The 137,821-nt window shown below is 52.3% G+C and overlaps 8 protein-coding genes and 1 long non-coding RNA gene across 10 annotated transcripts in view; 3 read left to right on the top strand and 6 right to left on the bottom strand.

Moving 5' to 3' along the window:
* Positions 1 to 1,418, bottom strand: part of LOC149995186 (sialic acid-binding Ig-like lectin 5) — a 3,409-nt gene extending 1,991 nt beyond the window's left edge. The window contains exons 1-4 of the mRNA XM_090259141.1: positions 1,385 to 1,418; positions 934 to 1,317; positions 450 to 725; positions 189 to 233 (exon numbers count right to left, since the gene is read on the bottom strand). Coding sequence (XP_090115267.1) covers positions 189 to 233; positions 450 to 725; positions 934 to 1,317; positions 1,385 to 1,418 — 739 coding nt within the window. The remainder of the gene's footprint in view (positions 1 to 188; positions 234 to 449; positions 726 to 933; positions 1,318 to 1,384) is intronic.
* A 7,715-nt stretch (positions 1,419 to 9,133) lies between these two features.
* LOC149995185 (sialic acid-binding Ig-like lectin 5) lies at positions 9,134 to 14,214 on the bottom strand. Its single transcript, XM_090260596.1, has 9 exons — positions 14,166 to 14,214; positions 13,715 to 14,098; positions 13,232 to 13,507; positions 12,971 to 13,015; positions 11,551 to 11,802; positions 11,174 to 11,464; positions 10,782 to 10,872; positions 10,382 to 10,442; positions 9,134 to 9,337 (listed from the first exon to the last, which is right to left on the bottom strand). The coding sequence occupies exons 1-9, from the start codon at positions 14,197 to 14,199 to the stop codon at positions 9,173 to 9,175; spliced, it is 1,599 nt and encodes a 532-aa protein (XP_090116722.1). The 5' UTR covers positions 14,200 to 14,214; the 3' UTR covers positions 9,134 to 9,172.
* Positions 14,215 to 22,699: 8,485 nt separating this feature from the next.
* Positions 22,700 to 40,924, bottom strand: LOC149995183 (myeloid cell surface antigen CD33-like). The gene is made up of 6 exons (XM_090260597.1): positions 40,842 to 40,924; positions 40,393 to 40,776; positions 29,191 to 29,472; positions 27,587 to 27,683; positions 27,228 to 27,312; positions 22,700 to 23,155 (listed from the first exon to the last, which is right to left on the bottom strand). The coding sequence occupies exons 1-6, from the start codon at positions 40,885 to 40,887 to the stop codon at positions 22,982 to 22,984; spliced, it is 1,068 nt and encodes a 355-aa protein (XP_090116723.1). The 5' UTR covers positions 40,888 to 40,924; the 3' UTR covers positions 22,700 to 22,981.
* On the top strand, positions 30,409 to 32,446 carry LOC149995184 (uncharacterized). Its single transcript, XR_016507760.1, has 3 exons — positions 30,409 to 30,483; positions 31,641 to 31,841; positions 32,115 to 32,446. It is a non-coding gene; the product is annotated as an uncharacterized LOC149995184 (long non-coding RNA).
* Positions 40,925 to 51,886: 10,962 nt separating the features above from the next.
* CEACAM18 (CEA cell adhesion molecule 18) lies at positions 51,887 to 57,782 on the top strand. The gene is made up of 5 exons (XM_090259824.1): positions 51,887 to 52,077; positions 53,308 to 53,658; positions 54,684 to 54,956; positions 55,704 to 55,976; positions 57,508 to 57,782. Exons 1-5 carry the CDS (start codon positions 52,026 to 52,028, stop codon positions 57,765 to 57,767), a joined length of 1,209 nt encoding a protein of 402 aa, XP_090115950.1. The 5' UTR covers positions 51,887 to 52,025; the 3' UTR covers positions 57,768 to 57,782.
* A 15,160-nt stretch (positions 57,783 to 72,942) lies between these two features.
* Positions 72,943 to 89,485, bottom strand: LOC149995181 (sialic acid-binding Ig-like lectin 12). Its single transcript, XM_090259140.1, has 7 exons — positions 89,279 to 89,485; positions 88,834 to 89,217; positions 75,539 to 75,922; positions 75,057 to 75,335; positions 74,783 to 74,830; positions 73,634 to 73,912; positions 72,943 to 73,040 (listed from the first exon to the last, which is right to left on the bottom strand). Exons 1-7 carry the CDS (start codon positions 89,310 to 89,312, stop codon positions 72,943 to 72,945), a joined length of 1,506 nt encoding a protein of 501 aa, XP_090115266.1. The 5' UTR covers positions 89,313 to 89,485.
* A 7,994-nt stretch (positions 89,486 to 97,479) lies between these two features.
* On the bottom strand, positions 97,480 to 116,620 carry LOC149995179 (sialic acid-binding Ig-like lectin 13). 2 transcript variants are annotated; one of them, XM_090260943.1, is made up of 8 exons: positions 116,560 to 116,620; positions 116,294 to 116,371; positions 115,848 to 116,231; positions 115,090 to 115,137; positions 113,969 to 114,217; positions 112,638 to 112,731; positions 98,855 to 98,935; positions 97,480 to 98,600 (listed from the first exon to the last, which is right to left on the bottom strand). In XM_090260943.1, exons 2-7 carry the CDS (start codon positions 116,325 to 116,327, stop codon positions 98,863 to 98,865), a joined length of 882 nt encoding a protein of 293 aa, XP_090117069.1. In that variant the 5' UTR covers positions 116,328 to 116,371; positions 116,560 to 116,620; the 3' UTR covers positions 97,480 to 98,600; positions 98,855 to 98,862. The 2 variants fall into 2 exon arrangements, with proteins under 2 accessions (XP_090117069.1, XP_090117068.1); XM_090260942.1 differs by lacking the exons at positions 97,480 to 98,600; positions 98,855 to 98,935; positions 116,560 to 116,620 and adding an exon at positions 112,240 to 112,314 and having other exon boundaries at positions 116,294 to 116,342.
* LOC149995180 (sialic acid-binding Ig-like lectin 13) lies at positions 99,255 to 102,979 on the bottom strand. The gene is made up of 6 exons (XM_090260873.1): positions 102,931 to 102,979; positions 102,486 to 102,869; positions 102,002 to 102,283; positions 101,727 to 101,774; positions 100,599 to 100,847; positions 99,255 to 99,352 (listed from the first exon to the last, which is right to left on the bottom strand). Exons 1-6 carry the CDS (start codon positions 102,962 to 102,964, stop codon positions 99,255 to 99,257), a joined length of 1,095 nt encoding a protein of 364 aa, XP_090116999.1. The 5' UTR covers positions 102,965 to 102,979.
* Positions 116,621 to 122,523: 5,903 nt separating the features above from the next.
* CTU1 (cytosolic thiouridylase subunit 1) lies at positions 122,524 to 127,244 on the top strand. Its single transcript, XM_090260207.1, has 3 exons — positions 122,524 to 122,582; positions 124,472 to 125,015; positions 126,623 to 127,244. Exons 2-3 carry the CDS (start codon positions 124,508 to 124,510, stop codon positions 127,159 to 127,161), a joined length of 1,047 nt encoding a protein of 348 aa, XP_090116333.1. The 5' UTR covers positions 122,524 to 122,582; positions 124,472 to 124,507; the 3' UTR covers positions 127,162 to 127,244.
* Positions 127,245 to 137,821: the final 10,577 nt, after the last annotated feature.

Here is a 137,821-nt window from a genome sequence, read left to right as displayed (position 1 = left end):
AATGTCACGCGGTTTCCCGTGGGAGTGTCGGGGTGGGGGAGGCCAGTTTGTAAGCTGAGGAGTAAGGCCTCTCAGCTGGCCTCAGTCTGTCTCCGAGCTGAGCCCTGAAACCCCAGCTCTGCTCTCAAGGGCACAGGCAGACAGACCCCACCTCCTCCACATCCCGGGCCGGAGAGGTTGCACCCTACCTCTGCCTTCTCTGGACACGCTGATGGTCAGGTTCCGGAGTGCATCTGCACAGGCAGACATAGTTGTTCCCTTTTCAGCAGCAGAAAGGCGGGTGTTGATCCTTCCACCCAGAAACTTAATATATAGGAAGGGGGTGAAACCAAGTGTCCTCTTGCCTTCCTCCCCCGGTCCGGCTTGCAGGGCCCAGCACCCAGTATCCCAGGCCCTACACCCCCAACCCCCACCGCCCGAGGGACCCAGTGTCCTGACCGGGCACTCACAGGACACGCTGAGCTGGATGGTCTTCTCCACGATCCCAGCATCTCGCAAGGTCACTCGACAGGTGAGGTTGGTGCCGTGGTGCTGGGGCCCTGGGGTGAAGGTGACCGTGGAGGAGTTGGGGGTCCTGGGACCCAGTGAGCTGTCTGTGACCCCAGTCCAGGAGAAGATGGGTGGTGCCTCTGTGTCACAGGCCCATGGCACTGTACAGGTAATGTTCTTGGGGTGGCCTGATTCTAGGGTCCCCTGGATGTGGATGTCAGGTGTCGGTGCCAGAGCTGCAGAGGAGAGAGACAGAGACCCAGGCCCTGGAGGTGGGGTCCCTGAGTGCACCCCTAACTGCAGCCTCTGTGCCAAGCCAGCCCCAAGGTCCAGTCCCCACTGGTCCCCCTGAGTCCTTCCCAGAATGAGAAGAAGGAGGTTCCGTCCCAGCCCGGGAGCCCTCAGGACCCGTCCATGCGTCCTCTCCTTGACCCCATTCCTTACCTGTCACATGTAGAGAGAGCTGGTTCTGTACGTAATTATATCTCACAGAGGACCCTTGCTCGATCCTAAAGAAGTATCTCCCCGAGTCCCTTCCCCGTGCGTCTCTGATGAACAGGGAGCAGTCGAAGGTTGTGGGGTTCCCAACAAGGTGGAATCGGCCCTGGGTCTCCTTCTTCACTTTACGATCAGGGTTGTTCGTGGCCACTGGAGCATCCTTGTCTGTATTGGCCCATTCCCGGAACCAGTAGCCATGAGCTGGGGTAGAGTCGGTCCAGCCGTCCTGGGGGTAGGACACAGTGCAGGGCACGGAGACACACTGACCCTTCTGCACCGTCACGGACTCCGGCACTTGCAGCTGGAATCCGTCATCCTGGGCCAGGGACCCTGTGGGAAAAGGTGAGTCAGCTGCAGCTGCCACCCCAGCCCACAGGCTCTCCCCTTGGGCACTCACCTGCCCACAGCAGGGCCAGCAGCAGCTGCAGCATCTTTGGGGTATGTGTCGGTGACCTCGGTGTCACAGGACTGAGAGGAAGCCCAACGGGAAGCCAGAGTGAATTGAGGAAGGTGATGATCACGGAGGAGGAAGTGGGCGGCCATGTGGTGGAGCCGGCCTGGCCCTTGGAGAACAAGTGCTTCCACTTTCCAGATGGGGTCCCGGCGAGGGCCCCCCGTGCTTGTGTGGACCTGAATCCACCTCTTCTGGCTCCCTGTCCTCTCTTGTCCCTCGGGCACTACTGCCCGCACAGGAAAGCAAGCACTGCCTGGCCAGTCACAGCTTCTATATAGTGCAGACGATCAGTCCCTCGAGTGTGGGACTCAGGAGGGGCTGCCCGGGGACCGGCAAGGCAGCAAATATGACGTAGGTCCTCCAGGTGGACAGGTGGGGATGAACGAATGAATGAACTCACAGCCCACCAGTCAGAGCACCGACTCCCTCAGGCGTGTGGGGTCCAAGGGGATACTGTGGCCGGCTTTGTCCCTGTCCCTGAGAATGTCCTTAACACCATTGGAGGAAGCAGAGGGGCCCAGGCCATTCCAGCTGCCTGTGGTCCAGGGTGTGATGGTGGGAGCACAGGCAGGGGCTTATAGGAAACCTGGTTGCTCTGGGCAGGAGACGGTGAGTTCCCAGGTATGAATGGCCAGAGCAGGTGGGACGAGGAGTCCGAGGGGGTCACCAGCATGTGACCCCACAGGGAGTCCTGGGCTTCCTGGCCTGCTTGAAGCCCCCCGGCCCAGGCGTCGCTGGTGTTGATTCAGAGGAAGACATTAGGAGGAAGTCCAGCTTTGGAGTCAGGTGGGCCTGGCTCTTCTGCCCTCCAAGCCTCGGTTTCCTCATCTGTCACACGGAGGCATCATGATTCTCAGCCCTCGTCTGTGGGAGAATCCTCTGTAAGCTCAGGTGCCTGGCCCTGCCCACCCCTCAGGGGTCATTCTGAGCCCAGCCCTTGGGGAAAAGCTCCTGATGGCTCCTGGTGGCCGGCTCTGCCCTGCGGCTTCCTCGTGGGAGGCCTCCGATGCGGGGTCAGGGCCGCGGGCTCTGCAGCCAGACAGCCCCAGGCTCCAGCTCACGGTGCTGCCTCGGGAAGGGGCGTAACCACCCTGGACTTAGTCGGGTGCCAATGCTCACAAGGTGTTGAGAACTGAATGGTGTCACCCCCAAAATTCACATGTTCATGTCCTAACGCCCAGTGCTTCCAAATGTGACCGGTTTAGGAGACGGCATCTTTTAAGGGTGATGAAGGTAGCACGAGGTCGTTAGGTAGGGCCGTGATCCGACGGGACTGGTGTGCTTATAAGAAGACGTGAGGACGCAGGCGCCCACAGAGAAGAGACCGCAGGGGAAGGGCCGTCTTCAGAGGAAGGAGAGAGGCCGAAGAAGGAACCAGTCCCACCAACACCTTGATGCTGAGCTTCCAGCCTCCAGAGTCCTGAGAACACGACTTTCCGATGCGTGAGCCCCCTGGCGGCGGCCCTTGGCTATGACAGCCCGAGCGCGCGCGCCCGTGGGGCTGCCGCGGAGACGGGCAGGTTCATAGGAGTCAAGTGCGCAGAGCGCCCGGCCCGGCCCACCGCGGACACAGCCCACACGGTGGCTGGTCTGCGGGACGCGGCCCCTCTGCGGATGGGAGGAGGGGAAGGGGGGAAGGATGTGCTCACTGGCCGAGACCTCCACTGTCCTAGCCACCGGCTCTGCGCTCTGCAGGGCTGTCACCCCAGCCTGGCCTCGCTTCTCCTGCTCTCCCAGGACAGGACAGGCCCCACGGCCTCTGCTCAGGCTGCTCCCTCGGCTGGACGAGCCCATCGGTGCACCTGACGCTGGGCACCTGCCTCCCATCTGCTGAGCGGGGTGTTCTGGGGGCTGCGCTGGGCTGAGGTGAGGCAGACCCTGCGGGACTGGAGGGGTGGGGGGCAGAGCCACAGTCCCAGCCTGGCTGGTCAGGGCCCATGCAGTGGGGAGGGCGGGGCTGGGGGAGCCCCAAGGGGAGTGAGGGCGGGGCTGGAGGATGGGGCAGGTGAGCTGGGACGTGAAAGGTGAGCAGGGTGTATGGGAGGCAAGGTCAGCCCTGTTCACAGAGCAGGACCTGAGAACCAGGCTTGAGACTTCCCAGGGCTACGCTCCCCATGCGAGGACCCAGGTGGCTGCTGCCTGTTGTGTGTACCTGTGTGTGTCCTTCACAAAGGTGTGCACATTTGTGGTGTGTGTGTCTGTATGTGTATGTGTGTGTGTCTTAGTCTAGGTGTGTGTCACATGTGTCTGTGAATATGTCTTTGGGTGTTTGTGTGCACACCTGAGTTGTGTGTCTGAGTCTCTGTGTGTCTGTGTTTTGGTCTCTGTGCCAGGTGTTTGTGTCTGTTTGCGTATTTGAAGTATGTATGTGTCCATATATCTTTGTGTGCATGTATATGTGTGTGTGTATATGGTCTCTACGTTTGTGTCTGAGGTGTGTGTGTGTATCTTGTATGTGTATGTCTCTTTTCTGTGTTATGTCTGAGGTGTCTGTGTGTGTGTGTTTTCAGGTGTGTGTGTACGTGAGTGTGGGGGATCTCTGTACATGTGTATCTATGTGTGTATATGTGTGTCTGTGGTCTCTGTGTATGCATGTGCATATCTGAATTGTGCATGTGTCTGTGAAGCACCGTGTGTGTATATGTGTGCGTACTCAAAGGTCAGTTTCTTAATGACTATATTCACACACAACACATTGTGGAATATAATCTATTCCATATTTTCTATATGCCTTTCCTTCTTTGTTTTTCTCAAGACTCCTTATCCCCAATCAATATACCATATAATCTACTGAATTATTCTTTGTCTGTCTTTTCTGCCATTAAATGTAAGGGCCTTGTATTTCTACTTACTGCTGAATCTACATGCTTAGAAACATGCTTGGCATATATAAGGTGATCAATAAACATTTGCTTTCATAATTGTAAGGAAATTTAGAACAGACAAATATGAGATTACAGGCAGTCTGCAATGGAAAGTGTGCAATCATTTTTTAAAAAGATTTTTGAAAAGTATACTTTATTGATTTTGCTATTACAGTAGTTCCAATTTATCCCCTTTTTCCCCTCTGCCCAGTACTCCCCTTCGCTCCAGCAATCCCACCACACTTAGTTCATGTCCATGGGTCATGCATGTAAGTTCTTTGGCTTCACCTTTTCCTATATTATTCTCAACTTTCCCCTATCTATTTTGTACCAACTGATTATGCTTCTTAGTCCCTGCACCATTTTACCATTTTTCCACTCCACCTCCCAGCTGATAACCCTCCAAATAATCTCCACACCTATGATTCTGTTCCTATTCTGGTTTGCTTAGCTGGATTTTGGTTTTATTTTTTAGATTCAGTTGTTGATAGTTGTGAGTCTGTTGTCATGTTAGTGTTCATAGTTTTGATCTTCTTTTTCTTAAGTAAGTCCCTTTGACATTTCATATAATAATGGCCTGGTGATGATGAACTCCTTTAGTTTCAACTTGTCTGGGAAGCACTTCATCTGCCCTTCCATTCCAAATGATAGCTTTGCTGGGTAGAGTAATCCTGGTTGCAGATTGCCTTTCATCACATTGAATACTGCTTGCCAGTTCCTTCCTGCCTGCAAAGTGTCCTCTGAGAAATCAGCTGATAGTACTACAGGCACCCCCGTGTAGGCAACTCTCTGCCTCTTGATGCTACTTCCAGGACTCTGTCTTTGTCTTTCGCCTTTGGCATCTCAGTCATGATGTGTCCTGGTGTGGTCCCCTCTGGGTCCAGCTCGCCTAGGACCCTCCATGTTTCCCGGACCTGTATGTCCATCTCCTTTGGAAAATTTGGGAAGTTTTCCTCATGTTTTTCAATTCTTGCTTGCTCATTCTGCTCTGGCTGATTGTTTTTTTATTCCTTATGTTCCAAATCATTGATTTGAACCCCAGTTTCCTTCCCTTTACCATGGGTTTTGTGTGGATTTTCCTTCATTTCACTTAGCATAGCCTTCACTTCTCTTATGCGCTTGCCAAACCCAAGCATATCTGTCAAACCTGTGAGCATCTTTATCACCAGTGTTTTGAAGTCTTCGTCTGTTAGGTTGTCTATCTCCTCATCTGTTAGGTTAGCTATCTCCTCGTCGCTTAGTTCTGCCACTGGAAACTTGATCTGTTCCCCCTTTTGGGCCATACTTCTCTGTCTCCTCATTCTGACAGGCTCCTGTGTTTGTTTGCCTGTGTCTTAGGTAGAGCTGTTCCACCTGTTATGTTGTAAGGGGCGGAGCCTTAGGGAATCGTCAGTACAGGGTGATTATTTAAAGACGTTGTGGTGCTGTATGGGGGTGAGGTCCAAGAGGGAACAATGCCACTTGCTCGGCACTCATCCCTGTTCTAGGAACCTCTCCCACTTCCACACCACACCTCTAGCTGCTACCCTGGCCATTGTTCCCAGAGTGGGTGCATCTGCAGACATTCTAGGACCGTGGGGGCCCTTTCAACAAGTGAACTCTGCTGTGAGACCAGTAGTTTCTGCCTCTGCCCCAAACCCCACTGGTCTGCACAGTCAGAAGCTATGAGGCTTGATTTTCCCCTGTGCTGGGACCATGAGCTGCAAGGTCCCGTGAGGAGCTAGGATCGCTCACCAGGTGTCGCTCCTGAGTTTTTAAATGTGTGACTGTGCCTTCTGCTGCTGCCACTGCTGCTGCCACCACACTGCATCCTCTCTGCCCCGGCTCTGCCCCTCCTACCTGTCTGGATGAGTATTTCTTCTTAATATCTTTGTTTGATGGACTTCCATGCCCTTTCATTTTCTGGAACTTCTGGTTGTTTCTAGTTTTGAGGTAGTTGTATTCCTTCTTAACTGTGGAGGGAGACGCAGCGTGTCTGTCTACGCCTCCATCTGGGCCGGAAGACTTGAAGAGTTTAAATGATTGTTTTAAATAAAGGGGAAATACAATGGGCTAAACAAACAAATGAGCAAAATGGAACCAGAGGCGTGGGAACAAGGAACAGACTGACAGTGACCACAATGATGGGGGGGAGGGATAAGGAGAGAAAGAAGGGGAAGGGCCTAATCAAGGAACTGTATACAGGACCCAAGGGCACGGCCAACAGGGTGGGGACTGACTGTGGGGGCTGGGGAGGGGCAGGGGAGAGCAACGGGGCAAAATGGAGACACCTGTAAAGGCACAAAAAGAGTAATAAAAAAACAGTAGCGCTTCTCTCTAAAAGAGCACAAATCACAAGTATTTTACTAAAATATGTTTCATGGAGCCCTGACTGGGTGGCTCAGTTGTTGGTGCATCACCTGGTACTCCTAAATGTTGCAGGTTTGATCCCCTGTCAGGGCACATACCTGGGTTGCAGGTTCAGTCTTGGTGTATGGGAGGCAACTGATTGATGTTTCTCTCTCTCTCTCTCTCTCTCTCTCTCTCTCTCTCTCTCTTTCTCTTTCTCCCTTCCTCTCTAAAAATCAAGAAGCAGATCTTCAGGTGCGGATAGAAGTAAATAAATAAAATATCTCATAGAGTGAGTACATACGAGCAATCAGTGCCTAGATCAAGAAACAGATCCTTATCAGAACCCCTAGAAGGTCCCCACTAACCCCTTCCAGTCACTTCCCCCTGAGGGTGACCAGTATCCAGGTTTTTGATACCAAAGATTAGTTTTATCTGTTTCTGAACCTCATATCGATGGTATCACATAGTATATACTTGTTGTGTCTGGGCTCTTACTCAACATAATGTTTGCAGGATTCACATACATTGTGCGGAGTTGTTATTTGCTTTTTCCGTTGCATAAATCGTCGTCGGCAGCCGTCCGTCTCGAGAGACAATGGTGTAGCTTCTTAAGAGTCTATCTGCACTGCCGAGAATGGTTGTGCAGTCCGACTCGGGAGTGACACGGTATCTGTCTCCTCCCGTGTTGAATCGACCGACATCTTGCGATGACGCTGGAGTGTCCTCTCCAGTGAAGCTGAAGCTACAGAGCCTGGGCAGGGTGATATGGAGGGTCTGCTGTTGCCCATGCAGCAGACCCCCCCTCTCTTCGCAGCTGAAGGGTCCAAGGGAAAGACGGAGTCAATACAGCTTGGCTTCAGGTGCGCCGCAGGAGTTGCCGGTGTTGACTACAACGTCAAACCGCCTTAGGGACTCCGGCTCCGGATTTTCTGTTGGGGTTTACTCCCTTAGCCTTTCCCCTGAAGAGGTATGCCGCAAGGCAGCGGAGGTTTTTTGGAGTCAGAGTTTTCCTTCTCTGATGTACCCTGACTGGAAGATCGAACCAGCGACACTTAGCTCGCAGGCCGACGCTCAATCCACTGAGCCAAACCAGCCAGGGTCCGTTGCATAAATAATCTGCAATATATTGACCTGTTGTTGGGAATTTGGGGAGGTTCCATTGTTCAGCCATCACGAGAAGTGCTACTGGGGACATCCTTGTATAGGTTTCATGGGCATTTGCACGTATTTCTGTTGGGGACGCCCCCGTGAAGTGGAAATGCTGGGTCCTGTGCTCAGTGTTTTCCAAGTGGTGGCCCGATTCTCCTTCCCACCAGCAGTGTCTCAGAATTCCAGTTGCTCCACATCCTAACCAACACTTGATTGTCTTAAAAAATATTATTGATAGAAAGCATATGCAATATAAAATTTATTCTCTTAACTATTTTTTAAAAAGACTTTATTTATTTGTTTTCAGAGAGAGGGGAAGACAGGGAGAGAATCATTAATGTGTGTTTGCCTCTCACATTCCCCCAACCAGGGACCTGGCCCACAACCCAGACATGTGCCCTGAGTGGGAATCAAACCCGTGACCCTTTTCTTCACAAGCCCATGCTCAACCCACTGAGCCAGACCAGCCAAGACCCTTTATGCCCCTTTTAATACCACTACTAAGAAGTTTTAAGGTATATACTTTGTTCCTATTGTATCTCTGCTGGACCTGCTGATCTAAATGGTGGGGAGCATAATAGCTGTTTGGGGACTCTTTGGGGAGGAGAGATGAGTCAGTGACCCCAGAGAGACAGCATTTGTCTTTTTGTGACTGGCTGTTTTCACTGACTGCAATGTTCTCAGCACTTAATATTCCTAATTTTTTAAAAATTATCTTCACCAGAATCGTATAGCATTGCAAGTTTTATTTGCATTTCCATGTCAGCTACGGACACCTCCCACCTCTCTGTGTGCTTAGTGACCCTTATTGGGTTGTCCGCCTCTTTCCCTCATTGATTTTTGGAAGATCTTTATATAGTCTTGATAAACTCTGGGTAAGTCTTTTGTTAGGTACACACATTGGGAAATATCTTCTCCTGCCAAAGAATTTCATTTAAAATATTTAAAAATGTTCCCCCCCAAATGAAAATAGTACATGTTCTTCAAAATAGTCAAGCAGATAGAAGGAAGTGGTAGAACCAAACCTGACAGCTCTCTCCCTGCTGAGGTAAAGTCAATACACAACAATATATTTAGCGCCAATGGTTCATGTTTTCTCACTTAACAGTGTACCTAATCAAATTGTCCCCCATTTTACAGAGGAGGAAATTGAGGCACATAGAGGTAAACTAACTTGCTTGATATAACACCCTCAGTAAGTCGCTGAGCCTGGATTTGAACCCAGGAATCCCTGTGACATCAGCCACTTCAAGGAACTTCATGTTTCCATTGATGACCTTGGGTTCAGAGGGCTGTGAACTGTTTAAGAATCGGTCTCTGCCACACCTTTCTTTTTGAAGATGCCTTTTCTGGGCTCCAGCCAGCTCCTGCGGGCGGGGGTGTGTCATCATTTCTGGATCTTGATCTCAGAGTATGTGGTGGCCTCCTCGGACTGAGGGTTGTGTGGCTTCATGTTGTGGAAACTGAGCCCAGCATAATGGAGCTCATCCTCTGACGTGGGGGCGACTGCTGCTGGTGGCTGGTGGCTGCAGGAGGATTCATTCAGGTGACTCTGAGTGGGACAGAGAGGAAGGTGTTAGCGCCGGCCTTTGCGGTCTGGAGAGGGGAACTTGGGGCTTGAGGCGTCCTATTCATCTATCGAATTTCACACCAATTTCCTGAGGATTCACTCACTCCCTCACTCCCTCGGAGTAAGTTCTTCTTCCTTTTTTTAAAATTAATTAACTTGTTTGTTTATTTGTTTATTTATATTTAGAGAGCGTGGAAAGGAGAAAGAGAGGGAGAGAAACATTACTGTGTGGTTGCCTCTCACTCGCGCCCCTGACGGGGGACCTGACATGCAACCTAGTCATGTGCCCTGACTGGGAATCAAACCAGCGACACTTGTATCGCAGGCCGACGCTCAATCCACTGAGCCACAGCAGCCAGGGCTCAAGAGCTTCTTCTTATTACTCATCTCACTTAATCCTTATGACCTCTCTCCATGGATATAACAGTTATCCCCATGGTAGGAAAGCTGATCGCATGTTCCTTTCTACTTTTTTTTTTTTTAAGAGAGGAAGAGAAACATCAGTGTGTGGTTGCCTCTCACATGCCGTCACTGGGGACCTGGCCCGCACCCCAGGCTTGTGCCCTGACTGGGAATCGAACCGGCGCCCTTTAGGTTTGCAGGCTGGAGCTCCATCAACTGAGCCATACCAGTGAAGGCCCTTTCAGCTTTTTTTAAAATGCCACTACTGGGAAGTTTTAAGGTACGTATGTTGTGCGTATCGTTATTTCTCTTAGACTTGCTGATCTAAAGGTTGGGGAGCACGCTGCTGTTTGGGGAATGTTTAGGGGGGGAGAGATGGAGTCAGTGACCCCAGAGAGACAGTGAGGGCCCAACTGGAAAGGAACAAGTGGAGAAAAGCTTTGCTACAAGGGAAATGGGACAGGACTTGGTCAATTACTCGCTATGGAGGATGGAGGGGAGGATAATTCTCAGATCTGAGAGACTGTGCTGGGAATCCGGGGAAGGACCAAGTTTGGAGGGGAGATGAGGAACTCATATTTTCACCACAGGGACACTGGATGGAACTCTGCCCATGACACTCACCTGGGAGATGTCTTCCTGGCTCTCTGCCTTCTCTGCCCATTTCTTCCTGTAGGTCCTCCCTCTGAGGAGAGAGATGGGGCCTTTCAGCCCAGCTGGCTGGCAGCTGGGAGCCGGGAAGGCCTTACTGGGGCAGGGCACGGGGGCTGCTGTCTGGCTGCGGGGGCTGTGACGGGAACATACGTCCCTCCTCGCAGACAGCGGGAACCAGATATTGGGAACACACTCAACACCTGGCCAAGAGGTCAGGTGCTAACTTCCTGATGCCGCCTCACCTTGTTGCTCCTTTTCCTGGTTTTATCACACGTCAGGGCTCTGGGCTTTCAATTTGTGAGATTCTTTGGGTCCCCGCCCACACACACCACCGATGCCTTCGCCCAGGCTGGGGCTGCCCCTCACTCACATGATGAGGCCGAGGCAGACAGCGAGCAGGGCTGTGACACCAGCTCCTCCGATGGCCCCCTGAATCACACCTGTCATGTCTCCTGGTCTCCCTGCAGACATGAGACACCCTGGGGTGAGCTCCTGTTTCCCTAGGCAGGCTCCTGAGCACCCCACCTTCTGGGATCCGTGCCGACGAGTGTGCCCATTCCATCCAGGACGCCTCTGCCCCCCACCCCTTCATATGGTTGCAGCCTCCAGGGCTGCAGCCCCCTCCGCAGCCAAATGGCTCAGGGGCCTGGACTCCATTCCGCCTTCGCCCCAAGTCAGGCCTCTGTCTCTCCCACTCCGTGTCTTCTAGGACCCAGGCGTGTGCAGCCCCTTCCCTGGGCACCGCCCCTCACACCCCCTGACCTGGCAGCCACAGGACAGTCACTGTTCGTTCCCCGTGGGCATTCTGGGCCTCACACGCGAGCCTGAGGCTGGAGCTGAGGTCCCCGCTGAGGCTCAGGGAGCTGTGGGCCCAGGGCCCCGCTGAATGGAAGGCGACCGTGTGGGCGTGGGAGGCGTCGCTGTGGTTTCCCTCCAGCAGCCGCTCCCCCAGCCGCCAGCGCAGCGAGGGGCCCGGCTGGGCTTGGAAGGAGCAGTTGCAGCGCAGACTCTTGCCCTCCCAGGAGCAGGCGGGTCCCAGCAGCTGTGGGGGGTCTGCGGGGAGAAACAGGGGAGGAATCAGAGGAGCCTCCCTCCTCCCCAGGACCCAAGGGTCCTGCCCCAGGTGTGTTCCAACTCACCTTTCACAAGGAGGGTCAGAGAGGCTTCCAGGGAGGCCCCCTGATGCTGCTCAGCTCGGCAGACGTATTCCCCATGGTCCCCCAGTTCCACCCGTGGCAGCTGCAGGACCCCGGGCTCCGAGGGGCTCAGGTCCAGGCTCCCCCGGGTCCACCTTACTCTGCTGGGGGGGTTGCTGTCGGCCTTACAGACAAGGCGCAGCCCCTGGCCCTCCTGGGCTCGGAGACATGAGCCGTTGGGCAGAAGTTCAGGTCCTGGCAAGACAGACAGAGTGAGGCCCCAGCTCCGAGGCGCCCCTGCTCCCCCATCTGTACGTCTGTCCCTCTGCAGCTCTAGCTCTCCCTGCACCGCCCGGGTTCTCTGCCTGTCAGCCTCTCTCTCTTGGTCTACATGTGTCTGTCTCTCTCTCCTCCCCTCCTCCCTTCTTACATTTTGTAGAACAGTTTCTTCTCTTCCATAATCTGACGGGCATATTCTGTGTGGGCTCAGACCCAAAGGGTCGGGGGTGGGAGCAGACACTACGGCCTCTCCAGGAGGTGTCCGAGCGTTTGTCTGAACTCCCTGGTCTCCACGCCTCCTGCCTTGGCCAACACTGCCCGTGCTGATCCCGGAGTTTTCTGTACAAGCCTTGCCATCTTTGCCTGTCCACAATGATTCCCTAAGACCTGTCTAATTCAGCTGTGACCGAGAGCTCACAGTCTCATGGACGAGACACCCCAAAGCAGGTGCTCACAGAGCCAGAAGACATATGTTGTGATGGGGTGTTCATTGGGTTGAGGGAGCCCTGAGGACAGGACTCCAGTGAGACTGTCAGGCAGGGAGGGCTTCCTGGAGGAAGGGAGGCTGAAGCAGAACATGAGAACGGGGTGGGGGAGGAGCTAGCCAGGGAATGGTGCTGGCATGGAGGGACCTTGTGAGAGGAAGGACACAGAGCAGCTACAGCTCGGGGGTGGTCCGGCCTGGCCTGCTCCATGGGAAATAAACCGTCCTGTGAGGCCCGAGCTAGTGGCCATTTCTTGGGGGGTGGGGGTGTGGGAGGTGCTGTTTACATGAGGCTACTACCAGACTAAATCAAGGGCAATTTAAAAAATAATATTACATACTGCCAGTTATAAATATATTGTAATACCTGTGGATGGTGCCAAGTGAAGGCCAGACTTATCGAGGGAATTGCATTGTAAGTTCTATAAATGTATACCCACTATGCTGTACACCTGAAACTAATCAACTATTGGATGTCACGCGGTTTCCCGTGGGAGGGTCGGGGTGGGGGAGGCCAGTTTGTAAGCTGAGGAGTAAGGCCTCTCAGCTGGCCTCAGTCTGTCTCCGAGCTGAGCCCTGAAACCCCAGCTCTGCTCTCAAGGGCACAGGGAGACAGACCTCACCTCCTCCACCTCCCGGGCCGGAGAGGTTGCACCCTACCTCTGTCTTCTCTGGACATGCTGATGGTCAGGTTCCGGAGTGCATCTGCACAGGCAGACATAGTTGTTCCCTTTTCAGCAGCAGAAAGGTGGGTGTTGATCCTTCCACCCAGAAACTTAATATATAGGAAGGGGGTGAAACCAAGTGTCCTCTTGCCTTCCTCCCCCGCTATGGCTTGCAGGGCCCAGCACCCAGTATCCCAGGCCATATGCCCCCAACTCCCACCGCCCAAGGGACCCGGTGTCCTGACCGGGCACTCACAGGACACGTTGAGCTGGATGGTCTTCTCCACAATCACAGCATCTCGCAAGGTCACTCGACAGGTGAGGTTGGTGCCGTGGTGCTGAGGCCCTGGGGTGAAGGTGACCGTGGAGGTGTTGGGGGTCCTGGGACCCAGGGAGCTGTCTGTGACCCCAGTCCATGAGAAGATGAGTGGTGCCTCTCTCTGACAGGCCCATGACACTGTACAGGTAATGTTCTTGGGGTGGCCAGATTCTAGGGTCCCCTGGATGTGGATGTCAGGTGTCGGTGCCAGAGCTGCAGAGGAGAGAGACAGAGACCCAGGCCCTGGAGGTGGGGTTCCTGAGTGAGCCCCTAACTGCAGCCTCTATGCCAGGCCACCATAAGGTCCAGTCCCAATTGATCCACTTGAGTCCTTCCCAGAATGAGAAGAAAGAGGGTCCTTCCCAGCCCAGGAGCCCTCAGGACCCGTCCATGCGTCCTCTCCTTGACCCCATTCCTTACCTGTCACATTTACAGAGAGCAGGTTCTGCATGTAATTATATTTCACATAGGACCCTCGCTCGATCCTAAAGAAGTATCTCCCCGTGTCCCTTTTCTGTGCGTCTCTGATGAACAGGGAGCAGTCGAAGGTTGTGGGGCTCCCAACGAGGTGGAATCGACGCTGGGTCTCCTTCTTTACATTACGACTAGGGTTGTTTGTGGCCACTGGACCATCCTTGTGTTTTTTCATCCCTTCCCAGAACCAGTAGCCATGAGCTGGGGTAGAGTCGGTCCAGCCGTCCTGGGGGTAGGACACAGTGCAGGGCACGGAGACACACTGACCCTCCTTCACCGTCACGGACTCCGGCAATTGCAGCTGGTATCCGTCATCCTGGGCCAATGACACTGTGGGAAAAGGTGAGTCAGTCGCAGCTGCCACCCCAGCCCACCGGCTCTCCCCCCGGGCACTCACCTGCCCACAGCAGGGCCAGTAGCAGCCGCAGCATCTTTGGGGTCCGTGTCGGTGACCTCGGTGTCACAGGACTGAGAGGAAGCCCAACAGGAAGCCAGAGTGAATTGAGGAAGATGATGATCACGGAGGAGGAAGTGGGCGGCCATGTGGTGGAGCTGGCCTGGCCCTTGGAGAACAAGTGCTTCCACTTTCCAGATGGGGTCCTGGTGAGGGCCCCACATGCTTAGGAGGACCCGACCCCCCCTTCTGGCTCCCTGTCCTCTCTTGTTCCTCGGGCACTACTGCCCGCACAGGAAAGCAAGCACTGCCTGGCCAGTGACAGCTTCTATATGGTGCAGAGGATCAGTCCCTCGAGTGTGGGACTCAGGAGGGGCTGCTGGGGGACCGGCAAGGCAGCAAATATGACGTAGGTCCTCCAGGTGGACAGGTGGGGATGAACTAATGAATGAACTCACAGCCCAGTCAGAGCACCTACTCCCTCAGGGGTGTGGCGTCAAAGGGGAGACTGTGGCAGGCTTTGTCCCTGTCCCTGAGAATGTCCCTAATGCCGTTGGAGGAGGCAGAGGGGCCCAGGCCATTAAAGCTGCTGATGGTCCAGGGTGTGAGGGTCGAGCACAGGCAGGAGCTTATAGGAAACCTGGCTGCTCTGGGCAGGAGACGGTGAGTTCCCAGGTATGAATGGCCAGAGCAGACAGGACCAGGAGTCCGAGGGGGTCACCAGCATGTGACCCCACAGGGGGTCCTGGGCTTTCTGGCCTGCTCGAAGCCCCCCGGCCCAGGCGTCGCTGGTGTTGATTCAGAGCAAGACATTGGAGGAGGTCCAGCTTTGGAGTCAGGTGGGCCTGGCTCTTCTGCCCTCCAAGCCTCAGTTTCCTCATCTGTCACAGGGAGGCATCATGATTCTCAGCCCTCGTCTGTGGGAGAATCCTCTGTAAGCTCAGGTGCCTGGCCCTGCCCACACCTCAGGGGTCATTCTGAGCCCAGCCCTTGGGGAAAAGCTCCTGATGGCTCCTGGTGGCCGGCTCTGCCCTGCGGCTTCCTTGTGGGAGCCCTGCGATGTGGGGTCAGGGGCGGGGGCTCTGCAGCCAGACAGCCCCAGGCTCCAGCTCACGGTGCTGCCTCGGGAAGGGGCGTAACCACCCTGGACTTAGTCGGGTGCCAATGCTCACAAGGTGTTGAGAACTGAATGGTGTCACCCCCAAAATTCACATGTTCATGTCCTAACGCCCAGTGCTTCCAAATGTGACCGGTTTAGGAGACGGCGTCTTTAAGGGTGATGAAGGTAGCATGAGGTCGTTAGGTTGGGCCGTGATCCGATGGGACCGGTGTGCTTATAAGAAGACACGAGGACGCAGGCGCCCACAGAGAAGAGACCGCAGGGGAAGGGCCGTCTTCAGAGGAAGGAGAAAGGCCGCAGAAGGAACCAGTCCCACCAGCACCTCGATGCTGAGCTTCCAGCCTCCAGAGTCCTGAGAACACGACTTTCCGATGTGTGAGCCCCCTGGCGGCGGCCCTTGGCTATGACAGCCCGAGCGCGCGCGCCCGTGGGGCTGCCGAGGAGACGGGCAGGTTCATGCAAGTCAAGTGCGCAGAGCGCCCGGCCCGGCCCACCGAGGACACAGCCCACACGGTGGCTGGTGTTTGGGTCGCGGCCACCTGCGGATGGGAGGAGGGGAAGGGGGGAAGGATGTGCTCACTGGCCGAGACCTCCACGCTCCTCAGCCACCGGCTCTGCGCTCTGCAGGGCTGTCACCCCAGCCTGGCCTCGCTTCTCCTGCTCTCCCAGGACAGGACAAGCCCCACGGCCTCTGCTCAGGCTGCTCCCTCGGCTGGATGAGCCCATCGGTGCACCTGACGCTGGGCACCTGCCTCCCATCTGCTGAGCGGGGTGTTCTGGGGGCTGCGCTGGGCTGAGGTGAGGCAGACCCTGCGGGACTGGAGGAGTGGGGGTCAGAGCCACAGTCCCAGCCTGGCTGGTCAGGGCTGATGCAGTGGGGAGTGCAGGGCTGGGGGAGCCCCAAGGGGAGTGAGGGCGGGGCTGGAGGGTGGGGCAGGTGAGCCCGGATGTGAAAGGTGAGCAGGGTGTATGGGAGGCAAGGTCAGCCCCGTTCACAGAGCAGGGCCTGAGAACCCAGCCTGAGACTTCCCAGGGCCACGCTCCCCATGCGAGGACCCAGGTGGCTGCTGCCTGTTGTGTGTACCTGTTTGTGTCCTTCACAAGGTGTGCATATTTGTGGTGTGTGCATCTGTATGTGTGTGTGTCTGAGTCTAGGTGTGTGTCAGGTATGTCTGTGTGTATGTCCATGGGTGCTTGTGTGCACACCTGAGTTGTGTATGTGTGTATGTGTGTGTGTCTGTGGGTGTTTGTGTTCACACCTGATTTGAGTGTCTGTGTGTGTGTGTCTGAGTCTCTGTGTGTGTGTATTTGGTCTCTATGCCAGGTGTTTGTGTATTTGAAGTATGTATGTGTTCATGTATATTTGTGTGCATGTAGATGTGTTATATGGTCTCTACATATGTGTCTGAGGTGTGTGTATGCATGTATCTGGCATGTGCATGTCTTTTCTGTGTGTATGTCTGAGGTGTCTGTGTGTGTGTGTTTTCAGGTGTGTGTGTTTATGAATGTGTGGGGTCTCTGTACATGTGTATGTATGTGTGTATATGTGTGTCTGTGATCCCTGTGTGTATGCATGTGCATATCTGAATGGTGCGTGTGTCTGTGAAGCACCGTGTATATGTGTGCATACTCAAAGGTCGGTTTCTTAATAACTATATCCACACACAACACAATGAAGAATATAATCCATTCCATATTTTCTATATGCCTTTCCTGCTTTGTTTTTCTCCAGACTCCTTATCTCCAATCAATATAACATATAATCTACTGAATTATTCTTTGTGTGTCTTTTCTGTCATTAAAATGTAAGTGTCTTGTAGTTCTTACTGCTGAATCCACATGCTTAGAAACATGCTTGGCAGATATGAGGTGATCAATAAACATTTGCTCTCATAATTGTAAGGAAATTTAGAGTAGACAAGTATGAGATTATTGGCTGTCTGTGATGGAAAGTGTGCATTCTTTTTTTTAAAAAGATTTTTATTTATTTATTTTTAAAGAGAGGAAAAGGGAGGAAGATTGGGAAAGAAACATCAATGTGTATTTGCCTCTCACACGCTCCCTACTGGGGACCTGGTCCAAAACCCAGGCAGGTGCCCTGACTGGGAATCGAACCAGCGACCTTTTGGTTCGCAGGCCAGTGCTCAACCCACTGACCCACACCAGCCAGGGCTGACTGGCATTTTATTGCCTTAGAACTGTCTTGCGTTGCTATAGTTTATGGATCACTGGTGACCACACAAATAGTTCACGTCCACAGACATGCACAGGCCTCTGCCTGCTGGGGGTCACCTGGATCCCTCCCATGGGCCAGTTCCACCTGCATTCACACGTTCACGTCAACTTTCATTTACTCCCTACAAATCTGCGCTCCTTTCATTCCGCCTGGTTACCTCACTCATGAGTTAAAGTGGGGAGCTGCTGTCGACCGGGTATGAAGTTTCAGTTACATGAGAGGAGAGAGTGCTAGGGGCCTGCTGCCCAGCACAGTGCCTGTAGTTGGTAATACTGGGCTCTTAAAATTTGTTATGAGGGTAGATCTAATATTTTGTGTTTTGAACCACAATGAAAGTCTTTAACACGTGTTTATTTTGTATCTATATGAGAGACATGCCGTTACCTTTAATAAATTTTTTTATCCTCACCTGAGAGCATGTTTTTCATTGATGAGAGAGAGAGAGAGAGAGAGAGAGAGAGAGAGAGAGAGAGAGAGAGAGAGAGAGAGAGGTGTGAAAGAAACATCAATTGGCTGCCTTCTTATACATGTCCCGATCAGGGATCAAACCCGCAACCTGGGGGTGCGCCCTGACTGGGACTCGAACCTGAGAACTTTCAATTTATAGGGCAATGCTCCAACCAACTGAGCCACAGTGGCTAGGGCTAAAAGAAACTTTTTTAATAGACAAGATGAACAAATTTGTGTGCATCTCCGTGTAAGTGTTGGCGGTTCAGTTTGTGGCGTGTTCTGAGCATTAGAAACAAATAAGACGGACAGTGTTACACCCCTGGGGATTATCTTAAAGGACGTTGTCTATTTTCAGTGCGACCACTGGAGAAAAATTAAGCCGAAGAAGCAGAAAAATGATACTGCTGGGTTTTAGAGCCCCCCGTGGCTTCTCTACAGGGGTCAGGTTGGAGGTGGGCGGAGAACGCCGGGAAGACGAGCTTCCTTTGCTGTGTATCGAAGACTCCACTATGGCAAGTGAGTCCTTGGAGGCAGGAGCGTGCCTGTGTCCCCAGCCCTGTGGCCTAGCTTTGCACACCCTGAGGAGCCACACGGCAGGTGATAAGTCCGTGCTGAGTGACAGGCTTGGCAGATCTGCATCAAGGCAAATGCCCACGCAGCAGAGTCTTGCGTAAAGTTCTGCTTTAATTTGGGCAAAGAGAATCACATATATCTGCTTTTCATCTCCCTGTAGCTCCTCACTCCCAACCAGAGGGACTAGTTTGGAAGACCAGAAATGAGAGATGAGGAAGAGTTCGCTTTTCTGTGTAAGTCGGGGCCACCTCAGCAAAGCACGTCCCTAGTGTGCAGAGCTGGGCCAGGGGTGGGGAGGGGCTGGGGTGTCCCTGTGTCTGGCCCTTTCTTTCTTTCTGGATCTTCTGTCCAGGACCTTCCCCATGCCCCAAGGGGCAAAGGAATCAAGATTTTTCATCCCCCCTTTTGTGGAAGCCCCCAGCCCTGCCGGAAAAGGAACAGGAGTAAGGCCCATGTCCAGCAGAATGTTGGCTGTGAGGCTGAGCAAAGTGAGAGCTGTATTCTGGTGTTTGGGGGACTCAGGTAAGGGGTCACCTGGGCGGGGCCTGGTCCCCTGATGTGGCTCCTGGAGAGGCCCCAGGAGAGGAGGAAGCCAGCCCCCATGCAGGCACCCCGGACCCGGTGAGATAACCAGGAGAGGCGCAGACAGGGCGATGTTGGGAGGCCATGAAGTCTCTGTTTTCAGCCCTGTCATGACCCCCACTTGGCAGCCCGGGCTGGTAACTGCAGGAAGTGTTGGGGTGGGAGCCCTGGGGTGGTGGAGACCACCTAATGAGAGGCCAGGAGGCTCCAGACGGAAATGTGTGAAAACCCAGAGAAAGGGAAAGCCTGTCCCGGACTGTAAGCGTCAAAATCAGCCCAGACGGGGACGCTGGAAAGCGTACTTGAAGCGACTCTGCTGGTTGAGGGGACAGACACAAAAGCAAAAGAAAACCTTATTGGCACAGCTATAAAGTGTCGTAAGGACCCCACTTTGACTGATGAATGCTCTCCCCCAATGATGCTCTCAGTCCGGCTTTGTTGCTCCCACCTGATGAGTTAGCACAGCACCCAGTTCATAGTTAACACCCCCACAGGGTGCAGAGCCCCGTCTGAGGATGGCGGCATACCCTGGAAGGTCCTGGACACCGCTGACCAGCATCGCTGACCCAGGAGGTCACCAGACCCCTCCCCAGGCCCCGCTCACTCTGCACTGGGGCTGATAAGTGATTGGCTTTCCCAGGGTGGGGGAGGGGCGCTCGAGCCACCGGGGGACACTGATCCCTGGGGAGACTCAGGCGGGGTGGGGGTGCTGCCGCTGTCCGCGGTGCTGAAACGGTCCCAATGTGAACTCAGGTGCCTACCTCCCAACCCTGCAGAGGGGCCTGACGCCAGAGGCTTATGTCCCCGATTGGGGCCAGGAAGGGAAAGGTGTCGAGGTAAGTGGAACCAGGGGCGGGGCCCGCAGTCAGGAGGGGGGGGCTGAGCTCCTCTCTCTGCCCCCCCCCCCTCTCCTGTTCGCTCTCGGATGCTGTCTGAGCCCCAGGCAGGAGGACGTTCTTGCTGAGGCTCTCTGTTTTCCGCCCTCTGGACGTCTCCTTTAAGGAGCTTGCTTCACGCCAGCCTCGCCGAAACAAACAGGCACCAAACCAAAAACTCTGCAAGCGAGAGGCCAGCCTTCACAGCTGACAAAGGTCAGGGATATCAGACACTATGCTGGAGCCTGTCTCCAGTTCTCTCCACCCAGCCCTGGGCTCCTGGGCAGGAGGGGATATAGTCTCGGGCCAGATGGGAAAAGTCAGCCCTCCCCGGCTCCACTGGATCCCTCCTGCTGGCCTCACCTGATATTGTCAGAGGCACTTGAGAGGAGTGAGCCTACCGATTATCAGCCAGCATTTGGGAAACTATGGGCCTTACTCTCAGTCCTCTGTTGGGTCCGGAGACTGAGGTGCCCTGACTCTGTATTGTCCCTCCCACCCTGGGGTCCTAAACCAATTTACCTTCTTCTTACCACATTCCAGAATTTTTGGGTGGTCTCTGGTACGATTCCCAGGGTTTATAGCTATGAGTAAGGGAGGAGCAAGGAACAAGGGTGATGCCTTCCTCTCTGGACTGCAAGTCTAACTCTCAATTTTTAATGTTTCGACGGACAGGTTGATCCATATATCACCGTGCCTGACCTAACCATGAGCAGAAGTCCGACTCAGCTGTTCCTTCTGAAGGTAGGGCCGTGGGGTTCAGGCACCAAGCATTTTCTTTTAAATATACTGCACTTGTCCTTAGGGGTCGCTTTATGAACTTATGGTTTTGGTGCAGCAGGAAACATTTGGACTGTTTTTTCATAAGTAGATTTTTAAAAATTCAAATATTAGGTTTTTTGCCTTGGTCGGTATGGCTCAGTTGGCTGGAGCGTCGCCCTGTAGACTGAAGGACTGTGGGTTTGGTTCCCAGTCAGGGCACATGCCCAGGATTTGGTTTGATCCCTGGTTGGGGTGTGTAAGACGAGGCAACCAATCTATGCCTCTCTCTCTCTCTTCCCCCCCCTCCCTTCTTTTCTCCCTAAAAACAATAAAAAATGTCATTCAGTGAAGATAAAAAAAAAATAATTAAAAAATACCAGGTTTTTCAGGAGGAAGATTACAAGATCCTGTTTCCCTGTATCCTCTCAACCCAGACACACATGTTTGAGCTCATTTTGAAGGAGAAGAGGGTGTAGCCAGATGGTGGCAAGGCTGTGGATGTTCCTGGAGGGCGACATGGATGCTCAAAGACAGCGAGGAGCGCATCAGAACAAGGTCCTGAGAGAAAGCTTGAGGCAGTGATGGCTTAGGTCATCGTGATGCAGAAGTGGACTGGGTGGGATTAGAAATAACTTCAAACAGCCCTGGCTGGTGTGGCTCAGTGGATTGAGTGCCGGCCTGTGAACCAAAGGGTCGCCGGTTCAATTCCCCATCAGGGCACATGCCTGGGTTGTGGGCCAGGTCCCCAGTTGGGGGCGCGTGAGAAGCAACCGCACATTGATGTTTCTCTCCTTCTCTTTCTCCCTCCCTTCCCTTCTCTCTAAAAATAATAAATAAAACCTTTTTTTAAAAAAGAATAACTTCAAACAGAGGTGAGAACACTAACCAGGGGGCTGCCTGCTTTTGCAAATAAATTTTTGTTGAAACACAGCCCCATTAATTTATTTTCAGATTGTCCTTGGCTGTGTTTGCCCTGCAAACGGAATTGCATGGTTGCAACAGAGACAATACAGCTTGCAAAACCTAAAATATTTGCTAGGCATCCTCTTACAACATTCTTTTTTCCTGACTCTTGACCTAGAATGTCAAGTTCAGAGGCTGACAAATTGTTCTCCTGGGCTGAGGAGATAGAGCAGTATTTTGTCTACGGTCAGCTCTGAGTTTTAGGAAACTCCATAAATGTTAATAAGTGATTGTGCCCGAAACCCTGGCTGGTTTGGCTCAGTGGATTGAGCGTCGGCCTGCGAGCTAAGTGTCGCTGGTTCGATCTTCCAGTCAGGGCACATCAGAGAAGGAAAACTCTGACTCCAAAAAACCTCCGCTGCCTTGCGGCATACCTCTTCAGGGGAAAGGCTAAGGGAGTAAACCCCGACAGAAAATCCGGAGCCGGAGTCCCTAAGGCGGTTTGACATTGTAGTCAACACCGGCAACTCCTGCGGCGCACCTGAAGCCAAGCTGTATTGACTCCGTCTTTCCCTTGGATCCTTCAGCTGCGAAGAGAGGGGGGGTCTGCTGCATGGGCAACAGCAGACCCTCCATATCACCCTGCCCAGGCTCTGTAGCTTCAGCTTCACTGGAGAGGACACTCCAGCGTCATCGCAAGATGTCGATTCAACACGGGAGGAGACAGATACCGTGTCAGTCCCGAGTCGGACTGCACAGCCATTCTCGGCGGTGCAGATAGACTCTTAAGAAGCTACACCATCGTCTCTCGAGACGGATGGCTGCCGATAGATTGTGCCCGTAGCTGGACTAGCAGCAGGCAGGCAGGCAGGATATGGGAAGGGGCGATTCAAGGGTGGAGAGAGATGATGGGAAGAAACCCATGGGAGGAATTTGGGTAGGGAGGGAGGCTGCCATGCTGCTGAGGTGGGACAGGACACACACCCAGCGTCCGAGGGAAAAGTCACTAACTCACAGTGGACCAGGATTTCTGCTGGGCGTTTTGAGTATGTACTTTTATTTCATCCTCATAGCAACCTGGTGAGGTAGAAATTCTTACACCCAAACACAAAGCAGGCAACGGAGACATGGAGAGATACAGTGGCTCGTCGTCTTAGTGAAGGAAAAAGCATGAACTTCATCTCCGGTCTCTCTGATTGCAACGCCTAAGACACTTTCAACACAGCAGGACACTCACATACAGTCCTTGGTAAACCCACTGCTGGGGGGGATGTGAAGTCTCCAAGAATCAGCCTTCCCACGTGGACATGTCGGCTTCCTACTTGGTCCTTATCTCCGAGTACGCTGTGTGGGTTCTCTTCTGAGGAGGATGCAGGTCCTGGAAGCTGATGGAGGCGTAATACAGCTCTGGCTCTGAGCCCAAGGTCGGGCTGGCTCCCAAAGAGCTTGTGGGCTCTGTAGGTCTGTCTAACGTGGGCTTTTCCTGGTGACCCTGGGTGGAGAGCAAGAATGGGATCAGAGCAGGACAGTGGCAGAGGGAGGGGTCCCTGAAGTGAATTTGATTGTGACAGGACCTTTGTTCATTCCTCCATTCTTTAATTAAATTCTTGTTATTGATGATAGAGAGAAGCAGATAGACAGACATCAATGTGAGACAGAACATTGATCTGTTGCCTTCCATACATGGCCCGACTGAGGATCGAACTGGTAACTTACATATGTGCCCTGACCAGGGATCAAATGCGCAAACTTCTGGTGTACGGGACAATGCTCTGACCAAGTGAGCCACCTGGCCAGGACTACTAAATATTTCTACGGTCTCCTTTATTCAGTTACCCAACAATTATTGGTTGCTTCTAATCCTACTGAACACTCACCCAGACCCATGTGGAAAAATACTCTTATTTTGCAAAGAAAGAAACGAAGTCTCTGAGACGTCGGGGACTTCTCAAGGTCGCACATCTACGGCTCCTGAACCCAATGCCTGGGCTCTCAGAGGTCTTCTGTGTGCCAGGCACGGGACACACAGGAAGTAGTTTATGAAAATCAACTTCCCTTTCTGTGTGTCTCTCCTTTGCTCTGACACCAAGCAATACTCTGACACCAGCTGGGTGTCCTACAATTGAACTCATTTCTGACACGGTCTACTTGAAGGGAGGGTCAGACCCACAGGGTAAGGGCTCAGTCCCACAAAATCTCCACCCCACCACACACACACACACACACACACACACACACACTGCCACATCAGAAGTCAATCGCAAGTCCATACTTCTGACCAACTGGTTATAAATCAGAGGTTCCCACAACCACAATGAATTTGCTGGTGTGACACACAGAATTCAGGAAAACAGTTTACTTACTATGTACCAGCTTTTAAAAAAAATCCTCACCCGAGGATATGTTTATTTATTTTATAGAGTAAGGAAGAGAGAGAGAGAGAGAGAGAGAGAGAGAGAGAGAGAGAGAGAGAGAGAGAGAAGAGAGAGAATCAGTTGCCTCCTGTATGTGCCCTGACCGGGAATCGAACCTCTAAACTTTTGGTGTACGGGACAAGACTCCAACAAACTGAGCTACCTGGCCAGGGTGGTACCAGCTTTTTCTAGGAGGATATGATAAAGGACACAGATGAGCACCCAGGTGAAGAAATGCTTAGGGCGAGCTGTGAGGGAAGGGCAAGGAGCTCCCATGTTCTCACCGAGTGCACCATCCTCTGCATATTTGCTGACTTGGAAGCTCCCTGAGCCCCAAAGCTGGAAATTTTATGGAGGTTTCCTCCTGTTGGACTAATCCCTAATTCCATTTCCAGCCCCTCGCCCCTCTCTGGAGAACGGAGGATGGGGCCGCAGCTTCTAAGCTTCTAATTATGGTTTGGTCTTTTTGGTGACCAGCCCCCACCCAGGAATCCACCAAGAGTTGCCTCATTAGGAAAAAAAGACACTCCTATCACCCAGGAAACTCCAAGAGATTGAGGAGCACGACCATTTTATGCCTCAGACTCATTTCTTGGCTCTTGAGTTCCTGCAACATTTCTCAAAAGAGGCTTTTCATTTCCCTTCCTCTGGTCTCTCTTGTACTTGCTCCAGTCAGGCAACTGGTGCCACCAGACCACCAGGCCCGCTTTTGTCTGGATCAGCTCTGATACCACGTAGCTAAATTTAATGGCCGTTTCTTGGAACTTAATCTCACCACTCTTACTAATGTTTGAAACTAAAAAGGAAGCACTCCCTCTTTGACATTGCACCCCCTTTTGGCTACCAGGACCCAACCCAACACTCTCCTGGTCATTTATTTTTCTTCAGTGGTCTTCTCTCTGTTCCTACCCCATCTCCCTGATGCTCAGGACGGGAGGGTCTCAGAGCTCTGCCTGCAGACCCTTGTGGCTGCAGCCCCTACCAGCCCTTGATGTGGAAGCCCCCCAAATCTCTGCACTTCCCACCTAGGCCCTGCTCCTGAGCTCCAGGCTCTGACCATCTGTTTGTGCCCTTCACGCAAACATCTCAGAGGCATGTCAGACTTATCGTCACTGAAACCAAGGTTCACCTCTCAGAAAGAGACCCCTCCTGGACAGCCGGCAATTTCAGGAATGGGTACTTCCATCCTTTAAGGGGTTCAGGGCAACCTGGAGTCATCCTTGCCGTCTATGGACATTTACGGACATCTACGACATCCATGAATATCCGTGACAATCTGGGGACCTCTATGGCGTCTCTGGAGTCGTGTCTGTCACCTGCAGCCTCTGTGAGGTAGAGACAGTGAGCCCTCTTTGCTCTCACCCGCAGCGTACTTTGTCATTCCCTTGGCACATCTTGCTGACTCCACCTTCAAAACGTATCCAGAACCCAACCGCTTCACAGCAAATCATTGTTTCCCTGACTACATCTGTCTTCTGGACTGAACTGTGCCCCCAAGTTCATGTGTTGAAGCTCTAACTCCCCATGGGACTGTACTTGGACTTAGGGCCTTTAAAGAGGTACTTAATTTTAAATGTGGTCCTTAGGGCAGGACCCCAAATGGCTTAAATCTTTATAAGAAGAGACACCAGGAATGTGTGGACACACAGACTAGGTCATGAGAGGACACAGCGAGAAGACGGCCATCAGCAAGTCTAGGAGAGAGTTTTCAGGAGGGGCATTTTCTATTATTTGTAACATAATTTGTAGAACTACAGATATTACCCAGGCGCCCAGGACAATTGACAAGAAGGAGCTATTTGCTGAAGGAAAAGAGAAACACGTGGGTGATTGCTGATCACAGGCTCACAGACCTCACAGTGGCGTCCCCATTAGTCAGGGTTCAATGCGTAAGTGGGGGAGGCCTGAAGTGTTGATGGTGCCTCTGGTTTTCCTGCCTCAAATGCCAGACCAGTTGTCTGGGTGAACGGCAGCCCAGTGAATTTTACTTTTTAAAAGATTTTATTTGTTTACTCTTAGAGAGAGGGGAAGGAAGGGAGAAAGACAGGGAGACAAACATTAATGTGTGGTTGTCTCTCAGACGCTGCTAACTGCCCTGCAACGCAGGCATGTGCCCTGACTGGGAATCGAACCGGTGACCCTTTGGTTTGCAAGCTGGCGCCCAATCCACTGAGGCACACCAGCCAGGGGAACCCAGTGCATTTCAGACTTGGGTGTGATGAGGTGGTGCTATTGCGCGGAGGTGATGCTAATGTGCTGGGGAGGAGAGATGGGGGTGGTGCCGCAAGATCAGCACTAAGGGGGGAGCCCAGCTCGAAGGGAATGGTTGACTAAGCTGTGCTCAGAAGAAGCACAGACATGCTTTGCTTTGCAGCATCTTGGTGCGGGAAGAGCTGATAGAAGATTGGGCAGGACAGAGACAGGTGTCTGATTGGGTGTCAGGGACAAGAAGACCAGGGGGGAGGTGGGAACACAGTAGAAGTTTGTTTGGGTGGGGGGAGGGTGTATTAACCACATGCTTCTTGTGTTTTGACATCAGGGGCTTTCCCAACATAAGGAAACTGTCTTTGCCCGGATTAGCCAATTGTTAGAGAGAGGGAAGGACTTGTCTGCAAACATGACTTCCATATTGCAAACCAGCCAGTCCACCCCAAAGTGCACACCTCCAGTCACCCTCTTTATGGAGTTCTTGCACTGCAGACCATTCCCCTCCTGCCCTAATCACACTCGGACCAAGTACCAGGCAACAAGAGGCAGCCCCTACAACCTAGTGTCCACCGAAGTTATTCCAACTAGCCAGTCCTAAGCCTGCTTCCCCTGCCTCACCTCTCCTTCCCTAGGGAGAGCTCCATCAAGGCTATGCCCACGTTTTCCCTTCACCCCACTCTCTGCATCCTGACCGACCCTGGGGCTGCCCCGCGTGGCCTTGTCATGTGGTGATTCCTCTCCTCTTGGGAACTGTGAGCAGCACACTGTGGCAATAGTCTCCCCATGTGTTGGCTCGACATACCGGAATAGTAATAAAACCTACGTTTTCGGAAAAAGTAGGGAGGTGAAGAGCTCATTTCTGGACACTCCAAATGGAGCATGACAATGGGCCACCCAGGAAAAGGGGGGGCAGGCTGCGTGCCCGATGCCTACGTCACTCACCATGGATGCTGGCACCATGGCAGTGTGGGTGTGGTCTGCGTCTCCTGCTGTCCCGGCTGCTTTCTTCCTGCGGGTCTTCTTCACTCTGTTGGGAGACATGGGGTCTTTGACACAGGGTCCCTCCTCTGAGGCTGGAGTGAGTGACCAGGGCAGGTCAAGGGTAGGGCAAGACCAAGAGCCTTCATAGCAAGACTTGGTAACCAGGTCCACCCGCTCTCGGACATCTGGGGCCAGAGCTGGGAACAGACCAGCGACTACTGACTGGGTTCTCACCGCTGCACCCCCACCCTTGCTCCAGGCCCTCCCACCCCCTTCAGGCCCCTATTCTGCACCTCTGGCCCACACCCTCTGCAGCTCACACGGAGTAGATGACGCAGAGGCACACGGCCAGCAGTGCGGTGACACCGGCTCCCCCCACGGCCCCCAGAACCACTCCTGACCTGGTCTCTCGTTCCCCTGCACACAAGAGAGACTTGGGGTGAATGTCAATCTTAACGAGCAGGCACGTGTCCCTTCCTCTCAAGCATGAAGAGAGGGGTGCCCCTTGGCTGCCATCCAGGGCTCAGCACTTAGGTTCTCCAGAACCATGGGATGAAGGACATGGTCTACAGACACTTCCTACCCAATCCCCACGCTCCTGTGCAGCAAAGGTCATCTCTTCTAGGACCCAGCTTCCTCTCCATCTAGGGTGTCTCCGAAACAGACGCAGCTCTGGATGCACAGTTCCTCGGGCCGCGGGGTCCCGTGGGCATTCCCAACAGAGACACACACAGAGTGCTGTGGGATGCTGGAAGACTGGTCTCTCCTGCCTTCCTGGGAAGGATTCTCAATCTTGTCTCCTGGCCCCTGCTTGCTCTATCACTCAGGGTCCAGGTGGTGTTTTGTGCCTCCAGAAAGGGGTAAAAAAAGGGAGGTCCTTAGATTTTCCAGAGAGCCCCAGAAGGCTCTCCTGGTTCTGGCTGGCTGGCCTCCCAGGAGCCCGACGCCTGGGGCCAGGGAAGTGTCTCTGGCCATCACCTGTCTGATGGGACTGCTGAGAGTCCTAACAAGGTCACTGTCCTGTAAGGGTGGGGACCAGATGCCATCACTCATGGGAATGGGGGAGGGGGGCACTGGGCTCCAAAGATGGCCAAGGTCAGGGCCAAGGGGCTGACAGGCAAAAAACAGCCCGGATTTGTTTAGCAGGGAAAAGACTCTGCATCATATTATAAAGGGAAACACATCATTATACAATGTCCAAGCCCACAGGGTGAGCACCACCAAGAGTGAGCCCCGATGTAGATTATGGATTGTCGGCAATGGTGACGTGGCCACGTAGGTTCATCGTTTGCGCAAATGTCCCCTCGAGTGGTGGGTGTGCTTGCGAGAACAGGTGTGGCAGGTTTCGGGAAAATCACTTCCTTCTGCTCAGCCTCACTGTGGACCTGTAACTGCTCTAAACTCTCAAGTCTCCTCAAACAAATGCTCCGAGCACGTGTGACTGGAGCAAGATAAAGAGCATCATTGAGGATGGATAGGGAGGAGGCTGCAGGTCAACCCAGCGGGACAGCATAAAGGACATCGAGGGTACCAGGCAAGAGGCCGGAAGGGTTCTCACATCTAACTGTGCCCCCGCCCCCTGCTGAACTCTGGAAGCCCAGCTCTGAATCAGCCGGGCAGAGACCCCTCTTCCGTCAACGTCACGTAGACAGGAGGCTCCGTCCTACCTGTGCTATCTCCTGGGCAGACACCTATTGCTGGGTTATTAGGGGAGCCTAGCACAGGAAGAGAGGGTGCGATGGGGTGAGACACGTGTGGGCATCCCCCCACCTCTGAAGCAACAGCAAGGCAGGACAAACAGGGCCCGGTGCTCCCGGTCAGTGCCCTACTCAGCCAGGCCTCCAGGATGGAAGCACCAAGCACACAGCCAGGCTCTCCTGCCCGCACGCCCTCAGGGGCCCCGCTGCCCTGGCCCAGCACTCACAGGTGACGTTGAGCCGGACGGTTGTCCCCACAGTCACACCAGCTGCAGGGAAATGCACCTGACAGGTGAGGTTGGTGCCGTGGTCCTGGGGCCGTGGGGTGAGGGTGAGCACGGAGGATAAATGGTGCGTCCCGGGGCCCAGGGAGGTGAGGGCAGCTGGCGTCCAGGAGAAGAGGGGGGGCGTGCCCCGCTCACAGGCCCAGGGCACAGAGCAGGTCACGTTTGTGGGGCGGCCGGGCTCCAGGGTCCCCGGGATGAGGATGTCAGGTGTGTGGGTCAGGGCTGGTGAGGAGAAGGGGGACAGGGGATGCGAAGGGACGGTCCCAGCTGTGGCCCTGAGAGAAGCCTCAGGCTTTGGTCCAGTCCCTTCCTCTGAGCCCCAACATGCTGTACCCCCAGCCCCCTCCTTGAATGGGCCCATCCCAGCCCTGCCCCAAGCCACTGTGACCTTCCCCTGTGGCTTCTCATGAAGTCTATTCCTTACCTGTCACCCGCATGGTAAGCTTGTTCTGTTTGTAAGAATATGACAGAGAACGGCCTCTCTCCACTCTGAAGAAGTATCTCCCCGTGTCTCTTCTCCGTGCGTCTCTGATGTCCAGGGAGCAGTTCTTGGTCTCGGGATCCCCAAGGAGCAGGAATCGACCCTGGGTCTCCTCCTCCACTTTACGAAGTTCGTTGTTTGTGGCCACGGGACGACCCTGCAATTCATCGACCCCATCCCGGAACCAGTAGCCATAAGTGGTAACAGAGTTCCAGCTGAACGTGGCTGAGAAGGAGCAGCGCACAAAGACGCACAGGCCCTCCTGCACCGTCATGGTCTCCTGCATCGTCATGGTCTCCTGCCCTCTCATCTGGTCTCTGACACTTTGAGCCGGACACCCTGCAGGGAAGGGAGGGTCAGCTGCAGCTCCCGCCCCACCCACACCCTCCCTGGGGCGCTCACCTGTCCACAGCAGGGGCAGAAGGAGCTGCAGCATCTCTGACAAGGAGGGTGTCTGGCTCCTGCGGGTGAAAAACAAAACAAAAAACGAAGGCAGTGGGAGGGGGCCGTGGTGATACCACGGAAGCCGGGAGGAATGTGAGGTCTTGGCCGTTTACAAAAGAGGAACCTCGGAGCCAAAGCACGTTCCTCTTTGCACAGAGTGGGTGGACACCCCGCAGCCCAGAGATGCAGGCCACCAACACAGAGGAGAGCAGACAGGGAGCCAACCCCTAGTCCTGCCTCAACTCGGGGGCTCCCCTGCAGCACCGGAGCAGGACCAGGACCTCTGAGGACCCCTGAGAATGGGGCACGTAAGTCTCCTGAGGTCCCCCCATTAGAGGGGCTGGTCAACTCCTGCATGATCAGAGGGCCACAGTCTCTTCTGGGATTGTGCTCAGTCCCCAAGGTGTAGGATTGTGATGTTCATGTGTGAGTCCGGGACAGAAGGAAAGAAGGGGGTCCCTGTGAAGTGAAGGAAGCATTCATTCATTCACTCACTCACTCATTCAGTCATTCATTCATTCGCTCACTCATTCACTCACTCACTCATTCATTCACTCACTCACTCACTCACTCACTCATTCACTCACTCACTCACTCATTCACTCATGCATTCATTCCCTCATTCATTCATTTACTCACTTATTCACTCATTCATTCACTCACTCACTCAGTCATTCACTCACTTATTAATTCATTCATTCACTCACTCACTCATTCCGTCATTCATTCATTTGCTCACTCATTCACTCACTCACGCATTCATTCCCTCATTCATTCATTTACTCACTTATTCACTCACTTATTCACTCATTCACTCACTTATTCACTCATTCATTCACTCACTCAGTCATTCATTAATTCACTCACTTATTAATTAATTCATTCCCTCATTCACTCACTCATTCAGTCAATCACTCACTTATTCACTCACTCATCCCTCATTCACTCACTCACTCATTCACTCAGTCAGTCATTCACTCACTTATTAATTCATTCATTCACTCATTCCCTCACTCATTCAGTCAGTCAGTCATTCACTCACTTATTCACTCACTCATTCCCTCATTCACTCACTCACTCATTTAGTCAGTCAGTCATTCACTCACTTATTAATTCATTCACTCGCTCATTCCCTCATTCATTCATTTACTCACTTAGTCATTCACTCACTTATTCACTCACTCATTCACTCACTCATTCATTCACAAATACTCAGTGAGCAACTAAGTGTTGGTTGGCTGAAGACAAGGCAAGAAGGGACACGTGAACCTGGTCTATGTCCCTGATGTGTCCCCACCAAGGACACCCCTACCTCCCAAACACAGGAAGGCCGGCTTTAGAGCTGTGGTCACTGGTGAGTTGACCAGATGTCCTGCTAGTGTACTGGGCATTTTCTAAAACTACAAGTGTGGGATTTTAAAAAAATCTAATATGCTGATTCGTTATACTTCAATGGCATCTTGAGAATAAAAACCACACAGCATCTTCACGTAAAGCAAAGGGAGAGCACTGTCCTACAAGCCAGTGCAGAGGAAGCTCCATTCGTGACGCCCGTCACTCACTGTGTGTGAGCTGGAGGGACGGCTTCAGTTCCTCATCCCACACGAGTAGTTCCCGTCACGTCAGCGCTCTGCTTCCAGTTCTCCAAGCAGCCAAGGACAACGTGGTAGGTACACATGAGTCACATGCCCTCTGACCCCTGCCGGTGTGTTCCTCACTCCCATGTCACTGGTTTCATTTTGCCCATTTGTTTGTTTTGTTCAGTAGGTTCCACTTATCGGTGAGGTCGTATGGGATTTGTCTTCACCCCCTGGCTTATTTCACTGAGCACAATACTCTCATGTTATGCAAGGGGCTTTCCCTGTGGAGTATTTTATCTCTGCTTTAGAAGTGAGATGATATTTGCTTTTCAAGTAAACTGCCTACTTCCTTTTCTCAGACAAGCGATTTCAAACAAACAAGTGCTGGCGAGGATGTGGACCAAAGGGGACCCTCGTGCACGGCTGGTGGGAATGCAGACTGGTGCGGCCACCACGGAAAAGGGTATGGAGTTTACTCAAAAATTATAAATGGAACTACTTCTTGACCCAGCAATTCCACTGCTGGGAATGTACCCTAAGAATCCCAGAACACCAATTCAATAGAAATTATACAGCCCGATGTAAATAGCAGTGCAATAGCCAAGAGCTGGAAACAGCCTAAGAGCCCATCAGTGGATGAGTGGATCAAAAAACGGTGGTACATTTCCACGATGGAACAGTATGTAGGGAAAGAAAGATGGAACTTCCGCCTTCCACGACAGCGTGGATGGGACCGGAGAGCATTGTGCTCGGTGAGATAAGCCAGGCGGCCAAGGACACATTCCATACGATCTCATGTATAAGAGGGACCTACTGAACAAAACAAACAGATGAACAAAATAAGACCAGGGATATGGAAATACAGAACACATGGACAGTGATCAGAAGGGATGGGGGATAACAGGGGAAAGAAGGGGGAGGGTCTACTCAAGGAACACGTATAATGGCCCACGGACATCGACAACAAGGCGGGGATTGACTGTGGGGTCGGGAGGCCGGGCCGGGGAGAGCCACGGGGAAAAACAGGGACAGCTGTAACTGAACAGCAATAACATTGCTTAAAAGTTTTCACATTTCCCTTGTTGCATTGAGCGCCCGGAATCTCAGGGATAGATTTAGCACTTAATTTCAGGAACAGTGTTATTCTAGCTTCCTGGGACAATTACATCTATTATCCTAGGCGATTTCAGCTCTGCCTTAAAAATTGTTACCTTAGCCTGGCAGGTGAGGCTGAGTTGGTCGGAGCGTCATCTTGTAACTGAAAGGTTGCAGGTTCGGTTCCCAGTCAGGGCACATACTAGGTTGTGGGTTCAATCCCAGGTCTGGGAGCAGGCACTTGTCATCCCGGGTCTAAACACGTAGGATCCCCAGTCTGAGCATGTGCAGGAGGCAACCAATTGATGGTTCACTTTCACACCAAAATTTCTCTCTCTCTCCCCTCCTCTTTCTCAAAAAACAATGAAAAACATGTCCTCTGGTGAGGATTTCTTTAAAAATGTTACCTTAGAAGTGCCATGAAATTGTAAGTCACTTCAGATCCTCAGTGAGACTAGGAGGAATCTAATTTCTACATAAAATGAAAATATGTGAGAATTGTTGAAAAATCTGCTTCTCACCCTTAAATGTGTCTCAAAACTATAATATGGCTAGAAAACACGAGTGGAACATGCAGCTAAAATTAAATGTTAGCTTCAGGTCACAGGGGTTTATGTCTGAGTCTGTGGAGGGTTTCGCACATTCTTGACCCTGGAGACACAAAGCCTTGGTCACCACGTGTTGGTAAAACCTTTCCAACACAGTAGTATCTACGTAGAGGGTCCTTCAGTCTTGCTGATACATAGAGATTTATACCTTGATTTGATGTCTAAGAAACTGAGTCTCCGATAAGTAATTTCTAATAACAAGTGATATTAAGCATGTTTGCATGTGCTTAGTTACCGTTATTTTTCTTATTCGGTGAAATGGCTGATTAAACCTTTGGCTGCTTTTAAAACTTATGGGAACGCGGGCTTAACAAAACAGTTCCCGGACTAGTGGCGTGACGTACATTCACGTGGCTGTGAGCCCAACCTCACCACCGGTCTCCAGAACTTCCGTCATCTTCCCCAAACTGACACTCTGTGCCCATGAACAGCTAGCTCTCCATCTGCCCAGAAGCTGCCAGCCATCCTTCTACTTCTGCTGTCTGTGAACTTGCTCCTCTAGGTACTCCGTGTGACTGGAATCATACAACGTTTGTCCTTCTGTGACTGGCTTGTTGCATTTACCTCAGTGACTTCCACTGCGGTGGTAGCACAGGTCAGAATTTCCTTCGTTTCTGAGGCTGAAGAACACTCCCCTGCATATGTGCACCCCGTGGTGTCTCCCTGTTCTTAGTGGGTGGGCCCTTCCTTGGGTTGCTTTCATTTCCAGCTGTTGTGACGTCGCTGCGATGAACGGCACTGTCTAAACGTCTCTTGAAGGCCCTGCTTTCAATTCCGTGGGTAAATAAATACCCAGAAGTGAAATTACTGGATCTTCCGGTGATTCTATTTTCAGTGCTTTGAGGAACTGCGATTCTGTGTTCCCAAGCAGGTGCAAGTTTTGTAATATAGAGCAAAGCAAACGAGTTCTATTTTCTCTATATCCACTCCAACATATGTCCTTCGCTGGGTTCTTTTATTTTTATTTTATTTTTTTTACTTTTTTGATAATAGGCAACTTACAGAAACATGATGGAACCTCCTTGTGTGTTTTAATTTAAATGTATGTCAACTTCCTCATATTGAGCATAGTTTTATGTATTTATTGACCATCTGTATGTCTTTATAGAAATAGCTATTCTAATAACTGAGCACATTTTAAGTAGGGTTGTTCCTTTTGTTGTGGTAGAGTGACTTTATTTTTGACAGCTGGGTTTATTTTTTGTGTATCGGTTTGCTTCAGACTCCCGGGTATATTCTGGATACAAGTCATTTATCAAGTCCACAGCTGCAGATATTTTTCTCCAAGTCTGTAACTTTTCCTTGAACTCTTCTAATAGCAGCCTTTTTAGAACAGCAAGCTCCTGTTCCCAAAAACATGTGCCACTCATGAGGTGAGCCTCTAATGTATCGGGACATGGACGGGCAGAGCAAACTAGGTCTGGAGGCCAGGTGGGGACATTCCTGGAGTGCCCCAGGTCATGTGGGCAGGGCAGAGGACTGAATATGGGCCACCCACACATAGCCTGGTCCCTGCACGTGTTACCTTTTGAGGAAGGAGGACCTTTGCAGATGGGACTGAGGGAAGGATCTTGACCTGGAGATGATCCTAGTGTATTAGGGTTGGTACCTGAATGAAGTCACGCGTGTCCCCCGGGACAGACACATCAGGTGGCTTTCTGCACACAGGGCAGGATGAGGCAGTGTGGGCAGGAGGCAGATTGCAGTGACCCAGACCAACCCAGGGCAGCCGGCACGCATGGCCCCCAGAAATCACAGAGGAGGCTCACCCCGCAACCTCTGAGGGCGTGCGTCCCAACCAACAACCCGATTTGTACACGCCGGAACTAACTTCACATGAGGGGGTTCTGACATGGTACCCCAGACGTGACACCTAATCTTTCTGTTTCAGGGGCCGCTGTCAAGACCTTAGAAGGGCAGAGGGTAAAGAGATTTCACTTCCTACACGAATTTCTGTCCCCAAGAACTAAGAGAATAAAACTTTTTCAGAAAACACACCGAGTGTGTGGTCATTTGTTACAAGGGCCCCAGGAAAGCAACAGAAGCGAGAATTCATGGGGCGCCTCTGGGGAAACGCAGGGAAGGAACAGAGAGGAGACCTGCTTCGCGGGACCCAATCCTCTGCTCCTCTTGGCAGCCTCGTTCTTGGAAGGACGGTCTGGACCCTCCCTTCCCGCATCCTCTCCTCCAGTTTCTCCTCCGCTTGCTCCCGTCACATCTGCACCCCTTGCCCACTGACCATGGAAGCCACGGCTGTCTGGTCCTCCAGGGACACGTGTTTCCTTGTCTTCTCTTGTGTAGGCGCCGTCAGAGCCCTTCTTTCCTCACTGCGGCCACCACGTACGCTGACCTCACGCACCCACATCTGCATTCTGGACCGGTCCTCTGATCCCCAGATGTGCCCACCAGCTCCCTGGCTGACGTTCCCAGCGGGACAGCAAGTGGCTTCTCAGGATGATTGACCCCCGTGAAAACCCCTCTCTGTGCCGCTGATACACACCCCATCTTTCCTGTTGCTCAGCGCTGTAATATCCTTATTTAGGTGTTTAAATTCTACCCTCTTGCGTCCAGAATGACAGCTTCTGGGTGACAGAGATTTTCGATGCCGGGTCCACGTTTGTGTCCTCAGGACCTACAAAAACGCTGGCACACAGCAGGTGTTCCATCATACTTGCTAAAGACACTATAAATAAATGACTACATATAATTTTGTTCAAATGATGTAATATTGACACGCACGCACGTGCGCGCGCACACACACACACACGCACACACGAGGCGGAGCTGCCTTCAATGCCCCAGCTCAGTTGGAAACTACTCTGCCCAGCAGAGGTTTCACGACCACGGCGGGACAAACTTATCCAGGACACTGTACTTTGTCTGGGGGGGGGGGGGTAAGGCCGGCGGTTGTTCCCTCTAGTGGAGAAAGCGCAAGACCTCCGTCCCTCATGCTTTTTATTGAGGAGGGTACGCATGGGAGATACAAGGTCAAAATTCATAAATCATCAATAGCTTTTAGGCACCTGGATTACAGTTGACAGTTACAGATTACAGATATCAATATAGAGGACACAGTGACCACTCTGTGTCAGGGTCTATTAAACATCCTGACGCCACACTGGCATTAGGTGCAAGGTTCCATACATTCCTTGCTAGAGATTGTTTATAGGTAACTGAGAGATAAGAAAAGCAGAGCAAGCTCTAAAGCATGATAAGCATTCTTTATATCCAGTTCCCATGGAAACCCTCTGAGTGGCTTTCGGTTATGACTCCCATGCAGCCTTCTGTTGAGACTTAAAGACAAGTGGGGTGGGGGGGTGGGGGGCAGGTCAGGCTCACGGCCGGGGTTACGATTCCTGAAACCACAAGGAGCAGTCCCACCCCTCCCCACACACATCCCTCATTGACTGTTAACTGAGCCCGAAGCTGATCAGCACCTGGAGATGTAGGAATCGAAGGGAAGGGCGTTTCAGCGGAAGGCACTGCACGTGCAGAGCCTCAGAGCCACGAAGCCCTGGCCCGTGTGGGTGTGGAGATGGTGTGAGATTCAGGAAGAGCATGGAGTCCGGTGGGGAGTCCAGCAGGCACTCGAATGCAGCCTGTGGTGTTTGTACCTCGACCCTGGACACGAAGAGGGACTGTCTCTGTTCCTTTCGTGCAGGAGGTAGGTGATGGGTGTCTGCAAACACGGTTGGGAGGCCTGTGCGGAGGACAGAGGTGGAGGCAGAACGTTGTTGGGTTTGGAGACCCAGGGAGGGAAAGAGGCCACAGGAATGACCAGGGTCAGGATGGGGAGCAGACGGGCACCAAGAGGAGCTGTGATGGGAAGGAAGGATGGACAAGACTTAGTCATTTAGTGAATCACAAAGAAGGAAGAAAGGGCCACTGTGGCATTGTGTGCCAGAGACCCTGCAAAGAGGTGGGTTTGGGGTGAAATATGGCAGCTCAACTTTAATCAGGCTGAGCGGAGCAATCCCAGGGGCCCTCCTGGAGGAGGTGTGAGTGGGATGTTGGGTGGTGAGCCGCCTGCATCACTCACCTGAGCCATCAACCCAAGACAGTGTTTGCATCTTTCATGCCCCTTTTGGGCCTGGTCACCTTCCTCCTGTGGTACCTGACTCTGAGAAGCGAGACCATGGCCTTTCAGTCCGGTGAGTTCAGGGTGCTGTGGTCACCAGACCCAACCCCCTGCTCCCTGTCCAGGAACTGGAGGGGAGAGTGACGTGGGAGAGGGTGGGTGTGGCCCCACAGATAATTTTGAGCACAGCAGGTACCTCCCAGCTGGGACACCCACGATGGTCATCTATGTGGCGTCCTCACGCACCACCCCTTCCCCTCCTGCTTGCCCTGCCCCTGACCTGTCAGGATCCCTGGCTCCGGTTCTGGACTCAAACACATGCCCCTGCCCGCCCCTCACCTCCCTTTCCCCTGGGACAGAGCTCACAGGAGGACGATGAGGCAAAGCAGGAGGAGCAGGGTCTTGAGAGCTGCTGCCCCGATGGCCACCGGCACCACCTTCACCCCGGGCTCTGGTTTCCCTGCTGGAAGGAGGGGCGGGGAGGGAGTCACCTGCTGGACCACAACCCTGTGTCCTTCTGCTCCCACTAGGACCCTGGAGGTCATCCCCCAGGCCTTCCTGCACCACTAGATGCAGACCATCTCTGCCCTCACGCCTGACCCCACCCTGACCCCCAGCAGTTGCACAGAAAATAAAATGCCTATGTTGGAATTCATCAAAATAAGGTATTCTGTTCATTAAGTAACATCTGGAGAAAGTGAAAAGCCAACCCATTTAATGGGAGAAACATTTGCTCATTGTAGACCTGATAAGTCTTACATCCATCACATATACAGAACTCTTACACCCCTGGCTGGTAGCTCAGGTGGTTAGAGTGTTGTCCCCATGTGCCAAGGTTGTGGGTTCGACCCCTGGTGAGGGTACATAGAAAAAGCAACCAATGATGCATAAATATGTGTAACAACAAAATGATGTCTCTCTCTCCTCCTCCCTTAATTTTGAAAATAAATCTTAAATAAAAAACATTCTGACAACTCATTAACAAAAAGTCAAAAAACCCAATTAAAATTGGGCAAAGGGCCCTGGCTGGTGTGGCTCAGTGGATGGAGTGCTGGCCTGTGAACTGAAAGGTCACAAGTTCGATTCCCAGTCAGGCCACATGCCTGGGTTGCAGGCCGGGTCCCCAGTTGTAGGTGCACAAGAGGCAAACACATATTGATGTAGCTCTTCCTCTCTTTCTCACTCCATTCCCCTCTATCTAAAAGTAGATAAATAAAGTATTTTCCAAATGGGCAAAGGATTTGAAAACAATTTCTTCAAAGATGAGTATAAATGAACAGTAATTCCATGAGAAAATAAATGGCTTCATTATTATTATTACAGAAATGCAAATCAAAGCCACGGTGAAATAACCCTTTATACCCACTAGTAACCTATAATTTTTTTAAAGGGAAATAACAATGTTGGTAAATGTGTGGAGAAATGGGAAGGCTTATACTTTGCTTTTGTGCTGCCAGTGTGAAACGCAATGGAATTTCTTCACAAATTCTCACAGAGAAGCTACCATTTGACCCAGCAGTTCCACTCCCAGGTATATGCCCAAGAAAACATATGTTCCAATAAAAAAGCATGACCAATATTCACGGCGATATTCTAATAGCCAAAAAGTGGAAGAACCCAGATGCACATCTACTGATCAGTGGATGGACTGAACGGGATACAGCCATTCAATGGAATGTCGTTAAATACTATATACAGAAGATGTATTATAGAATTAACACCTGAGCCTATATAATTTCATTAACTAATATCACCCCAATAAACTCAATTAAAAAATTAAAAAATAAGAAATGAAACGATTGGAGGAAATGTAAAACAGGAGCCAGGAGACTCGTCAGGAGATGGCGGATCAGGGCCCCGAGAGGCAGCTCTGCGTGGGGACAGTGCCCTGTGCTCCTGGTGCAGCTGACAGGGGCTGGAGGCTCCTTGGGGACCGAGGGGCCCATGGGGACAGTGGCTCACAGTGGCCGTGGGGGAGGGGGAAGTGGATGGACACAGGTTCACCTCCAAGGGGGTGTCTGCTCACCAGGGAGAGGCCTGGAAAGGGCAGTGGCCGGCCCTGCCCTGATTTGGAGGGTGCCCCGCCCCCTGAGCCCATGACGGGCTCCTTCTCACCTGTGCTGTCTCCTGGGCAGTCACCTCTTGCTGGGTCCCATGGGGCGGCTAGGACAGGAAGAGAGGAGTTCCCTCTTCAGTGGGGTCAGATGGAGTGAGACACGAGTGGGCATCCCCCCACGCCCGAAGCAACAGCGATGCAGGATAAACAGGGCCCGGTGCTCCCGGTCGGTCCCAGGACACAAGCACCAAGCACACAGCCAGGCTCTCCTGCCCGCACGCCCTCAGGGGCCCCGCTGCCCTGGCCCAGCACTCACAGGTGACGTTGAGCCGGACGGTTGTCCCCACAGTCACACCAGCTGCAGGGAAATGCACCTGACAGGTGAGGTTGGTTCCATGGTCCTGGGGCCGTGGGGTGAGGGTGAGCACGGAGGATAAATGGTGCGTCCTGGAGCCCAGGGAGGTGAGGGCAGCTGGCGTCCAGGAGAAGAGGGGGGGCGTGCCCCGCTCACAGGCCCAGGGCACGGAGCAGGTCACGTTTGTGGGGCGGCCAGACTCCAGGGTCCCCGGGATGAGGATGTCAGGTGTGTGGGTCAGGCCTGGTGAGGAGAAGGGGGACAGTGGATGCAGAGGGATGGTCCCAGCTGTGGCCCTGAGAGAAGCCTCAGGCTTTGGTCCAGTTCCTCCCTCTGAGCCCCAACATGCTGTACTGCCAGCCCCCTCCTTGAATGGGCCCATCTCAGTCCTGCCCCGGGCCACTGTGACCTTCCCCTGTGGCCTCTCCTGGAGCCTGGTCCTTACCGATCACACTCACGGAGAGCATGTGCCATGCATAAGGATATAACATAGCATGTCTTCCCTCCAGCTGAAAAAAGTAGAATCCCTCATCTGTCCTCCTGGCGTCTCTGATATCCAGGGAGCAGTTGTAGTTCCGGGGGTCCCCAAGGAGGTGGAACCTGCCCCTGGTCTCCTCCTGCACTTTACTGCTTCGGTTGTTCGTGGCCACTGGAGCATCCTGGCCTGGCCGGGCCCCTTCCCGGTACCAGTAGCCATGAGCTGTGGTAGAGTCCACCCAGTAGAGGTAGCGGTAGTTGATGTCACAGGGCACTAAGACACACAGGCCCTCCTGCACCGTCACGGGGTTCTGTACTGTCACCCTGTACCCTCCAGGCTGAGCCAGGGACCCTGTGGGGAAACAAGGGTCAGCCACAGCCCCCGCCCTACTGCCACCCCTCCCCTGGGGCACTCACCTGCCCACAGCAGGGCCAGCAGCAGTGGCGGCGGCAGCAGCGGCATCTGGGGGTTCTCTGGGCTCCGTGGGTGAAAAGAGAAGGAAGGCAGTGGGCGGGGGGCGCTGTAGGGAGGGAGTGTCACAGAAGCTCAAAGAGGAACTTGGAACCTCCCCGTCCACAGAGGAGGAAGCTCAGGGCAGGCAGACACCTGGCAGCCCAAGGACCCCGGGGATGTGGGTCCTGGCCGCCAGATTCTGGGTGGCTGAGGCCCACCTTGACCTCTGAGGGGGGCACTGGGGCCTCTGCAGACCCGAGGCTTGACAAACAACGGGTGGGTGTCCGAGGTCTCCCCCCCACCCACCCCCACCTCTGAGGTGCTGTTAGTGCCCTCAGGCTGCACGGGGGGGCGGTCGCAATGTTGCCTGGACACGTGGTTCTGACCGGGGGCACCTGCCCTGACCACTCAGGGGACGTTTGGCTATGTCTGGACACATTTGATTGTCACAGCAAGGGAGGAGGGTGTAATGGGAAGTTAGAGACATTTCTATACATCCTGCCATGCACCGCACAGTTTCCCAACATGGCCAAAGGTCAGCAGTGCCAAGGTCAAGAAACCCTGGTCTAGGCCCCAGAGGCAGGCGGGCAGGCCGGCAGGTGGGAGGCTCTGGGTGGCTGTGCAGCATCTAAAATGAAAGTAACGGTCTTAGGCAAAGTGTAGGAGGCAGCCATTCATTCATGCACTCACTCCTTCACCCATTCATTCATGCACTCACCCACTTGTTCATTCATTCACTCATTCATTCATTCACTCATTCATTCATTCACTCATTCATTCACTCACTCACTCATTCATTCATTCAATCACCCATTTGTTCATTCATTCACTCATTCATTCATTCACTCAGCCATTTGTTCATTCATTCAACAACTACAGAGTGAGCCTGTGCCCTGTGTGGGGGCTGGAGGTGGAGGAAACCCAGCAGACCCCATCTGTGCCCTGAGATGGTCCCCATCCAGGGGAGAGACAGACAACCTACAAGACAAGACCTGCTGGTAGACATCATGATGGTGAAACATGGCTGGGCCAGGACAGGAGGCTCCATGAGCTGGTGGCTCTTGGGCACGAGAGAGCAGACTGGACATGGCCTGGACTCTCAGGGGGCAGGAAGGAAGAGTCCCTGCTGGGGGGCCAGGACAGCGCGGGGGTGGAATCCCAGTAGGGGAAGAGCGTTCTGCTTTCTCCTTGCTCAGGGGACACTTGGCAGGTCATGACGCCCTCAGTGGCTCCCAGGTCTGACCTCATTTCTCGCTTCCCTTTCTCCTGCCCTGTCACCCAGCTGCAGGCCACCCTGCCCCACCCACCCAGGTGTGGACGCCTGCCCCGCCCTCTGTGCCATCGGGTCTCTGGCCTGTCTGTTCCCTGGGCTTTCATTGTGCCGGGGCTGGGGCTGGGGGTAGACACACAGACACTGACCGCTGGCTGGGCTACAGCGGAGGATCAGCAGAGGCTGCACAGGAGGGGAACTTCAGCTGCTGCTGCCTCAGTCCTGCGCTTGCGCACATCCCTCTTCCCCGGGTCTCTCATCCCCAGAACCCCTGTGCCCCATGCTGAACAAGCCCCAGGCCCTTCATCAAGGCCCCTCACCTCTAGGCCCGGGATCCCTAGGATACGCCCGCTGCACACCCCTGTCCTGGCAACAGCGGGGCAGAGAGGGTCCCGGTTCCTGGCATTCCTGAGGCTGAACCTGAGAATAAGGTAGAGCTGCTGGGCTTCATCCCAGCTGAGCTGGGGTCACCACTGGCCTGGACGTGCTCCCACCCCTTCCCCACCCCCTCTCACAACCTCCCGGGCAGGGGCGGTCGAGACACCACCCGCCTCCCCTCGCTTTGCACCAAGACGCAGGGACACCTCGGCGCCAGCAGGTGCCACGCTCAGAATGTGAGCTCCCGTCTGTCTGCAGCCCCTACCCAGCACAGCTCCGAGCCCTGGACACTGAGGGCTGGCAGGGGCTCAGGACGCGGCCCCTGGGGCGTTTTGATCACCTCCTAGTCACCCCATCGGGGAGGGAGGATTCCTACCAGGGGCCACGGTGAAGGCTGAGCTTGTGGCAGGTAATGTTGAACAAATTGATTGACAGCAGCGTGCGAGTCACATGCGGTCAGGGCCGAGGAGGAGGAGCCTGCACCACGCAGGTCCCCCTGAGCCCTGCCCTCAGCAGCAGCGCAAACAAGTCACGGCCCCCGGGGAGGGAGGCGCTCTGCAGTGGCCGGGGTCTCCCATTGCCCGCAGGAGCCTTGGACAGACTTGTCTGTCTGTCTGATTCTACAGCCTTGCAGGGAGCTCAGTCAGCTCAGGATTTCGTCACAACATCCCAAGGACTGGCAGCTCTCGGTGTGAACGGCTGGGAAGTCCAAGTTTGAGGTCTCAGCAGATTTGGTTCCTGGTGTGAGCCGGCCTCCTGGCTTGCAGATGGCCGCCTTCTCCGTGTCCTCACGTGGCTTTTTCTTTTTTTTGCATGTGGGAAGTGAAAGGGGAGACTGCTTTCTCTTTTCTTTTCTTATAAGGCCATCGATCTTAGGGGGCCACGCTCATGAACTCCTTTAATCTCAGTTATTCTGAAATAATCATGTTGGGAGTTAAGGCTTTAACATATGATTTTTTGGGGGGGGGGACCCAATTCAGTCTATAGCCTTCAGGTCCCATGGGGTCCCCACATGCCATCTGTCCTTGTCCTTATCGTAGGCCGTTCCATACCAGTCACGTGCAGAAAAAGCAAACATGTAATTATATTGTTTCTTCTTCCCAGTTGAAGGACATGTGTCCCACCTCCTTCATCCAAGTGTTGATGATGCTCAAAGCCCAGGTTTATTTCCCAGGGTCCCCAAGGGGGCGGATGGTCCTGGAGTCTCAGCCCTGCAGAATTTGACCTAGGCGGGTTGTGGCCGCTAGGGCGCATCCTTACCAGGTGTGTCCCTGTTCTGGAACCAGTAACCACAGGCAGGTGTGGGTTTGTTCCGGCCACCGCGAGAGATCATCACTTGTCGCTTGGACTCTGGGTGCTCAGCCTGGGGCCTCAGCCCCCCGCCCTTCCTTCCAGTTCACCCCCGCACACGGCAGGGTCGGCTGCGGCTTGGGAACAGGGCATGTCGAGCCCTTTTACGGTTTTTGTCTGATGTCTGGGTTCCCTCTTTCAAGGAATCAAGAGCTGTAAAGCCAAGGGGAAGTCCTGGCAGGAAGGTGAGATGGTTTCGGGGTGCACAGAAGAGGAACCCCAGACCCGCTGTCTATCACAACTGGGCTCTTGGGAGATTTGCTCACTTCTTCATTGTGCAGAGGGGACACGACACCCAGAAGGGGCAGCAGATGTGCCACACGAGCCTGGGAGGGCAAGGCCGGCACCCTGTCTCCTGGCTGCCTGCCCAAACCCTCCCCTTTGCTATCAGCTTTCTTTACCAGGCACCCAGACTCTCGTCATGCTGGCTTCTCTCCGCCTCCGCCTCCCCATAGGTTCCTGACATGCGACTTTGTAACAGCCTCCCATCCAAGGCCGGGCCAACCAAAGCAGAGCCTCCTCTGAAACCTCAGCTCAGCGAAAGGATTATGTCCTGGATCGCCCCCCACCTCCACCCCGCACCCCACCGTGGGAATCGGCAGAGGCAGAAAGTCAGGTTCCGACCACTAGATGGCAGTAATGACTCTTCTAGTTCTGGTCCTCTTCAACCAGCTATTGCAATCAGGTGAAAGGTCATCTGGGACGTCTGTAATTAGTGGGAAATGGTCCAGTTAATTGCTTGAAGCAAGTTAGTGTGAGTGTTTAGTGTCAATTAATTACTGTTCTAAATACTTTACCTGCAATAAATCCCTTGAGCTTTATGATCACCCACGGGGTCTGTAGTAATGATCTGTTTTCCATCGTAGGAGTGATAATGAGGTTCACAGATGTATCTCTATTTTTAGAAAATAGATTTATTGCGGTATAATTGATATATGAAAATTAGCAGCTATTTAATGCATGCAGTTTTCTGTGTTTGGACATATACATACATCTGTTTAAACCATGACCATCATCAAGGTAAGAAATATATCTATTACCTCTCAGTGCTTCCCTGTGCCTCATGGTTTTTTTGGGGGGGGTGTTTGTTTTAAGAAGATTTACTATGAGATCTATCTTCTTCACAAAAACGTTAAGTGCACGATACAGCATCGTTAACTTCAGGCACTGCGTTGCACAGATCTCTAGAATTTATTCACCTTGCATAACTGAGACTTCATACCTATTGAAGAGCAACTCACTGTTTTCCCTCTCTGCAGACTCTGGAAGCCACCACTCAGTTCTATGAGTTTGAGTGCTTTTAGGTACTTCATGTAAGTGGAATCACGAAGCATTCGTTCTTCCGGGCCTGGCTCATTCCACTTAGCGTAATGTTTCTCAAGAAATGCTTAAGAGAGTTCTTCAAGGGGAAAGGACAGGATGTTAAATACAGTCAGGCACTGCTTCATAGGTTCTGAGAGACATGTCACTATGTTACAGAGTGGGGTCCCCAAAATTCCCCAGAGCCTGAGGTTGGAGGATGGGGGAAAGGGATGGTTTTCAAGATGCCTTTGCATATGTATGGCTGGTAGCTACTGTCTTAGTTAGGCAAACGGCTTTGGTTCTTCTAAGGCACCAAGGAGATGGGAGGCGTTTTGACCATGGAACGGTGAGGAAAGAGCACACAGAGCCTGCGCAAGGTTCTGTGAATGGTCAGAACGGGTTACCACACCCCCTGCATCACAGGCCATGGTCATGGATTTAAAAAAAGGCGGCAGCCATTTAGGAGAGGAGAGAGATCCACGTGGTTTGAAAGGAGGTAGAAGAGGAGATCCATGCGGCTTTGAGAAGGAAAGGAGAACTCCATGCGGTTTACAAGGAGGCTGGGAACTTCACCAGTTCTGCATTAAGAGCTGGAGGGCACCGCAGGACAGGCAAAACCTCCCCGATCAGGCTCAAAGGATCGGGAGCTGCTGGTAAAACTGAGCTGTGTCTGGGAAGTGGGAAAACTGTGTCTCTGACTTTTCTAAAACTAGCTTACTTTGGCAGGGGGAGGCAGAACTATGTGTTTGTGGGTGTTTTAAACAAAATAAGACTTAATGGAAGAAATCCACCAATAATCTAAATCTGTATAACCTTTAAGTAAACAGTTCTTTTTCTTTTCACCAGACTCTGGTATTGAGAGTTATGCTTCTGGCGGCGGGCAATGGGGCCCCTCATAACTGAACAGCCCGTGGATTCTGTTTCGGTCAAGGCAGCCTGTGGGTTCTGTTCTAACTAGGTGATTTCTTTGTTACGTGGACATTGCAGAGTGCAGTTAACAAACCTAGACGGTGCGGCCTAGCCATCTGGTATACCATCATCAACTGTACAGCCCGTTGTTGATTGAAAAGTCGTGATCACTTTTAATCTTCAAATAAAAGTTAAAAGATCAAAGTATTAAAACAACAACTTATTAATGGATGCACCATATAAAAAGATGCACATAGGACATCAAGAACATAATGTTGCCCTGACTGGTGTGGCTCAGTTGATTGTATGTCCTCCCACAAAACAAAAGGCTGTCGGTTTGATTCCTGGTCGGGGCATGTGCCTGGGTTGTGGGTTCAGTTCTGATCAGGGTGCATATGAGAAGCAACCACAATTTCCATCCCTCTCTTTAATAAAAACAAAATGAAATAAAAAAACATAATGTTTAGGGCAAAGGTGTACAGTTTTTGTATGGGATTGAAGTTGTCATTAGCTTATGTGGATGAAAAAGGGATTCTATGGAAAATTGTCTCACTGAGTGACCTGATCATAAATCCCTAACTGGGAAGGTCATAGTGGGTAGTCACCCCCAGGCATATAACTTCTTTAGTAAAAGGTTTATCTTTGCCTTAAGCAAGGCCTGCCCTTTGTTCTGGTGGATGTTGGTTAACACACCTTTGAAATGCCTCTTTTCTGACCCCTCCTCCTAAGGCATGCCCACCACCAAGAAAGAACATAATCTTAACAGTCTCATAATAGACCCCTGCCTTGCTTTCTCCCACCTTTAAATAATCTTCCTTCTGTTCCCTCCTTAACTGCAAATGCATTAAAAAACTGCAGCCCTGACTGGTTTGGCTCAGTGGGTTGGACGTTGTCCCATGCAATTGAAAGGTTGCTGGTTTGATTCCCAGTCAGGACACATGCCTGGGTTGTAGGCTGGGTCCCCAGCTGGGAGCACGTGAGAGGCAACTGATCAATGTTTCTCTCACACATCCATGTTTCTCTCCCTTTCTTCCTCCCTCCCTTTTCCTCTCTCTAAAAATAAATAAATAAAAATATTTTTTAAAAAAGAAACCAGAAACCTGTCATTCTCTGGAACATTTGCAATCATGCTTCCAGGCAACTGTCATCTGTTTGGGCTCAAATAAACTCATATAAAAATTCTCTACTGGGTTGGGCATTCTTACATTGACACATAATAATAGACTGTCATGATAATAATAATAATAATAATAATAATAATAATACCACACTGAAGTACTTTATGATCTCACTTTATATAGAGAACAGACCCGCCTCATGCTGGAGCCAGGATCTGAATCTCACCTTCCTGTCTCTGGAGCATCTGTTTTTAACTAGACGTTCTAACTTCCCAAACTCTCAAATAAAAAATACAGAGTGAGGGACAAATTGTGGATTGGAGTAATTACTGACTTGTCCACCAGGTGGGGCTCCTGTCTTTTGTATCTCTGCCTCCTGAGTACCTAAAAAAAATAAATTAATTAAAAAAAATCAAGATCTAATTTGACCTAATTTGAGATGTAGCTGGTTCCTAGTGTTCATAGGCTAGAAGGGCCAATTTTTCTTTTGTGTGTGCCTGTGTGTGTGTGTGTGTGTTGCTGTTTATTTTATTCAGCCTAGTTTTTGTTCTTAAATTCAAAAAAGTAAGAGCTGGGATGTCCAGTTTTCAAATGAGGACTCTAAGGCCCAAAGAGATCAGGTAATGTTCCTCTGGAAGGTGAAGGCTGGCCCATGCCGCCCCCTTGCCTCCTTCCCTGCCCGGGTCTCAACGTTCCCTGCCCCGGTGAGGGCGCCCTCTGCTGCTCACCCAGAGAGTTACCGGGATCACCGCACCTGTCTCCTCGCTCAATCCATTTCCTGCAATCCATCCTGTTTCGCTGCCAGCCGCTTCCTGATGCCTCCTTCCACCCTGTCCCTCAGAGGCTCATCTATCTCAAGAGGTACAGTCTCGGGGCATAGGAACGATAAATAGAAAAGTATTATTATTATTAATGTTATTATTAACAATGCTATTGTTAATGTTATTATTTTCCCATCCTACTTTCTTCTTCCCTGGAAGCTGATGGGGTGCCTACCTCTTAGCCTATCATATGCACCCCCATGAGTCTTTAGACCAAGATCAGGGTCTCTGCTGTTCACAACTCCATGGCTCCCCCTGGTGGCCACATGCACTGGGGTGATGGGGGTTTTTCCTGAGGGGCGCAAAGACAGGTCTGCTGGTTGTCACGGCTTCACAAGGTTTACAGTCCCATAAAGGTCCCAGGTGGAAATTCCTTGTGGTCTCCAGGCTGCCAGACAGGAAGGAGTGCATGTTTTATGAGTGTACCTTCGGCCGCGCTGTCAGAACCTTGCCCTGGGAGGGGCTGTGACATTTTGTTCTCCTGATTAGAAGGTACAAGGCTGGGCTTTGGTAGTGTAAACCCTGGCAGCTGAGTTTGCTCTTTCTGGGTAACGCAAGCACCTGGTTTCAGCTCTGGTTGCCAAGACATTCACCTCAAAGATAGTTTTCTGGAAGAAAACAAAACACAGTGTCAGCCACCCAAGTAGATAACAGCCACGCCACTGTCCTCACAAAGCTGTGTTATTTTAAAGATCTTGGTTAATTTTGATAACTGACCATTTAGGCTACTTGTTTTTGTTTGTTTGTTTTTTTTCTCTCTCTCTTCTGGTGCTTTAAATTCCTGCTCTGTGTTTTAAATTCACCAGTAAAGAATTTCTCTCTCTCCCTCCCTCTCTCTCTCTCTCTCTCTCTCTCTCTCTCTCTGCCTCCCTCCCCGCCCTCCCCCTTCCCTGTGACCTTGCTGTATGGCCCCAAGGGTGCTGTGTAATGTCCAGGCCTGTAAGTAACAAACCTTTATTTTTCCAACGTCTCCCAGTGGTCTCTGCTGAGGGAATCTCACAATCATGACAAGAACCACAAGGGCCGGTCTGGCCACAGCACTGGTTATCGCTAGGCTGAGACCAGCACGGGACAGCCCCAGCAGGAGTGGAAGGGCCCCCGAGGTGGCTCCCAGCTCTCACCTGCCCCCAGGTGAACACTTGGCGAGGCTGAGGGCAGTCACCTGCACTGCAGACACATCTGTGTGGACAGAATGTTACCGGACTGACGGGGTCCATTTGTCTGTGTGCACAAAGGCCAGTAAGGCATCCACAGGAGTTTTCAGAAAGTGTGGGTTTATAAAGGCAATGGCACCATGCCCAGGGTCACAGGTGCCTTGTGCTCAAAGACCTGGCTCCCCAATGGCTTCTGGGGGATGGATCATATAGGGGGGAAATCATTAATCGTGGTGACTAATAGAGTTCGGGTCGTCGTCTCTCCTGATGGATTGGTGCTAGGGTAGGGGGTAATCGATCATTGCATCTGGTCCTGATGTCAGCTGTGGAGTTGTTCTGTCTGATTTCACAAGGGTTTGTTCTGTGGGACCGTTCCACTTTCCTGAGTCTGGAGCTAAATCACAACTGAGGCCCAGATGTTTGGTTTGGTGTGACTGATACACCCAGGACCTTATTTCCAAGACTCCTGGACACTGACGAGAACCTCGTTGTCCCGAGGGGTGGGGGTGAGTCAGGGTGTCAGGTGAGGCCAGTTTACGTGAAAGGAAAAAAAAAATCAAAATATAAAGGCCAGATGAATGAAAGTAAGGTGTCTGTGCAGTTCCAGAAATCACCTCCCAACATGCATCAGACTTCTCAGCTTAGGGATGTTCCGGGGCTGATGACGTAGGAAACTCACCGCTCCTGACTAAAGAGACAGGGTCCCGGATGTTCCAGGTTATCGGGGAGGAGGGGAGACCCAGGATGGGCGGCCATGTCCATCCCTGGCGTCTGCTGGATGGAGTCGGTGTGAGTCTCTGAAGCCTGAGGGGTGTTCCGGGCCTGCAGTCACCTCCCAAGGACATGGGCCTTGTGAGGGCGTCATTGCTTTACATGCTCAGGTTCACGCCATGGGCTCTGCCATCTTGGTCCTGGTTAAGCAGATCAGTCATGACAGGCCAGTACAGTCTGGATACAAAGGAGGGGTATTTTTCTGCAATGACTTGGCACACATTTCTCTCTGCTAGAGATGCTCCATGTTGTGTGTTGCCCAATAGAGCCACTCAGGTGCTCTCTGTGGCAGAGGGGGCTGGTCTCCTGAGTAATAAAGACCCTGGACATATGGAGCCCGGCTAATGGGCTGCATCCTCCAGCTCCCCCTGCAGGCAAGCGTGGCCGCAGGGTGATGTTTTGGCCCATGAGGTACAAACAGGACAGTTGCTTGGCCGGGGAGTAGTTCCCACCACTCCCTCCTCTCTTTGGCCTGGTGGGTGGACAAGCCACCACCTGGGATCAGAAAGTGGGAGCCACGGGGATCACGGAGCCACAACATGGGGGGGAGTCTGGGTTCCCTGTTACCACGATGCTCCCAGACTCACCTAGGCCTGCCCACCACCAGGCTCCTTGGATGAGCGAGAACTCAAAGACTGCCTTGTGTATTATTTTTGGTTCCTTTCATCTGGATGCAATCCTGCACAGAAGGACATCTTGGGGAAGAGGAAAACTAGGTGTCTGCACAAGGGCCTTTATAATAAGTGGGAGAGGAGGGGAGGGGAGCCCACGTCCCAGGACAAGGGATGCAGGGGGAGGGTTTGGAGGGACGCAATGTGGACGTGAGGGAAGGGACCATAGCCAACAGCTTCAGGGGAGCTAACGCCAGAAGGTCAACGTCACATGTCTTCTGGGGACACCACTGATACTCACTCGAGTGCCAGGGATGAGCCATTAAATACCTTCAATGGGAGCTAATACAGTATTTTCCTTTTATTTTTAATCTTTAAAGTATTTTATTTATTTACTTTTAGAGAGAGGGGAAGGGATGGAGAAAGAGAGGGAGACAAACTCAGTGTGTGGTTGCCTCTTTTATAAAAGAATAAGTGGAACAATTGATATTTCTCTCTCCCCCTTCCTCTGTCTAAATAAATAAATAAAAACAAATTCAGATGAAGAAAGAATTTTTTTTTTTTACGGCCAATCCTTTCCTTTTGCCATTAAAAATGTTGTATTTGTTGGTATGCAAATGAAAGATGATCATATTCCCAACTACAGGTTGGAAGACCTCGTCGATTGCACACGCTGAGATGTGGTCTCCCAGCGCCCCCCTACCCCCCAGCCCTGCCTTCGGTCTCCCTCACCCCCACGGTCTCTCCCAGGCGTCTCATCGTGGAGCTGCGTCACCTCTGCGCACAGCTCCAGTCTCCTCCCCCGCCTCCCTGCACCTGGAGCAGCTCTGCTCCCGTCCCCCGTCCCCGAGGCTGAATTTTGGGAACAGCCTGGGGGTCCCACACCTGCGGTAGCGTGTGGCCCCGGCAGGTAACGGCCTGCCCTGTGGCCCCTGCGCCGGGACAGTCGTTGCCCTGCGGGGACACTGCACACTTGCCACCCAGGGGGAAGCAGCAGCCGGGGGTAACTGGAAAACTCGGCCCTGCTTAGGAAAAGAAAGAAGAAAAAAAGAAGAAGAAGAAGAAGAAGGACACACGTTCACAAAGTCCGACGTCTTGTCCTTTTGCCACCGCTGGGTCTCTTCCCGTTTTCGTAAACGTGACTGTGTGGTTTTTGCTTTTCGTTTTTGTTTGTTTGGCTGGTTTGACTTTTGTAACCAGGGCAGAAGAGTGTCAATAAGTCATAAAAAAATAAAGAGATGTCTAAAGTCAATATAAAGCCATAAAGTCAGTGACCGACTCCCACGCGCCCTTGCGCCCAGCCCCTCCCACGTGTGATGCGAGCCCAGCCCTGGGGCCAGGGGCAGGGACTGAGGGCGCAGCAGCTCCAGGCCCGAGACACCGAGACACCGGTGGGCGAAGGCGCAGGCGCGGCTGCAGGGTCCCTGGAGAGACGCCTGCACCGGGAGGACCCACGGGACTGCATGTACCCTTCCAGACCCAGATGCTGCCCCTGGGGGCAACTGGTCCTTGTGGGTAAGAGAGCGCTGACCCAGCAGGACTCGGGGGGCGGAGGGGGGCGGTGAAGGGCGCAGGACCTTCGCCAGGACCTTCCCGAGCTGGGAACACCCCACACAGCCTTCCGCTGGGCGCCCCATCTGCCCGGACCCCCTCCCCCGCCTTTCCAGCGGGACATATACCAGTCAGGTTTCCCTGGCAGCCATGTGTACTGCCCTTGAACACCTCCAGGGTCCACACCTGGGGGCCTGGAGTTGGGGGGCAGGGGGTCTCGGGCATCTTGGCCTCCTCAGTAGAACCAAGGCCCAGGGTTCACAGAGCTGGAGATGCCCACTTCTGTTCACATCCACTCCACTTCCGGTCGACGCTAAATCAAAGACACTTGCAGACAGTCTTGGGGGAGTTTTATCCACCCAGGTAACATGCTGAGGACTCCCACGGGGTTCCTCCCTGTGCTAGGGCTGCCCTCCTGTGGCTGCAGCGGTGGCTGAGACCGCCCTCCTGGGGCTCACGTCCGGTGCCAGGGGGAAGATCTGTCACCACACTGCAATAACCCGGAGTGGTGGGGACAGGGTGAGGAGGCCCAGGAGGCCGTGGCACCACCGAGGGGCCATAGCACCCAGGCTGAGGAGGAGGAGGAGACATCAAAGCTGAGAACGGAGGGAGGAGTAGAAGCGGGTCAATAAGGAGGAAGCGGGGATCAGTGTGCCAGGGATGGGGAACAGCGCGTGTGAAAGTCTGAGGTCAGGAGAGAGGGTGGTGCGCCCAGGCAGTCTGTATGACTGTGGCGCACAGTGGGGATGCTGCGTCTTCTGATGAATGAATGAATGAATGAATGAACGAATGAGGGAGTCGGTGGAGTGATGCGGGAGGACAGATGTGATCTAAAAGGAGTCTAGGTGAGTCCAAAAGACCAGCTGTCTCTAAGCGTGTCTCGAAAGCCACTCTAAGAGTTTGAACTTCATCCTGGGAGCACTTGAGCAGAGGGAGAGCAGGGCCACCCCTTGGGCCTTTATAAGGATCTGCATGACTGTCCTGTGAGGATGGACTGGCTGAGTGTCCAGAGAAGAGTCCAGGCTGGAAGACAAGGAGGAGAGAACGGACCAGGGCAGGGCTTGAGCAGGGGGAGAGGAGGAGGGGACAGGCGGGGGAGTCATTCCGCAGGTAGAAGCCCTTGGCGTGTTCACCAATGTCTCTGTGGGCCCTTGCTGGGTGGTATCCATCATTCTCTCTCTGTGTCTTCCTCAGCCAGTCTGCTGGCCTGTGGGATCTGCCAAGGCTCCGGCCGGATCTCCATCATCCCGTTCATAGGGATGGAGGGATTACCAAGCGACCTGGTCCTTGCGAATGTCTCCGAGGGTGCTCAGGAGTACAGCTGGTACCGGGGCGCCCACGACAGTGCGGAGAACATGATCGTTAGCTACAAACCTCCCTCCAATTCCTGGCAGTCTGGGCCCTCGTTCAGCAACCGGGAGAACGTGACCACGGGAGGCAACCTGGTGATCCGAAACTCTATGTTAAATGACACGGGAAACTACACCGTGCGGGTGGACTTCCTTGACAGAACCCAAAGAGCAACGGGCTGGCTGGAGATTCAAGGTGAGCTGACAGGTTGCCCCATTTTCTGAGCGTGAGAGTTAGCCCTGGAGGCTCTGGGAGTGAGGTTCCTCGGAGAGCGGTCATACTTTCCAAGGCTCCCACCCCCCTCCAGACAACCCCTGTGAGTCTTCTGCAGAGACAGGCCACTCGCTGACTTCAAGGGCATGTCATACGGCCAGTTATTAGTTGTCTATCCACAGGGCAACACAGCAAATAGCCACACACCCTGCAGCTGAAAACAACAGCATTTTATTATTGCTCGGTTTCTGTGCGTCAAGACTTCAGGCGTGGCTTCGTCGACGCCCGTGCTCTGAGGCTCGTAAATGCGGGCCGTGCCCAGGCATTTCACACAGGGGCTGTCTGCTTCCCCAAGGCCAGCCAAACTCTCCCTCTCTCTCTAGTCTACTGCGAAGTCTTACAGAACACACGGTAATGATGGGCGTCGCCGCTATCAGCTTTGCCATGTTCTATAGGTTAGTCACAGGTCCCACCTGTGTATATCATGTGGCCTTGGGACTCTGTCTTTCCCCTGTGGTCCTCAGCCTCCTCACCTGTAGAACAGGGATTGCACCGACAAGGGCAGTCTGTTTTCAAGTTGAAGGGCATATTGGTAAAGGAAACGGGACTCCAGGCAATTACCACAGAGAGTCCAAATACCACCTCTCACTGTGAATTCTACTCATGCACGGCTCTTTGGGGAAGGGGATGTCCTGTTCTAGGGTTTCAGAAAGGACCATTTGGCCACCTGCTAATGCCAGGAACTCACCACTATCACAGGGGTTGCCACAGCAGAGGCTCAGCATGTAGGATAATGGGGTCCGGCAAATGCCCGCGTCTTGGCCACCTCATGCCCACTCCCTGCTTCTCTGTCCCTCTTGGCTCCAGGGACGCTCTCCTGCCAAGACCCCAGGCCCCATTTGACAACCCTTGGTTTCTCGCCAACATACCCCACCCCACCCCACCCCTGGAGACGAGCAGAGCTTGGGGAGGCAGACCCCACCTTGAAACTTCTCCTTTCCACGCAGAGTGGGAAGATAACCCCGGCATCTTGGTCAACCCCACTTCTGTGGTGGAGAACATGGATCCTGTGACCGCCGTCTGCATCACCAATGCCACCAAAGTCGTGTGGTATGTGAATGCCTTACAGGTGTCCAGCAAGGACAAGATGACAATTTCCCCCGACGGCAAGACCCTCACCATGCACTGGGTCGACCGCTATGACTGGACAATTCAGTGTGCAATAGACCACGTCTTAGGGACTTTTCAAAGAAGCGAAATTGTCATTCTGACTGTGGCCTGTAAGTGCTCTGCAGTCATGGGTGTGAAGCCAGGGGTGGGCTAAGGGTCTTCCAGAGATGTAGGAATAAGACAGGCAGAACCAGAGAGAGGTCACCTCTTGAGCCAGCCTGCAACCAGCTTGATGTGGGTTCAAACCCAGCTCTGGCTGGTTACTCGCTGACCTTCACAGAGAGCGTAGTTTCTGATTTTGGCACACTGCTTACTCGTTGGAGGTTTGAACCAGGCCTCGGGCCTCAGGGCCCGGGGGCTACAGCCGTTTGGGGGGATTTCTGCCTGGGCCGTAGCTGGACTTGCTTCACCCTTTTACAGGTCAATAGAGGACTATTAACTCCCCAGTCCTCTCCTCTGAGCCTCATCTTCCTCCTCTATAAAATGGATCAATCGCATAGGTTACTGTGGGAATGTAGTGAATGTTTTAAGTATTTAGAACCGTGCCCAGCGTGCAGTGGGTGTGATGCATTTGTGATGCGTTGGTTTCTACTCTACACCTATTTTATTATGATGTCAAGGGCTCCCACAGGGCTGGCCCAGATAGCACATGCTTGATGATGGAAGACATTATTATTATTATTATCATCATCATCATCATCATCATTATTGTTGGCCCAGCTCCCTTGCCAGGGGTAGGTCTAGGGGTCCACTTGGGGTGCAGAGTGGGGTACCTCTTGCCTGGGGGAAGACTTCATGTGGACTTAGGGGAGGAGCAGAACCCCAGGGAGCCAGAAACTTAGCTCTGGTCTCTGCAGATGGACCCGACAGCCTGCGGCTGAAAAGTAAGCCCAACACGGCCAGAGGCGTCCTGACCGCTGAGATCGGCTCCCCAGTGCAGATGGAATGTACAACCACTTCCCTCTCGAAACTCAAGTACCGCTGGGTCCACAATGGCTTCTTCCTGAGCTCAGAAGCGAGCCTCAGCTTCCCGAGCCTGACCCAGGAGCAGATGGGCAGATACAGATGCATCGTGGAGAACCCAGCGACCCAGCTGATCATGTACAGGGACGTCCGGATCCAGCGGCCCAGTGAGTGCAGCCGCTCCCCCTCGGAGGCTCACACCCTCCCAAGCGTCCCACCTCCATGCCCTCGCCTAGCCGCCCTCGGGAGTGCCTTCTCCACCTTGCCACGCCCTGCTCACAAGGGTTGGGCAAAACTCTTCTGTCCGCTGAGGTCCGAACCCAAAGCTGCCTCCTCGAGGAAGCCCCCTGACTCACCAGGTGGGAGTTGGGGTGGATTCCAGGGAGAGCAGGTCAGCCAACATTGGCGGAGCCCTTTCTACGGGCCAGCCACCATCCCCACCTGTGTGCCCGTCACAGTCTCCCTCCAGAGAAAATGCCTCTTGTGGGCAGCGCCTCATCTTCTAGGCGAGAAAACCATGGCTGGGGGGTTGGGGTGCTTCATTCCAGGTTCCAATCGGCCGAGGAGGCAGGACTCCAACCCTGGCGGGCTGACCGCACCGCCCATGCCCTCGCCGCCCCCCTGGGCTGGCTCTGAGATGAGGAAGTGGGAGGGGGTGCAGAGGATGTAGAGGTTTGTCTCGGGTGTGAGACTGAATCTGTGAGTGGGGAAGAGCACCTTTTCCACAGCTGCACAATCTTCTGCTGCATCAAGGAGAGACCCCGAGGTGCCCAGGGAGGGAGCAGACATGCCGGGCGGGGAAGAGAGGGGCCCCCGGAACCCAGCCACCTGCCTCTGTCTGTCTTCCAGGAACAGAGGCGCCCTGGCCGGGTGGCTCAGTTGGTTGGAGCGTTATCCCGTGCACCAGAAGGTTGTGGGTTCAATTCCCAGTCACGGCACATGCCTAGGTTGAGGGTTTGATCCCCAGTTGGGGCACATACGAAAGGCAACTGATCCATGTTTCTCTCTCACATCGATGTTTCTCTCTTTCCCCACTTTGCTCTCTCTAAAATGAATAAACATAATGCTCAGGTGAGGATGAAAAAACAAACAAACAGGGACAAACAGCTTTATCTCTCTGAGCCTCTGTTTTCCCATCTGTAAGGATCAGGATAAGGGTCCCTACACGCCAAGGCTTCTGCAAGAATGAAATCAGGTACTCGAGCAAGAAGGTGCATGAGATGCCATCACCCCGGCGGTCCCCAGAGAAAGCCATGAGTAGATACTGGATGTCAGCTCAAGACATTTATTCAGATCACACCACATTATTTACTAAACACCGGCCATGCACCAGGCACGATGTATTCAATAGCTGTGCTACTGTCTTGTCCATGTCTTTGTGCTCCACTGAACTATGAACTTCAGAAGGACAGAGATAGCCCTGGCTGCTGTGGCTCAGTGGATTGAGCGTCGGCCTGCAAGCCAAGTGTCGGTGGTTCGATTCCAGTCAGGGCACATGACTAGGTTGCATGTGCTTCCCAGCTACAATGTCAGCCCCAGGAGGGCAGGCAGTTTCTTTTGTTCACTGCTGAATCCCTGACTACCTGGAATGGTACTTTGCCCATAGCAGGTACTAACACATCTTTGAAGAACAGGTGTGTGGGGAAAGAAGGGATGACTTGATGGTGGTCCTAACCCCCATGTATCCTCTCCTTCCAGGGCAGATGCCTGTTCTTAGAACAGGTTTCTTCATCACGGGACCCTTCGCGGTGTTTTTCATTGTGATGACAGTCCTGGGCGGTGTCTATGTCTGCGGAATCCTGGTCTACACTCTGATCAATCGTTTCTCCATCAGGTGCCCATTGCCTTGGGTCAGGGGTGGGGCACTGGTTGGGGTCTGGGACTTAGGAGCTAGTACTCCTCTGAGAGGGACAGGCAGAGCAAAGGGGGAAGGGACAAGCCAGGCACTGGATTGTTAAGGACCGTCTGGGGCAGACACGTAGGTCTTGAGGACCAGAAGCCAACCAGGAGAGAAGAAAGGGTAGAGTCAGCCATACCTCTAAAATAACACTAGGGTTTACTCCAGTGACATCTCTTCCTCCCAGTTCCTTTGTGCTTATGATGCAGGCATTGAGGTCCACCTGGGTACTTGGCAGTCACCAGTTGCCAAGTGAAGCTGAGGTCAGCTACACTGGGGAAGGAAGTTGGGTGGAGGGATGATTAGCACCTGGGTTTAAGTGCCGGCTCTGCCTCGAGCTGGCTGGGTGATCCTGAGCAGAGATCATTTTGCCTCTCAGATTTTCCCAGCCACACATGGGAGATGGGAAGGGTAGCACCTTCCATGAAGGGTGATGGGAGAGTTAGACACACATCTTGCAGGACGAAGGGATTAACAACATTCTCAGCAGACTGGACCAGCATGTCTCAACCTCAATACTTTCAATATTTAGGGCCAGATCATTATTTCGGCTGTGGGGGTTAAGGCTGTCCTGTATCCCGTAGGAGGTTTAGCGGCATCCCTGGCCTCTACCACACCCGAGGCCTGGAGTAACAACTACCATAACCCCCAGTTTAGACAGCCAAAAATGACGCTAGGCGTTACAAAGGTCCCATGGGGTGCCAATTGCCCTGGTTGAGGACCACTGTAGTAGATGTTCAGAACAGCACTGATGATGATGATGATGATGTTGAGGAGGAGGAAGAGGGTGGAAATTATAAGGAAGATGGTAATAATGGTGATAGTGGTAATGGCGGTGATGTCGGTGCTAACGGTTGTGATCATGGTGATGGTGGTGGTGATTCTGGTGAATCTGGTTGTGATGGTGAATGTTGGTGCTAATGGTTATAAGAGTGGTGATAATGATGATCATGGGGACAATGGGGATGATGGTAATGCTGGCGATGGTGGTGTTGGTTGTGGTGATGGTGAAGATTTTAGAAGGTACATCCTTTTTTATTATTTTAGCCTTTTGATGTTGAGCCTATTTGTGATCGCTGTATGGTTTCTGTATCAAGAAGCTCACAGTGTTGGCCACCAATGTGACAGCAGGCAAGTCAGTCCACTTGGGCTTCAGTTTGCCATCTGTAAAATGGGAGTACTACTGGTACCAACCTCACAGGGGCATCTGCTATGGCAATAAAGTCAGGTATTACTGATAGAGACCTCGGAACGAGGCCTGGGATGCAGTAAGCACTCAACAGAATCTTCGATGTTGTTATTAATACCATCCTCATCATTCAGGGTGAACCTTCTAAACTGGCTGTGATAAACTCTAGGGAGTTGAAGAGTGTTTTCAGGAGATCTGGTTCACCTTTTCCTCTACAACCTGGAGGAAGCCACCTAGCCAGGCATAACGTCCTCCTCACAGCCAAGAGTCAACCCACCATCTTCACTGTCCCAGCCTCTCTGAGAGGTGACACCCTCTCTAAGGCTTCCAGTCTCACATGAGAGCAGGGGGCTGGGAGTCAGAGAGGCCAGGTTTAGAATATTGACCTCTGTCATTTTCTCGCTGTGTGACATTGGGTAATTGACGCTACTGCTCTGAACTCCTGTTTCTTCACCTGCAAAACAGGGTTAAAGTATCTACCTGGGTAACTGTTGAGAGGGCTCAAGATAATCTCTATAAATCATCTACCATAGTGCTTGGCATATATTGTATAGATGTGAAATAAATTATTGTCATCATCATCGTCATTATCATCATCATCAGTAATTAGGCCAGGCTGTGCCCACACCTCCCCCAGGTATACCCAGCCTCTTTCCCCTCCATCCATCCCTGCCCCATGACATCTTCCTCTAGTTACCTTAAGACCTCAAAAATATTAAACAGTATGTGGACTGTTGAGGACTCTTGGTGTAGAGGTTCAGGCACCTGGTTTATCGTCTCCTACTCGTAGGGTCTCTCACCCACCAGGATTGGGTAGAATAAGCTGACCCTCATCTACCCAGAAGCCCTCTGCATTCTCTCAGTTTCCTAGCTGTGACTTCTTCCCTGATTTCCTCCCATAGGACAAACCGGGGTCTGTGAGTGTCCTCCTCAGACCTGGAGGAGAAGACCAGATGGGCGAAGAGGTAAGGGGGTGTAATGGAGAAGGGCTGAGAGTCCCCCAAAGAGATGGATGAGGCTCTGGGGGGAGCTAGTACTCAGAGGAGACAGTGAAGAGAGGGAACAGGGACAGTCACACTGAGATTGGGAGACAGGTTCCTGGAAAAGGTCTGGAGCCCCCACCTAGGACCTGCAGTGTGACATCACGGGGAGCGTGGCCATTGGCTGCTCTGGCTGTCAATCAGAGCCAGCCAAGGGCTGTAGGTTGGGGCGGGTGATGCACAGAGCTCTGCGCTCTAATTCCAACCCCTCTTCCCCACCAGCGAGCATGCTTCTAACATCCCAGCTTCCTTAACCTGATGCCGCGGTCCGTCAGAGATGCTGCAAAGATGTCCCAACTCAGCATGGCCGGTGGCAGGGAAACGGCACAACCTATAAATGGCCAACAGGCAGGAATTGCTTATGTAGGCACAGCACATGTTGAGCTAATCTGTCACCTGTTAGGAACTGCGCTGGAGAAAGGTGCTTACTGACGCAGAAAAGGCTCACAACTCGGTGAGTTAGGAATGAGTAATGCCAAGCAGCATCTGATAGGACCATAGTCACAAAAAGCATAGATTAACTTATTGCAGTAGACATAGTATGTACAGTATGTATATATGTGTTTTCTGCAGTCTTATGTGTATGCACACATTATACACATATGCGTAGACACACAGCTGTGCAAAAATTGTGGACAGTGCGATCTCTCAATTTCCTTTTTTACACTTAACTATTATTCTAAAATGTTTTCATCTCGCGAACTGTATAAATTGCTTTTATCATCAGAAAAAACAATCAATAAAGTTAAAAGAGCGTGAGGTGAGTTTCAGTTCCATTTCTGGAAGCTATTTTCTGAGCTGTCTTTATGCCTGTGCCCCAAAATATCGAAATGAATTTGTTCATTACTGTGACAGTTACAACAGAAGAAAGAAAAGAAAAGAAAAAGGAAGAGGGAGGAAGGAGGGAAGAGGGGAAGAAAGGAGGAGGGAAGGAGAGAGTGAGAGAGACAGACAGACAGACCCCTTCCTGACTGAATCTGTGGACGTGTGGACAGCCAGCCCAGCAGCTGTGGGCATCATTGTTTACAATGCTGTTCACAAAGCACTTAAGACAGTGCCTGGACCCAGGCAAAGCCCCAGGGTCCATGGATGAAGACCCCCCTGTGGCCTTGAGTGGCCCACCGGCCCCTCCTCTGAGACGTGGAGGTAGTGCCGACCCTCTCAAGAGTCACCATGTGGACCGACTCAGACAGGGCACGTGAAGGTTTGATGCACAGCAGGCAACTGGGCAAATGGATTAATTTCCTAGGGCTGCTCTGACAAAGTACCTCCAACTGGGCAGCTGAAAACAGCAGAAATGGATTCTCTCACAGTTCCGGAGGCAAGAAGGCCAAGATCAAGGCGTTGACAGGGCTGGGCTCCCCTGGAGGGCTCCAGGGAGGACCTCTTCCTCGCCTCCTCTAGCTTCTGGCAGTTCCCTGATAACCTGAGCACTCCTGGCTTTGTGGCATCGTGACTCCAGTCTCCGCTTCTATTGTGACATGTCCTTGTTTTCTACACGTGTCTCTGCGTCCAAATTCCCGTCTTTGCGAGGGGAACATTGGTGGCTGGATGTGGGCTCCCACCTAATCCAATCTGACCTTCTGATCACTTGATTACACCTGCAAAGACCCGATCTCCCAAAAAAAAATCACACTCACAGGTATGAGAGGTGAGGACACAGTTCAGCCCCCAGCAGGGAGTGCTTGTGATCAGGATGACCGGACTCCTTGAGTGGCGAGCCACTGCTCACCAGGCCCTACCTTCCTCCTGAGCTCCGCAGCACCCGCCTGTCCAGCTGCCTGCTGGATGCTGGTCCCCATGGGCAGGTCCCAGAGACCCTTGAGCTCCCAGCAGATGATTCTGACCTCACGCTCTCCTCTTGGCCCTGCCTCCCAACTCTTGAGAGAAATGAAAACATACCTTGGAACAGTCACGGACAAATATGCTCACAGCAGCTTTATGTGTAATCGCCCAAAACTGGAAACAAACCAAATGCCCGTCAACAGAAAAATGAGTAAATAAACTGGGAGACACTCACCCTGTGGAACCCTGCCCAGCAGTAGAGGGCCACCCAACAGTGACATGCACAACAACACGAATGAATCTCAAAACATACAATGCCAAGTTTAGAAAAAGACAGAGTACATAGTGTACGATTCCAGCCAACAAGCCAGTTACATCATTTACAAGATTCATTTTTCCAAAACTGGATTCTCTTGTTCTACCATCCTTTGTTAAAATGTTTTGTTCTTTCCCAATTAAAACTATTCAAATAAATCCACCCCCCCCTTCCCATTCCATACCACACTCTGGATTACCCAAGCTTTATAGCAAAGTCTGATTTCTCCAACATCATTCTTTTTCAAGATTGTTTGACCATTCTAGGTCTTTCCATTTCCGTACAAATTTTATTTCTTTTTTTTTGTTTGTTTGTTTTTGTTTAAAGATTTTATTTATTTATTTTTAGAGAGGGGGGAAGCGAGGGAGAAAGAGAAGGAGAGAAATATCGATGTGTGGTTGCCTCTCACTTGCGCCCCCAACTGGGGACCTGACCCACAACCCAGGCCTGTGCCCTGACTGGGAATCCAGCCAGTGACCCTTTGCTTCACAGGCCAGTGCTCCATCCACTGAGCCACACCAGGCAGGGCTCCATAGAAAATTTCAATTCCAACTTGTCAATTTATTTACCTACATGTATTCTTGAATTACTTGAGATCAATACAGAGAAAACTGACATCTTAACAATCCTGTATCTTCCAATCGATAAACATGGTATATATATATTTTTTTTTCATTCATTTGTATCTTCTTTAATTTCTGCCAGCCGTGTTCTCTATTTTTTTTTTTTTTTGGTACAGAAATATTGCATGTTTTTTTTTTTAAGTTATTCCTTGGTGCCTTATGTTTTGGGTGCTGCTCTAAATGAGCTGGGGTACAGATTTAGGGAGTGTTTAATGCCTCATCCAAACCTCTCATTTCCTGGCATCAAGGCAACTTTATGAAGTAACTGCTATGACTTACTATTTTCCTCATTTGGTCGCTGGAGGTGAATTTTCAGATCATGTTGCTTCGTTCGTCAGACAGTTGTGTGATCATTTGGGACCCTTTCTCATTCATTTGGTTTGTCTTTATGGGGGCACCTCATGAGTTCCTGCTTGACTCGCATCTCAACCCAGAAATTCACCCCCTGAGCCCCGCGTTCAAAGACAGAGGCAGATGAAGGCCAGGTCGGACATTCCAGGAGGAGGGACTTCAGCGCGCAAGGACCGATGCCGGCCACCTCCAGAGGCAGGAGAGATTCCTGGTAGGAACTTTTGGCTCAAAGCCCAGCAATGCAGCATTCATATACATATTGAGCCACGTGCTCTGATAAGATTTTATTTCTGTAATTCTCACCACGAACTTGTAGGCAAAGCTTCTCAACTTACTTCACAGGGCAGGGAGCTGAAGCACAGGGGGGTAAGGATTTGTCACTTCCTTAGTAAAGGGGCAGGGTGTGGATTTGAACTCACAACTCGTTAGGTCCAAAGCCAATGTTCTTTCTGCTATACTTGTAACTCATCACCCAGAGGGCTTTTAATTGTACGGGAATCAGCCTCTGGTTTCTTCTTTGCCCTGCAGGGACTGTGCCCCTCAGGCCAGGGCTACATCTCCACAGTCCTCACGTGGGTATCTTGACCTCGGAGTATACATTTTCAGTGACCACCTCCTGCTCCTGAGGGTTCCTAGGATTCATCTGATGAAATTGCAGAGATGCATATTGAATCTCTTCTTTCTCCCTCGAGGAGGGGACATCCAGAGCTGGGGGAGGGTGGTCTACAAGGTTGCCTGGCTGGGATTCAGTCACGGGACCCTGAGTGGAGGGAGAAAAAAAAAATCAGAGTGAAGCCGTGGGGACAAGAGAAGGCAGAGAGGTTGCAGGAGGGGAGCCCATGAATGCCTTTGTCCCTTCATCCCACACGTGCGTCTGTTGAGCTCTCCTTCAGTTAATATTTATTTGGTGCTTGTTCATCTCATTAAATTCCCACAACAACCTCATAAGGAAGATACTTTTTAAAGATTTTAAATTTTTTATTTAGTTTTATAGAGAGGGGAAGAGAGAGAGAAAGAGAGGGAGAGAAACATCAATGTGCGCTTGCCTCTTGTGCATCCACATCTGGGGACCCAGCCCACAACCCAGGCATGTGCCCTGACTGGGAATCGAACCCGCGACCCTTTGGTTCTCAGGCCAGTGCTCAATCCACTGAGCCACACCAGCCTGGGATCAAGGAAGTTATTTGTGTTGTCTCCGTTCTATCGGTACCAAAACTGAGGTTGAACCAGGTAAGTAGCACGATCAAAGTCGCTGGTGAAACCAGGATCCAGTCCAGTTCTTCCTGACCCCCAAGCCTGGTGTCCAGCAGAGCCCCCTGGGGTGAGGCCCCGAGCCAGGTGCTGGATATACTGTGGCCACACGGCAGCTTCCTCTTCAATTGAAAGAAGTAGCGAAACTCAGTCAAACAAATAAATAGCTAACTGCGAATTGTGATACAATCGACAGTAATTGGGTAAATGACAGAGAATTACAGGTGTGTTTTTTTGTTTTTTTGTTTTTTGTTTCCAGTCATAGCACCAGCCTTGGGAAGTTCACAGTTTGGAGGGAGGACAAGTCAGTCAAAGAAAGGATGCTCTGGCCCTGACCAGTGTGCTCAGTGGGTTAGGCATTGTCCCACAGACCAAAAGGTTGCAGGTTCAATTCCCGGTCAGGGCACATGCCTGGGTTGTGGGCCAGGTTCCCGGTGTGTGTGGGGGGGGGTTGGTGCTAGAGGCAACCACACACTGATGCTTCTCTCCCTCTCATTCTCCCTTCCTTCCCCTCTCTCTAAAAGTAAATAAATAAAATCTTTTTAAAAAAGAAATGATGCTCTGTGATAGGCAGAATAACAGCCCCCAAAGATATTCACACTCTAACCCCTGGGGCCTGTGAATATGTTACATTACGCGGCAGAAGGAGCTTTGCAGATGGGCTTCTCACTCAGCTCTAGGTGGGTTGCCCCCAAGTCCATCCCTGCGGCTCATTTCCTGTCTCTGGAACAAGAGGCCTTATTTGTTCTAACAGCGCACTTGAAACCCCATCCCTTGTCACACGGAACTCAACGTATTTGAGCTGAAGTTCCTTTTCTCCCCCAGATCTGTGCTATGTGTCTCAGCCTCATGACTGACGCCTCTGTTTTTCCGGCCGCTCAGAACAAAAACGTAAAAGACACACTTGACCTTTCCCTGTCAATCATACCATGCACCCAATCTATTAGCAAATCGCTTTAGCCTTAACTTCAGAATGGACCCAGATCCTTTTGCCCCCCCCCACACACACCCCGGCAGCCTGGTTCCAGCCACCCCCGTCTCCTGCCTGCCATGCTTCACGGGCCCCCTCTCTAGTGTCCCCACCACACAGCCTCTTCCTCAGACAGCAGCCAGTGGACCCTGTGAGAACGAGGGCTGGATCATGTCCTTCTTCTGCTGAAAGGTAACCACACGCCCGCAGACATGACTGACATGCACGCTGACTCCTCCAAACCTACTTCCTGCCTGTGGCCCTCGCCTCTCTCTGTCTAATCGCATGCACGGGTTGCGTCTGCACGCACTGGTCAGCCTCCTGTCTCTGAGCATTTGCACCTGCTGTTCCCTCTGCCCGGAGCACTCTTCCATCATACAGTCAAAGGGCGGACCCTCGAGCCTTTGCTCAGACGTCGCTAACAAAAACCACAAGCCAGCCTATGCGATGGGGAAAGATACTTGCGAATCTTGTATTTGATAAGGGGGCTAATATCCAAAATATATAAGGAACTTGTACAACTCCAAAAAACTTTTTAAAAGCTATTTAGATCATAGGGGTGCCAGAAGGTGAAGAGGGAGAGCAAGAAATTTAAAACTTAGGTGAAAAAAATAATGAAGGAAAACTTCCCTAATTTGGGAAGGAAATGGACATACAAGTCCTGGAAGCACAGAGAGTCCCAAACAGACTAGACCCAGGGAGGATCACACCAAGACACATCATAATCAAAATGCCAAAGGTTAAGGATTAAGAGAGAATCTTGAAAGCAGTAAGAGAGAAGAAGAGAATTACCTACAAGGGGGTGCCTATAGGACTCTCAGCTGATTTTTCAAAAGAAACTTTGCAGACAAAAAGGGGCTGGCAGGAAATATTCAAAGTGATGAAAAGCAAGGCCCAACAACCAGGATTACTCTATCCAGCAAAGCTAGCATTGGGAATGGAAGGGCAGATGAAGTGCTTCCCAGACAAGGTAAAGCTAAAGGAGTGCATCATCGCCACGTCCTTATTATATGAAATGTCAAAGGGGCTTATTTAAGAAAAAGGATATCAAAGCTATGAACATTAAAATGAAAACAGTATAACAACTGTCAACAACAGAAACTAGGGATGGAACAAAGGTAAACTAAGCAGACGACTCGAGTAGGAACAGAATCATAGGTATGGGGAGCATGTGGAGGAGGGAAGCTGGGAGGGGGAAGGGGGAGAGGGAGGGAAATGGTGCAGGAATTAAGGAGCAAGGTAGGAGGGTGGGGAATAGACAGGGGGATGTTGAGAAGAACTTTATGCACAACCCACGGACATGGAGTAAGGGTGGGGGACTGCTGGAGGGAGGGGGTTTTCTGGGTAAGGGGGAGCAAAGGGAAAAGAAATTGGGACAACTGTAACAGCATAATCAATAAAACATAAAAAAAAATGGGCACAGAATTTGAATTTAACATTTTTCTCAAGAAGATATACAAATGGCCAGAAAGTCTGGGAAGCATGCTAAACATCACTAATCGTTAGAGAAATGCCAATCAAACCACAATGAGGTATCCCTTCACATCCATGAGTGTGGCCACTAGGTAAAAATCCAAACTAAACCAAAACAAAAAAAATTACGTGTTGGCGAGGATATGGAGAAACTGGAAAATTCTGCACTGCACGTGGAAATGCAAAACGGTGTAGCCACTGTGGGAAACAGTATGGGGGTTCTTCAAACAAGAAACAAACAAACAAACAAAAACCCTCCCATATGATCCCGCAATCCTATTTATGAGTATTTATCTAAAAGAACCAGGAACAAGATCTTAAAGAGATATCCACACACTCTTGTTTATTGCAGCATTATTCACAATAGCAAAGAGGTGGAGGTAACCCAAATATTCATTGACAGATGAGTAGGTAAAGAAAGTGTGATATATATATGATGGGACATTACTTAGACTTTAAAAGAAGGAAATTCTGTCACATGCTACAACATGGATAAACCTTGAGGACATAATGAGAAATGAACTAAGCCCGTCACAAGACGACAAATTATCGTACGAGTCCGTGAGAGGAGTCACCTAGAGAAGTTAAACTCTAGAAATAGAATGCAGAGCGGGGGTTGCCAGGGGCTCGCACTGTGGGGGAAGTGGGTAGCTGTCGCTCAGAGAGTGCAGAGTTCCTGTTTTGCAAGATGAAAAAATTCTAGAAATATGTTGTGCAAGTGTATACTTAAAATAATTAAGGTGGTATACTTATGTTATGTTTTTCACCACAACAAGTAAATTACAAAAAAACATCCTGCACAAACTATCTCCCCAGCATCCCTTACTCCCCAACTCCTGCATTTTCCCCAAAGAATGTTATCTATTTTTCACATTCTATTCACTTACTTCTTGTTTGGTTGTTTGGTGGGTTTGGGTATATCTCTCCACCTAGAATAAAACATCATTGAGCCCAAGAGGTAAAAAAAATTTTTTTCATTTATGGGTCCCTGGCGCCTTGTCACCTGGCACGTGCTTAATAACATCTCTTAAATGAATTAATGACTAAGAGGATTAGTTGACTCTGCTGCTCAAACCCCTTCAAAGGATTTCAGCCACATGCTGAATGCAGTCAGTCAGTGGCTTACATTGGAAAATGAAGACTGAACAGGAATGAATAAGCAGAAATGGGAGGGAAGAGTGTTTGAGGAGGGAGGAACAGCCCATGCAGAGGCCCAGAGGCAGCAGTAACCTTGTTCTGGGTGCCAACAGTGGAAAGCCCAGGGTGGATGGAATGAGCATCTGTCACTTGAAAAGGCAGGGGGACGGGCAGGAGAGCGCGACTGGGGTTAGAGTCAGGGCAAAATATAAGCAGTGCCGAACACCTGGTACTTGAGAGAAATAATATTTCAACGCAAGGTGTTAAAATCAAAATGAATGCAAAAAAAAAAAAAAAATCCATGGAGACCAAAATATCAAGCATTTAAACAAACCCAAGATTAGTAAGAGCGCCGTGCGGAACCAACTGGAGCTTGGAGGCAGAAAAAACAATGTGTGTGCGCTTTATGTATGTTTTACATATTTTTATGGCCAGTTTTTTTTTTCAGAACATTAAAATAACTAAAAAGTGGAACCCCTAAAAAGTGGTGTGTTAACACTTTATTTTAAGTTTCAATATTATATTTATACCCAAGCCAAAATGTATTATAATTTTTTGGGGGGGGCTTCACCAAAAGCAAACACAGAGAGAATATTTTCAAAATGGACTTCCCTCTGTTTCTTGTTTTCATCTGAGAATGCTGCTGTGTTTGACAGTTTATCTTTTTTGAAGTATATTTTATTGATTATGTTGTTACAGGAGTCCCAACCTCCTTTTCTTTGCTCCCCTCTGCCCAGTACCCCACTCCCCTCCAGCAATCCCACCCCCCTTAGTTCATGTCCATGGGTCATACATATAAGTTCTTTGGCTTCACCCTTTCCTATATTATTCTTAACTTCCCCCTGTCTATTTTGTACCAATCAGTTATGCTTCTTAATTCCTGCATCATATCCCCATTTCTCCCCCTTCCCACTCCCAGCTGATAACCCTCCAAATGATCACCATACCTATGATTCTGTTCCTATTCTGGTTTGCTCAGTTGGATTTTTAGATTCAGTTGATAACTGCAAGTTTGTTGTCATTTTAATGTTCATAGTTTTGATCTTTTTCTCTTAAGTAAGTCCCTTTGACATTTCATATAACAATGGCTTGGTGATGATGAACTCCTTTAGCTTTACCTTGTCTGGGAAGCACTTCATCTGCCCTTCTGTTCTAAATGGTAGCTTTGCTGGGTAGCATAATCTTGGTTGCAGGCCCTTGCTTTTCATCATTTAGAATACTTCTTGCTGGTCCCTCTTTGCCTGCAAAGTTTCTTTTGAGAAATCAGCTGAGAGTCTTGCAGACAACCCTTTGTTAGGTAACTCTCTGCTTTTCTCTTGCTGCTTTTAAGATTCTCTCTTTATCTTTCACTTTTGGCATTTTAATGATGATGTGCCTTGGTGTGGTCCTCTTTGAGTCTATCTATTTTGGGATTCTCTGTGCTTCCTGGAATTGTATGTCTATTTCATTCACCAAATTAAGGAAGTTTTCCTTCATTATTTTTTCACATAAGCTTTCAATTTCTTGCTCTTCCTCTTCTCCTTCTGGCACCCCTATGATTCAGATGCTGGCACATTTAAAGTTGACCCAGTGGTTCCTAAGGCTCTCCTTATTTTATTTTTCAATTCTTGTTTCCTCATTCTATACTGGTTGACTGTTTTTTGCTTCCTTATGCTCCAAACCATTGATTTGAACCCCAGTTTCATTCTCTTCGCCATTGGTTTTGTGTGGATATTCTTTCATTTCATTTAGCATAGTCTTCACTTCTTCCCTTATGCGTTTGCCATACTTAAGCATATCTGTCAAGCCTGTGAGCATCTTTGTCACCAGTGTTTTGAACTCTATGTCTGCTAGGTTGGCTATCTCCTCATCACTTAGTTCTCCCACTGGAACCTTGATTCATTCCCCCTTTTGGGCCATACTTCTCTGTCTCCTCATCTTGGCAGGCTCCTGTGTTTGTTTGCCTCTGTGTCTTAGGTAGAGCTGTTGCACCTGTTACATTGTAAGGGGCGGAACCTTAGGTGTTCATCAGTATAGGGCGACCTGTTTCACCACGTTGTGGTGCTGTATGTGGTGGAGGGGTCTGAGAGGGAACAATGCTGCCTGCTCAGCACTCACTCCTTTTCCAGGCACTTCTCCCACTTCCATATGGAACTGGTGCCTCTGTAGCTCCTTCCGTAGCCATTGTTCCCAGAGTGGGGGGTCTGAAGATGTTCTAGGCCTGTGGGGGCCCTTTAAACAAGTGGACTCTGCAGAGAGACTGGCAGTTTCTTCCTCTGCCTCAACCCCCACTGGTTTGCACAGTCAGAAGCAATGAGGCTTTATTTTCCCCAGTGCTGGAACTGTGGGCTGCGTGGTCTGGTCTGGTGCTGGGAGCGCTCCCCAGGTGTCCCTCCTGATTTTTTCAAACACATGACTGTCCTTTACCCCGGCCTGCCGCTGCCACTGCTGCTGCCGCCACCACAGCGCATCCTCTCCACCCCGGCTCCGCCCCTCCTACCTGCCTGGATGAGTATTTCTTCTTTATATCTTTAGTTGTTAGACCTCCATGCAGCTCAGTTTTCTGGAACTTCTGGTTGTCTCTAGTTTTGAGGTAGTAGTGTTCCTTCTTAGTTGTAGAGGGAAATGCAGTATGTCTGTCTAGGCCTCCATCTTGACTGAAAGCCCTCTGACAATTTATCTTGACTAAGTAGTGATCTTAAATAATTTTTAACTAACGTCAACCTATTGGTTCTGTCATTGTTTAGATTTTTGATATGTTGCTCATCATAGATCTTTTAAATTAACTTTGATTTTTAAGAAAAAATTGTGCATTGAAATAGCCAAGATCTGGAAGTAACCTAAGTGTCCAACAAATGACTGGATAAAGAAGAGGTGGAACAGGTGCATAATGGGACATTACTCAGTCATAAAAATATGGAATTTTACCATTTGCCACAACCTGGGTAAATGTAGACGGTATTGCGCTAATTGTGGTAAGTCAGACACAGAAAGACTAAGACCATAATATGTGGAATCTAAAGAACAAAATAAATGAACAAACAAAACAAAAACAGACTCCCAGATGCAAAGAGCAAATTGATAGTTGCCGAAGGCGAGGGAGTTTGGGGATGGGCTGAAAAAAGTTGAACGATTAAGAAGCATGAGTTGGTAGCTACAAAATAGTCCCAGGGATGGAAGTACAACACAGGAAATACAGCCAATAGTATTGTAAGAACTATGCACAGCCTCAGCTCGCTACTAGAACTGTGGGGTGGTCACTTCATACGTCATATACATGTCTAACCACTATGTCGTCCACCCGAAACTGATATAATGTTGCGTGTCAACTGCAATTAAAATTTTAAAAAAATTTTAAGGGAGGAAAAGTTGTTCATTTAAACATTATTTATCTTGTTTACTGAGATTTCTTAACAGCCCTTTGAGTTCTGCTTCTGAAGCGAATGTCTCACTGACCTCACCCTAATCCCAGCCCTTCTGGAGATGTGGGCACTTGCGTGGCCAGAACATGCAGAGCCTCAGGCTGAGGAATTGAGCTGTATTCTCGAGGTCAGGGGTCAGCAAACTACAGCCCGTGGGTTAACTCAGCCTGCTGCCTGTTTTTGTAAATAAAGTTTTATTGAAATGCAGCCACACTCATTCATTTACACATGGTGTATGTCTGCTTTTATGCCATGGCAACAGAGCTGAGTGGCTGTGACAGAGACTGTATGGCCCATGAAGCCAAAAATATGTACTAGCCCTGGCTGGTGTGGCTCAGTGGACTGACTACTGGTCTGTGAACCAAGGGGCCGCTGGTTCGGTTCCCGGTCAGGGTTCATGCCTGGGTCGTGGGCCAGGTCCCTGGTTGGGGGCCCGCGAGAGGCAGCCTACTGATGTTTCTCTCTCACATCGATGTGTCTCTTCCTCTCTTTCTCCCTCCCTTCCCCTTTCTCTCAAAATAAATAGATAAAATCTAAAAAAAATTTTTTTTTTACTATCTGGCCTTTTGTAGAAAAAGTTTGCTGTCCTGGTTGGGTGGCTCATTTGGTTGGAGCATCATCCCTTACACCAAAAGTCTGAGGGTTTGATCCTCTGTTGGGGAACATGCAATAAGGCAACCAATCGATGTCACTCCCCCCACCCCACCCCTCTCTCTCTCATCAATAAGCAAGCATATACTTGGCTGAGAATTCAGAAGAAGAAGAAGAAGAAGAAGAAGAAGAAGAAGAAGAAGAAGAAGAAGAAGAAGAAGAAGAAGAAGAAGAAGAAGAAGAAGAAGAAGAAGAAAAAGTGTGATGGCCTCTGATCTAGGCAATGGGGACAAACAGATGTTCAAAGGCACTGAATACTGACGGCCTTCAGACCATCACTGCGTAGTGAACAGACTGAAAGCAGGAAAATGAGGGGGCCCAGGAAGAGATTCAGCAGCTCTGGCCAAAATAAGGGTCAAGATGGAGAGAGTGGCCCCAATGCTAGCTGTTCTTAGAAAGAAAAATAGACCAGACATGGTGAATTTGGGGCTGTGGGGGAGAAAAGGGAGAAGAGAGAGATGAGCCCTCCGTTCCTAGCCTGAAAGAAAGGGGAGGGGGCTGTCATGCTGTGAGCAAGCTGGAGAATCTGGGTGGAGGAGGGGATGAGGAGGGCAACCTTGGCCATGATGAGCAGAGCAATGCAGGTGGCCATCCTGGGAAAGGTGTCCAGGCAAGATGCTGGATGGTGAGAGGTCCAGGCCACTAACCTGAGAGATTGTCCTTGTGATGGAAATTGCATCCCCCATGCCTGCGTCCCCAATGCCTGCTGTGGCCCTTGCCTCTTTCTTCCTGTAGGACCTCACTCTGTGTGAAGAAACCAGAGAGCCATTCAGTCTGGCCAGCTCAGAGTGCAGGGAAGAGGCTGATGCCCCTCCTCTGTTCTCTCTTAGGGGGCTGGAGGGGTGACAGAGATGGTCCCGGGATGGAGAATGCAGGCTCCCCACTCCTAGAGCCAGAGGTTCGTGACACCCGCCCAGGAGCCAGGGACCTGCTTCCTGCCCTTGCTCCCGGATCTGGACCCAGATGTTGCTGCAGCTCTGGGTTCCAGGATTCCATGGCCTCCTGCCCTCACCAACCCTGGGCCCTCCTTCCCTCCCTGGGGTCCATGCTCACACGAGGAAGACGATGCAGGACAGGAAGAGCAAAGTGCTGACACCTGCTCCAAGGCTGGCTGCCAGCATCACTCCCGATAAAGGCAACATCTTTCCTGCAGGAAGATTGAGCTCCTCGTGACTCCCCTCTAACATAGTGTTTTCCCCTCCATGCCCCGAGGGACCCCAACTTCTGTTTTCTGGCCCTCTAGCCAGAAGCAAAATACAGGAACAAGGGAGGGGTGGAGACGAGGGTGGGGCAAGCAAAGCTACAAGACCTGGGTTGCAGCCTGTCTTTATTTCAATGTGCATATCGTGGTCACTGTGGAATTTATTTTGCATTCTTACTTAAAAGCAATACTGCATTATGGTAATATTTCTCTTGAGTGCTGTGGCCTCTTTGGCTTATGAGCACCTCACTTATCTGGTCCTCATCACTGCCTGAAAGCAAGGACCTTGTGTCCCAAGACACACCTGTCCAAGCCCCAGCCCCTCTCCCAAGACCCAGCTCCTTCCACTTGCTTCTCCTTCCCACCCGCGCCCCAACCCACAGATCAGGCCAGGCAGGAAGAGCACAGGGATATGGCGAGTCCCAGGGAAATTACAGGATTCACAGCCAGGCCAAGACCAGAGCTGGGCTCCCTTTGACATTCGGGGGCTACTGGGGGTCTGTGAGGGTCGAGCGGATGCTGTTTTCCCCTAGACACACCCCTCGGCCCCCAGTCCACTGAGCACTCACTCGGCAGAAGGAGGTTCAGGGAGACGTGCAGGGAGCCCTGAGGGTTCTGGCCTCGGCAGGTGAGTTTCCCTTCATCTCCAATGATTGCTGCAGGCAGCTCCAGGACCCCAGGCTGTGAGGAGTTAAGGGTCCGGCTCCCCTGGATCCAGATCAATGAGGCAGGAGGGTTGCTGTCAACCTCACAGACCAGGCGCAGGGACTGTCCCTCCAGGACAGGAAGGCGTGAACCGTTCTCCAGGACCCTCGGTGCTGTGGAAAAAGAGACAGAGGGTCAGAGTGACACAGAGACCAAGACAAAGTGGAGGAGACAGAAAGAGAGCGGGGAAGAGCTGCAGATACACAGCCACAGTCTGAGGACTCACATTCCCACCCCTCGCCGGCGGGAACGGAACCTGTCTGCCTCCCGTGCGGAACCGCTGGACCACTTCCCCACAGTTAGAAGGAACATAAAATGTCGCTGCATTTGGCCTCCGGGAGCGCATCCCACAGAGACTCCCATGGGCGCTAGGAGGGCAGACATGGGAGCACTTGGGGCAGCGTTTGGTTGGTAGAATAAGGGGAAGCCCAGTCGTGGGTGACGCGCACAACGCGACCCCTCCAAGCCGTGGCAGCTCCACAGTCCCAGGAGGAACAAGGACGTCAGTCCTACTGATGCTGAAGGACCTTCAGGTGAGCAAAACGAGGCTCACAGCAGCGTGGGGACATTGGTCACCTCCCCAGAGGGGATGGGGCATCAGAGGACAGACTTCAGGGTCTTTTCAATTGTTAGTCATGAGACCCTATTGTGTGAACAAAATACATGAATTAAACGATTGGAGGAAACGTAAAACGGGAGCCTGGAGACTCGTCAGGAGACGGCGGATCAGGGCCCCGAGAGGCAGCTCTGCGTGGGGACAGTGCCCTGTGCTCCTGGTGCCGCTGACAGGGGCTTGAGGCTCCTCGGGGACTGAGGGGCCCATGGGGACAGTGGCTCACAGTGGCCGCGGGGGAGGGGAAGTGGATGGACACGGGGTTCACCCCTGAGGGGGCGTCTGGTCACCTGGCGGAGTCCAGGGTGAGGTAGGAGCCAGACTGCCCTGATGAGGGACAGGCCCTGCAGCCCGACGGGCTCCTTCCTACCTGTGCCGTTTCCTTCGAAGACAGTTACGGTCAAGTTCTGTGGAGGGTCTGGGGCAGAAAGACATGGGGGACCAAAGTCAAGGGTGAGGGCTGGGTACACATCGGCTCTGTGTCCCAGGAGCTGCTTAAGTGGGGAAAGGGGGGAAGCAGGCATCCCCCTGACCCCACCCCAGACCAGATCAGGACCCAGCGCCCAGGGTCTGAGGCCTGACACCCCATCCTGCTGCCCTCAGGACCCCCAGCTGGGATCCCCACGTCCTGCTCCAGTTCTCACAGAGCACGTTGAGCTGGATGGTCCTCCTGATCTCTCCTACCACAGGCAGGGTCACCTGACAGGTGAGGTTGGTGCCGTGGTCCTGGGGCCGTGGGGTGAGGGTGAGCACGGAGGATAAACTGTGCGTCCTGAGGCCCAGGGAGGTGAGGGCAGCTGGCGTCCAGGAGAAGAGGGGGGGCGTGCCCCGCTCACAGGCCCAGGGCACAGAGCAGGTCACGTTTGTGGGGCGGCCGGACTCCAGGGTCCCCGGGATGAGGATGTCAGGTGTGTGGGTCAGGGCTGGTGAGGAGAAGGGGGACAGGGGATGAGAAGGGACGGTCTCAGCTGTGGCCCTGAGAGGAGCCTCAGACTTTGGTCCAGCTCCTCCCTCTGAGCCACAACATTCTGTACCCCCAGCCCCTTCCCAGGATGGGCCCATCCCAGCCCTGCCCCCGGGCCACTGTGACCTGCCCCTGTGGCCTCCCCTGGAGCCTGGTCCTTACCTGTCACCTGCACGGTAAGCTTCTTCCTTGTGAAAGAATATTTGACAGTAAGTCCTCTCTCCACCCGAAAAAAGTACAATCGCCCATCTGTCCTCCTGGCGTCTCTGATGTCCAGGGAGCAGTCGTAGTTCCGGGGGTCCCCAAGGAGGTGGAACCTGCCCCTGGTTTCCACCTGCACATTTCTGCTTCGGTTGTTTGTGGCCACTGGAGCATCCTGCAGTTCGTAGGCCCCTTCCCGGAACCAGTAGCCATAAGCTGGGGTAGAGTCGGTCCAGCCGTCCTGGGGGTAGTTCACAGTGCAGGGCACGGAGACGCACAGGCCCTCCTGCACCGTCACGGACTCCGGCACTTGCAGCTGGTATCCGTCATCCTGGGCCAGGGACCCTGCGGGGAACCAAGGTCAGCCACCGCCCGCACACCACACCCCCTTCCCCTCGGGCACTCACCTGCCCACAGCAGGGCCAGCAGCAGCCGCAGCATCTCTGGGGGGTTTCTGGGCTCCTGTGGGTGAACCCAGGAGGCAGGCTTGGCAGGGGACACAGGGGGACCTCAGAAGCTGAGGAGGAACAGGGGCCTCCCCGTCCACAGAGGAAGCTCGGGGCCGGAGCCCGTGCGCTCTCAGCACAGAGCAGGCAGACACCCCGCAGCCCAGGGGCCCTGCAGACCCGCCTCTGTAACCCTCCCTCAGCCCCCTGTCCCCACAGCGGCACCTGCAGCAGCCGCCGCCTCTCTGCGGTTGGCGGTGCCAGCGTCCCTCGGGGAGTGTCTGGCTCTCAGGCTCTGCCTCTCAAAAACTGGAACTAATATTGCAATTGCTACAGAGGCCACACAGGAAGGCGAGGTGTCGTCAGAACAGGGTCACCCAGCAGAGGAGAGGCTGCAGAGGGACGCTGTCAGGGCCCTTTGAGTTCAGCCCTCTGCGGCCCACGTCCACTCCTGAGTCCAGGGAGGGCGACCAACATGCCAATCACACCCCAAGAATAACCCACCTCTCGCTTCCCTCACGCCCTTCCCCAAGGAGGCCATTTATTTCCCGTATTGTTGACACTATGACAGATGCCCCCATTCCCCTCCTTTGCCATCTGCACCCAGACCCCACGCACCCTGGCCTTCACCACACTGCGGTCTGTGTCCATGGGTCATGCACATTGTTCCTCAGCCAACCTTAGTGCCTTCTTCTATCCAGTCTCCCTTCCCCCTCTCCCCTCTGAGATCTGTCCGTCTGTCCCATGTGTCCCTGCCTCTGTTTCTACTTTGTTCATCAGTAGATTTTCTACGTTAGATTCCATGTGTAAGTGAGATCATATGGTATTTGTTTGTCTCTGACCGGCTTATTTCACTCAGCACAATAACCTTCAGTCCACCCACGCTGTCGCAAAGGATAAGCGTTTCTTCCTTTTTAGAGCTGAGTGGCTCCCCGTTGTGTAAACGGACCCCAGCGTTGTTACCCACTCAGCTCCTGGTGGATCCTTGGGCTGATGCCATATCCCAGCTCCTGTAAATAATGCTGCTGTGAACTAGGGGTGCGTGTATTATATCTGATGGTGTTTCAGGATCCATAAGGCATATTCTCAGACGTGAGGTCGCTGGGTCATGAGGCTCTTCCACTTTCAATTGTCTGAGGTATCCCCATACTGTTCTCCACAATGGCTGCTCCAATCTGCAAAGACCCCACAGCGCACCAGGGTTCCTTTTCTCCCCATCCTCACCGGCACTTGTTGTTTGTTCACTTATTGATGGCGGCCATTCTGACAGGTGTGAGGTGATACCTCGCTGTGGTTTTAATTTGCATTGCTCTGATGATCAATGAGCATTGACCGTTTTCTCATATGTCTGTTGGCCAGGAAGCATATACCATATTCATGGATTGAAACTATTTACATTATTAAAGTGTCCATACTACCCTTAACAATCTACAGATTCAATATAATTCCTATTGAATACCAGGGCACCCTGGATTTTGTGGCTCAATGGATTGAACACTGGCCTGTGACCCAAAAGGTCATCGGTTTGATTCCCAGTCAGGGCACATGCCTGGGTTGCACGTCAGGTCCCCAGTTGGGGGCACATGAGAGGCAACCAGTTGATGTTTCTCTCCCCCTCATTTTTTCCGCTTCCCCTCACTCTAAGGTAAATAAATAAAATGTTTGAAAATAAGTAAATAAAATACCAGTGGCATATTTCACGTGTACAAAACAAATATTCCAAACATTTATATGGAACATTTAAAAAATCATCCCAAATGGCCTCAGCAATCTTGAGAAAGAGGGACAAGGTTGGAGGGATGGCAATACTGGATATCGAACTATAACTCAGAGCCATTGTATTGAAAACAGCCTGGCCTGGGCACAAGAACAGGCATCCAGGACAACAGAGGTCATTTTCTGCAAAGTCAAAATGGGTCTCTCTGGCCAGACCATCTGGTCACAGGTTGTAGGTGTGTGTGGAGGTCAGCCCAGCTAGCGCTGTGCCTCAGGAACATGGCATGCAGCCTGGGTTGAGGTGGGGGGTTCATTGAGGAGGCCAGTTATTTTTCCTCCCTCAACATCCACATGAGGAGAGTGTTCTTCCACTGGAGTGTTCTCCCACTCAGAAGGTCACACACCAGCCCTGGAAGCTGCCCCAGGAGTCCCTGTTAGGCGGGGACACAACAAGTGTTCTGGAATTGGGGCTTCCTGTGATGGGAGCTGTGATGTGGAATGCACAGGAGGATGGGGTGTCCCTCTCCCTTAGGTTGGAGGTGGAGGCTCAGCAGGGTTGGGCAGAGGGGACACTTGGGTGGAGGTTGGAATTTCTGTGTGTTAATGACACCAGAACATCCAGGGAAGACCCACTGGTCAGGCACGTGAGAAATGGAGGCTGTGATCCTCTGTACAGTGAGATTTTGTAGGAAAGAAAGCGCAGAATGGAAGGCCCACATTTCAAAACAGGCAAACACATCCCCTTCATCACAGCTGTCTTCAGCACCCTGGTATCTCAGGGGGCCACACTGGTCCTTGCTTTAGAGTATGGCAGGTCTTCCAGCCTGAGCAGGACCCATGGGGTGAGCATGCCAGCCTGATGTCATCCACGCTCGCGGACGGTGGGGACTTCCTGAGAGAGGAGACGTGCATCTAACGTCACAGACGGCTACTTTTTCACTGCGTGGCTGGGGTGCGGTACAAGAAAGTGGTGGGAACACACAGGACGCAGCGCCTCCTTAGACCCAAGTCAGTTTTCTTGAAACATTCTTGGGGGGAGAAACCTAAGACACATACAGAGAAATGCCCCCGCAGGAACAACTCAGGGAATCATCACAAAGTGAACACTCTAGAAGAAACAGAGATGTGTTTTCTTTCCCGGGACTGGCATGGCTCTGTGGGTTGGCCCTTGTCCCACAAAATGAAAAGTCATTGGTTCGCTGCCCAGTCAGGGCACATGCCTGAGTCACAGTTGGGTCCCAGTCGGGGAGCGTAACAGAGGCCACCAATCAGTGTTTCTGTCTCACATCCATGTTTCTCTCCCTCTCTTCCTCCCTCCCTTCCCTTCTCTAAAAACGTAAATAAATAAGTAAATTAATAAAGTTACGGGCACTGTAAAACTTCTCCTGGTCTCTTTTCTTTAAAACCACACTCCAATCTCCCCCCTCGAAGGACCCACTATCGTCACTTTAGAGGTAATTGGGCCCTGACTAGTGTGGCTCAGTGGATGGAGCACAGGCCTGTGAACCGGAAAGTCACCAGTTTGATTCCTAGTCAGGGCACATGCCTGGGTTTTGGGCCAGGTCCCCAGTTGGGGGTGGGGTGTAGGAGAGGCAACCAAAGATGTTTCTCTCGCACGTTGATGTCTCTCTCCCTCCCTTTCCCTCTGTCTAAAAAGAGGAGTAAATCAATAAAATCATTTTATAAAATGTTAAGTGTGTACTTGATGTCCTTTGTGTTTCATCATCTCAGCCTGCTACCTTTAATACCACGGCTTTGCTCATGTTTTCCTTAACACCCATAGATAGAAAAATTACAATGTGTTTTCCTCCATTCAAGTTCAGGAATCTGCCTATCCCATAATATGCCACTCTTGGAACCGTTAGGGACAACTGGGAGTGGGGTCAGGCCCGGGGTCGCTGCAGAGGGAGTCTGCCGGGTGTGAGCATACAGAGACACTCCCACGCCAGCACCGGTTCCTGCGTTGTCAGTATGTCTCGCACCTGCAGCCCCACGCCCCGCTGGGCCCCCTGTCCTGAGCACCTCACACTCTCCCTGCAGCACTGACGCGCAGCATCTCTGAGATCAGAGGGGCCGGTCCACACCCGTGTGCTGCTGGCTGTCCGCAACTTGCAGAACAACAGGAGAAGGAGGCAGAAGGAAACCACAGATAATCTAACTGCTCGCACAGGAGGAACTTGTAACCTGCAGACGCTCCGATCTGAGAAGCCTTCCAGCCCCACTTCTTCAATTTGCACAACCACCGAGGTCCAGAGTGCGCAAGGGGACTGCCTAAATCACAGGAGGGCCTGTCGCATGCACCCCTGGGCTCCCGGGCAGCCACTTCATCAGCGCTGGAAACAGGAAACTTGTGTTTCTGAGAAAGAAGTATGTCAACTCTTCCCACGAGGTGAACGAGGAAATTTGGTTCGGTCGTGCTGCGGCCGTGGACACAGGGTCCTCGGGCTTCCAGTGAAGGCGCGGGTAGGAGAGACCCCGTCCATGCCTTTGAGAAGAACCTCTGGTTGGGAGACGGGCGGGTGAGCTGGCAATTCCAGCTGCCTGGGACTGGGGGCTGTGACCGGGAGGCACGGGCTGGGGATGGGGTGCGCGGTGGGGGGTCTCCCCCATGGACCGGGAGGTGAGTTCTCAGGGAGAAGCAGGCCAGGCGGACACGGCGGGGACTCTCGGGCCGTCACAAGGAAGGTCAGTCCGGCAGGCGATGCAGGGAGTTCCCGGGCTCAGGTTCGGTTCCCAATCCCGCTCACTTTCCCACCGCGTTGGAGGTCCCCCGCCAGCGACCCAGGGAGGTGCTGCTTGTGACCCAACCCGGCGGCGGTCCCCCCACCACCCGTAGGGGGCGCTCCGTCCGCTCAGAACGTATCGAGGCTCCCGGGGATCCCGGCCCGGAGGGCGGCGCTGTCCGCGGTGCTGACTCGGAGCCCCGGGCGCGTGCGGGCTGAGCGCGTCCCACACTGAACACCCGCCTCCTAGGCCCGCGCACGGCTAACCTTCTGTCACCTGGACTGGGCCGTAACCGTTACCTGCGGGTGTGTCTCTGACGGCGTCCCCAGGTGAGATTAGAACTTTACACCTGTGGCCTCGGTGGGGCAGATTGCCTTTCCCCGTGTGGGTGGGCGCCATCCAATCCCCCGAGGGCCTGAACAGAAACAGGAGCAGAGCAGTACGTGTGCATAGTTTTCACGTGATTCTTTTTTCCCATTTTCATGTTCCACACAGGCCGAATGTCCAGACGTCTTATCTTCCCCTTCGTGCTTAGCCGGTGTTTGGGGAGTGGATGTTCTGATCAGCCAACTGCTCTGAGACCTACGTGTCTGAGGCTGGGCGGGGCCCCGGGGAGAGGCAGAGGCTGGAACTCAAATAGGGTTCAGCACTCACTTCCTGGGGTCCACAGCTCTACGCTGTCTTCCGAGACTCCAATATTTGCTAGGGTCTCCTCCAACAACCCAGAGATGTATCTTACAGTGGGGTTTGTGCTGGAATCTCAACTCCAGACAATAAATGAAAGATGATAAGCTCAGGAAACCCTCCATTACTGAACCGATGATTAATAAAGTTTCTTCTTGTGAAAGTCTTTCTTATTAATTTTATCCAGGTCTGTTCTATACCGTGAGTGGTACTAAGTGTCTATTGGGGAATCTCAGTAAAAATTACCAGGGTTTTCTCAGCCTAACATTTCTTTCCATATTCCTGCTTTTGGGAAAAAGGAAAATCTTCAGGATCAGGATATTTTCAGTGCCAAACTACAAACATTTCTTTTTATTTCAGTCCATGTAGCAGTGTATGGTATGATGTTTTACTTATCTCCTTGTGTGGACATTGTTGGTGAAAGTTGACTTCTTTTTTTTTTTTTTTTTAATTATCATGAGTTGGTCTAACATGTGATAAGTTATGGTCAGGAACTCATGTTTTCAAGGAATAAAGTACCTGCACACAACAAATACTCACCTTGACCAAGACCTGCATACAGTGCTTTACATGCGTCACAACATCTCTTTGAGATGGGGTTTAGTAGCCCCCACTCACAAAGCAGGAAACTGAGGTACAGAGAGGTGACATGACTGACTTTTCCGTTGTCACACTCTTAGTAGGGGAGAATTTAGGATTTAACCCTAGTTTCTCGAATTCTAAAGTTCCATTATTTCTCATAGCAAGAAATTTCCCTAAAATCACCTATAATCTATGAACTAGACAAGTATTTACTCCGTAAGAACCAGTGTTGGAAGTCTCAGAGCGTCCACGGGCTTCTGGACCAGGCTGGCATCTACCCACCAGTACTTGGTGCTGAGGCTCCATTGCTTGGCCTCCAAGAAGCCAGCTCCTAATGGCCGAGGAAATTCCAGTGGAGCTCTTGGATTTATTATGATTTGTTCAGGAAGGTTTGTGGGCAGCAACCTGACTCTGAGGGAATGAGGGCATCCCATGTATGACCTTGTCCTTCCTATTATATGAACTTAGGGATCCAGCTCCGCTGTGAGGTGACAGAGACCCCATTAAGTTCTAAAAGAAAAAATTTTTTCACACCTCTACTGTGTTCTTGGAAGGTATGTTGTTCAGAAAGATGGAATATTTGAGATACAAATGTAATGTTCCCTTTTTAGTCATTAGAAGTATCATAGGTGTTGGCTCTACCCACCTCAAAAGCCACAAAAAGAGCAAAGGTAGGTTCTGGAATGCCTCTTGTTCCTCACCTCAGTCTGATCTCTGGGAACCAGGCATTGAGTATCCAAAGCCTTGAGCTCCCCTCGGACTCCCGAGTGTGCTCAGCATCCAGGGAGTCCTGGCCCCACACATAGAAGACACTGAGCTGGATGGGTGTCTCTGACCATGTGAGCTCTGAAACACCGTAGGTCAAAGAGTTGACACCAAACTCCCATCCTGGTGGGCTGATGATATCAAAGTGAGGTGTCTGTGCAGATCCTTCATCTGCTACAATATAGTAAACTCCCACCTCCTTCCAGCCTTATTTTGAGCCAATTTCCCAGCGATTCAATGAAGGTGGCTCAGCATAAAGGGAATGCCTGTCTTCCCAAGACACATGATAGGCCTGACAGACTCCAGGAAACAGGACGGTGCTGTTCGTGGTGCTGAAATAGGTTTGTGTCCTGAGCTCAACATCGCCGAGCTCTGAAAGGGGCCTGACCACTCAAGCATAGTATCCCAGTCCTGGGGTTAGTGAAAAGCTATGCCCCGCCTAAGAGCAAAGGATGTGGGGACAAGTAGATTGTCTTATCAGTATGTTCCTGTTCCCTTATACTTCTCTCTGCTTCCTGCTTCACCCACAAGGATGCTTCCACATGTCTGGCTGTGCTGCCTGGGTGGGAAGAGGTGTCGGGGAAGAGATAAGACTTGCTGTGTGGCTTCACTGAGCTCACTTAAGGAAAAGTTTGCAGAGGAGACAGAACTGTGGAGAAATGGGTGACTGGGGGAATGATTGATATAGTTTAGTCAGAGACGTAGAAGGACCAGGGAGGGTAGGTTTTTGTAGGCAGGGCAAAGAGAGTGAAGGAAGTGGAGGGAGCCCAAAGGGGCTCTTTATATGTGACTGAGTAGGCCACAAGTGTCTCTGGGGAGGTGGTCTTAGAGAAAGGGAGTTGTTACACCAAGGAGCAGAGGGCTGAGGAGTGAGTGGGCTTCTCATGCTGTCTCTGGAACCCCGGACACCCACTCCCATTCTGGCCTCGAGAGAGTAAGGGGAAGCTCTGTGCACCCTGGTTTGGGATGAACTTCTTGGCAGTCACAAGAGACAGGCTGCCTCTGAGGACACGAATTGGCCAGGTGACAGGACTCTTCAGTGATGATCCCGTTGTACTTTCTTTCCCTTGAAGCATTTAATTGACTAACTTGCTTAGAGAACATATGACAAGGGACGCCCCCAAAACAAGAATTCATTTTTTAAAATTGTGTATTTATTCTTACATGTTTGACCTTCAGTCACCTTCAAAGTATGCTCCATTTGATGCAAGACACCTATCAAGACGGTTTCTCAGCTGCTCAAAACAGTTTTTGAATCTGTCAATTTTGATGCCTTTTGTGCTTCTGCTGCTTTTTGTTTCACCTCTTCCACATCAGCAACACGTTTCCCTCTGAGGACTGTTTTTATCAAGAAAAAAAGAAAAAGCTGCCAAGGTCAAAATCGGATAAATAGAGAGGTCATGGCACAGGGGTCATGCCATTTTTGGTTCAAAGATGCTGAACATTCACTGTGGTGTGGCCAGGTGTGCTCATAAATCACCTGTCATAAAATAGGCAGATTCATTGAGTCTTCAAAAACAATTCACTGAAGCTGAACGCTGCCTCTCACAACAACGCCAGCTGGCACACTGATACAGACGGGTCTTAGAACACCCACCTAGTGGGAGAAACCCATACTACAAGGGGCCCTCCATCCAGTGGACAACTCTGGGTTTCTTTGGGTCCCTTTCATAAGTTATATTAACGCTAAATAATCCTGTTCTTTAGGGAATCAGCAAGTCTGCTTTCTCACTATCAACAAGTCTTTGCTCAGACATCACAGTTCCTCCTCCCAGATGTCCCAACTTGTCTCCTTTATGACTTTACCTCACGTGACTCCACCATAAACACATATGACCACCCAGCATGTGATAATAATTTTATTTAATTATTTGCATTCTGTCCCTTTGACTTCAGACTAGCAACTTTTGGGTGACAGAGATTTTTGATGCTGGGTTCATGGGGCATCTTCAGGACCTACAAAATGCTGGCACAGGGTAGGTGTTCAGTCATACTTCCTAAAGAGTCTGTAATTAAATGACTACATATTGTTTCTGTCACAGCCATACAAGAATGAGACAAACACATCTCATTGACTGTTAACTGAGCCCAAAGGATGATCAGCACCTGGAGATGTAGGAACCAGATAGCAAGGGCATTTCAGCAGAAGGAACAGCTCGTGCAGAGCCTCAGAGACACAAAGGCCTGGCCCGTGTAGGTATAGAGATAGTGTGAGATTCAGAGATATGGTGGAATTTAGTGGACAGTCCAGCAGGGCATAGACCTTGCCAGGCACTCAAATCCAGCCTGTGGTGTTTGCACCCGGGTCTCTGGCCACAGAGGAAGGACATTGTTCTTCAAACTGTGAAGGAAGTGGATAACGTGTCTTAGGAAACACAATCTGGAGACAAAAGTTTGGTTGGTTCAGAGACCCAGGGAAGCCCTGAGGCCACACCCACCACCAGGATTATGATGGAGAAGAGATGGGCACCACCGTGAGCTGTGAATAGGAAGAAGGATGGAAGTCCTGGACTGGGGAGAGGGAGAGAGGGCAAATTGCAGAAATGTACCCCAGACCTGGCCATAAAGAAGGGGACCACCCATGAGTTCACTATGGCTTGGACCTTGCAAGGAAGTGGTTGTGGTAAGGAAAATGGCAGCTCAAGTATAACCATGCTGAGCAGAGCAATCCCAGAGACACTCCTGGAGGAGGTGTCAGTGGGGTATTGCTTGGTGAGACACCTGCATTGCTCACCTGAGAGATTAAGTCGAGACAGTGTTTGCATCTGCCACTCCACTTGTGGGCTCTGGCCTTTTGCTCTGGTGCAATATGACTCTGAGAGGTGAGAGTATGGTCTTTCAGTCCGGTTGGTTCAGGGTGGAGTGGGAGGCAGACACAACCCCCTATTCCCTGGCAAGTAACTGGAAGGGAAAGTGAAGTCGGAGAGGGGGTCCGGCCCCACTGGAACACTGCAGACACCTTCTAGCTGGGACACCGAGGATGACTGTCCATGTGGGGTCCTCTACCACCACCCTTTTAACTCCTGCAGGCCCTACTCCTGACTTGTCTGGATCCCCAGCCCAGGTTCTGGACCCAGCCACATGCCTGCTGCCCACCCTTCACCTCCCTTTTCCCTGGGGCAGGGCTCACAGGAGGATGATGAGGCAAAGCAGGAGGAGCAGGGTCTTGAGAGCTGCTACCCCGATGACCACTGGCACAAATACCTCCAGCCCAGGCTCTGATGTTCCTGCAGGAAAGTGGGACAAGAAGGGAGTCACCTGCTGAACCACAACCGTGTGTCCTTCCTGTCCCATTAGGACCCTGGAGGTCGTCCCCCAGGCCTTCCTGCACCACTGGATTTGGACCACCTCTGCCCTCACCCCTGACCCCGCCCTGACCCCCAGCAGTGACACAGAACATAAAATGCCTACTTTGGAATTCATCAAAATGAAACATTCCATTTATTAACACTATGGAGAAAGTGAAAAGCCAACCCATTTAATAGGAAAAAATATTTGCTAATCGTAGACCTGATAAGTGTGAGTACCCAGCACGTAGAAAGAACTCTTACATCTCAACAGCAAAAGTCAAATAAAGGGTGAAGGCCTTGAATAAAATGTTCTTCGATGATGTCATACAAATGGACAATAAATTCACAAGGAAACAAACAGCAGCATTATTATCACAGAAACGCACAGCAAAGCCACAGTGGAATAGCCCCTCACTCCCACTAGGACGCTGTGATTCCTTGTCAGGGAAATAACAATGTTGTTAGTTGTGTAGGGAAGTTGGAAGCCTTATACTTTCCTGGTGGGAATGTGAAATGGGGTTGCCACTGTGGGACACCGTCTGGAATATTCTCAAAGAGGTACACATACACACTACCATTGGACTAAGCAATCCCACTCCCAGGTAACATCCAAGAAAAGAGAAAATATGTTCGAACAAAAAAAGTTAACCAATGTTCAGGCAGCATTAAAACAGCCAAAGAGTAGAAACACCCAACATGCATCAGCTGATCAATAGATTAACTGAATATAATATACCCATATATTGGAACGGTATTCACACTTCTGCATTCATTTTAATTGAAAAGAAATCCTGCATTGTGGTGACATTTTTCTTGACTGCTGTGGTTTCCTTGGCTTATGAGGGTCTCACTTACCTGGCCCTCATCGTGGCCTGAAAGCAAGGACCTTGTGTCCCATGACACACCTGTCCAAGCCCCAGCCCCTCTCCCAAGACGAAGCTCCTTCCACTTGCATCTCCCTCCGACCCCCGCCCCAGCCCACAGAGCAGGCCAGGCAGGAAGAGCACAGGGATATGGCGAGTCCCAGGGAAATTACAGGCTTCATAGCCAAGCCGAGACCAGAGCTGGGCTCCCTTTGACATTCAGGGCTCCTGGGGGTCTGTGAGGGTGGAGCGGATGCTGTTTTCCCCTAGCCACACCCCTCGGCCCCCAGTCCACTGAGCACTCACTCGGCAGAAGGAGGTTCAGGGAGACGTGCAGGGAGCCCTGAGTGTTCTGGCCTCGGCAGGTGAGTTTCCCTTCATCCCCAATGATTGCTGCAGGCAGCTCCAGGACCCCAGGCTGCGAGGAGTTAATGGTCCGGCTCCCCTGGGTCCAGATCAGCGAGGCAGGGGGGTTGCTGTCAACCTCACAGACCAGATATAGGGACTGTCCCTCCAGGACAGGAAGGCGTGAACCGTTCTCCAGGACCCTCGGTGCTGCGGAAAAAGAGACAGAGGGTTAGAGTGACACAGAGACCAAGACACAGCGGAGGAGACAGAAAGAGAGAGGGGAAGAGCTGCAGACACACAGCCACAGACTGAGAACCCACATTCCCACCCCTCGCCGGCGGGAACGGAACCTGTCTGCCTCCCGTGCGGAACCGCTGGACCACTTCCCCGCAGTTAGAAGGAACAAAAATGTCGCTGCATTTGGCCTCCAGGAGCACATCCCACAGAGACCCCCACGGGCGCTGGGAGGGCAGACACGGGAGCACTCGGGGCAGCGTTTGGTTGGTAGAATAAGGGGAAGCCCAGTCGTGGGTGACGCGCACAACCCGACCCCTCCAAGCCATGGCAGCTGTCACAGTCCCCGGGAGGAACAAGGACATCAGTCCTACTGATGTTGAAGGACCCTCAGGTGAGCAAACCCAGGCTCACAGCAGCGTGGGGACACTGGTCACCTCTCCAGAGGGGATGGGGCATCAGAGGACAGACTTCAGGGTCTTTTCAATTGTTGGTCATGGGACTCTATTCTGTGACCAAAATACATGAATTAAACGATTGGAGGAAACGTAACACAGGAGCCTGGAGACTCGTCAGGAGATGGCGGGTCAGGGTCCCGAGAGGCAGCTCTGCGTGGGGACAGTGCCCTGTGCTCCTGGTGCCGCTCACAGGGGCTGGAGGCTCCTCGGGGACTGAGGGACCCATGGGCACAGCTGCTCACAGTGGCCGCGGGGGAGGGGGAAGTGGATGGACACGGGGTTCACCCCTGAGGGGGCGTCTGGTCACCTGGCGGAGTCCAGGGTGAGGTAGGAGCCAGACTGCCCTGATGAGGGACAGGCCCTGCAGCCCGACGGGCTCCTTCCTACCTGTGCCGTTTCCTTCGAAGACAGTTACGGTCAAGTTCTGTGGAGGGTCTGGGGCAGAAAGACATGGGGGACCAAAGTCAAGGGTGAGGGCTGGGTACACATCGGCTCTGTGTCCCGGGAGCTGCTTAAGTGGGGAAAGGGGGGAAGCAGGCATCTCCCTGACCCCACCCCAGACCAGATCAGGACCCAGCGCCCAGAGTCTGAGGCCCTGACACCCCATCCACTTCCCTCAGGACCCCCAGCCAGTATCCCCTGTGTCCTGCTCCAGTTCTCACAGAGCACATTGAGCTGGATGGTCCTTATCTTGGTCACTCCTACACCAGGCAGGGTCACCTGACAGGTGAGGTTGGTGCCGTGGTCCTGGGGCCGTGGGGTGAGGGTGAGCACGGAGGATAAATGGTGCGTCCTGGGGCCCAGGGAGGTGAGGGCAGCTGGCGTCCAGGAGAAGAGGGGGGGCGTGCCCCGCTCACAGGCCCAGGGCACAGAGCAGGTCACGTTTGTGGGTCTGCCGGGCTCCAGGGTCCCCGGGATGAGGATGTCAGGTGTGTGGGTCAGGCCTGGTGAGGAGAAGGGGGACAGGGGATGCCGAGGGAGGGTCTCAGCTGTGGCCCTGAGAGAAGCCTCAGGCTTTGGTCCAGTTCCTCCTTCTGAGCCCCAACATGCTATAACCCCAGCCCCTTCCCAGGATGGGCCCATCTCAGTCCTGCCCCGGGCCACTGTGACCTGCCCCTGTGGCCTGCCCTGGAGCCTGGTCCTTACCTGTCACATGCACAGTAAGCTTATTCTTTGTGAAAGAATATTTGACAGTAAGTCCTCTCTCCAGCCGAAAATTGTACGATCCCTCATCTGTCCTCCTGGCGTCTGTGATGTCCAGGGAGCAGTTGTAGTTCCGGGGGTCCCCAAGGAGGTGGAACCTGCCCCTGGTCCTGCTCTCCACCTCACGATCAAGGTCGTTTGTGGCCACTGGAGCATCCTGCTGTATGTTGGCCCCATCCCGGAACCAGTAGCCATAAGCTGGGGTAGAGTCGGTCCAGCCGACCTGGGGGTAGGACACAGTGCAGGGCACGGAGACGCACAGGCCCTCCTGCACCGTCACGGACTCCGGCACTTGCAGCTGGAATTCGTCATACTGGGCCAGGGACCCTGCGGGGAACCAGGTTCAGCCACAGCCCCCACACTACACCCCCTCCCCTCGGGCACTCACCTGCCCACAGCAGGGCCAGCAGCAGCCGCAGCATCTCTGGGGGGTTTCTGGGCTCCTGTGGGTGAACCCAGGAGGCAGGCTTGGGAGGGGACACAGGGGGACCTCAGAAGCTGAGGAGGAACAGGGGACCTCCCCGTCCACAGAGGAGGAAGCTCGGAGCCGGAGCCCGTGCGCTCTCAGCACAGAGCAGGCAGACACCCCGCAGCCCAGGGGCCCAGCAGACCCGCCTCTGTAACCCTCCCTCAGCCCCCTGTCCCCACAGCGGCACCTGCAGCAGCCGCCGCCTCTCTGCGGTTGGCGGTGCCAGGGTCCCTCGGGGAGCGTCTGGCTCTCAGGCTCTGCCTCTCAAAAACTGGAACTAATATTGCAATTGCTACAGAGGCCACACAGGAAGGCGAGGTGTCATCAGAACAGGGTCACCCAGCAGAGGAGAGGCTGCAGAGGGACGCTGTCAGGGCCCTTTGAGTTCAGCCCTCTGCGGCCCACGTCCACTCCTGAGTCCAGGGAGGGCGACCAACATGCCAATCACACCCCAAGAATAACCCACCTCTCGCTTCCCTCACGCCCTTCCCCAAGGAGGCCATTTCTTTCCCGTATTGTTGACACTATGACAGATGCCCCCATTCCCCTCCTTTGCCATCTGCACCCAGACCCCACCCACCCTGGCCTTCACCACACTGTGGTCTCTGCCCATGGGTCATGCACATTGTTCCTCAGCCAACCTTAGTACCTTGTTTTTTCCCCTCCCCCTCTCCCCGCTGAGATCTGTCCGTCTGTCCCATGTGTCCCTGCCTCTGTTTCTACTTTGCTCATCAGAAGATTTTCTATGTTAGATTCCATGTGTAAGTGAGATCATATGGTATTTGTTTGTCTCTGACCTGCTTATTTCACTCAGCACAATAACCTTCAGTCTACCCACGCTGTCGCAAAGGATAAGCGTTTCTTCCTTTTTAGAGCTGAGTGGCTCCCCGTTGTGTAAACGGACCCCAGCGTTGTTACCCACTCAGCTCCTGGTGGACCCTTGGGGTGATGCCATATCCCGGCTCCTGTAAATAATGCTGCTGTGAACTAGGGGTGCGTGTATTATATCTGATGGTGTTTCAGGATCCATAGGCATATTCTCAGACATGAGGTCGCTGGGTCATGAGGCTCTTCCACTTTTAATTGTCTGAGGTATCCCCATACTGTTCTCCATAGTGGCTGCTCCAATCTGCAAAGCCCCCACAGTGCACTAGGGTTCCCTTTTCTCCCCATCCTCACCAGCACTTGTTTGTTCACTTATCGATGGCGGCCATTCTGACAGGTGTGAGGTGATACCTCGCTGTGGTTTTAATTTGCATTGCTCTGATGATCAATGACCATTGACCATTTTCTCATATGTCTGTTGGCCAGGAAGCATATACCATATTCATGGATTGAAAGTATTTACATTATTAAAGTGTCCATACTACCCTTAACAATCTACAGATTCAATATAATTCCTATTGAATACCAGGGCACCCTGGATTTTGTGGCTCAATGGATTGAACACTGGCCTGTGACCCAAAAGGTCGTCGGTTTGATTCCCAGTCAGGGCACATGCCTGGGTTGAACGTCAGGTCCCCAGTTGGGGGCACATGAGAGGCAACCGGTTGATGTTTCTCTCCCCCTCATTTTTTTCCCCTTCCCCTCGCTCTAAGGTAAATAAATAAAATGTTTGAAAATAAGTAAATAAAATACCAGTGGCATATTTCACATGTACAAAACAAATATTCCAAACATTTATATGGAACATTTAAAAAATCATCCCAAATGACCTCAGCAATCTTGAGAAAGAGGGACAAGGTTGGAGGGATCTCAATACTGGATATCGAACTATAACTCAGAGCCATTGTATTGAAAACAGCCTGGCCTGGGCACAAGAACAGGCATCCAGGACAACAGAGGTCATTTTCTGCAAAGTCAAAATGGGTCTCTCTGGCCAGACCATCTAGTCACAGGTTGTAGGTGTGTGTGGAGGTCAGCCCAGCTAGCGCTGTGCCTCAGGAACATGGCATGTAGCCTGGGTTGAGGTGGGGGGTTCATTGAGGAGGCCAGTTATTTTTCCTCCCTCAACATCCACATGAGGAGAGTGTTCTTCCACTGGAGTGTGTTCTCCCACTCACAAGGTCACACACCAGCCCTGGAAGCTGCCCCAGGAGTCCCTGTTAGGCGGGGACACAACAAGTGTTCTGGAATTGGGGCTTCCTGTGATGGGAGCTGTGATGTGGAATGCACAGGAGGATGGGGTGTCCCTCTCCCTTAGGTTGGAGGTGGAGGCTCAGCAGGGTTGGGCAGAGGGGACACTTGGGTGGAGGTTGGAATTTCTGTGTGTTAATGACACCAGAACATCAAGGGGAGACCCACTTGTCAGGCATGTGAGAACTGGAGGCTGTGATCCTCTGTACAGTGAGATTTTGTAGGAAAGAAAGCGCAGAATGGAAGGCCCACATTTCAAAACAGGCAAACACATCCCCTTCATCACAGCTGTCTTCAGCACCCCGGTATCTCACGGGGCCACACTGGTCCTTGCTTTAGAGCGTGGCAGGTCTTCCAGCCTGGGCAGGACCCACAGGGTGAGCATGCCAGCCGGATGTCATCCACGCTCGCGGACGGTGGGGACTTCCTGAGAGAGGAGACATACACCTAACGTCACAGATGGCTACTTTTTCACTGCGTGGCTGGGGTGCGGTACAAGAAAGTTGTGGGAACACACAGGACGCAGCGCCTCCTTAGACCCAAGTCAGTTTTCTTGAAACATTCTTGGGGGGAGAAACCTAAGACACATACAGAGAAATGCCCCCACAGGAACAACTCAGGGAATCATCACAAAGTGAACACTCTTGAAGAAACAGAGATGTGTTTTCTTTCCCGGGACTGGCATGGCTCTGTGGGTTGACCCTCGTCCCACAAAATGAAAATTCATTGGTTGGGTGCCCGGTCAGGGCACATGCCTGAGTCACAGTTCAGTCCCAGTCGGGGAGCGTAACAGAGGCCACCAATCAGTGTTCCTGTCTCACATCCATGTTTCTCTCCCTCTCTTCCTCCCTCCCTTCCCTTCTCTAAAAACGTAAATAAAGAAGTAAATTAACAAAGTTACGGGCACTCCTGAACTTCTCCTGGTCCCCCTTCTTTAAAACTACACTCCAATCTCCCCCCTCGAAGGACCCACTATCGTCAATTTAGAGGTAATTGGGCCCTGACTAGTGTGGCTCAGTGGATGGAGCACAGGCCTGTGAACCGGAAAGTCACCAGTTTGATTCCTAGTCAGGGCACATGCCTGGGTTGTGGGCCAGGTCCCCAGTTGGGGGTGGGGTGTAGGAGAGGCAACCAAAGATGTTTCTCCCGCACGTTGATGTCTCTCTCCCTCTCTGTCTCCCTCCCTTTCCCTCTCTCTAAAAAGAGGAGTAAATCAATAAAATCATTTTGTAAAAAGTTAACTGTGTACTTGATGTCCTTTGTGTTTCATCATCTCAGCCTGCTACCTTTAATACCACGGCTTTGCTCATGTTTTCCTTAACACCCATATATAAAAAAATTACAATGTGTTTTCCTCCATTCAATTTCAGGAATCTGCCTATCCCATAATAAGCCCCTCCTGGAACCGTTAGGGACAACTGGGAGTGGGGTCAGGCCTGGGGTCGCTGCAGAGGGAGGCTGCGGGGTGTGAGCATGCAGAGACACTCCCACGCCAGCACCGGTTACTGCATTGTCAGTATGTATGGCACCTGCAGCCCCACGCCCCGCTGGGCCCCCTGTCCTGAACACCTCACACTCCCTGCAGGACTGACGCGCAGCGACTGTGAGGTCAGAGGGCCCGGTCCACACCCGTGTGCTGCTGGCTGTCCGCAACTTGCAGAACAATGGGAGAAGGAGGCAGAAGGAAACCACAGATAATCTAACTGCTCGCACAGGAGGAACTTGTAACCTGCAGGCGCTCCGATCTGAGAAGCCTTCCAGCCCCACTTCTTCAATTTGCACAACCACCGAGGTCCAGAGTGCGCAAGGGGACTGCCTAAATCACAGGAGGGCCTGTCGCATGCACCCCTGGGCTCCCGGGCAGCCACTTCATCAGCGCTGGAAACAGGAAACTTGTGTTTCTGAGAAAGAAGTATGTCAACCTTCCCACGAGGTGAACGAGGAAATTTGGTTCGGTCGTGCTGCGGCCGTGGACACAGGGTCCTCGGGCTTCCCGTGAAGGCGCGGATAGGAGAGACCTCGTCCTTGCCTTTGAGAAGAACCTCTGGTTGGGGGACGGGCGGGTGAGCTGACAATTCCAGCTGCCTGGGACTGGGGGCTGTGACCGGGAGGCACGGGCTGTGGATGGGGTGCGGGGTGGGGGGTCTCCCCCATGGACCGGGAGGTGAGTTCTCAGGGAGAAGCAGGCCAGGCGGACACGGCGGGGACTCTCGGGCCGTCACAAGGAAGGTCAGTCGGGCAGGCGATGCTGGGAGTTCCCGGGGTCAGGTTCGGTTCCCAATCCTGCTCGCTTTCCCACCGCGTTGGAGGTCCCCCACCAGCGACCCAGGGAGGTGCTGCTTGCGACCCAAGCCGCCTCTGCCCCGGCGGCGGTCCCCCCACCACCCGTAGGGGGCGCTCCGTCCTCTCAGAACGTATCGAGGCTCCGGGGATCCCGGCCCGGAGGGCGGCGCTGTCCGCGGTGCTGACTCGGAGCCCCGGGCGCGTGCGGGCTGAGCGCGTCCCACACTGAACACCCGCCTCCTCGGCCCGCGCACGGCTAACCTTCTGTCACCTGGACTGGGCCGTAACCGTTACCTGCGGGTGTGTCTCTGACGGCGTTCCCAGGTGAGATTAGAACTTTACACCTGTGGCCTCGGTGGGGCAGATTGCCTTTCCCCGTGTGGGTGGGCGCCATCCAATCCCCCGAGGGCCTGAACAGAACCAGGAGCAGAGCAGTACGTGTGCATAGTTTTCACGTGATTCTTTTTTCCCATTTTCATGTTCCACACAGGCCGAATGTCCAGACGTTTTATCTTCCCCTTCGTGCTGAGCCGGTGTTTGGGGAGTGGATGTTCTGATCAGCCAACTGCTCTGAGACCTACGTGTCTGAGGCTGGGTGGGCCCCGGGGAGAGGCAGAGGCTGGAACTCAAATAGGGTTCAGCACTCACTTCCTGGGGTCCACAGCTCTACGCTGTCTTCTGAGACTCCGATATTTGCTAGGGTCTCCTCCAACAACCCAGAGATGTATCTTACAGTGGGGTTTGTGCTGGAGTCTCAACTCCAGACAACAAATGAAAGATGATAAGCTCAGGAAACCCTCCATTACTGAACCGATGATTAATAAAGTTTCTTCTTGTGAAAGTCTTTCTTATTAATTTTATCCAGGTCTGTTCTATACCGTGAGTGGTACTAAGTGTCTATTGGGGAATCTCAGTAAAAATTACCAGGGTTTTCTCAGCCTAACATTTCTTTCCATATTCCTGCTTTTGGGAAAAAGGAAAATCTTCAGGATCAGGATATTTTCAGTGCCAAACTACAAACATTTCTTTTTATTTCAGTCCATGTAGCAGTGTATGGTATGATGTTTTACTTATCTCCTGGTGTGGACATTGTTGGTGAAAGTTGACCTCTTTTTTTTTTTTTGAATTATCATGAGTTCGTCTAACATGTGATAAGTTATGGTCAGGAACTCACGTTTTCAAGGGATAAGGTACCTGCACACAACAAAGACTCACCTTGACCAAGACCTGCATACAGTGCTTTACATGCGTCACAACATCTGTTTGAGATGGGGTTTAGTAGCCCCCACTCACAAAGCAGGAAACTGAGGTACAGAGAGGTGACATGACTGACTTTTCCGTTGTCACACTCTTAGTAGGGGAGAATTTAGGATTTAACCCTAGTTTCTCCAATTCTAAAGTTCCATTATTTCTCATAGCAAGAAATTTCCCTAAAATCACCTATAATCTATTAACTAGACAAGTATTTACTTTGTTAGGAAACCTGAACCCAAGCCGTATCGACTCCGTCTTTCCCTTGGACCCTTCAGCTGCGAAGAGAGGGGGGGTCTGCTGCATGGGCAACAGCAGACCCTCCATATCACCCTGCCCAGGCTCTGTAGCTTCAGCGTCATCGCATGATGTCGATTCAACACGGGAGGAGACAGATACCGTGTCACTCCCGAGTCGGACTGCACAGCCATTCTCGGCGGTGCAGATAGACTCTTAAGAAGCTACACCATCGTCTCTCGAGACGGACGGCTGCCGACGACGACGACGATTTACTTTGTAAGAACCAGTGTTGGAGGTCTCAGAGCGTCCACGGGCTTCTGGACCAGGCTGGCATCTACCCACCAGTACTTGGTGCTGAGGCTCCATTGCTTGGCCTCCAAGAAGCCAGCTCCTAATAGTTGAGGAAATTCCAGTGGAGCTCTTGGATTCATTATGATTTGTTCAGGAAGGTTTGTGGGCAGAAACCTGACTCTGAGGGAATGAGGGCATCCCATGTATGACCTTGTCCTTCCTGTTATATGAACTTAGGGATCCAGCTCCGCTGTGAGGTGACAGAGACCCCATTAAGTTCTAAAAGAAAATATTTTTTTCGCACCTCTACTGTGTTCTTGGAAGGTATGTTGTTCAGGGAGATGGAATATTTGAGATACAAATGTAATGTTCCCTTTTTAGTCATTAGAGGTATCATAGGTGTTGGTTCTACCCACATCAAAAGTCACAAAAAGAGCAAAGGTAGGTTCTGGAATGACTCTTGTTCCTCACCTCAGTCTGATCTCTGGGAACCAGGCATTGAGTATCCGAAGCCTTGAGCTCCCCTCGGACTCCCGAGTGTGCTCAGCGTCCAGGGAGTCCTGGCCCCACACCCATAGAAGACACTGAGCTGGATGGGTGTCTGTGACCATGTGAGCTCTGAAACACCACAGGTCAATGAGTTGGCACCAAACTCCCATCCTGGTGGGCTGATGATATCAAAGTGAGGTGTCTGTGCAGATCCTTCATCTGCTACAATATAGTAAACTCCCACCTTCTTCCAGCCTTATCTTGAACCAATTTCCCAGCGATTCAATGAAGGTGGCTCAGCATAAAGGGAATGCCTGTCTTCCCAGGACACATGATAGGCCTGACAGACTCCAGGAAACAGGACGGTGCTGTTCGTGGTGCTGAAATTCACCCGTGTCCTGAGCTCAACATTGCCCAGCTCTGAAAGGGGCCTGACCTCTCAAGCATAGTATCCCAGTCCTGGGATTAGTGAAAAGCTATGCCCCGCCTAAGAGAAAAGGACGTGGGGACAAGTAGATTGTCTTATCAGTACGTTCCTGTTCCCTTATACTTCTCTCTGCTTCCTGCTTCATCCACAAGGATGCTTCCACATGTCTGGCTGTGCTGCCTGGGTGGGAAGAGGTGTCGGGGAAGAGATAAGAGTTGCTGTGTGGTTTCACTGAGCTCACTTAAGGAAAAGTTTGCAGAGGAGACAGAACTGTGGAGAAATGGGTGACTGTGGGAATGATTGATATAGTTTGGTCAGAGACGTAGAAGGACCATGGAGGGTAGGTTTTTGTAGGCAGGGCAAAGAGAGTGAAGGAAGTAGAGGGAGCCCAAAGGGGCCCTCATTTGTGCCTGAGGAGGCCACAGGTGTCCCTGAGGAGGTGGTTGGAGAAGGAGAGGTGTTACACCAAGGAGCAGAGGGCTGAGTAGTGAGTGGGCTTCTCATGCTGTCTCTGGGACTCCAGACACCCACTCCCATTCTGGCCTCTGAGAGAGTAAGGAGAAGCTCTGTGCACCCTGGTTTTGGATGAGCTCCTAGGCAATCACTGGAGACAGGCTGCCTCTGAGGACAATGAAGTGGCCAGGCATCAGGTCTCTTCAGTGTTAGTGCTGTTGTATTTTCCTTTCTTTATAGCATTTAATTGATTTACTTGCTTAGAGAACATATCACAAGGGACTGCCCAAGAAATAGGACTTGACTTATAAAAATTGTGTATTTATTCTTACATGTTTGACTTTCAGTCACCTTCAAAGTATTCTCTATTTGAGGCAATACAAATATCGAGATAATTTTCAGCCACTCAGAACAGTTTTGGGACTTGTTTATTTGATGCCTTTTGTTCTTCTGCTTCGTTTTGTTTGAACTCTTCCACATCAGCAACAGGTTTCCCTCTGAGGACTGTTTTCATCAAGGAAAGAAAACAAAGTCGCTCAGGGCGAAATTGGGAGAATAGAGAATGTATAGCACAGGGGTCGTGCCATTTTTGGTTTAAAAATGCTGAACATTCAGTGCAGTGCAGTGTGGGCAGGTGTGCGCTCATGAATTACCTGTCATGAAATAAGCAAATGCATTGAGTCTTCAAAAAAAAAGTAACTGAAGCTGAATGCAGCCTCTCACAACAACACCAGCTGGCACACTGATACAGCTGGGTCTGAGAACATTCACCTAGTAGGGGAATCCCATACTACAAGGGGCCCACCCTACAGAAGACAACTCTGCGTTTCTTCGGGCCCCCCATCATAAGTTATATTAACACTAAATACATTCTGTACTTTAGAAAATCAGCAAGTCTGCTTTCTCACTATCGTCAAGTCTTTGCTCAGACACCACAGTTCCTACTCCCAGATGTCCCATCTTGTCACCCTGGTGAGTTTTCCGTGCATGATTCCGCCCTAAACACATATGGCCACCCAGCATGTGATAATAATTTTATTTAATTATCTGCATTCTGTCCCCTTCAGAAAGAAGTCTGTTGACTTCAGACTGGCAGCTTCTGGGTGACAGAGGTTTTTGATGCTGGGTTCATGGAGCATTTTCAGGACCTGCAAAATGCTGGCACATGGTAGGTGTTCAGTCATACTTCCTAAAGAGTCTGTAAATAAATGACTACATATTTTTTCTGTCACAACCATACAAGAATCACAGAAACACACCTCATTGACTGTTAACTGAACCCAAAGAATGATCAGCACTTGGAGATGTAGGAACCAGATAGCAAGGACATTTCAGCAGAAGGAATGGCACATGCAGAGTCTCAGAGACACAAAGGCCTGGCCTGTGTAGGTGTAGAGATAGTGTGAGATTTAGGGACATGGTGGAAGCTAGTGGACCGTCCAGCAGGGCATAGACCATGCCAGGCACTCAAATCCAGCCTGTGGTGTTTGCACCTGGGTCTCTGGCCACAGAGGAGGAACATTGTTGTTCAAACTGTGCAGGAAGTGGAGAACATGTCTCAGGAAACACAATCTGGAGGCAGAAGTTTGGTCGGATCAGAGACCCAGGGAAGAGACGAGGCCACACCAACCACCAGGATCACGATGGAGAAGAGACAGGCACCACGGTGAGCTGTGAATAGGAAGAAGGATAGAAGGCCTGGATTGGGGAGAGGGAGAGAGGACAAAGTGCAGAAATGCACCCCCAACCTGGCCTTAGAGAGGGGGACCACCATAACTTCACCTCGGGTGGGACTTTGCAAAGAAGTGGTTGTGGTGAGGAAAATGGCAGCTCAAGTATAACCACGCTGAGCAGAGCAATCCCAGGGACCCTCCTGGAGGAAGTGTCGGTGGGGTGTCGAGTGGTGAGACACCTGCATTACTCACCTGAGAGACTAGGTCGAGACAGTGTTTGCATCCGCCACCACACTTGTGGGCTCTGGGCTCTTGCTCCGGAGGTACCTGACCCTTAGGGGTGAGACCATGGTCCCTCAGTCTGCTTGGTTCAGGGTGCAGTGGGAGGCAGACACAAGCCCTGCTCCCCGTCCAAAAACTGGAGGGGAGAGTGACGTGGGCGAGGGTGGGCCTGGCCCCACAGATTATCTTGAGCACTGTAGGTCCTCCCAGCTGGGACACCCACGATGACTGTTCATGTGGGGTCCTCATGCTCCACCCCTTCAACTCCTGCCGGCCCTACACCTGACAGGTCAGGATCCCCAGCCCAGGTTCTGGACTCAGCCACACGCCTGCTGCCCGCCCCTCACCTCCCTTTCCCCTGGGGCAGAGCTCACAAGAGGAGGATGAGGCAAAGCAGGAGGAGCAGGGTCTTGACAGCTTCCACTCCAATGACCACCAGCACCACCTCCATCCCGGGCTCTGATTTTCCTGCAAGAAAGGGGGACGAGGAGGAAGTCACCTGCTGAACCACAACCCTGTGTCCTTCCTGTCCCACTAGGACCCTGGAGGTCATCCCCCAGGCCTTCCTGCACCACTGGATTCGGACCACCTCTGCCCTCACTCCTGACCCCACCCTGACCCCCAGCAGTGGCACAGAACATAAAATGCCTACTCTGGAATTCATCAAAATAAAACATTCCATTTATTAACACTATGGAGAAAGTGAAAAACCAACCCATTTAATAGCAAAAAATATTTGCTAATCGTAGACCTGATAAGTGTGAGTACCCAGCACATAGAAAGAACTCTTACATCTCAACAACAAAAACTCCAACAAACTGATTAAATAAAGGGTGAAGGCCTTGCAAATAATGTTCTTCGATGATGTCATACAAATGGACAATAAATTCACAAGGAAGCAAACAGCACCATTATTATCACAGAAACGCACAGCAAAGCCACAATGGAATAGCCCCTCCCTCCCACTAGGACGCTGTGATTCCTTTTCAGGGAAATAACAATGTTGTTAGTTGTGTAGAGAAGTTGGAAGCCTTACACTTTCCTGGTGGGAATGTAAAATGGATTTGCCACTGTGGGACACCGTCTGGAATATTCTCAAAGAGGTACACATACACACTACCATTGGACTAAGCAATCCCACTCCCAGGTAACATCCAAGAAAAGAGAAAATATGTTCGAACAAAAAAAGTTAACCAATGTTCAGGCAGCATTAAAACAGCCAAAGAGTAGAAACACCCAACATGCATCAGCTGATCAATAGATTAACTGAATATAATATACCCATATATTGGAACGGTATTCACACTTCTGCATTCATTTTAATTGAAAAGAAATCCTGCATTGTGGTGACATTTTTCTTGACTGCTGTGGTTTCCTTGGCTTATGAGGGTCTCACTTACCTGGCCCTCATCGTGGCCTGAAAGCAAGGACCTTGTGTCCCAAGACACACCTGTCCAAGCCCCAGCCCCTCTCCCAAGACGAAGCTCCTTCCACTTGCATCTCCCTCCGACCCCCGCCCCAGCCCACAGAGCAGGCCAGGCAGGAAGAGCACAGGGATATGGCGAGTCCCAGGGAAATTACAGGCTTCACAGCCAAGCCGAGACCAGAGCTGGGCTCCCTTTGACATTCAGGGCTGCTGGGGGTCTGTGAGGGTGGAGCGGATGCTGTTTTCCCCTAGCCACACCCCTCGGCCCCCAGTCCACTGAGCACTCACTTGGCAGAAGGAGGTTCAGAGAGATGTGCAGGGAGCCCTGAGTGTTCTGGGCTCGGCAGGTGAGTTTCCCTTCATCCCCAATGATTGCTGCAGGCAGCTCCAGGACCCCAGGCTGCGAGGAGTTAATGGTCCGGCTCCCCTGGGTCCAGGTCAGCCTGGCAGGAGGGTTGCTGTCAACCTCACAGACCAGGCGCAGGGACTGTCCCTCCAGGACAGGAAGGCGTGAACCATTCTCCAGGACCCTTGGTGCTGCGGAAAAAGAGACAGAGGGTCAGAGTGACACAGAGACCAAGACAAAGCGGAGGAGACAGAAAGAGAGTGGGGAAGAGCTGCAGACACACAGCCACAGTCTGAGGACTCACATTCCCACCCCTCGCCGGCGGGAACGGAGCCTGTCTGCCTCCCGTGCGGAACCGCTGGACCACTTCCCCACAGTTAGAAGGAACATAAAATGTTGCTGCATTTGGCCTCCAGGAGCGCATCCCACAGAGACTACCACGGGCGCTGTGAGGGCAGACACGGGAGCACTAGGGGCAGCGTTTGGTTGGTAGAATAAGGGGAAGCCCAGTCGTGGGTGACGCGCACAACGCGACCCCTCCAAGCCGTGGCAGCTCCACAGTCCCGGGAGGAACAAGGACGTCGGTCCTACTGATGCTGTAGGACCTTCAGGTGAGCAAACCCAGGCTCACAGCAGCGTGGGGACACTGGTCACCTCCCCAGAGGGGACGGGGCATCAGAGGACAGACTTCAGGGTCTTTTCAATTGTTGGTCATGGGACTCTATTCTGTGACCAAAATACATGAATTAAACGATTGGAGGAAACGTAACACAGGAGCCTGGAGACTCGTCAGGAGACGGCGGGTCAGGGCCTCGAGAGGCAGCTCTGCGTGGGGACAGTGCCCTGTGCTCCTGGTGCCGCTGACAGGGGCTGGAGGCTCCTCGGGGACTGAGGGACCCATGGGCACAGCTGCTCACAGTGGCTGTGGGGGAGGGGAAGTGGATGGACACAGGGTTCACCCCTGAGGGGGCGTCTGGTCACCTGGCGGAGTCCAGGGTGAGATAGGAGCCAGACTGCCCTGATGACATACAGGCTCTGCTCCCCACATCCCATGGCGGGCTCCTTCCTACCTGTGCTGTTTCCTTCGAAGACAGTTACGGTCAAGTTCTGTGGAGGGTCTGGGACAGAAAGACATGGGGGACCAAAGTCAAGGGTGAGGGCTGGGTACACATTGGCTCTGTGTCCCGGGAGCTGCTTAAGTGGGGAAAGGGGTGAAGCAGGCATCCCCCTGACCCCACCCCAGACCAGACTCAGGACCCAGCGCCCAGAGTCTGAGGCCCTGACACCCCATCCGCTGACCTCAGGACCCCCAGCTGGGATCCCCACGTTCTGCTCCAGTTCTCACAGGGCACGTTGAGCTGGACAGTCCTTATCTTGGTCACTCCTACACCAGGCAGGGTCACCCGGCAGGTGAGGTTTGTGCCGTGGTCCTGGGGCCGTGGGGTGAGGGTGAGCACGGAGGATAGAATGTGCGTCCTGGGGCCCAGGGAGATGAGGGCAGCTGGCGTCCAGGAGAAGAGGGGGGGCGTGCCCCGCTCACAGGCCCAGGGCACAGAGCAGGTCACGTTTGTGGGGCGGCCGGACTCCAGGGTCCCCGGGATGAGGATGTCAGGTGTGTGGGTCAGACCTGGTGAGGAGAAGGGGGACAGGGGATGAGAAGGGACGGTCTCAGCTGTGGCCCTGAGAGAAGACTCAGGCTTTGGTCCAGTTCCTCCTTCTGAGCCCCAACATGCTGTACCCCCAGCCCCTTCCCAGGATGGGCCCATCCCAGCCCTGCCCCTGGTCACTGTGACCTGCCCCTGTGGCCTCCCCTGGAGCCTGGTCCTTACCTGTCACATGCACAGCAAGCTTATTCTTTGAGAAAGAAAATCTGACATAAGATCCTCTCTCCAGCCGAAAAGTGTACCATCCCTCATCTGTCCTCCTGGCGTCTCTGATGTCCAGGGAGCAGTTGTAGTTCCGGGGGTCCCCAAGGAGGTGGAACCTGCCCCTGGTCCTCTTCTCCACTTCACGATCAGGGTTGTTTGTGGCCACTGGAGCATCCTGGTCTATGTGGGCCCCTTCCCGGAACCAGTAGCCATGAGCTGGGGTAGAGTCGGTCCAGCCGACCTGGGGGTAGGACAGAGTGCAGGGCACGGAGACACACAGGCCCTCCTGCACCGTCACGGACTCCGGCACTTGCAGCTGGTATTCGTCATCCTGGGCCAGGGACCCTGCGGGGAAACAGGGTCAACCACCGCCCCCACACTACACCCCCTCCCCTCGGGCACTCACCTGCCCACAGCAGGGCCAGCAGCAGCCGCAGCATCTCTGGGGGGTTTCTGGGCTCCTGTGGTGAAACCAGGAGGCAGGCTTGGGAGGGGACACAGGGGGACCTCAGAAGCTGAGGAGGAACAGGGGCCTCCCCGTCCACAGAGGAGGAAGCTCGGAGCCGGAGCCCGTGCGCTCTCAGCACAGAGCAGGCAGACACCCCGCAGCCCAGGGGCCCAGCAGACCCGCCTCTGTAACCCTCCCTCAGCCCCCTGTCCTCACAGCGGTACCTGCAGCAGCCGCCGCCTCTCTGCGGTTGGCGGTGCCAGGGTCCCTCGGGGAGCATCTGGCTCTCAGGCTGTGCCTCTCAAAAACTGGAACTAATATTGCAATTGCTACAGAGGCCACACAGGAAGGCGAGGTGTCGTCAGAACAGGGTCACCCAGCAGAGGAGAGGCTGCAGACGGACGCTGTCAGGGCCCTTTGAGTTCAGCCCTCTGCTGCCCACGTCCACTCCTGAGTCCAGGGAGGGTGACCAACATGCCAATCACACCCCCAAAATAACCCACCTCTCGCTTCCCTCATGCCCTTCCCCAAGGAGGCCATTTATTTCCCGTATTGTTGACGCTATGACAGATGCCCCCAATCCCCTCCTTTGCCACCTGCACCCAGTCCCCACCCACCCTGGCCTTCACCACACTGCAGTCTGTGTCCATGGGGCATGCACATTGTTCCTCAGCCAACCTTAGTGCCTTGTTTTTTCCCCTCCCCCTCTCCCCTCTGAGATCTGTCCATCTGTCCCATGTGTCCCTGCCTCTGTTTCTACTTTGTTCATCAGAAAATTTTCTACGTTAGATTCCATGTGTAAGTGAGATCATATGGTATTTGTTTGTCTCTGACCGGCTTATTTCACTCAGCACAATAACCTTCAGTCCACCCACGCTGTCGCAAAGGATAAGCGTTTCTTCCTTTTTAGAGCTGAGTGGCTCCCCGTTGTGTAAATGGACCCCAGCGTTGTTACCCACTCAGCTCCTGGTGGACCCTTGGGCTGATGCCATATCCCGGCTCCTGTAAATAATGCTGCTGTGAACTAGGGGTGCGTGTATTATATCTGATGGTGTTTCAGGATCCATAAGGTATATTCTCAGACGTGAGGTCGCTGGGTCATGAGGCTCTTCCACTTTTAATTGTCTGAGGTATCCTCATACTGTTCTCCACAATGGCTGCTCCAATCTGCAAAGCCCCCCTCAGTGCACCAGGGTTCCCTTTTCTCCCCATCCTCACCAGCATTTGTTGTTTGTTCACTTATTGATGGTGGCCATTCTGACAGGTGTGAGGTGATACCTCGTTGTGGTTTTAATTTGCATTGCTCTGATGATCAATGACCATTGACCATTTTCTCATATGTCTGTTGGCCAGGAAGCATATACCATATTCATGGATTGAAAGTATTTACATTATTAAAGTGTCCATACTACCCTTAACAATCTACAGATTCAATATAATTCCTATTGAATACGAGGGCACCCTGTATTTTGTGGCTCAATGGATTGAACACTGGCCTGTGACCCAAAAGGTCGTCGGTTTGATTCCCAGTCAGGGCACATGCCTGGGTTGAACGTCAGGTCCCCAGTTGGGGGCACATGAGAGGCAACCGGTTGATGTTTCTCTCCCCCTCATTTTTTTCCCTTCCCCTCGCTCTAAGGTAAATAAATAAAATGTTTGAAAATAAGTAAATAAAATACTAGTGGCATATTTCACATGTACGAAACAAATATTCCAAACATTTATATGGAACATTTAAAAATCATCCCAAATGGCCTCAGCAATCTTGAGAAAGAGGGACAAGGTTGGAGGGGTGGCAATACTGGATATCGAAGTATAACTCAGACCCATTGTAATGAAAACAGCCTGGCCTGGGCACAAGAACAGGCATCCAGGACAACAGAGGTCATTTTCTGCAAAGTCAAAATGGGTCTCTCTGGCCAGACCATCTAGTCACAGGTTGTAGGTGTGTGTGGAGGTCAGCCCAGCTAGCGCTGTGCCTCAGGAACAAGGCAGATGGCCTGGGTTGAGGTGGGGGGTTCATTGAGGAGGCCAGTTATTTTTCGTCCCTCAACATCCACATGAGGAGAGTGTTCTTCCACTGGAGTGTGTTCTCCCACTCACAAGGTCACACACCAGCCCTGGAAGCTGCCCCAGGAGTCCCTGTTAGGCGGGGACACAACAAGTGTTCTGGAATTGGGGCTTCCTGTGATGGGAGCTGTGATGTGGAATGCACAGGAGGATGGGGTGTCCCTCTCCCTTAGGTTGGAGGTGCAGGCTCAGCAGGGTTGGGCAGAGGAGACACTTGGGTGGAGGTTGGAATTTCTGTGTGTTAACGACACCAGAACATCCAGGGGAGACGCACTGGTCAGGCACGTGAGAAATGGAGGCTGTGATCCTCTGTACAGTGGGATTTTGTAGGAAAGAAAGCACAGAATGGAAGGCCCACATTTCAAAACAGGCAAACACATCCCCTTCATCACAGCTGTCTTCAGCACCCCGGTATCTCACGGGGCCACACTGGTCCTTGCTTTAGAGCGTGGCAGGTCTTCCAGCCTGGGCAGGACCCACGGGGTGAGCATGCCAGCCGGATGTCATCCATGCTCGCGTACGGTGGGGACTTCCTGAGAGAGGTGACATGCATCTAACGTCACAGATGGCTACTTTTTCACTGCGTGGCTGGGGTGCGGTACAAGAAAGTGGCGGGAACACACAGGGCGCAGCGCCTCCTTAGACCCAAGTCAGTTTTCTTGAAACATTTTTGGGGGGAGAAACCTAAGACACAAACAGAGAAATGCCCCCACAGGAACAACTCAGGGAATCATCACAAAGTGAACACTCTTGAAGAAACAGAGATGTGTTTTCTTTCCTGGGACTGACATGGCTCTGTGGGTTGGCCCTTGTCCCACAAAATGAAAAGTCATTGGCTGGGTGCCCGGTCAGGGCACATGCCTGAGTCACAGTTGGGTCCCAGTCAGGGAGCGTAACAGAGGCCACCAATCAGTGTTTCTGTCTCACATCCATGTTTCTCTCCCTCTCTTCCTCCCTCCCTTCCCTTCTCTAAAAACGTAAATAAATAAGTAACTTAATAAAGTTACGGGCACTGTTGAACTTCTCCTGGTCCCCCTTCTTTAAACCCACACTCCAATCTCCCCCCTCGAAGGACCCACTATCGTCACTTTAGAGGTAATTGGGCCCTGACTAGTGTGGCTCAGTGGATGGAGCACAGGCCTATGAACCGGAAAGTCACCAGTTTGATTCCTAGTCAGGGCACATGCCTGGGTTGTGGGCCAGGTCCCCAGTTGGGGGTGGGGTGTAGGAGAGGCAACCAAAGATGTTTCTCTCACACATTGAGGTCTCTCTCCCTCTCTGTCTCCCTCGCTTTCCCTCTCTCTAAAAAGAGGAGTAAATGAATAAAATCATTTTGTAAAAAGTTAACTGTGTACTTGATGTCCTTTGTGTTTCATCATCTCAGCCTGCTACCTTTAATACCACGGCTTTGCTCATGTTTTCCTTAACACCCATATATAAAAAAATTACAATGTGTTTTCCTCCATTCAAGTTCAGGAATCACCCTATCCCATAATAAGCCCCTCTTGGAACCGTTAGGGACAACTGGGAGTGGGGTCAGGCCTGGGATCGCTGCGGAGGGAGGCTGCCAGGTGTGAGCATGCAGAGACACTCCCAGGCCAGCACCGGTTCCTGCGTTGTCAGTATGTATGGCACTTGCAGCCCCACGCCCCGCTGGGCCCCCTGTCCTGAACACCTCACACTCTCCCTGCAGGACTGATGCGCAGCATCTCTGAGGTCAGAGGGCCCGGTCCACACCCGTCTGCTGCTGGCTGTCCGCAACTTTCAGAACAACGGGAGAAGGAGGCAGAAGCAAACCACAGACAACCCCACTGCACGCACAGGAGGAACTTGTAACCTGCAGGCGCTCCGATCTGAGAAGCCTTCCAGCCCCACTTCTTCCATTTGCAGAACCACCGAGGTCCAGAGTGCGCAAGGGGACTGCCTAAATCACAGGAGGGCCTGTCGCATGCACCCCTGGGATCCCGGGCAGCTACTTCATCAGCGCTGGAAACAGGAAACTTGTGTTTCTGAGAAAGAAGTATGTCAACCTTCCCACAAGGTGAACGAGGAAATTTGGTTCGGTCGTGCTGCGGCCGTGGACACAGGGTCCTCGGGCTTCCAGTGAAGGCGCGGATAGGAGAGACCTCGTCCTTGCCTTTGAGAAGAACCTCTGGTTGGGAGACGGGCGGGTGAGCTGGCAATTCCAGCTGCCTGGGACTGGGGGCTGTGCCCGGGAGGCACGGGCTGCGGATGGGGTGCGGGGTGGGGGGTCTCCCCCATGGACCGGAAGGTGAGTTCTCAGGGAGAAGCAGGCCAGGCGGACACGGCGGGGACTCTCGGGCCGTCACAAGGAAGGTCTGTCCGGCAGGCTATGCTGGGAGTTCCCGGGCTCAGGTTCGGTTCCCAATCCCGCTCGCTTTCCCACGGCGTTGGAGGTCCCCCACCAGCGACCCAGGGAGGTGCTGCTTGTGACCCAAGCCGCCTCTGCCCCGGCGGCGGTCCCCCCACCACCCGTAGGGGGCGCTCCGCCCGCTCAGAACGTATCGAGGCTCCTGGGGATCCCGGCCCAGAGGGCGGCGCTGTCCGCGGTGCTGACTCGGAGTCCCGGGCGCGTGCGGGCTGAGCGCGTCCCACACTGAACACCCGCCTCCTAGGCCCGCGCACGGCTAACCTTCTGTCACCCGGACTGGGCCGCGGGCGGCCGGGTTCAGCGTTACCTGCGGGTGTGTCTCTGACGGCGTTCCCAGGTGAGATTAGAACTTTACACCTGTGGCCTCGGTGGGGCAGATTGCCTTTCCCCGTGTGGGTGGGCGCCATCCAATCCCCCGAGGGCCTGAACAGAACCAGGAGCAGAGCAGTACGTGTGCATAGTTTTCACGTGATTCTTTTTTCCCATTTTCATGTTCCACACAGGCCGAATGTCCAGACGTTTTATCTTCCCCTTCGTGCTTAGCCGGTGTTTGAGGAGTGGATGTTCTGATCAGCCAACTGCTCTGAGACCTACGTGTCTGAGGCTGGGTGGGCCCCGGGGAGAGGCAGAGGCTGGTACTGAAATTGGGTTCAGCACTCACTTCCTGGGTCCAGAGCTCTACGCTGTCTTCTGAGACTCCGATATTTGCTAGGGTCTTCTCCAAAAACCCCGAGATGTATCTTACAGTGGGCTTTGTGCTGGAATCTCAATTCCAGACAATAAATGAAAGATGATAAGCTCAGGAAACCCTCCATTACTGAACCGATGATTAATAAAGTTTCTTCTTGTGAAAGTCTTTCTTATTAATTTTATCCAGGTCTGTTCTATACCGTGAGTGGTACTAAGTGTCTATTGGGGAATCTCAGTAAAAATTACCAGGGTTTTCTCAGCCTAACATCTCTTTCCATATTCCTGCTTTTGGTAAAAAGGAAAATCTTCAGGATCAGGATATTTTCAGTGCCAAACTACAAGCATTTCTTTTTAGTTCAGTCCATGTAGCAGTGTATGGTATGATGTTTTACTTATCTCCTGGTGTGGACATTGTTGGTGAAAGTTGACGTGTTTTGTTTTTGTTTTTTAATTATCATGAGTTTGTCTATCATGTGATAAATTATGGGTAGGAACTCACGTTTTCAAGGGATAAAGTACCTGCACACAACACTCACCTTGATCAAGACCTGTATACAGTGCTTTACATGCGTCACAACATCTGTTTGAGATGGGGTTTAGTAACCCCCACTCACAAAGCAGGAAACTGAGGTACAGAGAGGTGACATGACTGACTTTTCCATTGTCACACTCTTAGTAGGGGAGAATTTAGGATTTAACCCTAATTTCTCCAATTCTAAAGTTCCATTATTTCTCATAGCAAGAAATTTCCCTAAAATCACCTATAATCTATGAACTAGACAAGTATTTACTCCATAAGAACCAGTGTTGGAGGTCTCAGAGCGTCCACGGGCTTCTGGACCAGGCTGGCATCTACCCACCAGTACTTGGTGCTGAGGCTCCATTGCTTGGCCTCCAAGACTCCAGCTCCCAATGGCCGAGGAAATTCCAGTGGAGCTCTTGGATTCATTATGATTTGTTCAGGAAGGTTTGTGGGCAGAAACCTGACACTGAGGGAATGAGGGCATCCCATGTATGACCTTGTCCTTCCCGTTATATGAACTTAGGGATCCAGCTGTGCTGTGGGGTGACAGAGACCCAATTAAATTCTAAAAAAAAAATTTTTTTTTCATACCTCTACTGTGTTCTTGGAAGGTATGTTGTTCAGAAAGATGGAATATTTGAGATACAAATGTAATGTTCCCTTTTTAGTCATTAGAAGTATCATAGGTGTTGGCTGTACCCACCTCAAAAGCCACAAAAAGAGCAAAGGTAGGTTCTGGAATGACTCTTGTTCCTCACCTCAGTCTGATCTCTGGGAACCAGGCATTGAGTATCCGAAGCCTTGAGCTCTCCTCTGACTCCCAAGTGTGCTCAGCGTCCAGGGAGTCCTGGCCCCACACCCATAGAAGACACTGAGCTGGATGGGTGTCTGTGACCATGTGAGCTCTGAAACACCACAGGTCAATGAGTTGGCACCAAACTCCCATCCTGGTGGGCTGATGGTATCAAAGTGAGGTGTCTGTGCAGATCCTTCATCTGCTACAATATAGTAAACTCCCACCTCCTTCCAGCCTTATTTTGAGCCAATTTCCCAGCGATTCAATGAAGGTGGCTCAGCATAAAGGGAATGCGTGTCTTCCCAGGACACATGATAAGCCTGACAGACTCCAGGAAACAGGACGGTGCTGTTCATGGTGCTGAAATTCGCCCGTGTCCTGAGCTCAACTTTGCCCAGCTCTGAAAGGGGCCTGACCTCTCAAGCATAGTATCCCAGTCCTGGGGTTAGTGAAAAGCTATGCCCCGCCTAAGAGAAAAGGACGTGGGGACAAGTAGACTGTCTTATCAGTACGTTCCTGTTCTCTTATACTTCTCTCTGCTTCCTGCTTCATCCAGAAGGATGCTTCTACATGTCTGGCTGTGCTGGCTGGGTGGGAAGAGGTGTCGGGGAAGAGATAAGAGTTGCTGTGTGGTTTCACTGAGCTCACTTAAGGAAAAGTTTGCAGAGGAGACAGAACTGTGGAGAAATGGGTGACTGTGGGAATGATTGATATAGTTTGGTCAGAGACGTATAAGGACCAGGGAAGGTAGGTTTTTGTAGGCAGGGAAAAGAGAGTGAAGGAAGTAGAGGGAGCCCAAAGAGGCTCTCATTTGTGCCTGAGGAGGCCACAGGTGTCCCTGAGGAGGTGGTTGGAGAAGGAGAGGTGTTACACCAAGGAGCAAAGGGCTGAGTAGTGAGTGGGCTTCTCATGCTGTCTCTGGGACTCCAGACACCCACTCCCATTCTGGCCTCTGAGAGAGTAAGGAGAAGCTCTGTGCACCCTGGTTTGGGATGAGCTCCTAGGCAATCACTGGAGACAGGCTGCCTCTGAGGACAATGAAGTGGCCAGGCATCAGGTCTCTTCAGTGATAGTGCTGTTGTATTTTCCTTTCTTTATAGCATTTAATTGATTAACTTGCTTAGAGCACATATCACAAGGGACTGCCCAAGAAATAGGACTTGACTTATAAAAATTGTGTATTTATTCTTACATGTTTGACCTTCGGTCACCTTCAAAGTATTCTCTATTTGAGGCAATACAAATATCGAGATAATTTTTCAGCCACTCAAAACAGTTTTGGGACTTGTTTATTTGATGCCTTTTGTTCTTCTGCTTCGTTTTGTTTGAACTCTTCCACATCAGCAACAGGTTTCCCTCTGAGGACTGTTTTCATCAAGGAAAGAAAACAAAGTCACTCAGGGCGAAATTGGGAGAATAGAGAATGTATAGCACAGGGGTCGTGCCATTTTTGGTTTAAAAATGCTGAACGTTCAGTGCAGTGCAGTGTGGGCAGGTGTGCGCTCATGAATTACCTGTCATGAAGTAAGCAAATGCATTGAGTCTTCAAAAAAAAAGTAACTGAAGCTGAATGCAGCCTCTCACAACAACACCAGCTGGCACACTGATACAGCTGGGTCTGAGAACATTCACCTAGTAGGGGAATCCCATACTACAAGGGGCCCACCCTACAGAAGACAACTCTGGGTTTCTTCGGGCCCCCCATCATAAGGTATATTAACACTAAATACATTCTGTACTTTAGAAAATCAGCAAGTCTGCTTTCTCACTATCGTCAAGTCTTTGCTCAGACACCACAGTTCCTACTCCCAGATGTCCCAACTTGTCACCCTGGTGAGTTTTCCGTGCATGATTCCGCCCTAAACACATATGGCCACCAGCATGTGATAATAATTTTATTTAATTATCTGCATTCTGTCCCCTTCAGAAAGAAGTCTGTTGACTTCAGACTGGCAGCTTCTGGGTGATAGAGATTTTTGATGCTGGGTTCATGGAGCATTTTCAGGACCTGCAAAATGCTGGCACATGGTAGGTGTCCAGTCATACTTCCTAAAGAGTCTGTAAATAAATGACGACATATTGTTTCTGTCACAACCATACAAGAATCACACAAACACACCTCATTGACTGTTAACTGAACCCAAAGAATGATCAGCACTTGGAGATGTAGGAACCAGATATATCTGCAAGGACATTTCAGCAGAAGGAATGGCACATGCAGAGTCTCAGAGACACAAAGGCCTGGCCTGTGTAGGTGTAGAGATAGTGTGAGATTTAGGGACATGGTGGAATCTAGTGGACCGTCCAGCAGGGCATAGACCATGCCAGGCACTCAAATCCAGCCTGTGGTGTTTGCACCTGGGTCTCTGGCCACAAAGGAGGAACATTGTTGTTCGAACTGTGCAGGAAGTGGAGAACATGTCTCAGGAAACACAATCTGGAGGTAGAAGTTTGGTCGGATCAGAGACCCAGGGAAGAGACGAGGCCACACCAACCACCAGGATCACGATGGAGAAGAGACAGGCACCACGGTGAGCTGTGAATAGGAAGAAGGATAGAAGGCCTGGATTGGGGAGAGGGAGAGAGGACAAAGTGCAGAAATGCACCCCCAACCTGGCCTTAGAGAGGGGGACCACCATAACTTCACCTCGGGTGGGACTTTGCAAAGAAGTGGTTGTGGTGAGGAAAATGGCAGCTCAAGTATAACCACGCTGAGCAGAGCAATCCCAGGGACCCTCCTGGAGGAGGTGTCAGTGGGGTGTCGAGTGGTGAGACACCTGCATTACTCACCTGAGAGACTAGGTCGAGACAGTGTTTTCATCCGCCACCACACTTGTGGGCTCTGGGCTCTTGCTCCGGTGGTACCTGACCCTTAGGGGTGAGACCATGGTCTCTCAGTCTGCTTGGTTCAGGGTGCAGTGGGAGGCAGACACAAGCCCTGCTCCCTGTCCAAAAACTGGAGGGGAGAGTGACGTGGGCGAGGGTGGGTCTGGCCCCACAGATTATCTTGAGCACCGTCGGTCCTCCCAGCTGGGACACCCACGATGACTGTTCATGTGGGGTCCTCATGCTCCACCCCTTCAACTCCTGCCGGCCCGACACCTGACAGGTCAGGATCCCCAGCCCAGGTTCTGGACTCAGCCACACGCCTGCTGCCCGCCCCTCACCTCCCTTTCCCCTGGGGCAGAGCTCACAGGAGGAGGATGAGGCACAGCAGGAGGAGCAGGGTCTTGACAGCTTCCACTCCGATGACCACCGGCACCACCTCCACCCTGGGCTCTGATTTTCCTGCAAGAAAGGGGGACGAGGAGGGAGTCACCTGCTGAACCACAACTCTGTGTCCTTCCTCTCCCACTAGGACCCTGGAGGTTGTCTTCCAGGCCTTCCTGCACCACCGGATGCAGACCATCTCTGCCCTCACCCCTGACCCCTCCCTGACCCCCAGCAGAGGCACAGAACATAAAATGCCTACTCTGGAATTCATCAAAATGAAACATTCCGTTTATTAACACTGTGGAGAAAGTGAAAAGCCAACGCATTTAATAGGAAAAAATATTTGCTAATCGTAGACCTGATAAGTGTGAGTACCCAGCACGTAGAAAGAACTCTTACATCTCAACAACAAAAACTCCAACAAACTGATTAAATAAAGGGTGAAGGCCTTGAATAAAATGTTCTTCGGTGATGTCATACAAATGGACAATAAATTCACAAGGAAACAAACAGCAGCATTATTATCACAGAAACGCACAGCAAAGCCACAGTGGAATAGCCCCTCACCCCCACTAGGACGCTGTGATTCCTTGTCAGGGAAATAACAATGTTGTTAGTTGTGTAGGGCAGTTGGAAGCCTTACACTTTCCTGGTGGGAATGTGAAATGGAGTTGCCACTGTGGGACACCGTCTGGAATATTCTCAAAGAGGTACACATACACACTACCATTGGACTAAGCAATCCCACTCCCAGGTAACATCCAAGAAAAGAGAAAATATGTTCGAACAAAAAGAGTTAACCAATGTTCAGGCAGCATTAAAACAGCCAAAAAGTAGAAACACCCAATAGGTATCAAATGATCAATAGATGAACTGAATATAATATACCCATATATTGGAACGGTATTCACACTTCTGCATTCATTTTAATTGAAAAGAAATCCTGCATTGTGGTGACATTTCTCCTGACTGCTGAGTTTCCCTTGGCTTATGAGTGCCTGATCCTCATCGCTGCCTGAAAGCAAGGACCTTGTGTCCCATGACACACCTGTCCAAGCCACAGCCCTTCTCCCAAGACCCAGCTCCTTCCACTTGCTTCTCCCTCCTACCCCTGCTCCACCTCACACGTCAGTCCTGGCAGGAAGAGGACAGGGATATGTTGAGTTCTGGGCAATTTCTGACTTCACAGCCAAGCCCAGACCAGAGCTGAGGTCCCTTTGACGTTCGGGGGCTGCTGGGGGTCTGTGAGGGTGGAGCGGATGCTGTTTTCCCCTAGACACCCCCCTCGGCCCCCAGTCCACTGCGCACTCACTCGGCAGAAGGAGGTTCAGGGAGACGTGCAGGGAGCCCTGAGTGTTCTGGGCTCGGCAGGTGAGTTTCCCTTCATCCCCAATGATTGCTGCAGGCAGCTCCAGGACCCCAGGCTGCGAGGACTGCAGGGTCCGGCTCCCCTGGGTCCAGGTCAGCCTGGCAGGGGGGTTGCTGTCAACCTCGCAGACCAGGCGCAGGAAATAGCCCTCCAGGACAGGAAGGCGTGAACCGTTCTCCAGGACCCTCGGTGCTGTGGAAAAAGAGACAGAGGGTCAGAGTGACACAGAGACCAAGACAAAGCAGAGGAGACAGAAGGAGAGCGGGGAAGAGCTGCAGACACACAGCCACAGACTGAGGACTCACATTCCCACCTCTCGCCGGTGGGAACGGAGCCTGTCTGCCTCCCGTGCGGAACCGCTGGACCACTTCCCCGCAGTTAGAAGGAACATAAAATGTGGCTGCATTTGGCCTCCAGGAGCGCATCCCACAGAGACTACCACGGGCGCTGGGAGGGCAGACACGGGAGCACTCGGGGCAGCGTTTGGTTGGTAGAATAAGGGGAAGCCCAGTCGTGGGTGACGCGCACAATGCGACCCCTCCAAGCCGTGGCAGCTCCACAGTCCCCGGGAGGAACAAGGACATTAGTCCTACTGATGTTGAAGGACCTTCAGGTGAGCAAACCGAGGCTCACAGCAGCGTGGGGACACTGGTCACCTCCCCAGAGGGGACGGGGCATCAGAGGACAGACTTCAGGGTCTTTTCAATTGTTGGTCATGGGACTCTATTCTGTGACCAAAATACATGAATTAAACGATTGGAGGAAACGTAACACAGGAGCCTGGAGACTCGTCAGGAGATGGCGGGTCAGGGCCCCAAGAGGCAGCTCTGCGTGGGGACAGTGCCCTGTGCTCCTGGTGCCGCTGACAGGGACTGGAGGCTCCTCGGGGACTGAGGGACCCATGGGCACAGCTGCTCACAGTGGCCATGGGGGAGGGGGAGGGGGATGGACACTGGGTTCACCCCTGAGGGGGCGTCTGGTCACCTGGCGGAGTCCAGGGTGAGGTAGGAGCCAGACTGCCCTGATGAGGGACAGGCCCTGCAGCCCGACGGGCTCCTTCCTACCTGTGCTGTTTCCTTCGAAGACAGTTACGGTCAAGTTCTGTGGAGGGTCTGGGGCAGAAAGACATGGGGGACCAAAGTCAAGGGTGAGGGCTGGGTACACATCGGCTCTGTGTCCCAGGAGCTGCTTAAGCGGGGAAAGGGGGGGAGCAGGCATCGCCCTGACCCCACCCCAGACCAGACTCAGGACCCAGCGCCCAGAGTCTGAGGCCCTGACACCCCATCCTGCTGCCCTCAGGACCTCCAGCTGGGACCCCGCATGTCCTGCTTCAGTTCTCACAGAGCACGTTGAGCTGGACGGTCCTCCTCGTCACTCCTACCCCAGGCAGGGTCACCTGACAGGTGAGGTTGGTGCCGTGGTCCTGGGGCCGTGGGGTGAGGGTGAGCACGGAGGATAGACGGTGCGTCCCGGGGCCCAGGGAGGTGAGGGCAGCTGACGTCCAGGAGAAGAGGGGGGGTGTGCCCCGCTCACAGGCCCAGGGCACTGAGCAGATCACTTTTGTGGGGCGGCCGAGCTCCAGGGTCCCCGGGATGAGGATGTCAGGTGTGTGGGTCAGGCCTGGTGAGGAGAAGGGGGACAGGGGATGCCGAGGGAGGGTCCCAGCTGTGGCCCTGAGAGAAGCCTCAGACTTTGGTCCAGCTCCTCCTTCTGAGCCCCAACATGCTGTACTCCCAGCCCCTTCCCATGATGGGCCCATCTCAGTCCTGCCCCGGGCCACTGTGACCTGCCCCTGTGGCCTCCCCTGGAGCCTGGTCCTTACCTGTCACATGCACAGCAAGCTTCTTCTCTTGGAAAGAATATCTGACAATAGATCCTCTCTCCACCCGAAAAAAGTACGATCCCTCATCTGTCCTCCTGGCGTCTCTGATGTCCAGGGAGCAGTTGTAGTTCCAGAGGTCCCCAAAGAGGTGGAACCTGCCCCTGGTCCTCTTCTCCACTTCACGATCAGGGTTGTTTGTGGCCACTGGAGCATCCTTGTCTGTATTGGTCCCTTCCCGGAACCAGTAGCCATGAGCTGGGGTAGAGTTGATCCAACCATCCTGGGGGTAGGACAGAGTGCAGGGCACGGAGACGCACAGGCCCTCCTGCACCGTCACGGACTCCGGCACTTGCAGCTGGTATCTTCTATACTGAGCCAGGGACCCTGCGGGGAACCAGGGTCAGCCACCGCCCCCACACTACACCCCCGTCCCCTCGGGCACTCACCTGCCCACAGCAGGGCCAGCAGCAGCCGCAGCATCTCTCGGGGTTTCTGGGCTCCTGTGGGCGAACCCAGGAGGCAGGCTTGGGAGGGGACACAGGGGGACCTCAGAAGCTGAGGAGGAACAGGGGCCTCCCCGTCCACAGAGGAGGAAGCTCGGAGCCGGAGCCCGTGCGCTCTCAGCACAGAGCAGGCAGACACCCCGCAGCCCAGGGGCCCTGCAGACCCGCCTCTGTAACCCTCCCTCAGCCCCCTGTCCCCACAGCGGCACCTGCAGCAGCAGCCGCCTCTCTGCGGTTGGCGGTGCCAGGGTCCCTCGGGGAGCGTCTGGCTCTCAGGCTCTGCGTCTCAAAAACTGGAACTAATATTGCAATTGCTACAGAGGCCACACAGGAAGGCGAGGTGTCGTCAGAACAGGGTCACCCAGCAGAGGAGAGGCTGCAGAGGGACACTGTCAGGGCCCTTTGAGTTCAGCCCTCTGCGGCCCACATCCACTCCTGAGTCCAGGGATGGCGACCAACCTACCAATCACACCCCGAGAATAACCCACCTCTCGCTTCCCTCACGCCCTTCCCTAAGGAGGCCATTTCTTTCCCGTATTGTTGACGCTATGACAGATGCCCCCATTCCCCTCCTTTGCCACCTGCATTCAGCCCCCACCCACCCTGGCCTTCACCACACTGCGGTCTGTGTCCATGTTTCATGCATATTGTTCCTCAGCCAACCTTAGTGCCTTCTTCTATCCAGTCTCCCTTCCCCCTCTCCCCTCTGAGATGTGTCCGTCTGTCCCATGTGTCCCTGCCTCTGTTTCTTCTTTGTTCATCAGTAGATTTTCTACGTCAGATTCCATGTGTAAGTGAGATCATATGGTATTTGTCTTTCTCTAACTGGCTTATTTGTCTCAGCATAATAATCTTCAATCCATCCACGCTGTCGCAAAGGGTCAAAGTTCCTTCCTGTTTACAGCCACATTGTGTAAATTTACCACAGCTTTGGTACCCACTCATCTACTGATGGACACTTGGGCTGTTCCCAGATCTCAGCTCTTGTAAAAAGCGCTGCCTTGAACATAGAGGTGCATGTATTATACCTGATTTCTGTTTCAGGATTCATAGGGTATGTTCTCAGAAGTAGGTTTTTTGGGTCAAAATGGAGTCTTGTTTTATTTTATTTTATTTTATTTTATTTTATTTGTTTTTAGAGAGAGGAGGAGGGAGGGAAAAAGAGAGGAAGAGAAATATCAATATGTGGTTTCCTCTCCCAGTTGGGGACCTGGCCCACAACCTAGGCGTGTGCCCTGACTGGGAATCGAACCAGCGACCCTTTGGTTTGCAGGTCAGCTCTCAATCCACTGAGCCACACCAGCCAGGGCAGTATTTTTAATTTTTTGAAGAAACTCCATACTGTATTCCACATTGGTGCACCAGTACATTCCCACCAACAGTGCACTAGGGTTCTTTTTTCCCCACATCCTCGCCAGCACTTGTGTGTTGACTTATTTATGGTAGCCTTTCTGACAGGCGTGAAGTGATACTTCATGGTTTTAATTTGCATCTCTCTGATGATTAGTGACATTGAGCATTTTTTCATAGGTCTATGGGCCTTCTGTACATTCTCTTTGGAGAAGTGTCTGTTTAGGTCCTTTGCCCATTTTTTAAAATGTACTTTATCCTCACCTGAGGAAATATTTTCATTGCTTTTAGAGAGAGAGAAGGAGAGAAAGAAACACTGATGTGAGAGAGAAGTGTTGAGTGTTTGCCTCCCGTACACTCCTGGAATGGAATCTAACCCACAACCTACGTATGTGCCCTGACTGGAAATTGAACCTGCAACCTTTCAGGTACAGGACAATGCTCTAACCAACTGAGCACACTGGCCAGGGCCCTCTGCTCATTTTTTAATTGGATCATTTATTCTCCAGGTGTTGAACTGTGTAAGTTCTTTACATATTTTGGAAATTAGCCCATTATCATAGGCATCATTGGCAAATATGTTCTCCCATACAGGAGCTTCCTTTTTCATTGTGTTGATGGTTTCATTTGCTGTGCAGAAGTTTTAGTTTGATATGGTCCCAACTGTTTATTTTTCCTTTTGTTTCCCTGGTCCTAGGAGATATAGTGGCAAAAATAGTGCAACGTGAGATGTCTGCACTTTTGCTGCCTGTATTTTATTCTAGGATTTTCATGGTTTTCTGACTTACATTTAAGATTTTTATCCATTTTGAGTCTATTCTTGTGTATGGCTTAAGGTGCTGGTCTAATTTAATTTTTTTTTGCATGTACTTGTCCAATTTTCCCAACACCATTTATTGAAGAGACTGTTTTTATTCCATTGTATTCTCTTACCTCCTTTGTCAATTATTAATTTACTATAATGTTGTGGGTTGACTTCTGAGTGCTGTGTTCTGTTTCATTGATCTATATCCCTAAAGACTTCACACACACACACACACACACACACACACAACAAACTACTAGATCTAATAAATGAATTTGGCAAAGCAGCAATATACAAAATTTTAATTCATATATCAGTAACATATTTATACACCAAAAAGGAACTAGCAGAAAAAAACTAAGAAAACAATCTTATTTATTATTGCAACACAAAGGTAAGGTACCTAGGAATAAACATAACCAAAAAGGTAAAATGTGTGTATAAACTATAGGACATTGAAGAAAAAAATAGGGAAAGATACAAAGAAGTGGAAGCATATACCATGTTCATGGATCAGAAGAATTAACATCATTAAAATGTTTATACTACCCAAAGCAATCTACAGATTCAATGCAATTCCTATAAAATACTGTGGGCAACCACTCCTCGTGGTTTAAGGAATTGTAGACCTGGCCTGAGCATGACGAGCCGCCAGCGTCCTGGCCGCGCTTGTCTCTAAGTCTCAACATAAGGCTGCGTGTGGAACATGACTGTCAACCACTCAGAGGGTTGCCATGGGAATTGGATCAAAGAGTGCTTAATAAGCTCATTGTGCTTTAAAACTTGCTCTGCTTTCCTTATCAGCAATGTGGTGTAAGTTATCTTTAGCAAGGAGTAAATGGAACCCTGCACCTGGCCCGAATGTTTTACAGACCTTGACTCTAATCAGTCAGTGTGACTCCTGAATTAGTGTATGTTATCTGTTACTGTCAAACGCCTGAATACAATAGACGATTTGTGAATTTTAGCCTTGTATCTCTCGTATGTATCCTCCTCAATAAAAGACATGAGGGATGAAGGTTTAGCTGCTGGTCTCCACTAGAGAGGCAGTCACCTTCCTTGCCCCAGACATAATAAAGTGTCCTGGGTAAGTTTGTTCCGCCGTGGTCACGAAGCCTCTGCTGGACATAGCAACTTCCAACCGAGCCTAGGGTGTGTGTGGCACCTACGCCATAAAATACCAATGGCATATTTCATATATATAAAGTAAATATTCCAAAAATTTATATGGAACCAAAAAAATCACCCCAAATAGCCTCAGCAGTCTAAAGAGAGAAGGACAAAGTTGGAGGGATCGCAATAACAGATATCAAACTACATTACAAAGCCACTGTAATCAAAACAGCCTGGTGCTGGCACAAGAACAGCCATAAAGAACAAGGGAAATCACTTTCTGCAAAGTAAAAATGAGTCCCTCCTGGTCAGACTCCCTAGGCACAGGTTGTAGATGTGTAAGAATCCAGCTTTGCTATAAGGTGGCAGAGACCATTTTACCAGCTTGTCCCAGAAAGGAAAGAATTTTTTCTCACATGTACTGTATCCTTGAAAGGTAAGATGTTCAGGTGATGGGAGTATTTGAGACACAAACATAAAAGTTACCTCTATAGTCATTAAAGGTGTCATAGGTGCTGGCTCTCCCCACATCGAAGGACACAAAAATAGCAAAGGTAGGTTCTCTTTCTCTTGTCCCTCCCCTCGGTCTTGTCTCCAGGAACCAGGCATTGAGTATCCCAAGCCATGAGCTCTCCTTGGACTCCCTAGTGTGCTCAGGGTCCCAGGAGTCCTGGCCCCACACTCATAGGAGACTCTGAGCTGGATGGGTTTCTGTGGTCATGCAAGCTCTAAAACACCATAAGTCAAAGAGTTGATGCCAGATTCTCAGCCTTCTGCAGATCCTTCATCTGCTATGATAAACTCTCCCCTCCTTCCAGCCTTGTCTTGAACCAATTTTCCTATAATTCAATGAAGGTGGCTCAGGATAAAGGGAATGCCTGTACTCCCAGGACAGATGATAGACCTGGCAGGCTCCAGGCAACAGGATGGTGCTGCTCATGGTGCTGAAATAGGGCCAGGTCCTGAGCTCAAGATGGTCGAACTCTGAAAAGAGTCTGGCCTCACAAGCCTAGGATCCCAGTCCTGGGGTGGTGAAAAGGTATGGCCTGACAAAGACGAAAGGATGTGGGGACAAGTAGACTGTCTTATCAGTAGGCTGGTGTTCCCTTATACTTGTTTCTTACGTCATCCACAAGGATTCTTCTTTGTTGGGCTGTCCTGGTTGGGTGGGAGGAGATATCAGGGCAGAGATAGAAGTTGCAGCGTGGTTGCACTGAACTCACTTTAAAGGAAAGTTGCAGAGCAATGACAGAGGTGTGGAGAAGACCCCTGGGGAATTGATCGATATATATTTGGACAGAGCTGTAGGAGGACCAGAGAGGGTCAGTTTTTGGAGGCAGAAAAAGGAGACTCCATCAAGGACGTAGAGGGAGCCCAAAGAGGCCCTTTATTTTGTGGCTGAGGAAGCCACTGTTTATGAGAAGGTTGTCTTTAAAAGAAGAAGCGGGGAGCACTGGCCAGATTGCCAAATTGGTAGGGGCATCATCCAGTATACCAAAAAGTTGTGATATACAACACAACTTTGGGACATGTACAGGAGGCAACTGATTGATGGTGACTTCACGGAGGTCATCTGCTCTGAAACCAAGGCATCGTGGCTCCCAGCATGGGGAAAATATGAGCTACACAGTGCCTGCCATGTTCCTCAGGTCAGCACTCAACCACAGGCTCAGGCACCTTCACACTCTGCACCTTTTGGGATTTCTAAGGCTCTGCTACCTTCCTCATGAAGATCTCTGAGGCCCAGTTCTGACAGTTTGGGTTTAGGCAGCCCCAGCATGAGTTTCCCCGCTCCAGGGTCTCTGGTCTTCTCAGTTGCAGAGATCTGAGTCTCTGGACTCCTTGGGTCTCCAGGCTTTTGGCCACTGGAGGGGAGATGGAGTCTCCAGGTCCCCGGTCTGGGTGGGGAAAAGTTGTCTCTGGAGCCCTGGTTTTCTCGGCTGCTTGGCTCTCAGGGATTTGGGTCTCCGGGCCTTGGGGCTCTTGGGTTGGAAGAGTCTATGCCTTTGGACCTGTGTGTCTAGAGGGTCCAAGTCTCCAGGCTCTTGGGTTACTGGGACCCCGAGTTTCCATGACTCTGGGCCTCGAGACTACTGGGCTTCAGGGGTCTGTGCCTTGGGACCGCTCAGTCTCGGAGTAGGGGTCTGTAGGGTCTCTTGGTCCCGTCAGGACCTCTCTCTCTTGCCCTTCACCATCGAGCTGCTCCTCCATATGATAGGAAGTGTGTAGCGGTTTCTCTGGCCCGGGCCGCGCAGTCAGGAGCCAGCCAGGAGCATATGCAGACTCCCCACCGCCCGCATTCCCCCTCAACACACACACACACTCAGGAAGACCTGACGCACCGCAGAGACCTCAGCGCCCACCATGCTCCCTCTCCCCATCGGACTCCCTCACGCCACCAGTACCGCCCCTGCAAGCCTGCATAACCCACCCCGAGCCCCCACCCGTGGGAAGTCCGCCCTGCGCGTGCACGTTTCCTTTTTTTACCCTGCCGGCTAACCCCCGTACTTCGACGTACAATTTCCACCCGCAACCCCACTAAAAATGTAGAAATCACATGCTCTATAATCTTTTTAAGAGCCTATAATAATCTCAGGAAAGCAGATGATCCGAATGCAGCCACTTGGCCTTCCAAGAATCCTGCACCGCGACAGCGCTTTGCCACGGTAAGAGCAATACCGACCTGCCGCGCCCCATGTCCGTGCGCAGGGGCAGAAAGGAAACAGGGCAAGCGGGAAGCGGTAGGCAGAGCACAAGGGTCCGCAAGGGCTGCTGGGAGTTGTAGGCCAAGCGGGCTCAGTCGCCCGAGATGCTTGGAGCGGAGCTGTCGCGTGGGGTTCTGGGAGTCGTAGGCAAGACAGCCCCATGCCTTGTGGGAGTCGTAGTCTCCAGAGCCACTTCCGGGCCCGGCTTCCGCGTGTCTCACAGTTTGGCCTGCCGGGCCCACCACCGCACTCCGCACAAGTAAGTATTTACTCCTGTGGCGGTTGGGCCCGTGGGCGCCCACTCTTTGTTCCGGTGCTTTGCAAGAATGAAGGGTCTCTGGGACGGGTGACTCGCCTTTGTGCCTTCCCAACGCCTGTATCCCCGAGGCCTTCTGGCCAGAGTCCCCATTTTGGATGCTGCTTGTCTCTTGCCCACCCACCTCTTCCCCTGGGTCGGATTCAGCCATCTCCTTGTCCCCGCCTCTAATCCGGCACGCCCGGGAGGTCCCTACGCTGCCCCAGAAGCTCTGTCATGAGAGATGTTACATACTATCTATCCTCTGACGTGGCAGCAACCCCGAGGCATCCCAGGGGTCCGCGTGCCGCCCTCTGGGGGACTTTATTATTTCCTCATCCTACAGCTGTTTACCGAGCGCTGACTCTGTGTGCGAACTGGAGGAAGGCAGTGGTGCAGAGGCAGACCCAGTCCCTGCCTCTAGTGAGCTCACAGAGCAGTGGGGGAGCCAGATCTGTCACCACGGCAGGTAGAGTCGTGGTTAGGCTGGGATGGAGGCACACAAGCAGCTCCGGGAGCCCAGAGGAGGCGCCCGACCCAGCCTGGGGTCCATAATGTCTCTCAGGGGAAGACGCTTAATAGGGACCTCAACCCTGACATGTCCCAATGGAATTCCATGCCTGGTGCAAGTCCGATGAATTCTATCTTCAAAATAGGTAGAAAACTTCGTCCCTCCCCACCTCCACTGCTACCACCACCATCCAGGCCACGTTCATCTGTCACTGACTGGTGACTGCCCATGGCCTCCTCAGTGGCCTCCCTGCCTCTGCCCTTTGTAGGGTACAGTCTGTTCTCCTCACAGCAGCCAAAGAGAGCTTTTTAATGCCTAAGTCAAATTATATCCCTTCTCTGCTCAAAACCCTTCCGTGTCTCCCATCTCCCTCTGAATAAAAGTAAAACTCTACATCATGGTCGATGAGTCTCTGACAACCTGCACAGGCTCATTTGGTGATGGTCATCCTCTTTCAGGAGGTAGCCTCGCCCTCTCCCCCTCTCCCCCCGGGACCAGGTGACTGTAAATTGAGGGGACAAGGAGAGAGGAGTCCAGGGTGACTTTATTTTCTGTTCTGCGCAGGAGCTGGGTGGAAGGCGGTGGTGCTCTCGGGAGGTGGGAAACAGCTGGGCAAGAACAGGTTCTTGCCTGGGGAGCAGGAAGGACTGGTCAGTTTGGGCAGTTCAGATCTGAAAAAAGGCCCCACTGCCATTCAGAGTAACCCACAAGGAGCATGAGCTAGGCAGGACCTGAGGATCACAAAGAGAACTCTCCAAAAATGACTGGAGACTTAGCGGGGCGGGGAGGCGGGGAGAGCACGGGAGGATCAAGTGAAAAACTAGGAGAAAAGTTCTCAAGGGGGCGTTGCTCAGCTGTGATTGATGGTCATGGTGGGCGGGACTGCAGAGCTTCTCGCTGAGCCCAGTGACAGGGAAGAATACTCAGGACAGAGGGAAGAGCCACGGGCAAACACCCGGAGACAGGAGCGTTCCCGGGGCGTTTGACAGGAGAGGCCAGCATGACTGAAGAGAGGGGGAGGTGAAATCACCAGAAAAGGGAGCCAACTCACATAAGGTTTCGTTGTCCGTTAGCTTTTCCTAAAGGAAGGTGAGGCGCACGAGAGGATGTAAAGAAGGTACTGGGCAGGGTCCCTCTGGCTTCGTGGAGAATAGTTTGCGTATCACGGCAGCCTCCTTAAGTCAGAACACAGGTGTAGACCAACCCCAGCTCTAGAAGCAGCCTGCGCCACCTGCACACTCCCTGGATCTATTTCCGACAGGGGCGCTATCCAGGAAGTCTCCCCGGAGGCAACCACCGTCCAGAATCCACATGTAACCCGCCTTCTTTCTCTCCGGTCCAGGAGAAGCCGACCCCTCTCACCCAGCCCGGACCCGCGATGCCCGCCCCGCAGTGCGCCTCCTGCCACAAGGCCCGCGCCGCCCTCCGCCGCCCGCGCTCCGGCCAAGCGCTGTGCGGCACCTGCTTCTGCACTGCCTTCGAGGCCGAGGTGCTGCACACGGTGGTCGCGGGCCACCTGCTGCCGCCCGGCGCCGTGGTGGCCGTGGGCGCCTCGGGCGGCAAGGACTCCACGGTGCTGGCGCATGTGCTGCGCGAGCTGGCGCCGCGCCTGGGCATCTCGCTGCAACTGGTGGCCGTGGACGAGGGCATCGGCGGCTACCGGGATGCGGCGCTGGCAGCGGTGCGGCGCCAGGCGGCGCGCTGGGAGCTGCCGCTCACCGTCGTGGCCTACGCCGACCTCTTCGGGGGCTGGACGATGGACGCCGTGGCCCGCAGCACCGCCGGCTCCGGGCGCAGCCGCTCCTGCTGCACCTTCTGCGGGGTGCTGCGGCGCCGGGCGCTGGAGGAAGGGGCGCGCCTCGTGGGAGCCACGCACATCGTGACGGGTGAGCGCATGCGCGGGGATAAGAAGGACTTTGTGGGAGGAGCGGGCGCCAAAAGTGGGCGAAGGCGCATGCCCAAGAAGTAAAAAGGAGACCCTGGATGGGTCCTACATGGAGGACCTCAGTGAGGTTCAGGGCCATGGTGCGTGCGCATCCCTGGGATGATGTAGGGCAGGCGTGGCAAGGTTTTGAGTCACCGTCACTATCTTGGTACACCCATACAGTGGCAAATAGAGGGCTGGAGGGGTACTCTTAGAGCCGTGGTTCTCTGCGTTTTAAAAATGAGATATATATATATTAATTCTTTTTTAAGGAGAAGAAAATGAAGAAAAACGACATTCTTTAAGTTTCCTCACCCCCACTCCACAGAAGCCATCAAAAGGCTGAAACGCAATTATATCTTCTAACTCCTTTCCTTTGTTCGCTTCACCTCTCTGATAATGGTTTAATCCTCTTCCTGTCACTACTTCAGGCACCGGCTATGCAGCCCAGCGCAAAGTACCTAACCTCGGTTTCCTCTTTGGTAAAATGGGGTCATTAATAATATCTCGGTCCTGGAGATGTTGAGAATTCGGTGTGTGAAGCCCTTTGACCAGAGACTGAGAAGCAGTGAACATGATATAAACGTTTGCTGCTATGATGCACAACAGAGTCTCCACTCCTGCCCGATCCTCACATACATAATAATAACCTATGTGCCAATGAGGGAAAGGACACCTTGTGAGTTTGCAACGGGAGGGCCTAGTGGCAGGAGAAAAGTGGGGAAGAAGGAAGCGTTTCCTGAGCGAGCCCAGACCCCAGGGCTGCGCGGGTAACCAGGTGAAGGACGAACAGAGGTTAGGAGAGGTGTCTGGGCAGAGGGAACAGCTTGTGCAAAGGCCCCGAGGAGAGGATGAAGGGCCAGTTGGGAAGCCCTAAGGAGACCAGTATTTTACTATATGGACTCAGGAGTAAGACGAGCAGACGCGAGGAAAGCGGGATTTGGCTTCACTTCTGTGGTGGCTGCTGTGTAGTCACCTGCGTTCCCAGAGGCACGTGTGTCAGCAGCGCTGTGGGGAGTCGCCGTCACGTGCCCTTTTGGCTTCTGTGCAGCCTGAAGTAGCTTCTAACTGAGACAGACACGGTATTTGTAGCGTAAAGCACTCCCACTCCCTCCGTGAGAGGGCCTCTGGCACCCGGCCTGCCTGGTCCAGTCGGCGGGTGCGGTCAGGGCACCCGGGTCGCTCTGCGGGAGCCTGTGTGTGTCCCCTCCTGTTTCACGCTGTGTGCGCCTTCCGCCTTCAGTGGGGTGCCCCACAGTGCCTGGGGGGCTCCTTGGCCGTGTCGCCCACTCCTTGCCACTAGCCACGACCCCTCCTCATCTCTCCGGTGCCCCGGGTCTCCATGGCCTGCACCCCTTGCCCCTACCTGCCAGCCTTTTTTTGGGTCCACCTGCCCCAGGATTTTTTGGGAGGCAGGAGGAGGGTGTCTCCATAGCGGGGTCATCCACTCTGTGCCACTCGCCATGGCCCTCCCCGTCTCTCTGGGTCCTGGCTGCCTCACGGTGTCCCCATGACCAGCAGGGCACCCCCTCGCACCCCCTCCTGACCTGCTCCCCTTCTCTCCCCCAGGCCACAACGCCGATGACATGGCGGAGACCGTGCTCATGAACTTCCTGCGGGGCGACGTGGGCCGGCTGGCCCGGGGCGGGGGCCTGGGCTCCCCGGGAGAGGGGGGCGCCCTGCCGCGGTGCCGCCCGCTGCAGCTGGCCTCGCAGAAGGAGGTGGTGCTGTACGCGCACTTCCGCCGCCTGGACTACTTCTCCGAGGAGTGTGTCTACGCGCCCGAGGCCTTCCGCGGCCACGCGCGCGACCTGCTCAAGCTGCTGGAGGCTGCGCGGCCGTCGGCGGTGCTGGACCTCGTGCACTCGGCGGAGCGCCTGGCGCTGGCCCCGTCCGCTCGGCCGCCGCCCGCCGGCGCCTGCTCCCGCTGCGGGGCGCTGGCCAGCCGCACGCTCTGCCAGGCCTGCGCCCTCCTGGACGGCTTGGACCGCGGCCGGCCCCGCCGGGCTATCGGCGAGGGCCGCCGGGGGCGGGACGAGGTGGGGCCTCCTGGGGCGCTTCGGGAGCAGGTCCAAACCCCTGCGTCCCAGGCTGTTCCCTCTTTCTAGGGCCCCCAGTTCTCCCTGGGGATCCGGCCTGGGAGCGCGGGCTGCCCGTAAGTGACGCTGTAAATAAACCCCGGTTACTTTCGCCCAGGGCTTCGGCGTGAGGCCGGGAGGGGACGGACGCTGTTACCGGTGACCCTGCAGATCCCGGGGCCTGAGCTCCTGGGGCTGAGGGAGGAGGGGGCTGAACCACGTTCCACTCCTGAGTGAGTGGGAATGAGGGGCTGTTCGCCTGGTACCTCTGCCGGGCTCTCAGACAGCCCCAGCCCTTCCCGAGCACCTGCTGTGCACCCGCGTGACATTTCCCGTTCGCCTGTAGCCGGCTAAGCAGCGCCACCTGAGGTGACGGGCACACGTCACTCCCAGTAATCACGGCGCTTCTCAGCCCCGCGCCGCTGCAGGCACCAACCCCTCACTTCATTCCCACCATCTCATTGGCTGTAGCCGGAGCACCGGCAACTGGCCTGAGGTCACCTGCTGGAGAGGGACCGAACTGGGGGCTCACACCGGGGTCTGCCTGGGGCTCCTCAAGACCGCGGAATTGCCCCCCACCCCCTCACACCTGAATCCTGATGGGTGAGAAGCAGCTGGGTGGGCTCCGCAGACCTCAGCTTCTGGAGGCAGAGCTGGGTGAGCCTGGGTCAGTGACTTAACTCCTCTGGTCCTCGGTTTCCTCCTCTAAAAGTGGCAGCAAGCACTGCTGTGAGGGTTTGATTACCGGCTCTGTAAATGATGCTCACGTGGTTGTTCACCTTTAAGGTTTGGCTACTAGGGGGCTCTGGGTTTCGAGGCAGCTGTCATGTCGGTCCACGCAGGTGTGAGACCCAGAAGCTTCCTACCTGACCCCTGGGGAGACGTGGTGTTTTCAGTCCCACCTCAAAGCTTTGCTGGGCTGGTCCCACGTCTGGAATGCCCTCCCCTCCCCATCTTCCTGGTGAAATCCTCCAGGGACCTCCTGGAAGCCTCCCAGATCCGTCCACCCTGTTCAGACCCCATCCACAGCGTTTGGCCTTCATGTCTGGTCACCCACATCCGTTTGGCCTCATTTTTTCCTAATTAGATTGGGCTGGAGGACGGGGACCAGATGCCCTGCCTCTTCCGTGGGTTAACCAAGCATTACCTTAATAATTCATTTAAAAGACATTTGTTGAGCACCTTGTCTGTGACCTGTGTGCCAGGTGCTAGGGATTCCTCAAGGTGCTAGAAATACTGCAGCGAGTAAAACACACAAGTCCCAGCCCTTTATGAAGCTCCCAGTCTGGGAGAGGCAGACAATAAGCAAATAAAACATGTCAAGTCATGCTTAAGGCAAATAAAACACATAAAATAAGGTTGGATAAGGAGAGAGGGAGACGGCAAGAGCCGGTTTCCATACCGGCCAGGGCAAGGCCTCTTTGAAGAGGTGACATTTGAGCAGAGACCGGAATAAGGCAAAGGGACAAATCTTAAAGCCATCTTGGGGACATGGCTGGTGTGGCTCAGAGGATTGAGCACCAGCCTGTGAGCCGAAAGGTTGCTGGTTCGATTCTCAGTCAGGGCACATGCCTGGGTTGTGGGCCAGGTCTTGCAAGAGTCAACCACACACTGATATTTCTCTCCCTTTCTTCCCCTCTCTCTAAAAAAATAAATACATAAAATCTTTTTTACAAGAAAGCCATCTTGGGGAAGAGCTTTCCCAGGTGGAGGGAACTGCTTGGCAATCCAGGGAATAGCAAGGAAGTGTGTCCACAGCAGAGTGGGCAGGAAGCATAGCAAGAGACGAGATGAGGCCGTAGCCAGGGCAAGTCATGCAGGGTCTGTAGAGGCGAGAAATACTGCAAACTATTCTAAGAGTGATGGTAAACCACTGGGGGACTTTTCACCAAAAGAGGTCAAGATTTGATTTCCATTGTCTCAAAAATCACTCCAGTTACAGTAAGGGCAATGGACTGTAGGGGGCGCAAGGTGATTAACGTCAATTGGGATGACTTTTTTTTTTTTTTTTTTTTTTAATCCTCACCTGAGGATGTTTACTGATTTGAGGGGGGAGGGGGGAGGTAGAGAGATGAGAGACAAACATCAATCGGTTGCTTCCCATACACACTCAGACCTGGGATTGAACCTGCAATTTAGGTGTTTGCCCAGACCGGGAATCGAACCTGCAACCGTTTAATATACGTGATGATGCTCCAACCAGCTGAGCCACCCAGCCAGGGCATGACTATTTTAAAATAATTTTTTATTTTTCAATTACAGTTCGCATACAATATATAAGTTTCAAGTATGCAACATAGCTATTGGACAGACACATATAACTTACAAAGTGATCCCCCCAATAAGTCTGGTACCCACCTGACACCGTACATAGTTACTACAATGGGGTGACTTTTGTGTGCCAGGCACTGGGACGCATTGTGTCCTTGTTAGCCCAGAAGTGCATTGGGCTGGGTTTTGCGTCCGACTTTACAAAGGGTACGTTTGTGCCTCAGAGAAAGGAAGTGACTGGAAAGTCACACAACAGCAAATCAGTGCAGGAGGTGGGATGGTTGACCTTGAGGTATGCTGTCTGCTGGAAGCTGGAGACCTGGGCCGTTGTAGGTCAGCCACTGATTCACCGTATGGCTTTGGGCAAAGGACCTTTTCCCTTCTGTTCAACTGAGTTTCTCCCTCCCACCAGGAGGTGGATGGTTGGTTACATTTCTGTTGTGGTTTAGAGCAGCGTTATCCAATAAAAATATAATATGAGTCATATGTGTACTTTTAAAGTTTCTAATAGCCATATTTTTTTAAAGGGGGTAGCAGGTGGCATTTAAATAACATTTTTTGACCCACTAATACCCCAAATATTATGATGTTAACATGTAATCTGTTTTTAAACTCAAATATTTTTCTTGTACTAGGTTTTCAAAATCCAGTGCGTATGTCACACTTTCAGCCTTTCTGGATTCAGGCTCAACTACCGTTAAAACCACATGTGAGACTTACGGAGCCTGAAATGGGACCAGGGGAAGTTGCTATTCTCCGTCATGGCCACAAGGGGCCGCTGTGTCCAAGCCTGTGCATTGAGTGGCCATTGATGGCAAAGCGCAGTCTCTCCACCCACCGCCTGTTTGGGGAGCTCTGATCTCCCCCTGGCCTGAGCCTGCCTCCAAGGGTGAGAGACACAGTCTGGCAGAATTTTTAAGGCCCCCACCTTCCTTGACCTCAACACTCACGTGTTCGTTTATTCATTCATTCATTCCACAAATATTTATTGAGCACTTAATTTGTGACAGCAGTTAATGAAGCCAAACCCTGCCCTCGTGGGAGTGGCCCATAAAGAAAGGAGATAAATAAGTTAGAATGTATAATATGTCGGAGGGTCATAAATCGGGGGATAGAAGCATGCCACCTGTTGAAGCAGGTTCGGTGTAAGTCCTCACACTTGTGTTTTCTCGTTCCTCGAATTTAAGTGCCTGACTTGAGTTTTAATTGCTGAGACATCCCCTGGAAAAACAGTTATCTGAAATAAACACATCACCAGCCACATGAGCAGATAAAGGGCCAAGTTGGCCCCTTGTTTTGGAGATCGCGGTTGATTCTGATAACTGACCATTTGGGCCCCATGGTCTCCCCCACCTCCTGCCCCCCCCCCACCCGCCCCGCCACCGTGAGACCCTGCTATGTGGCCCCAGGGGTGCAGTGGAATATCCAGGGTCTGTAAGGAATAAACTTTTTTTTCCCCAAGGTTTCGCGGTGGTCACTGCTGAGGGAACCCTGCAATCGTAAGAACCACAAGGGCCGGTCCAGCCACACAACATGGGTTGTCGCTGGGCTCAGACCACAGAAGACAGTAGGGTGGATAGGGAAGACATCCTCAAGAAGGTGACATGTGGGAAAACACCTATGCAAGGTGAGGTGGCGAGCTCTGCAGATTTGCGGGAAGGGCGTTGCTGGCAGAGGACCAGCAAGTGCCAATTCTGAGGCCGCGGGTGATGGAGGGGTGAGTGGAGGAGAGAGGGACCGGATTGCCTGGGCTCGGCTTCGGTTCCGAGAGGAGAGTCATGGCGCCTCCCAGGGGCCAGGCCGCCGTGCAGGGCAGGGGGCAAACAGCGGAGTCAGCCCCAGTCCCTGTCCTCAGTGGATTCCCCATTGGTGGGGGAGGCTACACAGACACCCAACACAGACACCTGCAAGTCAAGACCCAGAGGGACAGGGGTCACAATGGGAGATAGTAAGGGAACAGGGACCCAGAGGCGCAGCACCCCGCTTAGCGTGGGGTATCATGGAATGTTTTCCAAAGGAGGTGGTGCTTAACCCAAGACCCTGAGGATGAGTGAGAATCAGCACGAGAAAGGATGGGAGGGGGGCGCAGGAGCAGAAGCACAGAGAACTAGTGCAGAATGGCTGCTCCTGGTGCAAGACGGCTGGGGAGGGGGGCCAGCTGCCCCCCTTCCACCCTGCCCCCCCGGAGAGGGGTCAGAACGCTGCTGCCGTAGTGGGCCTCCAGCTGGGCTTGTGGGGCATCTCGCAGTGTCTAGAGCAGAGAGGGCTAGCCCCGGTGTCAGAAAGGCCCTCCTGAGGCTGTGTCCCGGAGGTCAGGAGGCCTGAGAAGAGCCAAAACTGAGGCCATGGCAAGGGGGTGGGGCTGACTAGGGGCAGATACCAGGGCTACTCGAGCCCTCACCGAGGGTGGCAAATCCTACTAAACTTTAGGGTGTGTTTTGTAAGCAAAAGAGTTCCCACATGAATCCACGTGCAGGAGAAGTTTCTACTCAACGGACTGAGCGGAGGTAAAGGTGTCTGCCACCTAGGCAGACGGCCACAGTAAACACAGGAGAGTCTGGTTGAGGGAGAGAGCTATAGTCAACATGGAGGGCAGGTGGGGGCATTGCTGAGGTAGGAGGCCCTCGTCTTCGCTGAGCAAGGCTTTTGCTGAGGCTTATGGCATTGGTGAAGGCAGTCCCTACGTAAGCTCAAATGAGCCTTGAGCCCTGGCTGGTGTGGCTCAGTGGATTGAGCGCCAGCCTGTGAGCCAAAGGGTCGCTGGTTCAACTCCCAGTCAGGGCACATGCCTGGGTTGTGGGCCAGGTCCTCAGTTGGGGGTGGTGGTGAGAGGCAGCCTATTGATGTGTCTCTTGCACGTCCATGTTTCTCTCCCTCCGTTTCCCTCTCTCTAATAGTAAATAAATTAAATCTTTAAAAATAAAATAAACTCAAGTGATCCTTGAAAGGACTGAGCTGATGAGGAGCTGATGAGGCAGAAATCCCCGTGCCCTGGGGTACCATCCCCTAGAGCTGGAAACATTCTTTCCTGCAAGTATTTGGAGCCCAGGCTCAGAAGGCTGGGTTTCCCCTCCCCCATGCATGCTCTCTCACGGCTGGGTGGCTGGAGATGACTAGCAGGTTGGATGCAGATGTTCTGGAGAGAAGGCTCCATGATTATCTCTCATTCGCCTGTGTTCATAGAGCCCCTGTCACAGGCTGGCACCAGACTGGGCTCCAGAGACCCAACAGGGAATGTGTTCAACATGGTCCCTACCCTCATGAAGCTTCTGTTCTAGTGACAGAGGCGTTTCTTCACTTCACCAGCATTTACTGAGCACCTACTATGCACCAGGGCACAGAAGCGGACAAAGCAGGCAAAGCTCCTTGTCCTTGTCAGAGCTGATACACAAACTGTAGGAGACAGACTACACACAGAGTACATAAGCCCTGGCTGGTGTGGCTCAGTGAGTTGAGCACCAGCCTGGGAACCAAAGGGTCATGGGTTCGATTCCCAGTCAGGGCACATGCGTGGGTTGTGGGCCAGGTCCCCAGCTGGAGGCGTGCAAGAGGCAACCGATCACACATGGATGTTTCTCTCCCTCTCTTTCTCCCTCCCTTCCCTTCTCTCTGAGTATAAATAAATAAACTCTTTAAAAAAGGATTAGACAAAATAAGGTACATAAAAGATGAGGGACAGCCAATAGTGACAGGCACCATAGAGAAAAACAAAAACAGCAACAAATAAGGAAGTAAACACAGAAAGCAATTACAGATGCAAATAAGGCAGAGACAGGAAACCTTCAAAGAAGACTACGATAGAATCTAGAAGCGAAGGTGTACCCCAGAGAAGGGGATCTGGAGGGCACCTTCCAGTGGAGATTTGAAGGATGACCACAGGCAGAGTGGTGGGAAGTGTTCCCAGGCAGACGAAGTGTGTCCCAGCAAAGACAAAGGCCCTGAGGCGGGAAGGCACCGATCAAGTCAAGAAAATCAAAGAAGCCCTGGCCAGTGGCTCAGCGGGTTGGACCATCACCCCGTGCACCAAAAGGCTGAGGGTTCGATTCTCGGTCAGGGCACATACCTGGGTTTCAGATTCGATCCCCAGCTGGGGCTCATATGGGAAGCAACCAATCGATGCTTCTCTCTCTCTCTCTCTCTCTCTCTCTCTCTCTCTCTCTCTCTCTCTCTCTCTCTCTCTCCCTTCCTCTCTCTAAAACATATCCTCAGGGGAGAATTTTTTTTTTTTTTTTAAGAAAATCAAAGAAGCCCAGGAGGCCTGAGGCACAGTGCATGGGGGAGTAAGGAGGCTGAGGAGACAGACAATCCAGGCACACACTGCCCCGGAGGCATTCAGCTTTTATTACAGGTGCACTGGGAACTCACAGATGGGTTTGAAGCAGGTTTTGACCTGATGGTGTTCTATGTCGTAAGAACACACTGGCAGCCGAATGGAGAACGGACTTGGGGTGCAGTAGGGGTTCATGGGGTGGGAACAGGGGTTGAATGTGGAAGCAGCAAGACCAATTCAGATGCTGCTGCACCTGTCCAGGTGAGGAAGAATGGTGTCCTGCATGAGAGCGGATTCGCCGTCTGTTTTGGAGCCAAGGTGACAAGAATTGTCCAAGTGGGAGGTGGAATGGAAGGAGGGAGCGATCAGGGACCACTGCCCACTGTGGACCAGAGCAACTGGAAGAGGATGTTGTCCTAACAAGGGGAAGACTTGGGGAGGGTGGGGGGTAGCATGGAGCCCAGACGGAAGTAAGTAGGACATGCTGGAAATGGAGGCAGGTGAGGCAGCGGAGTTTGTTGGCTGTTGACTTGGCACCAGGGGCGCCCAGATGTGCAGACGGAGGCTGCCTGGCACGTAGCACGCACAGGTGCTGACTCAGAGGCAGGCAGGGTGGGTGATCAGAGATGCATGAGGTCAGCAGCAGAGAGGCGCCGAGACAGATGGACCGGGGTTCGAATCCCAGCCCCACCACCTGCTCCCCAGGCCTCGTCAGGCAGCTGGCCGTATTTCTCTCCGTCTTCTTGCGGGGCTGATGGGGAATTCGGTGTCACACGGGAGGTCATTAGGAAAATTGCCCACCAAGAGCTGTCAATAGATAACAGAGGAGGGTCTGTGTGCTCAGCCCACACACTCACTGCGCACCCTGGGCTTTGCCAGGGTTGGGGATCCAGCGGAAAGCTCCCCGCCTTTTGTGGCACACAGACAACAGGACAGTCGTTACGAGAGGGAAAGGCGGGTTGGGGAAGGCAGGAGAAGGTAGAGGAGGAAGGGAATAAAGGGTGATGGAAGGAGACTTGACTTGGGGTAGTGAACACAATACAATACACCAATGATGTGTTATAGGATTGTACACCTGGGACCTATATAATTTTATTAACCAGTGTCACCCCAATAAATTTTATTTTAAAAAAGGAGGAGACAAAATTAGACACAGAGTGGCATGGTGTCTAACAGCCGGCGATCCCGGTTCCAATCAGGCCTACACCCCTTGCACAAGTGACTTCTTTCTGAGCCCCAGTTTCCTCACAGGCACTAATGAGAGTCTCCAACCCCATAAAGCTGTTGTGAGGATTAAATGCGCTAATGTATGCAAAGCCCTTGGCAACATTCCTGGGATTCACATTCTCCTTTTTATTATAAGTGGAGAGAGAGATGGGCATTCGCTGACCCAGGGTGTCCTCCGCTGGCCCTGGGAGAGGGAACTCTCCAGCCTGGCCACCCCCGACCCTCCGCACGGCCAGCGGGAGACCACCTCTTGCCCTCACCGGTTCTCATGGGCGCGCCCCGGTCCCTATCTCCATCCGGAAGGGCTCCTCCTGTGAAACTGCCAAATCCCACAACCCACTCCCTGACCACAGCCTCCCGTGCTCCCAGGGCTGTGGGTGGCTCTGTCATACCTGTTTTTCCACCTCAAAGACACTGACCCTCCTCACCCCACAGTGCACCCCTTCAGGAGCCGCCCCACCCCCCATTCTCAGCATCCCTGTCTCAGCCTCTGTCCCACCATGGCCCGGTCCTACACCTGCCGGTTTTTTTGCTGGAAAAAAAAAAAACAACAAAATCAGCCAACTGCTCAGATGGCTCCTCTTTAAATTCCTGATGGCCGCCCTGGCTGGTGTGACTCAGTGGATTGAGCTCCAGCCTGTGAACCAAAGGGTCACCAGTTCGATTCCCAGTCAGGGCACGTGCCCAGATTGCAGGCCAGCTCCCCAGTTGGGGGCATGTGGGAAGCAACCAAACATTGATGTTTCTCTCCCTCTCTGTCTCCTTCCCTTCCCTTCTCTCTAAAAATAAATAAATAAAGTCTTAAAAAAAAATTCCTGATGGCAAACACCCCCTCCCCCGGCACCGCCCCAACCCCACCTGCCCAGGTGTCTGATGAGATGAGCTGGCCTCTGGTCTCCCTATCTCCCCAGAGGAAACAGAAGCCACCCCACGGCCGTCCCTCCACTTCCTGCCACCTGACCCACACCCCACCTGCAACCTCGCCTGCCCTTTCCTCCTTCCTTCCTGGAACAATGGAAGAGGCATCTGTGGGGTTCATGTCTGGGGCTAATGCCCCCACTCAGGAGGTTGCACCATTCACCCCTTTGTTCTCCGGCATCTCGCTCCCGGGGTTGTCAGCGCTCCGCAAGGGTTCGAGTCGGGGTGCCGCCACTTAGCGGTTGTGTAACCCTGTGAGGGTGACTTCACTTCCTCCTCGGTGCATGGAGGATAATGAGTCCCTTTGTCACAGCACCTTGGGAAGGGTTCGGTGAGTTAACGTCCACAAAAATGCATTCAGACAGCCTTGGACAGAGAGACGTGGACCGGGACGCACGGTGGGGCCAGCACGCCGTGGCAACGTGGAGAACACAGCCATCGGCAAGCCCAGGGAAGAAGCCACACCTGCTGTCACACTGACCCCGGACTCCAGCCTCCAGAACTGTGAGAAAACGCATTTCTGCATTTGAAGCCACCAAAGGGCAAAACAAAACAAACACATAAACAAACAAAAAAAGAAACAGCGTTGGGCACAAAAGTCAGTGCTCACACGGACCAGACTCCTCAAGTCACCCCCAAAGACAGGAGAAGAGGCGGATGGTGGAGCACAGAGGTCCAGGGAGTCCTGCAGCTTGGTGGCTTCCTCCTGCGCCTTCCAGCTGGATGACCTTGGACAAGCGTCTTCCTCTCTCTCAGCCTCTGTTTCTCTGTCTGTAAAAGGGGCACAAGACAGCACCTAGTATCTCACGGAGTCCGGACTTCCCATGACCTCACTGCCCTTATTTCCTTCTGCCCCGTGACACTGGCCTCCCCTCCGATCCCCAATACACCAGACTGCCTCCCCCCTCAGGGCCTTTGCCCTGCTGCTGCCCCAGGCTGGGGCAGTCTTTCCCCAGAGAACCCGGGGCCCACTCCCCAACTTACCTTTCAGCTGCTGCTCAAAGATCACCTCAGTCAGGACTTCCTTATCCCTGCCCCCCCTCCCCTATTTCTTATTCTTTTTCCCAATGCTCTCAACTTGTATTATATATTATATTTCTGTTTTATTTTTCAAACTATAAGAGAAGGTTTGTTGAGAGAGTCACAGAGGTAGAAAGGGTGAGCAGTAGAAGATACAGTCTCAGGAAATAAGTTAGAGGCAAAAGAAGGGGCCCTTAGAGCTTAGGGGACAGGGAGGTAAAGGCAGCAAAGCGCCTGGGGAGGAGCGGGGGTGGGGGAGGCTCCGGAGGGAGAGCACCTATTGTATCTCTAACTTTGTCTTGGTTGCGCTTGTTTGAGAATGTAAACATCGGGGAGCAGGAGTGTCTGTCTGTCTGGTTCAATGCTCTATCCCCAGTGCCTAGAACCATGACAGGCCCATAGCAGGTGCTCAATAAATATGATATTTGTTGAATGGCAGAAGAGAGACAGGCAGGAGAGGGAAGGAGAAGGGGAGAGAGGGAGGAAGAGAGGGAGGGAAGGAGGGCAGAAAGAAGCCAACCCAGCCCTGGCTGCTGTGGCTCAGTGGCTTGAGCGTCGGCCTGCGAGCCAAGTGTCACTGGTTTGATTCCCAGTCAGGGCACAGGCCTGGGTTGCAGGCCAGGTCCCCAGTTGGGGGCACGTGAGAGGCAACGGCACAATGATGTTTCTCTCCCTCTCTTTCTCCTTTTCTCTCTCTCTAAAAATAAAATAAGTAAACAAACAAATAAATAAATTATTTTTTAAAAGAAGAAGAAGAAGCTAACCCACATAAAGCCCTTACCTGGATAAACAAAAGGTGGTCTCCCCCTGCCAGGGAGCAGGACTCAGCCCTGAAACAGAAGGGAATCCTGACGCGGGCCGCCACTTGGAGGAAGCTTGAAGGCGTCATGCCAAGGGAAGCCAGACACAAAGGGACAAGCTCTGTGAGGTGCCTAAAGCAGCTAAAGTCACAGAGACAGAAAACAGAACCGAGGGGACCAGGCC

This window comes from Furipterus horrens, unplaced genomic scaffold (assembly GCF_987537825.1).
Source record: "Furipterus horrens unplaced genomic scaffold, mFurHor1.1.pri manual_scaffold_13, whole genome shotgun sequence".
NCBI classification, from domain to species: Eukaryota; Metazoa; Chordata; class Mammalia; order Chiroptera; family Furipteridae; genus Furipterus; species Furipterus horrens.
Note: the sequence above shows the minus strand (reverse complement) of the source record. Positions and strands in the feature narration are given on the sequence as shown.

What these genes read in the sequence shown, in the direction of transcription:
- LOC149995180 (XM_090260873.1), bottom strand. Translation starts at nt 102,964, where the DNA reads ATGCTGCGGCTGCTGCTGGCCCTGCTGTGGGCAG. An exon ending in GCTTGCTGTGCATGTGACAG is followed by an intron (nt 102,284 to 102,485) that starts GTAAGGACCAGG and finishes TCTCCTCACCAG; the next exon opens with GTCTGACCCACACACCTGAC. An exon ending in CTTCGAAGGAAACAGCACAG is followed by an intron (nt 100,848 to 101,726) that starts GTAGGAAGGAGC and finishes CTTTTTCCGCAG; the next exon opens with CACCAAGGGTCCTGGAGAAT.
- LOC149995183 (XM_090260597.1), bottom strand. Translation starts at nt 40,887, where the DNA reads ATGCCGCTGCTGCCGCCGCCACTGCTGCTGGCCCTGCTGTGGGCAG. An exon ending in CGTCCGGCTCAACGTCACCT is followed by an intron (nt 27,684 to 29,190) that starts GTGAGTGCTGGG and finishes TCTTGTGTGCAG; the next exon opens with GGGAACGAGAGACCAGGTCA. An exon ending in CCATGGTGCCAGCATCCATG is followed by an intron (nt 23,156 to 27,227) that starts GTGAGTGACGTA and finishes CTCTCCACCCAG; the next exon opens with GGTCACCAGGAAAAGCCCAC.
- CEACAM18 (XM_090259824.1), top strand. Translation starts at nt 52,026, where the DNA reads ATGTACCCTTCCAGACCCAGATGCTGCCCCTGGGGGCAACTGGTCCTT. An exon ending in TGTCATTCTGACTGTGGCCT is followed by an intron (nt 54,957 to 55,703) that starts GTAAGTGCTCTG and finishes TGGTCTCTGCAG; the next exon opens with ATGGACCCGACAGCCTGCGG. An exon ending in CGTCCGGATCCAGCGGCCCA is followed by an intron (nt 55,977 to 57,507) that starts GTGAGTGCAGCC and finishes CTCTCCTTCCAG; the next exon opens with GGCAGATGCCTGTTCTTAGA.
- CTU1 (XM_090260207.1), top strand. Translation starts at nt 124,508, where the DNA reads ATGCCCGCCCCGCAGTGCGCCTCCTGCCACAAGGCCCGCGCCGCCCTC. An exon ending in AGCCACGCACATCGTGACGG is followed by an intron (nt 125,016 to 126,622) that starts GTGAGCGCATGC and finishes TCTCTCCCCCAG; the next exon opens with GCCACAACGCCGATGACATG.
- LOC149995179 (XM_090260943.1), bottom strand. Translation starts at nt 116,327, where the DNA reads ATGCTGCGGCTGCTGCTGGCCCTGCTGTGGGCAG. An exon ending in GCTGGCCCTGCTGTGGGCAG is followed by an intron (nt 116,232 to 116,293) that starts GTGAGTGCCCGA and finishes GGTTCCCCGCAG; the next exon opens with GGTCCCTGGCTCAGTATAGA. An exon ending in GCTTGCTGTGCATGTGACAG is followed by an intron (nt 115,138 to 115,847) that starts GTAAGGACCAGG and finishes TTTCTGCCCCAG; the next exon opens with ACCCTCCACAGAACTTGACC.
- LOC149995181 (XM_090259140.1), bottom strand. Translation starts at nt 89,312, where the DNA reads ATGCTGCGGCTGCTGCTGGCCCTGCTGTGGGCAG. An exon ending in GCTTACCGTGCAGGTGACAG is followed by an intron (nt 75,336 to 75,538) that starts GTAAGGACCAGG and finishes TCTCCTCACCAG; the next exon opens with CCCTGACCCACACACCTGAC. An exon ending in CATCCAGCTCAACGTGCTCT is followed by an intron (nt 74,831 to 75,056) that starts GTGAGAACTGGA and finishes TTTCTGCCCCAG; the next exon opens with ACCCTCCACAGAACTTGACC.
- LOC149995185 (XM_090260596.1), bottom strand. Translation starts at nt 14,199, where the DNA reads ATGCTGCGGCTGCTACTGGCCCTGCTGTGGGCAG. An exon ending in CATGTCCAGAGAAGACAGAG is followed by an intron (nt 11,803 to 12,970) that starts GTAGGGTGCAAC and finishes CTGTCTTGCCAG; the next exon opens with GACCTGAACTTCTGCCCAAC. An exon ending in TCTGACCCTCCTTGTGAAAG is followed by an intron (nt 11,465 to 11,550) that starts GTGAGTTGGAAC and finishes TTCTCCCCGCAG; the next exon opens with ACCCCCCACAGCTGCTGGGA.